We start from the raw sequence: 144,179 nt of genomic DNA, 5'->3' as shown, positions 1-144,179 counted from the left end.
TGACAAGTTTATGACTTTATAATCTCTCTGCATACACAATCCTGCAGAGAAGAGCTCAGGCTGGTTCCTAAGTCACTGGAATCAATAGTAATTCAGCAGAAGCCAGAGGGAAGAGAGTTAATTATCTCAAGGTTCTCAGGTATAATTGAACAGATGTGTTTTGAAATTGGTCAGCTCACCATTGCAATGCCACTGGTAATATCCTCCCCCACCGGCACCGGCATGGTCTGCAATGCAGAAACCAGGAGAGAGAGGAGAGCGAGCAAAACGGAACTACAGTACGCTCTTCATGGAATACAATTCAGTTGCAGCACACAACAGTCCACCCCAGAGACCGCTGGAAAGGCAATTAAACTTTGACCTCTCTAAAACACTTGCCACACGCTGCTTTAGACTAGCTAGCTTAAAACTTTTAACCTTACAGGACCTTGATTTACAGCAGTTTGAACCTGTTTTGAATCGAGTTAGCTCAGTCATACTTCATTCATACCCTGAGCGTGCTTCGGTGGATACCCTGTGGTCTCAGCAGCACCACAGTTCTCATCTGTGTGGGGCCCTCCAGCCTCAGCCTGCTGCTGGTGATAAGAAGATGGCGGGGCTGTGCCTGACGAGTGGCATCTACCCTCCATCACTACTTCTCCCATTTCATTTCCCTGCTTTAAAGGGGAGACATCAGGATGCAGTGGCCTCAGGCTCCTACCTCCACTCCGCCTCCATGATTCACTCTCTTCTCAGGCCACCCTCTGTTTTGTTCTCTCTCGCTCGCTCTCCATTTCTCTCGCTCTCTCTCTCTCTCTCATGCTACCTCTTCTCTTTGTTAGTCAACATTAAACATACTGCCTCTCTCCAGCACAAAAGATGATGGCTGCTCAGTAACCTCCAGGTTTATATGACCAAATAAACCTGTTCCCCTTTCCTGACTCAAATACCCACAACACCTATGAGTCATGGGCGGCTAATGAAAACACAATCAATAAGGCAGCCCATAGGTCACACAACAGTACGAGACAATCTGAGCACTGTCTCACTCTGAAATTGTTGGATTTGGCCTTGGATTCTTCTACAGTGGAAATTGTAGCCTATATTTTTCAATGTGCTGAAAAGTTTCTTAACTTCAGCACATAAAAGACTGATAGAATGATGTAGCCTACACAAACATATCAAAAGAAGCACAGAAAAACAAATAAATGCAACCATAAATACACTGCTTATATTCTGCACCTGAAAACAATCCAATCAACCAAAAAACCCATGTGGGACTTTTGCATTGCATCTCAATATGCACCCACTCACATTACAGGCAATGCAAAAAGTATTGCAACAGAATGCAAAATTTGTTGTTAAGAATGCAGAAGTAGTTCCTTCATTGAGCTTTAGGGAGCTGCGAACAAAACAGCACAAATTATCTTTTCATTTCTCCTCCTAAAATCTTCGACCGGGGAGGTATAAAAAAAAAAGAAAGAAAGAAAGAAAGAAAGAAAGAAAGAAAGCAAGGCAAATGAATGCAGCAAGAAACAAAGCAACTTGATCTCTGTTACAAGAGGCAACATGATTTATGGGAAATGTTGTTTTACTACTCTCAGGGGAGGACTAATCATATTAACCATCCTCTTGTTTGCAGTGCCTGTCCAGACATAACAATTTCACAATGCTGTAACAGCTGATGAGAAAAAAGCTGCACCTGACTTGCGTTTGAAATGTTTTTCCATGTTAAAGCTGCTGTAATCAATAGTGTTTGATTAACAATGGATCAAATGACTGCATGTAACATGAAAACGGTCTTTGTGGTGAAAATGCCACTCACCCATTATCCAACTCTGTAGTACACCTCAGCTCTACGGAGCCCCTTTAGTGGATATTCAGACCCTTTGCCAGATGTTGGCTGCTTTTTCATTTTTCAAAAATCTCATGTACATGATCTGCCCCGCCACAAAAAGGCAGACGGGAAAGTTAGTGACCAGCTGTTGAAAATAGCGAGCAGGAGTGTTGATGAAGTCCTAAACAGAGCTAAAAAAAAAAGGAAAAAGATAGATAGATAGATAGATAGATAGATAGATAGATAGATAGAAAGATAGATAAAGATAGAAAAGATTATAATGGGCTTGGACACACCAGTGACCAAAGACACACCTCCAAATGAATGGTAATGTCGCTCTGTATTTTCTGTATGTGTAAGTAAGCCACATCCGCTTTATAAAGTGATAATATGTCAATTTAACGCCTAGTTTCCACTTCCTCCTAGAGAATAAAAAAGTCTGTTAATGCAGGTTTAAAAAGAGTAAAGAGCGTTTATTTCAGTAGTTCATGAGACAGTTAACTATTTATATGTTGCAATCAGGGTGTAATTACCCCATCATTACAAAGATCCAGAACAGTCTCCCCTAAATTCACCTTGTCACACTGTGCTCCATGCCACCTCCACACGTCAGTGAAGGCAGCAGCTGCCTAACCATATGCCTTTGCCTTTCCTCCCAAATGAAAATGAAGTAGAATTACTCTCCAGTCGACTGTGATGCAATGTGTACTTGGAAGGCTTCGGTAATTTGAAAGTGGAGCTGCTCCAGCTTCTTCGCCTCTCTGTCCTCTTCTTCATCACCTGTCTAAAATGCACATTCCTGCACATGCTCCGTGTAGACGATGTATTTGAAGCTATTCTTGAGTTTACATTTGGATGTTTTTTTTTGTTTTTTTTTCATTCCAGCCTGAGCAAAGCATGATGAGCGCTTTGTGTGCTATTTCTGAATGCTTTCTTTTTCTTTTCGAGGTGCTCTCATTCCAGGATATGCCGCACAGCACTGAACTTCCAACATGTAACAAATGTAACGTGTGTGTGTAGCTTGCTGAGGCATTTGTTTTGATCTTCGCTTTTCAAAGTGAGGGCATACCCCTTCTTCCTCCCCTTCCTTCCAAAACCACAAAGTCTCTCTCCACTGCTGCTTTCACCTTCCTCAGGATCAAGTGACATTGATAAAAGCTTTCATAGAAGGACTGGGGATGTGTGGGCTGAGAGACCTGAGAACAGATGGAAAGCATCTGAGCTGATGCACTGCTAATGCATCTAAAGCTGATGACTAGATTCAATCATGAAACTAAACTGAGCCTGTTGATATCATCATCATTATTATTATTATTATTATTGTTGTTATTATTATTATTATTATTATTATTATTATTATTATTACTGAGGTCTCAAGTGTGTTGCAGGAAATGATTCATATCAAAACTGTATTCTTCAGCTTTCATGAGCAGGTTTGCCAGAGTCAGACTTTACTTTTTTATTAAATATTTGCATTTTTCTACATATTGAGTTATATTTTGTTATTGAAACATGATTGGGATTTCTAGTATGCAAACCAGCTATCATGGTCCAATAATGCAAAAAAATTGGATGAAAGGAGGAGTGAGAACAGAGCACAATGCAAGTTCAACATAGAGATGTATTGAAATAATAATAACTAGTATGGCAGTCAGTAAAGTGCATACCTCGGCCAAGGCCAAACAATCCTACAAACTAAAGAAAGTGATTAAAAAAATTCCTGAACGTTTCCCTTCAACCAGATCCGCACCAAAATATAAAGGGTTCTTCCCTGACCTATGGCCCATCCCTCCACAAAGTTTGTTGAAATCAGTTCAGTACTTTTTGCTGACAAATAAACAGACACATAACATCCATGGCGGAGGTTATAATAATAATAAAAAATAAGACTAATAATTGTAATTGCAGCAGTGGGTGGCTGCAGTCACAGATCCAGACTCTTCGTTGCCACAAAATGTCAAATAATTAAGATTTACAAGGTTTAAGCATCTAGAGCAGTTTTTGTTAATGTTGACATTAAAAACAAAACTTTTCATGGCCGCTGTCTTTTAACTGATTTAAATGTGGAAACTGAGATTGATCTTTAGAAGTTAGTATAAGTTGACTTGTGAGTTGGGACTTGAAGGTTAAGACTTGAAACTTGCTTGTGACTTGCACATGTGTGACTTCCTCCCACCCCTGCTTCACTTCGATCATCTTCCATCTCAAGATAGTTTCATCCTTCGTATTGCTCATTACTAATTTAGTCCAATTAATTCCCCATGACCCTGACAACCGGTGCTGTAGAGGAGGGCGACTTGTGGTGTTAAGCACATTAATTTAATTACATCGTATATGTGTTTTTCATGTTTCCATAAGGGACCTTTTTGTAGCAGTGCTCTCTTCATGGCTTCTTTGATTTTTCACTCTTCTTTTACCCGGTCCAAACCAACACTACAGGGTCAGAAAGTTAAGGCTGGAAATAGACAACAGACATCTCTCTCTCTCGCTCTCTCTCTCTCGCTCTCTCTCTCTGTGTCTGTGTGAAAGTGTATATGTGTATATATCAGAGGCTTCTCATGATTCAGTTGCTGCCTTCTGTTAATTGCTGATACAAAATAAAATCTGACAGAATCCACAAGATGCACTCAGGGTGTCCTAAATCCAGTCAACAAAATATAACCACCAGCAGTAGAGTAAAAAAAAATCTCTTCTCTCTGTGAACAAACGCTCTATTTTTCTTCTCCCTGTGTTTCTCCCTCTTGGTTCCTAATAAGGATGATCAGAGCTGAATGGCCTAACAGCCTGACCCTCATTATAAGCAAAAGTAATAAGGATACGACACCAGTGAACCAGGCCTCATTAGGCCTACAGCTGGAAAACTCGTCGGGGGTCATCACCCTGAACGTCTTCCACTGCTCACGACTCTTCTGCTTTCACATTGTCTCACAGCTACCCAGAAACCTTTGTTCTCCAGCCAACAGCATCTAAATTAAATGGACTGAATTACCAAGACCTCTGCCATTTATGTTTCCTCTGTTATTCATTGCTGTTAATATGCTACCTTTCTTCTATAAGGAAAGAGCTTTCAGACCACGCAATGTGTTAAAAATATCTGATGCACTGTTGATGTTTTGCACCTATTTTCTGTCATGCATTGTTTACTAGAGAGGTCTGAATCCATTGATTTTGAAACATTCTGTACATGAGAAATGACAAGCAGACAAGACAGTCTATTGGTCAAGTGATGGTTCTCTGCCCGACTGTACCACACTCAATAAGACATACCATCTTCTTCTTGTCCAAACACTATCAATCACTTCAGTTCTGACCATGCGTATATGCTTCTATTTTCCTAGTGATCCCCTTTAAATAAAGACTGAACGCCTTGTTTCTGTCTTGCAGGTCAGAGATGAGGAGAAAACCACTGGAAAAAAAATTATTTTTATATGTGTGCTCTCAGGAGGCAAACATTTCACTACAATCAGCTGTAGAGCTGATAGAAGAAGTTTAGCTATTCGTTTTATGATTTTCCAAAAGCAATCATTTCCCTCAAGCACTCACTACTCAAGCAAATAGCTGCCATTCAGAGATTGTATTTTGTGACAAAAGCCAATTCATTTAATTGGTCTAACATAACTCTAAAATGACCTTGAATGCAAAACATAAAAAACTCTGTAAAGACAAGCAGAAAGATGTATTAATAAACAAGCCTGTACAGTCGGTGTGACCCAGCATTGTCGTGAGGACAGTAGCTCTTAACTTGAGTATAACGATGTCCAATGTTACCACAAGACTATATCCTTGAAATAATAACGCAGCCTATTAAGGTTGCGGCAGTGTGATCACAGGTCAGAGGAAACCCCAGGGGCTGTTGTTTTAAACCCATTACACCACTTTATGATATGAACATTGCTCCAGCATCATCATGGCCTTTTAATGTGCTGGACAACAAAATCACAAATCCCAGTACATCATTATGAATATCTGTAATAGGGCTGCAACTAATGATTATTTTCATTATTAATTAAAGACCCTCTTTGATGAAAATCAAGTTTTTAACCTTGTTAACAACCTTATTTTTTTTATATAATATGGGATATATCATGAGTGAAATAAGCAGACAAGCAGTGGACTGCATATTTCCACCTTGAACTGCAGTGAACCAATGACAGTCTCTGATTCAGACAGCCAGGGATTCATATAACTAAGGAACCAATCCTTCAACTTGTGGGGACAGGGAGCGGGCGAAATAAACCCGAAACCTTGTCAGTACAGAGAGCGAGAATTTGCATTAGCACAACCACAACCACTACCCCTGTGTCAGCCACTGCCAGTTACAAGCTAACAAACAAAATAAACAAATAAAAGATGCTAACTGTTCTGATTCGTATGCTAGTCTCCGATTCTGGTCACAACAGACTCCTCATTCGAGTCTGCGTCTGACTGAGGCTCAAACATGTGAGTCTCTCTGATGTTTCCTCTTCTAACCATCTTGATGCTCTCTGATCTTTCACCTGTCAACCTAGTGCAAGCAGCAGTGGTGGGCGGGGCACAAGGCCTGATCCTGAATTTTTCAATGAAGAAGTAAGTGTAGATTTTTTCTTTCCACTTTTCATATGGGAAAACCATGTTAAACTAAATATCAATCATAGTAGAGTATTTTTACATAGTTTAAAATATGTCAGGAGAGGAACTTTAACAATTGTTTTTAATGAATACACTAATCATTTGGTCTGGGAAACATCAGAAAACAGGATAAAATGTCCTATGCAATTTCCTAGAGCCCATGGTGATCTTATCAAATGTTTGTTTAGTTTGAACAAACAGTCCAAAACCAAAATCATCATATCAAAATATTTTGTGATCAATTTTCTGCCTAAGCAAACTGATGAATCAACTAATTATGGCAGCTCTAATATAATATTATATACTTGTAGACTAGCTTTGCTATTACTAGCTTATATAAGCCAAAATTAACAATATTATTACGGATCAGTAAGAAAATGACAGGTCATGGAGATAAAGGTTGGTCTTAAATCAGTTTTCTTAAATCTATTGTAATACAAGAGAAGTTTCACATCCTTTGAATCATTTGTTTTAACCTTTAACAAGAATTCAAAATTGTTTAATTTTCTACTAAAAGCATTAGGTCTAATGGGAGTGTGAATCAGCAGAAATCTAAATGTAAGATAATAGTATTTCTGTAGGGTTATGAATGTGATCAGCGTGCAGAGAGCTGAAGCTCAGTGTTCGGGGTCTGTCCATGGTGCTGAATCTGATGCAGGCTGGTCTTCGTCCGCATCACAGTTCCTTCAACTGTCTGATTACAACAAGCGAGGTTGTGTGGTACTGAAGCTGTTGGCTAGCTGCCATGTGAATGAATAAAATAATAAAACTGAAAATCACAGTGAAAATCACAAGGTTTGACATGGACATTCAGTCTGTGTAAATTCTGCTTGAGTGGTCAGTTATTCTTTCTTTATGAATATGTGTTTTAAATAAAAATGCGCCGTTTGAGGTTGAATTGCAATTTTGTTGTGCTTGCACAATGACAATAAAGTTCTTGAACTGAACTGAACTGAATGATGGCAAGATGTGCGCCTCAGTGGGTGAGCTAAATAATTGACCGAGTGAATCTCAACACACTCCCAGAGGACCAAAGCCAATCCCGATGTGACAGAAGTCAATGCAGGTACTCAGTGTTGACACGTACTATCCAATCAACAGCTTTCTGCCAATAGTCTTTTTCATGATCCACACAACGCACACGCACAAATATGTCACACTATGCTTGTGGGGATTCTTCATTGATTTCTTTACCTGCCACACATGCCTAATCTTAACCCTTACCCTGACCTCAACATAGACCAATTTTCTAACTTTAACCCTGAACCCAACATTAGCCTCAGATTAAAGGACAGGTTCACATTTTTCAAGACCCTGGAACTCATTAAATTTTTTGGCATCTATAGCCATATTGGACACTATAGAAGTGTGAAAGACATCATATACTTATATACAATGAACCCTTAAATTGAGTCTTACACCTATCTAAAAAAAAAGCTGTCTTAGGGCCTTAGTTGCTCCCCACTTTTAATTCATTTTATCTAATTTATCTAATTTAGTATGCAAAATGGCAATCATACCCACTCAAGTAATCAGTTAAAAACTGGAAAAAACTGGATGTTACTGAAGTAGAAACAAAAATGTAGTTGCATACGTATATATAGAAAAGGAAGCTTCCTTCCATAGTATCTAAACTTTATATAAGCAACTCTACCCTCTAGAATATCCTATGACTTCATGACATATAATTGTTTCTCAATTTTATTTTCATCTTTCTCCAATTATTGCATTTCTTGGCACACAGCCAACAAGAGTAAGGGGCCCCTATAATAATTAGTTGGCCAACACGAGCATCCACAGGAGCTAAACTCAGGAGCTAAATTAGGAAGTAGACGTTCCTCATCACAGTCAAGCCTACAATTATACTCATTATAAAACAGCAGATTAAAATGTTGTGTGTTTGAGACACAGAGTCATTGTGTTCTTATGTGTGTTTGTGATGTTTTCATTGATGTTTGAGAGAGAGATTAAAAGCACCAGAAAGGCAAGAAAGCACAGACCTGAATTTCTGTCTCTTTTTCTGTTACTGCTTCTCCTTCTTTTACTACTCTTAGAGAAACTCTAAAATCATGTCAGTTCTTTTGCAGCCCATACAGTATCTAAGCTATTATGTATTCAGAGACACCTGCTTCAAATTTACTGCCACTGAATGCTTTCTTGGATACATAAAAATTTTGCATTGATGTACAGTTCACAGATTTTATGTTACTGTTGTCAGCTTGGTCGCAGATGGTCCTCCTCTCTCTAATAGCCCCCCCCCCCCCCCCCCCATCTGCGAAGCTGTTGTCCCACAAAATTACTCTTGTACCTGCCATTGTTTCCTTGATTGCTTCCTGTACCTCTGAGTTGGCCTTAAGGATAACATTGATTAGGAAAGGACCACACTCGATTTATTATTATTCTTCTCCGGTCTGAGAATTATTCCTGAACTGCTGGAGCCACTTAATGTCCAAACAGATGTGCAGCACTGCGAGCTGAGCTTCTCTGTAGGGTCAAGCAGCCTGAATCTAATCTCCTCAACAGAATTACATTTCCGCCATCATGGCCTCATACCTGCTGACTTGCTCTAAAGCCACAAGAGCGGATAGCTTTTGCGTAATCACATGTTGTTGCAGTGGAACGAGAGGAGCGCTGTGTGGGTTACATGTTGCCACTCCATTGGACTGATGGCTGTGTAGACAAGGCTGTCAAAAATAGAAAAACCTTCAACGTTTTATTTCTTTTAAATTAGTTTTAATGTCTTAGTTTCATTTGATTATTAATGTGTCATATGATCGTTTCTTTGATGTGCTGTTCCATGGATTTCCTCTCCTCATTTTATTCTGATTTGTGTTTGCGGAGAATGAGAGGGAGATACAAACACAGAGAAATGAAGTACCTGAGGCAAAAGTGGGACTTTACACTTGAAAGTGAAAAGCATTACTTATGCATTAGGTATGTCTTTGATGAACCCAAAACATGCATATTTCCCTATTCCTTCCCCCCCAAATAATACAGATAAAATCAATTATTCATTTGTAAATGTTTATTTCACTTCAAAAACAAGTATGACATGGGCCTTGATGTTGGTAAAAGTGCTCCTGCAGTAACCTACACTCACTGTGCCCTCATTGGAAGTTTGTTCTTCTGTTTTGAAGTTAGATGGAACTGTCCTACAGCAGGAACTAAATAAATAGTGATGACCAACAAATGCATACAATAAGGCCATGTTTTTACCAGTGTTAATGTTATCAACCAACATTTTACAACTTTTAACTACATCTAAAAGCAGGAGAAACAACCCTTTTTAAAAGCAGTCAAGAGTAAGTAAGGACTTGAATGTTTGTTCAGCCAAATTAACACTTAACTGGGAAAAGCCTGATGCAAATACAAACTAGATACTGGACAAACTCAGCGCTCAGCGAAGTACTGGAAGTATCATACATTTTCTTTCAGTATTAAATACTTTGAAATAATCAAATCCAAAACTTTGTAATTGTTCATTTTAAAAGCCAAAGACAATAATCATCAGGGGAAGTTTTGAAATTATGGAACCATTGTGCTAGTTTATATGAGAACAACATCACACGCTACAAGCTGCTGAGGAGGTCCTGCACTGATAAATGAAAATATCTGTGGTTGAAAATGGGGCTGAAAGCCCTGATGGTGTCTGCTGTTACATTTTCATTACTTTGGATGCTCTTGGCACTGTACAGCCTCCTGATTAGGGAGCTTTTAATTTGTAATTTTCTGCACTAAGGGAAAGGAAGAGAGGGGAATTCTACAGCTGAAGCCCATAATTAAGCTGAATCCCGACCCCCACCACACTGGAAGTATCAGTATCAGACACAAGTGGAAGATTGAGATTAGCTCTTATATAAAATTAGGCTGAATACCCACTATAGGAATACATATGCAACTTTTGCAGTAGTAATTCAAACAGGATTTGCACCATAACAGACTCTACAGGTTTGCTCCCTTCATTTCGTTGCTTAGCCAATCAGTATGAGCCTAGACTGCACCTACATACAGGTGGTACCACTTCTATACTGTTATGGCCATCTTAACCCAATTCATCATCCTTGAGTGGTGGTCTTGTGGAAATGTGGAAATAGTATTCATTTACAACAATATAAAATGGAAAAACAACACTCAACAAATCTTTAGCACTGTTGCTTGGCATTTTACAAATGATAAATACATCAAAATTTATGCCCATTAATGTTCTGTTGATTGACTCATTGATTGATCAGTAACATACAACATAATGCAATATTATTATATCAAACAGGCTCCACAAAGATAAGATGTATTGTATTAGATTGAAAAAAAGGCCAGGACTACCCACACTCACTGACTTTATATTCAGTCACTTTAAGCAGACCTTAGAGTGGTCTCCCCAGGAGCAAAAGTCCACTGTTGTGTTAGATTGCATTCGCTGCATCAAAAGTATCTGGTAGCTTTTTGTAGGGCTGCTACAAAAATCTAGGCTCACTCTGATTGGTTGAGAATGTACATGCATAAACCTAGACCTCATTTAGGCTCCATCTGTGCTTATAGAACCAGGGCTGTACTTCAATGTACAATGTTTTTTACCTGATTGACTATATTAAGACAGTTACTTGCATCAGTATTACAGGACAAAGAACCTGGTCTGGTATTCCACACATTCAGCTCACATCTGTCAACTGCAACTGTCTTATCTATTATTTATTATTATTTAAGTCACTGGCAGGGTGTAAGGGGGAATAGCACCTAAATACCAGTGATGGAAGTTAGCAGATAAAGTGACAAAGATGGCCATAACAAGGCTATTTCAGTCTGCAAGACAGTTCATTTTCTCTGTAAATGTTTCATTCCACAATTCATCTCTGACACATAAATTGTATTTGAGCCGGATCTTCCAAGGGCTAAAGTGAAGTCCCTCCTCTGCAATGTTAAATGACCTCTGGAACAATTTGATTATGATGTCTTGCTGACGGACAGATTTATCACAGGAGCAGAGCCGTGTAATGGATATGAGCACAGCTCTGGTGACAGGAGAGAGACGGTGGGAGTGAGGGATGAGGAACAGAGAAGTAGAAGAAGGAGAGAATGGACTCTAAAGCTCAGCTAAGTAATCCATTTACATGTGTGTCATATGATAAATAAATGACAAATGACTCTTCTTTTCGTGGCCCTAGTAAAAGTGAATTATGGTTTTGAAGTACCAGCAGCATGTTAACTTCACTCAGGGCAAATGGATCCTGGAGGAGTAGTTTTACCACAAAACTGCAAACACTGATTACATTTATGACCCCATTTGAAGCCAGAGTGTAAGACATCAGTCCTGGCAGGTTCCTTACTGGTATTACCAATTATATTCCCACTCAGCAGGTCTAATGAAGCTGGATGTGCTTTCTTTAACTCCAACCTGTGAGCTTGACACATTGTTAACGGTGTTGACATCTCTGCAGACACAGCACAGGGGTCCTAAAGGCTGGGGTAAGCCACAATTCAACAAAGTCAGCCAACCAAACAAGCATCTTCAAAATGTCACCACTGAGCCTTAACTTCTCTATATTCACTGCGACTTCCTTTCTTCGCCAATTGTCTGTCAGCACTTGGCTGAACTCCATAACACTGTGCACAATGGAAATACAAGGTAGACTGACTCCTGTGACATTTGTTTGGAGACCGGTGTGATGTCTTGAGTCTTTTTGCGATGGATGGAGGACCTGTGTTAACTGTGCCACTGATGGAGACCTCTGCTAGGCAACAAGTGCTGACATTATTCTTCTGCCTGCACTTTTCTATCAATCACGTTTTCCACTGAGACTGGGGAGGACAGAGGTGAGTTGAGGAGGGGGAGCGTGTACGAACAGCTTATCTGTCAGAAAGTGCATCAGGACAGGAGAAATAATTTGACTGGCCCTGACAGACCTTTCACTTTGCCTTTCTCTGACATAGGCTGCTGTCAAACTGACAGTGCAGCAGATTTGTTTCTTTATGGCGGGTCTGGGAAAGCCACTGTCAGACCACTGGCATTCAAAATGGAAATGTGAACAGATATCAAGACAAAACTGCTGTGAATGTTCTAATGAGCAGATATAAATCCAAAAAAGACCAGTATGAGGAAAAGCTCATATAGGACAGCCAACTCACTTGTCCTGTTTCCATATCTACATATAGGTAAACGTCAAAGAGGAGCTAAAAACTGCCACTGTTTATTCTCAAGTCAGAGTGGTGGCAGAAAAGTGACATGGTAAATAAACAAGTGAATGGATGTGAATTATTAAAAAATAAACAAATAAATTAATACATTTTTTGCTATATAAGAATAAACAAATACATGTTCAAATATTTATTTATTTGTTTTCATATTATTGTAGGCCTATTGCCATGTATCTATTTATCTATTTACACATTTATTTATTTATTTGTTTATTTCCACATTGTGACTTTTAGTTCTGACTGATAGATGTCAGAGTGTATTATATCGATTACAACTCCCTACTGTCACTTTGGTCCACACCAAATCGTCGCACCAATAAACAACAATGGTGGAATAATAAGTGACTCAAGAGTCTACGCAAGAAATAATGTAATTCATCTGATATAGTTCATCTTGTCTGTTGGATAGTGTATCTGTTGCTGAAAAGATCAACTATTAGGGCAGTGATACATTTTGATTGTTTTGCCTCTTTATTTTGATTTAAAATGAAATAATGACATAGATTAAAGCACTGCCTCGGCTTTAAGCTGCTTGATTTTATTCATATCCATACAACTGAAGCCTGCTTTTGCCATATTCAGGAAGATGACGATCTTCAACACACAACGTCTGCTAATACAGCAGGAGTTTTTTATGGCCCAGCAGTGGAATGTTTTTCACTGTCAAAATCAGTCACCTGACCTCAGCCCAGAAAATCAGTCTCACTTTCCGAAGATACATCTTTAACTTTCATGCTCTATCTTGAAAACGCAGGAACTTAGTTCAACAACTTTAGCTCAAGTGCACTCTACTGGTGCTCACGTGCATTATCTTGCAATGGTCAGCTTCTGCTCCGACAAACCATACTGGTATAAGTTCTGCTATAAATTCAGATTGTGTTATAGTAAATCATTCTCTTCTGTATGAAACCATACACAACAAGACAGTCCTTAATATACATATCGTTATAATGATCACCAAGGTCTTTCAAAAACTAGACTGTTCTATGGATACTCCCATTAAAGCTTCCACCATGCACTGGATGGACAGTAAATGTAAAGTCAGAAAGACTTTGGACTCATATGATGTAATCGGGTTGATATAAAAACCCAGCCTTGTTAATTGACATTGTGACATTTAGCAGACATTGGGTTTTGCTCACATCTAGAATGTCTGTGTTTTATATGTCAAGATGGCGTCGGAATGACACATTTGGAAAATATCAACATCGGCTGTCATCGGTATTCTACGTCAAATTGATGTTGGCATTAGACGTCCTGACATTGAATTTAGGTCACCTGACCTCCACATACAACCAAATATCAATACAACAGTGGTGGCCAGCTGAATGCCTGCAGGGCTACATATGTGAGCCTTTGGTAAGACCAAGTTATTGTATATTGTATTGTAAGCCTCCTGGAGTGAAGTGACTAAGAAATTGTTCAGTTGGATAAAACCTTTGTAGGGGGCAAAATCATCAGTTTCACTGAATTAGATGGAGAGAAAAACAAAACACAGTCATCATGCCAAGTAGTTAAATGCAACTAGCTTCCATGATCATGTTTTATATGAAACACGTTGGTTTCTACATATATTGATACATAATACATTTCATTACATTTTTCAGTAGCATAATAATTAATCAAAATTTTATAACTTAGTAGATTCTGAGGATGAGAAAAAATCAAAGTCAGTCACATAATTGTGGTCACAAAAAACAGTGCCCACCACAAGAGTGAGTGTACAATGGTGGCTGATTATGCTGCCCTGACAACCTGTAAGCTAAGCACCCACCCTCACTGTGGAAAAGGAAGAAATACTGTTCAATACTGCTCTGTCTGTTAGGTAAGATTTTCAGTGTCAAGCTAATTCAAAACAATACACGTCCTCATGTTACAGCTTTAGAGATGCTACTAAGCTGGCAGTACCTCTTAAGATGAAAATTTGTGAAAACACAAAACAGCTTACGCTTGTTCTGTTTTGAGGTTAGAGCAGTTAGGAATAGTACAGTAACATTTAATGCTGCCTTGCACCTTGCCATCATTGCTTTGGTCTTTTGCAGCTTGTGGGTAACAGAGATCGTGTGACCAGGTTTGTGATTTGCTGGCAGACACAGACATCCTTTTTCTTTCTCACTTGAAATAAACTCTGTTCTTTCACAGTAACAAATAGAGCCACATGTACATCATGTCCTTGAACTGTTCAACACTTCCCAAACAGTGACCTGCTGTTAATCCTAATTAGCTTAATGACTGTCAGTCACCAGTTTATGCAAGTGAGAGCTGTACCTGTGACAAAATGGTATTTTAAAACTGACCCAGGAAGTAAAGATGATAAAATTTAAAGCTGCTCTAATTAATGTTTTTGTACTGTCATTAGCAACTGGCAATATATAAAATGAATAGGGTTAGTAGTGATAATTATACACCAACTCTACAGCTCCGCTCAGCTGGACGCTGAACACACAGCTCTCGCCAGTGTTGTTTCAGCAGCAGGAACCAGCGTTTTCTCTGTGACCCACCACTACGTGGCCAGCACCAAATGGCACACAACAACAATTTCCTGTGACCTTAAGATAAGCATGAGGAACTACATGAAAACTAGCAAAGATTTTACAGTGCAGCCGTTCTCTTTTTCCATGTTTATTTGAAAGTTCACTCTGCAACCTCTGCAAGGTATGTGTGTTGTATTCAAAAAATGACTCACACGGGGCGTCGAGTGGCGCAGTGGGTTGAGCAGGCGCCCCATATGTAGAGGCTACAGTCCTCGCTGAAGCAGGCCCCGCAACGGACGGCCCTTTACTGCATGTCATTCCCCCTCTCTCTGCCTCCCAATTTCCTGTCTCTCTCTACTATCCTGTCTAATAAAGGCAAAAAAGCCCCAAAAAATATACTTAAAAAAAAAAAAAAAAAGACTCACACCAACATATGATGCCCCCTGAATTAGTCATGAATCACAGCATACTCTGCTCTTTCATGTGACCACGCTCAATTCAAACATAGTAGTCTGTCCTGATGGATTTGAACAAATTCCAGGGCAGTATGAGGAAAATGAGCCAATAAATAAGAAGCTTAAATGGACAGCATTTTTTACACCTGAATCAGTGTTTTTTCATGTCTTAGCTGATTATCTGAATACTTGAAGTAATCAGCCACATATTCATGTGTTAGTACTTTCTGCAGTGTGAGGGTGGAGGTTTAATCAGCCATGCCTCTAGTTTATTCACTGCATGTCATTGAATTTTAATGTTAATTAAATATTAAATTTTAAGTTGGAAATCTTCTTACATGGGTTCCTGTTGTTACCTTAATAAATCATCGTCATTAATCTTCTATTGAGGAAGACTGCAGACTGCTTTTGAGTAAACCTCTTCAGAGATGATAGTAATGACTTTAACTGAGAAAAATGTTGCTGTCATCAATACATGCACCCATGAGGAGTAAACACACATTCACAAACACACACAAACATGACTAATAGATTAGATTTTTTATCTTCAAATAACTTTCAAATCATGCTTTTTTATGTATATTGGTGATGTTTTCTTCGACTTCCGCTGCTTCAGCACACATCTTGGAAAAATTAATGACTACTATGATGCAAGTGTTTTGCCTCTTTTGAACAGAATTTTCACACATTTCTTGCGTTGACAGTTTTGTGGGCTTCCAGATAAATTTGATTAAATGACTGAACCACTCAAGTGAAACTTATAGTTGATATACTGCAGTCCCTGCTAATAACTGTATATTTGTTAAATGGCTCTAGTGACATTTCAGCATGTCACAGTGTGCCATGACGTGAGCCTTTAACTGCATCAATCATCAGTAAATACATTATCAGAGACCACACACCTACATTATGCTGATGACTTTCTTTTACAAAGACGTCTACAATTACTTGATGAGCACAGATCAGTTAATCACCTCACAAACTACTCTGAAGTCTACAATCCAGTGATCAAAATGTCCCTTTGAAGATCCTACATTTGCATTTCAAACTATACAAGATAAGTTAAAACGACCATTTAAAGTCAAATTCCTGCTGATGTTTCTCTTATTGTTTCTTGGTTGTATTCCCTTTGTGTTTTTCCTTCGAAGAACCAACAGAGAGACTGCTGACAGCGCAGCTGGCCCAGATTTGGCTTCCACATGCAGCAGTATGATCAATAGATGGAGATTCATGAGGACCAGTGAACAGCAGTGTGAAACTGCACCCACTTCACCCTCCCTGAATTGGCCGTCTTGGGAAAATCAGTCAATTAAGTTCAAAAGAAAATGTACAAGAGATTGATTAAGCAGGCAGAAATGGGCCTTTCAGCACAATCGCAGGCCACACTACCAGACTCCAAACACTGGAGTCAATGTGGCAGAGTGGGAGCCACAACACTCAATCTTCTTCAAGGCAGGCTAGTTCTTGGAGCAAATGTGTAATCAACAGCATGGTCTACACAAACTATGTGGTCCGCTCACAAAAGTCAGCTCAATTGCTGTTGAATATAGAGCTGAGGGCTGACTGTGATTCAGTCAGAGAGGGTTGTGAGATCTTGTGATCAGTGACCAGGTTGCTCTTCTTTTTTCTGACAAATTGGACTAAGGGGTTCTGTAAGCGATCGTCACTGCCACTACATGTCACACGAGACCACTAGCATCATACCAAAACAAATGCTTCCTCAGCCTCAGCTCTGGCCTGGCAGGGAGCCAGCTAGCTAGCTTGCAATAGCAACATTTGCCAAATACATTCATATTGGTAATAGCAAGTTAGCTAACATTCCCATGCCTACTGTAGCCGTCACTAATGAAAACAGACATCTAACATCCATCAAGTTACTTACACATGGAGGAGAAGAAAAGCCAGTTACAAGTCAAGCTGTAGCTCTTTAGCTGCTTGTAGGGTTCTCTGTCTTGGTGAAGACAAACCAGTATTGGCTCCACTGTTGGACTGGGAAAGAAATTCAGCCTTGGACTTCCACTGGGACCGACCAAACAAATGATTTTGAGGGAGCTAGTGAAGACAAAGATGGAGCAGGTAAAAACTTGAAAAACTTTATACAGGATTTGAGCTGGAAGTCCCGATGGTAAGTCCACCTGTGCACTGGTTTTATCTCTTTCTCTTCAGATCAAAACATGGTTTCTTCATTGGAGGGAACTCTAGAAGCTATTTTCACCTGAATTCAGTGTTCTGCACTGTGTATTTATAAAGTAGGGAGTGGCAAAGGTAGGAAAGAACTCACATGCACTTACATGCACACGCATGTGCACTAACATACACATGTGCATGCACTACATGCCAGCCCTGACACGAAAACAAAGAACAGAGGAGCACAGTTTACCACACATACGAAGGGGGTGTGAGTTCGTTCTCTGCTAATGATGCCATTACTTTACATAGAAATTAGTTGTTTACTGTTATATTATTGTTTAAAATCTCATTCAGAAAACCTTTAATATTGTCATGTTCATGTTCTGTTTTTTCTGATGTTGCTACACAGTGTACCCTGTGCATTTCCTTCAATAACCAAGCACAGTGAATATATTGTTGACTACAGGCTTGAGAAATTGCCAACATCAGTTTATCTATTACATTGGTTTCTGGTTATCATGTGAGAATCCCATGCTCACACACTATCATAGCATCCCCTTCAGCCATACATGTTTTCATCCAAAATAAACATACAACAGTGAGCTGGGACAATTACTTATGGTTTTGGGGGCATTATACAACAATGCATGGCTGAATCTTTAAAGGGGATTTTTGTGTAATACAATTTGTATCCAGCATCAACACAAACTATAAACTAGAAATAGTCACAGTTTTAGATGCAACTACTGCTCATCATTGCATTTTTAGCCTTAACTATTGCACTACTGCCTCCTCTGTCAAAACAAAATGCTACTTCTGAGGTGATGCAAAAACAAGAAAATTAGAATACAGCTAGCAACTTTAAGTTTTACTTTTTGGTTTGTTTCTGCCCAGGCAGTGGAACAAGATGCTGAGAGCCTGTTCACTCTGTTGACTATTGTGGAGCAGAAGAAGATTTCACAGTGACACCAGGTATCAGTCATGGCCTGTCTGGGCACTGACTGTGTCTTGTCTAACTTATCTTTGGCTCTACCTCTCTGAGTGTGTGCTTCACCCATTGCTTATGCAGACAGCAAATTGGGAGTAGTGGCTTTATCTAATTAAGAGACTGTATCATTAACAGTCAGCCCCTTTGGCAGTAACCTCCTGATTTATGTCCCTAAGACGAACAGAGACTTATGCCAAGGACATCTAACTGTAACAAAGCAGCTGCAAAGCAAGATGATACAAGAGGAAGCAAATGTTGTAAATATGAACAATTAATTATGAATGTGTTATGTGCTGTTTTTAGCTGCACTAGTGGCATGGCTGCAGGGATGGCAATGTCAGTCAGTCAGTCGGTCCACCACTTTGATTCGGACTGAGATATCCCAACACCTACTGGATGGACTGTTATGACATTCTTGGCCCACAGAGGATACCCATATGCAAATGTAATGTTGAATTTCCATATATGTACTCTATACAGTATATAAATGAAGCAACAACATAAATGTAAAAATTGTATATTAAACCTATAAACTGGAACAATTTCATATATTTACATACAAGTCTATCCCATACAAATATGTATGTTTATGTATGTATTCTTATATTGTACACATGTGTTACATAATATATATCCATCCCAAAGCCCTTTAACATATGTTGATATTATATACGGTAGGGTCCAAAAGCCTGAGACCACTTAGATAGACATGTTTAAAGAAATGAATAAGACCAACATACATAAGCATAAAACATTTTTTATGTATGTTGTGTTAATAAACTTGTGTATATAAATTAAATATATATCGTTAAAATACATGGTTGCAACATGTTATATCATATAAGATTTCTAAATTTACCATTAAGATTAAGATCATATAGATATTTTTAATATATGTACATATACGAATTCTAATGTGGGTATTTGATGTATGTTTTAAACTTATATCTTCATATAGCCAGAGGATATATACATATATACATATATATATATATATATATATATGTATATATATATGAATATATCCCCTTATAGGTAACAATATAATTACCTATAATGATAATAATAATAAATGGCAACATCATGCTTGATATAGGGACATATTTGTAATACATTACATTTCCATATGAGTAAACTGGAATGACTTTGACTCTCTGACTTTTCATCTAGTGTCATCATCAAGTCAGCGGGTTGTCTGATAAGAAAATTGGCATAGCAAATTAAAACCTAGAATGGTGAACATGATAAACTAAACATCAGCATAGTATCACCGTCATTGTGAGTGTTCTCTTAGCATTTAGCTAAAAGGACTGCTGTGTCTACAGTGCACTAGCATGGCTGCAGACCAGTGGTGGGCCTGTGGGCACTGTTATAGTTCACATCAAAACTGTTGACTGTGATTTTTAACTAAACTACTGCAGATAGAGATGTAAATACAGTGCCCATTCAAGTCTCACTGAATATGATTTCGTAACATCTATTTCTGCCTGTTCTGCACCGGGCAGTTTGAGTAGCACATGGGCCTGGGATGAAGTCTAATGAACTTACATGAGCAATACAGTCCACCTTCTTTAAAGTACCCTGTGAAATAAAACCTAAGTATTTGCATAGGTTGTATTTTCTATTGAGTTCTTCTGGACAAATGGTTATAAAACAACAGGAAGGGAACACTTCTGTGTGGCTGAGTTTATTTGTAGAGCAAATAACTAACTAATGAGTGACTGACTTTCATCTCTTGTTTCGTTTACTTCAGCAGTAACTCTGTTTTTCCTGTCAATGACATTCATAAATCTTTTTATCTTTAAACTAATCAAAAGAAATAAACAAACAAAACCTTTTGAGAACATATGTTCTTTTAAAATGTTAGTTCCTCAATAAACCGAGTCCCTGATGTGAGGCTTCTACGTGCTCTGACATGAAAGATGTTTCCTTTCTTGTTATATTTCACCACAGGCTGTGATTAATGCCTATCTGTCCACCATTAATAAGCTCAACCAGAACCCCCTGTCATAGGGAAGGAAGAGGAGGCAACCTATGTCAAAAGTAGGAAGCTTGAATATAAAAGTTTGCATTTTCAACCTGCAAGTGCCTCAGGCGTCTCTGACAAACCTCAGACACAATGGCTGATGCAGGCAGCTCAGAGGGATTCACTCTCTTATCTCTGCTTAGGGGAAATGATTCAGGGTGGGTGATGCCTTTCGGGCTGTTTTGGCTGGCATGCTGGGAGAATTCAGATTCATTCAGTAGCTTCTAATTCAAATCATTTAACATAGTTTAAATATATCCTATTAAAGCATTATGTATATGGGGAAAAAAAGTATTTGTCATGTACTCCGTGACACTGCTCCATAAACTGCACATGGAAACACCTCTATTATGTGCTTTAGCATAATCAGTGCAAACTCAAAACCACGTCTGAGCAAGCATTACCCCCCCCCCCCGCCTCAGGAACTGAGCCCTAAGAGAGCTCACTCAGGGAGTTGCAGTGTGGATAGCCTCTTGGGAGTCAGAGCTGGGAGGTTTGAGATGAAAGGTCAGCAGATTGCAGGAGGTTGCAGCATGAAAGGAACAGCTACTCCCATTCTAACATCTACAATAAACTTCCACCAACATCCGCTTCCACCACCGGTGCACTGGGACAGACTATCTAGACCGTGCTCTGAACTTCCACCTGATGATACCGTCAAAAACAATGTCTAAATCCACTTATTTTTAGTGTCTACAGAATGGTGTCTTCAGTGAGCCACTCTCGTTCCTCAAGATGATGCTTCACCTCACGGCTGTAGATCTTATTGCATGTACGTTGTCCTGTGTCTCCAGGTAAGCCAAAGGCACAGTTGCAATGTTTTGTTTGTTCATCATGAATGTGAAGTGATATTAAACAGACAGAAAACACACACACACACTCTCTTAAATATCTTATCTGTGTTGAGTTTAAATAAATATAAACTCTGCTTTTGCCTTCTCCCAGGAACCCAAGCCTTTGCCCCAGGTTTCTCTTATACAATCAGTAGAAACAGAGATAATATAAATCTTCACTTCACACTTCACATTTCGATGATAGCTGCTGGGCGCAGCTCTGAGGAATGAAAGCAGCAGGAAATGTACAAATAATTTATTTCTGAAACTTGGTTTATAAATAGTATTATATTGTAACTGATCTACTGATATAATGAATTATTGGATGGATTTCTAAATCATTGATAATAATTTAAAAAATCTTTAATCAATTACACATGTATTATTTCTTGAAGGGTTACCAATGTACTTTACTTATGTATGTTTGAACATTGTTCTCAATCAAAGACATTTTAGCCATATTACATATTTGGTAGATACACTGAAATAAAATTGACAAAGGTATTTTAGATACATTTTAACAACCTGCATCACACCTACAACTACTTACTTCCTGTGCCTGATTTGACTGTCTCTCTGAGCCAGTTGATAATTACAAACTTTGCATTGTACGTCTTTTTCACTGCAAACATCTAAAAGAAATATCTCTGAATTCAATTTAACTGCCTCAGCTTCAAGGTCATGGTTTTGTGTGTGTTGGCTCACTGACAGTGTCATGACTTACCGAGCCTCTTGACTTGAACAGAGTCATTGTTAATGTTATTAGTTAAAGCTGAAATTCCTTCACTACGACAAGTGAAAATGTCTGCTTTGAAAAAGATCTATGACACCAGTCTCCTCTTGAGTCATTAAGGCTTTACACCTTTATCACTGGTATACTGAGTCTGTTGAGTTTTGACTCACAGTATTTGGCCAGATTACACCTCTTCTCAGGGCTGTGTAGGTGTATACTTAGTTTAACTGTACCTGTTTTGCTGTAGGTCAAGAGCAATTACATCTCTATCATCAGAGTATTTGGAGTTTGGTGATATGAGGAGAGATTTTATCAGCTACAATAACTGAAAACATCTGTTTCATCTATCTGAGCCCCTACTCAGATATAACTTCTGTACACTTATTGATACCATTATAAATTAAAAGTGCATGGAAAGAGCATGTGTGCTACAGACAGTCAACATTGTTTTTTGTTTTTTTCTTACTTTGACGATCAAAGCGGTTATTTGTAAGTTTTCTCCGCCAGCGAGAACGTGGTTTCTTGCCGGGAGCTTCAGCCATCTTTATGATACAGTAGGTCATGATACGTCCTCTGAGCAGTGCTGTGTACTCAGGGCAGATTGGAGGCTACAGTGAGTTACTATTGGAAAATAACAGGACGGGCCAGAGCATGCTGACTTCAGTAGAAGAAAAGACGTGATAGAGATAAGAGTTAACATTGGTGTTGCCGCTGGAGACAGCTCTTGGTGAGTAAAGGAATGAAGTTTGATGCTGAACTTTCAACGTTGCTGCTAGACTGGAAAGCAAACTGCTGTTAATGCTAAGGCTGGCTATGTAGCAAAACTTACAAATAGCTCTTTTAAGTAGTACTACCACTTGGAAAGGCAGAGGGTAGATGTTTTAACTGTTTGAGCTGTCTTTTTCAACTTTAAATCATTCTGACAATCAAATACAACAAACAACACATCTGGTCAAACACCTATTTACTGTCACAAAGATTTTTCACCTTCATCAAAACACCACTGAAGAAACTCTGGTCTTGTTTGGCCTGGTGACGACCTCTGCGATCCCCTTCTCCACCTTCCAATATGCAGAGGGAGGAGGTGATCATGACTGAGCACATGTACTGGTTATTACCTACTTGCGCTCCTGCTGCTACATTCATGGCTGGTACAGTGTTGTTGTGTGCTTACTGTGTTGACCTCACATCTCGCCGTACAGTCATGTGTGTCTGGTTTAGTCTTGGTCAGGGTGTTGCACCCCCCGTATGTCTCTGGATATCACACTGTTATTGCAGTACTTAAAAAAAAAACTGTGTGTGTTATTGTGTGCCTTAGAGCAGGTGGTGTGTTGGCTGTTTGAGTTGTATCTGTTTTCATTTGTAATGAAAATTTTGGCAGTGCAGAGAAGTAATACATAACGGTCCACTTTTGTGCCTTGAACGTAATCATTTGTTTTATTTTCTCCAGTAAACTGTATTTGGGTTGAAGTGATGTCTTTTGTCTGAAGGGGAAAAAAACAGATTCATACAAGTCAATATACATACAGTATATTCGCTGCTGTGTGTCTCCCTTCAGTGTGTCGTCTCTACGCCGAATCACAAGCCCTCAGAGAGTTCAACTGCTTTCAGTTCCTACAAAGCCTCCAGTCAGACTTTTGCTTTCCATTTTCTGTCAGTTCTCCCCCGCGCTCTCAGTTCGTCTTTCTGTGTGAGTAAATGAATTCCCCCCTGATGGTAGGGGATGTGATGTGAGAGCAGCAATCGGGGCACTTTAATCTCAGAGATCCATCCTGGAGGTTTGTGCCCTGCCTCGGCACTCTCTGTTCAAACACTGAACTTCCCCACCAAGACGACAAGGATTACAGCACAACTATTCACCCTCTTCTTCTCGTCTCACTCCATCTCCCTCCCTTTCATGCTCTTGCTCTCTCTCTCTGTCTCTCTCTCTCTCTCTCTCTCTCTACCTCTTTCATATCACTACATTTTTTAAAACACAAGCAAAAGCATGAAATTTTATGTGAATGTCTCACTCAGACACAAAGACCAATAATATTACAAATTTTCACAGTGAAGGGTCTCTTTCCTGATCCGATGATGAACAATACGCTGCGCACACACACAAAAAAACTCATCACAAACAATCATGATGTGCACATTTCCCTAGCTGAAAAAAAAAACACAATACAAACAACTGTAGATCTGATTATTAGAACGGAGCACAAAACGCTGTTTTGATGTCATTTTGAAAAATGAAATCAGTGAGAACCATGACAAACGAGGTAACACAAGAGCAGCACTCAAATAAAACCCCATGAGCTGTGAAATTATGTTTTCAGACATCTGCACCATCTAAATGAGACAGATAGAGAAAACAGTTTATGAATCAGTTCCCACACTTGATGTAAAAACTCCTGCGAGCCCGTGAATGTGTGTTGAACTAATGGTATGTTCAGCATGAATATGAAGATCACAGATGGTTTGAGATGTGTACAATGAGATCTAAAGATGAAACTTCAAATTCATACCGGTGAAACCATGTATAAAGATCGTATAAACAAACCCTTTCTTATGAATGTTTGCAGGCATGTTGCAGCTTGTAATATCTGCTCCTTTTCTAACGCAAACGAGCTCAGAGAGGAGGTGAAAATATGAATAAGTGTAATGTAGCATCAACCTAAATGAAGTCACTGCACTCAGATCTGACATTTTATGGCATTTTCTGATAATGACTAATGGGATTTTAGAGTCATTATCTGTTGGTTTTATCATATTTTAGGCCAAATCTTAAGCAGGTTAATTTTGCTCTGCGAGGATTAAATTCCTGGAAGGATTTAAAAAGGCAATTTAATTAGAAACCCAGGTAGGAAAACATACTGCTACATTTAAACTACTCACATTCATGAACAACTTGAAAATATATGCAAATGAACCATTAACAAAAACAATAAAAAAGCTCTCTTAGTCACACGGCTAATAACATAAATCAACACACCTTCATGTGGAGTTATCATATTTTTGCTTGAGGGCCAGTATGTTATTATGCAGAACCCATTGCCCATATAGTTTATGTGTCTAAGCACATGTAATTGTTTATTTCATTCTTTACAGTGCCATGTATTTACATAATCTCAAAATTTACATATAATCAGATTAGTCAGCCATTATGAAAGCAAGTGAACAACATTTTAGCACCTTTCAGAGGGAGAGAGAGGAGCATTAATTAAGATACACTTAATTATGTTGGCGCTTTAACTGTTGCTATGAGAAAAGCAGACAGGTAATGAATAAACCCCTAAAAGCACTTTGCCTCTCAGAGCGCCTGTTATCAGGAAATGAGGCCCAGATCTCTGTGTGGCAACCTGTTGACATGGTCTTGTCATAGCAGGAGATGGAGTCATTTGGTTTCACCTTGAATGCACCATAAGAGGATGGAACCTGTGTGAAATCTAACTGTGTGAAATAGAAGAAATAGCAGGAGCCAGACCTCCTTCCCTTCAAAAAGGGCCGGTGTTAAGCTGCACCAAGCAAATTTTGCTCAGGTGCGAGTGGTGCTGTAGCTGTCTCTGACAAATCTGAGCAGTGAGGGTAGTGCTGGGGAGAGTGAGCTGTTTAAGTGGAAATGAGTGGACACCAGTTGCTATAATGGGTTTAGATGGGTCCTCTTTTATACAGAAAAAGCAGATGTGAGATGTTAGTTGTTCCTTGTTTTCATTAAACAGTATTCACCTCATATTGTCTTTCATTTGAACCTCCCTCTTCTATGTCCACAATAATCTGTCTTGTAACAAATTCACGTATTAAACCAAAGAAATATTTAATAACATACAGCTTCTGAACAAATACAAATCTGCTGTTCAGTTTAACTGTATTAGCTAACTTAGCAAACATTGCTGTAAGGCTTTATGTTTACTTCAATTCACATGCAGTTAACAGCTTTAATACTGTTGTTAAGACAGCCTGTTCACCTATCTATCTATTACTGCACACAGACACACATTTATAAAACATTAACAACATTACATACATCATATAAGCACCTTTGACCATTGGACCTTACAAAAAAGTATCCACACTTACTTCCTGAGACGGTCAAGGTTACTGCTCCTATTGTTCTTTGGAGGAAAACTATTCCTCCTGGCCCCATTAGACACAATCAAAGAGTTGATGGTCAGCTCTTTTTTCATTCTGCACAGGACAAATGCTCTTGAATGAGAAGCTGACAACTATTGTCCTGCCTGGAGGACTGAGGGGACTTTCCTCCCACATTTCTTCTTTTTTTTTTTAAGTATATTTTTTGGGCTTTTTATGCCTTTATTGATAGCACAGTAGAGAGAGACAGGAGATGGGGAGGCAGAGAGAGGGGGAATGACATGCAGTAAAGGGCCGTCCAATGCAGGACTCGAACCGGGGCCGACTGCAGCGAGGACTGTGGCCTCTACATATGGGGCGCCTGCTGAAACCCCTGCGCCCCTCGACACCCCCATTTCTTCTTTTTTAATCATCAGAGCAGCAGATATCCTCTGGATGTCCATCACACCGTGATTACTGAAGAAAAGTGCATGAGAAATAGAGAACTTAGCCCTGATATAGAGCAAAATGGGCTCAAGCTGATTAAACTGAGCATATAGATGCAAATTACAGAGAAGATGTGATAAGTGAAGTCTAAAGAGCCCCATTACAGGGGAAGCTCAGTGTGAAATAGAACAGTGAAGTGTCATATTATCCCAATACATATGAAATATTGAACATCTTTATCATTTACACATAATTCCAAGCTAATTCCCCTCTGCCACAGTGTGGCTGTGAGTTACATTATGGCAGCCATGAAAGCTATCTGCAATGATCACCAGACTCATGACTGAAATCTAGAAATGAAATCTTTGTGGGAACGAAAATAGCGTTACATCATCTGCATGGTGGAGTTTTGCCTTGATGTTGAAGGAATATTTAAACATTAATGGAAATAAAGCTCACGAATTAACATGAGTTTGTTTAATCCAAACTAAAACTGAAGAGTAAAAACAACATGTTTTTGTGGTTTTACAGGCCACAGCCACCAAACAACAAGTCAGCATGCAGGTACTGGATAAACTTTTCAGCTTGGTCGATTCAAACACAAAAAACACATTCTTCTGTAACAGACTTGAAAAAGAAAAACTTATCTGATTCATTGTAGAATCACAAATCACTCAAAGGGTGGAAACAACCAATACTAAAGAGTAATTAGTGATTATAATACTAGCAATAATAAAAGATAAATTACATTTTGAACACTTGTACATGCCTCCGCTCCTACTACAGATCCTCCTCAGTAAACAACCATAAAAGTTTAAAACGACCTATTCTTTAAATTTTATGATAAGTTTATAGAAAATGTATTGTTTTTATTATTGTTGGTCATTTGTTTTGTGATAGGCTGCTTTCAAGTACAGATTATCCGTGGTCTCGGACCTCTAGGAGCCTCTAACCCAAACCCTCACCCACTGTTGCCTTGTCCTGGCTTTTTCAATTACATCACATAAATGAATTAGTATGTCTATGTTAAAATACAAACCAATGAATGCAGTTACATTATTTGCAAAAAATGTATATTAAGATCAGTTGGCTGTGTCTGTATCAAGACGATGACGAGTGAGGTCAGAGGTCAGATGGTGACCATGGGAATTTAGGATGCTTGCTAAGGACACTTTTGAAAACATCATGGAAACGTGGGAGCGGTGGAAGAGCAAAGTGAAAGGTGAAAAAAGAAAAGGATATCAGAGAAACTGAAATTTGGAAAAACTCTATCTCAAGTTTTTTAAATATTTTAGAGAGTGGCTGAGTAGATTACCAGTTTGGCAGCTCCACAATTTATTACTTTCTGCCTGTTTTCCCACACTGAGAGAATTAAAAATGAACTAAGAACAAGGATGAAACAACAATGCTTGAACTCTGTATCAGTACTAACAGCAGAGTCGACTCCTTTGGACTTTAATGATGTAGTGGAGGAATTTTCAAGGACAAAGGCCACATGAGGCAGGCTTTCTCTCATAATTTTATTATTCGCACATTATTGACTATCTTGATTTAGGTTTATATTCTCCTCTCCAAGATGTTGTGCTTTCATGTAGTAGACATTGGTTGGTTTTAGAAAATCCTTGATATTGTCGCTGCTAACCCAGCAAAGTATTGCATGTGCTATAAAGCCTGTATGATTGAATATATTAACAGGTGTTGGTATTGTCCTTCAGGTTGTGATCAGAGGCTGTAGCCTGTCAGTGTAAATCCTGCACAGACTACAGGTGTTTCCAACAGACAGTAGCCTCTGCTGAGAACCTGTAATTCAAAACCTGGATCGTGAGTGTGAGGAGAGTGGATTCGGGACGGGGGGGGGGCCTCCAAGATTTTGTGCCCAGGGGCCTCTACATTCTTAATCCAGGCCTGGGTTGTTTGTTTTGTAGTTTACCATGTAATTGGTCTGAAAGGTTGATTTATTTTATGATTTGGTGATTAGATTAGATTTACTTATATTTTGTAATTGGTTTCATGAACTGCAAGGCACTTCCATTCAGCCTGTAATATTGTGTCAACAACTTTCATCCAAAATTTGAGGCAGAGGAAATGCTCTTCACATGACTTACACCAATATGAGGTAGATGAAAAAAAAAAAAATTCTTGTTTTGTGTTTCCACAAAACATTATTTCATCCAGACTCAATTCCTCCCAATAATGACCAAGTTCATATTATCATGACAGCAGTATCGTATTCATCAAATGAGCGTCACTCAGTCAGTTCATCGTTGTAGTGAGATGAACAGAGGAGGGGGAGAAAAACAATAATGTTCCTGAGCTCTAAATTGTGTTTGCTGATAGCACTACTGCTTGGCTGGCTGTTGATGGATATTACTTTCCATGCCGTTCCCCAGGCTGTTGTGTGAAGCAGCGCTTTTTGAAATGAGCGATTGTGTGATGCTCCTCTTAAACTAGTTCAGCATGGCATCATTCATCATCGGCGGCACTGCCAGCAGGGAGCAGCGGCGTCCCCGTGTCTGCCAGTCACAACGGGGTTACAGGGAGAATCGCTGTCTGCAACCTCACAATGCTGCGCTCTGCACTGGGCCGCTGAGATAGCACTACCTTCACATTTCACATAGATCTTAAACAACTGAACCACAGTGGTAGTTATTTTGGAAGCTATTTTAAAAGTAATGCCACCCTGCATCTATCCTGTATTAACACTAAAAGCCTTGCCATAGAAATTTCTCCTGAGGGCGGAGAGCGGTGTAGCGGCAATGTATCATCCACACAAAAACTGGGACTAGAACATTTTTAACAACATCTTCTTGTTGGTAAGTATACTTAATGTTATTTCACAGCTACATGAATTTACACTCAGCTGTCAGTTTATTAGGTACACCTAAAACAAGTGCAGTCTAATACATCAGTCCAGCAGTAAGTCCTCCCTTAATGAAGGTTATAATGAGACTGTTCACTGTTAACTGCTAAAGAGGGGTTTATTCAACTGTGTGTTGCATTTTGGAGGATGTAGTGTGTGGTGCTGTTGAACAGTACTGCATTATACAGAGAGGTGTTTCTGTTATTCAGCCTGTCCTCATTGATTTGAATGGGGTTGGACAAAAAATACAAACACCTGTCAACATAACGCAGTACAATTCAACAGCATCACAAATTGCAGCCTTGAAAATGATCGAACACTTGAGACAACACCTCTTCAGCACAGTTTTGACAAAGAAACTCAACACTATAACCTTGATTTTGAGTGCATATTGAAGGATGTCCAAGTCTATACAGTGAGATTTCAGCTCAGCAAACCGGCATGATAAAGTTTTTCCTCATTAAAACCTGCTGTTTACTGTTTCAGTCAGTTTGTTAGTGCTCCAGTTTCAGGCTGTGCTTACTTTGCAGCTAAAAATCCATCTAAAATCCACACCTGTCGATTCTTCAGTCTGTGTTTGTGTGTGTGGGAAATTGTTTGCATAGGGGGCAAACATATCGTTAGCAGTTAATTTAAGGCTGACTTTGGATCAGCTGCTATTGGAATGCATTAGCAGCAGAGTAAAAGGGCAAAGCTGACCTCAGCATTTCTCAGGCACATCTGAATTCTGATTTACAGAAAGATTTTCAGGTGACTTTTCTCCACAACATTATTGTCTCTGAATTTAATGGACTCAACTTGAAGTGCTTCCAAAGTGCGGCTGCAGCATTCCCCAGTCTACCCGCTGTACACAGGAAGCTGCAGCTTTGTTGGTGGATAGAGAGCTGTTGTTGGTCACGAGAGACCGGCAAACAGCTACATAAAACTGTGCTGTCCTTTGAATGTACTGCACTTTCAAATGGTGAGAAGGAACATTCTCCACTCTTTTGTAATAGCACAAAAGAGTTGAAGCCTGGCCATACCAGCATAAAATTTCATTTCGTGGAACTGCCTTGACCAGGGAACTGTCATCACAGCGCTGACCTTTGTGGGAACAGCCTGAGAGTCCAGGACAGGACAAGATATTGTTGCTTAGTAGCTCCACAAAAGAGAAATGGTTTACAGACCGTAACAAGACAGGAGTCTGCTCCTGAACTAAACAAACAGTATGTAACTTCTGCCACCAGGGGCCTCTCAATCAAAACAATAACAAAAGGGGGTGTTTGGTGATGTCGTGAAATAACGTGGGATTGTGGGAGTTGGCGTCTTCACCACTATTACCGCCAGCTTCTCCCGGTTTGGATTCCTTCACGGTCGGTGGTTCAGGAGGTTTTTACTGGGAGCAGAATTATCCACAGAGGCTTCCTCCTATCCAAAACAAAGAGACCAGGTGATTATAACAGGTAAAAACACTTAATAAAGCCGTTTCACGTTAAAAGTCAAGGTTTCGCCCACAATGTATGGCAGACACAAGACGCCGGGGAAGGGCTCGGAGTTGAAACTGCTAACCTTTGTTTCTATTGTTGCTCTGACTTAACTTATGATCCAGATGTTCAGGGGGTTTTTATCAGCAGCTGAATTATTCACAGGGGTGTTCTCCTCTCCATAACTAATGGACCATTGGATTATAACCAGTAGAAACACTACACACTACAAAATTTCGGCTTAGCCCTTTACACACACATACATTTGAACTTTAAATTGTCCTTTGCCAACAATAATAAGGTCCTGTTATTCCCAAGGGTGAGAAACAACCCAGACATAATTTCCCATTTAAAATAACTGTTCATTAATTTATGATTGTGACTGATTTGTTTGTTACAAGAAAGAGACAAGTTGTTGGCACAATCTTTGATTTTTGTGCCTCCAGTGTCTTGAGTCATTAGACACAGTTAACCACGATGATTTAAGGTTGGATTGTAATTCATTTCTGACTCATCCCTGTGTCCTTTTAGTTCCTGGCTTGTAAGACCATCTTGTCTCATTTTTTTCCCTTGCACACGCACAAATACAGTGGATAAATAGATAAAAACTCTATAAGGAAATTTGTCTCCTTTTATCAGATGTGCAGTAAAAACTGATTGTGTCTGATGAAAAACCAGCCAAAATGGAGCAATGCCATCAGAACGTGCCTGTAAAAACGGGTTTACAGCTTAGCCTAAATTTATGAGGCCTGTCTAATTTTCAGAATGTGATTAATTTCAGTGAGAATATACAATGCTGTGATTCTTTTATCACATCCCAAATGAATGTGCTCTGCATTTTTACGTGCTGTAGATGTAGTGTGAACTCTGACCAAGACGCCACAAAACAAGTGTTGCTGGGCCGTGATTTCTTTGGGCAGAGTCACCGTTATATAGCTCCAGTCCTCAAAGGTCATTTACAGCTGTTCGGTATGAATGAAAATTGAAATTAATGTTCTTTCCTCCTTTACACTGGGAAAAACGTCCCTTAAAAATGTGCACACAAACACAAGTAATCAGGGGTTATATGTTTTAACATTGTGTGTGATTGACAAACTATAGGGCTGCAGATAAAACTTTTATAACATATTTAATATAGTTTTACTGCATATTGCATTTCACTTTACTGCATCTCTGATTTTGATTACATCAAGTCTAAAGTTCAATTACTTATAAGCACCACCATCTGTCAGCTGTCTGATCTGACTGTGCCTCTCACAGCACAAATGGAAGAGGAACTGGTGCTGTGATTATAGGAATAACATACTGGTGACCAAAGCCCCATTACTTTAATCACTGTCAACACCCCTTTGCAACATCAGACCAATGTAAGTGAGCGAAGATTAGTTAGATTAAAGGGTGGATGTCACAAAGTGATATGAAGTGCATTATATAGTTGTATAGCAATGAAATTTAAAGGAGCTATCTGTGAATCTTGCTATTGCTACATATCCAGTGTTAGCATTAACAGCTGTTTACTTACCAGCCTAGAAGAAATGTTGTCAGTTCAGCATCAAATTTCATTCTTTTACTCACCAAAAACCGTCTGCAGCGGTGGAAAGTAACATCATTGTTAACTCTTGTCTTTATAACGTCTAACGTACAAATAGCCTTTTTGAAACAATCACAAACTAGTGTAAACAGGAAGGTTGTGAGCTGTTCACAAGCCAGTAAGAATGTGTTCTGGGAGTTACAACTTCAATGGAGTGATTGTCAGATGACAAGATCCTGCATTGATTTCTGAATTTAATGGGGCGAAAATCAACAAGAATAAGAACATCGACATGTGGGGTGGTTAATTTAAATCTGCAACATGATGTGAAACATGACGTGGCCGCCACTTCTAATCTGAGTGAAAGTGGTGCCAGTACAGAGCCTTCTAGCAGCCTCACCACAACTGAAAAAGAGATGACCCGCTGAGTCAAGTAAATAGAGCAGCAACAACAACCTAAGCAGGATATAAGCATGAGTGATCGTCTTCTTCTCCACCGGAGGAATAATGAGCTCAATGATAAATCTCAAGTGGTCAAAACAGAAGCAAATGTCCGTTAGTTTTTTCTGCTCTGCTGATAATAAACATGATGTTTAAACAAGTGTGGACCAGCAGCCAGTATGTAGGACGTGTGGCTGATATTAAGCAGAGCAGTGACATACGTGTTCTTGTGGACTCCAACAGAGAGAGACCCATGGCCCTCAACTCTTTGTTTAATCACCTCTCCAAGGGATACACAGCTTCACTGAGCCAGGTTAGCTGCAGGCACATTCACACACACACACACACACACACACACACACACACACACACACACACACACAAACACACACACACACACACACACACACACACACACACACACTGCAACTTCAGTAACAAAGCCTTTTTGCCTGTGATTTACATATTCTCAAACTCTTTTAGGAAATAGCAAATGTGTAGCTTTTACATTTCACTGTGAATATTTTGCATCATGATCCAGTTCATCAGATCCACACAACAATACTGTGTTCTACATTCACATGGTAACACCTTCCATGTTAGCTAGCTGACTGCAGTTGTATTAAATGAGGCGACTTTTGGCAACTTTTCTCTGTCAGATTTGGTTTTTGTTTGTGCTTTAAACACGCGCTCATTGTCTCAGCTGCCTTATGACTGTCTGTAACTGAACTGGAGATCAAACATGTAACAACTACAAGCAGCTCAGCTCTTGCATCCACTCATATGTGAAAATTTTCAACTTAATCTGATCATCTGTGCAAAATCGTAACAGATTAACGAGGGATTGAATGTGTATATCCTGTTATCTATACATCCAACTGTGTAAAATCCATACGCATCCAACATCCTGTGATCTTTACACTACACATTTTTAAAGAGCTGAGATTTTTTTCTCAAGTTATTTTTGTTGGGTATTTTTGCCTGTATTCAGATATTGAGGTGAAAGAGAGAGACAGGGGAGTCAGGGATGACATGCAGCAAAGGGCCTCGGTCAGATTCAAACCCATGGCCACTGCGGTTGGGAACAAGCACATGTGGTATGCGCTCTACCAGGTGAGCCACCGAGGCGCCCCAAGAGCTGACTCCCGATTCTGGTTCCCAGTCAGTGGACCGGCCGACTCCTGCTCCTCGTGACCATTCCCTGGAATACGACCCTTAAGGGGGGGTACTGTCATGGTTTGCCATGGCAGACATTTTATGTTTGAGATTTTTGTCACTTCCTGTTTTATTTTGTAGTTAGTTTCCTTGTGTGTCTTGATTTTTTTAGTTCCTGTCTTTGTCCTGTTTCCCTCCTTGGTGATTGTCTGCCCCGCCCTAATGTGTTTCACCTGTGTTCAATCACCCTTGCCTCCCTTGTGTCTATTTAGTCTCTGTGCTCCCCTTTGTCTGTGCCGGTTCGTCTGTAATTGTCCTCGGTGTTATCTGTTGTTATCCCCTGTGGCTCCTCGTGCTTTGGCTTTCTGTAATTGTCCTCAGTGTTACCTGCTGTTATTGTCCCGTGTCACCTGTTGTAGTTCCTTGTGTACCCTCGTGCTTCGGGTTCCTGTTCAGTTGGTTCACTAGATTTTTATTAGTTTTTTTGTTATTAAAACATTTTGCATTTACTCCCTTGTGTTGGTTGCATTTGGGTCCAGCCATAACCCCAATCATGACACTATGAAATAAATCATCAGCAGCCTTGATTTAGATTATGTCAATTGCTCTTTCTCAGCGCAGCTGAAAGGAGAGCTTCCAAACAAAGAGACAAAACCAAAACCAAGGTCTGCTTGAATTTCATTAGTCTGAAATGTTCTTTAACTTGCACCTGCCAGATAACTATGCATGTGTTTTGAATGGCAATTATTCAGAGTATCAAAGGAACTATTATATAATTGGGCTTTTCCGGTTATAATCAAGGCCTCATTATTGTTTTCTCCTGACACGTTCACACATTCATTCACACTTTTATATTTATATATATAGCTAGGCAATGACCTTAGTGTCGGTGTTAAATTCAAGTCCTATTAAGCAAAAACAGAATTCTATCACTTTCCCACACATTTAAAAGCACAATGTCAGCATCCTCAGCCTAAACTGCTAGAACTCAGCTCCCTTGTGTTTCTTCTGTGTTCGTCAACGTTCTTGTTACAGAAAGAGAGAGCGAGTTAGAGAATCTCTGCAGGTGGCGAAGCTGTTTGAGGACGATGAGCGATGGTGTGTCGTAAGCCCATCTTTAATTCAATGTCTCATGCTTCTGTGGTGCCGAGAAAACAAGAGACTTAAGATACAAGATTGATGCTCAAATGGGAGGCGTGCACAGCCTGTGTGAGTCACACAGCTGGGGCATCATGCAACAAAACAAACGGTAGATTTGCAGTTCATATGTCAGGCTATATCTATCAACTGGGCTGTCTGGTTTTGTTGGTTTATTCATAACTCAGATCAGATCTTGTGTTTTCATGTGTTTTGTTCTACTGAATTATTGCTGAAATATTAACAGAAGGTACAGCTGAGATGAATATTTGAGGATTTTTGTGAAGGATGTTTTCAATATGGAGGAAAACACAGCCAGATAAACCCACTGGAGGGCCTCAGTGGCAAAAATGAGCTGTGGACCCCGGTTGGCCCACCGTCACACTCTCTATACATTGTGTCACCTTCAAGGACCTGTCAAGTAAACCACACTCAAACATATGGCAGCTCAATTTGAAGCCTCAGGAACTAGCAAGCGCTCCTACCCTGCAATATTATGCATTTGTTGTGTCTTGGCAATTTGATAGAAGAGAAATTGATTCATTTAATATGAGTCGTATAATTAAAAGCAAAATAATAACAATCAAAAGCAAAATAACAAATGTGTTGAAATTAAATTTTAAATGGCCTGTTCAAAATCAGGGCCTCCAGATGAGGCAATAATACAGTATCCACCTTAAGGCCTTTATCATTTCATGTATAATGTACAATGGCAGGTATACACTGCCCCAAACATAAGATTACCAAGGTGCTACGTCACACTGTGAGAGAGGGTCAAAGATGGCCGCTGTCACAGTCTTGTGATCAAAGATAGCCTTGGACAAAATTCTGACAGTGTAAGAAATTGAGGGTGACTATCTCACAATGTGATTGTTGCTACGACATTTGTCTACTAACAAACCAATACGAGTGCAGCATGAATTGAAACATCTGAGATTCTAACAGAGAAGAAAGTCTTGTTGAGTTGTGGCAGCAGAGGCCTTGTTTGTATGACATGACATAGCATGCAGCAGAGGAATTTCATCTCCTGTGTGAGTAGCAACCCAGCAAACCCATACACACACACACACACACACTGCAGTATATGCCGCTGTCATTTTTTTAGTCTGTCACCTCACAAAATGGAATTTACATTATTTAATAATGTGACACTCTATGTTGCGCTTCACAGATGGAGAAGTAATAATCCGTGCGTCCTGGTGCACTGCTCAGAACAGGAGGCTATTGCATCCAAAACCAAGTGGAGGTGGGTCAAAATAACTTAACCCGCTACAGAAATGGATATTAAAGCACGCAGAGTTTCTACAGCCTCATGTATTGCCTCATCAAGCCTTCAGCACTCTGGAGGTATGTGTGTATCAGTAAACATTGATGGTCAAATAATGCTGAATCTTCCTCATTTCCACTATGGATTCCATTGTATTAAATTGCAATTACTGGACTTGATTTAAATTCAGTTAACATTGGCCATTAATATCTTATTAGTTCATGAGAGAACAGTGTTTTTTGTTTGTTTTTTTTTAATTAAAAAGCCTGCTTAAATCACTAAAGCATGTAAGTACAACGAAGTAGACCAAGTAGCTCAATGAAAAGTTTTTAGGGAGTGCAAACCAGGCTCAACATGGGTATAACCAGGTGTCATACATGCATTATAATAACATTTAATATAAGAGTTTATATGTCTATATTTTATCCCTCATCCAGTTAGATCAAGTTTCACTGCCTGAAATTACAGCAATGCCGAGAAAGACCTCAAGGATGATGAACTTGAGAAGAATCTTTCTTCATCAACATCCTCAGCACAGGATCCACCAAACCCAGTGTCCCGTCCAAAAAAAAGCTGGTGAAGTGCGTAAAGGGGCAAGAGAAGGGAGAATGACCGAAGCCTTGAGAGAGAGAAAACTGAGATCTTCAAGGAAGTGGCAGCTCATAATGAGATGCTTCTCATGAGATCCTGCTGAGGAGATGCAAGCGAGGCGGTCCATCACAAGGTCCATCACAGCCGGCGTATCACGCCTTCTCACAGATGAAGCTCAGCGTAAGTTCAATCAGGAAGTCAATCTTTATGCCTCATCCATTCACAATTCTCTCTTGCTCTCTCACCCTGCTTCATGTAATCAGCTGACTATGGGGTTTTTGGTAACCAGACCGATCTTACCACTATCTCAATCAGCCAATCACGCTGTAACTGTCAAACTCGCTTTCCACTCCACATCAAAACCAGATCTTCAGGATACTCTTCTTCCCATCACCACCACCAGTGTCTAGACCCCGGGGGGTCTCCCATACTTCGTACTAACTCACGCCCTTTTAAATATGATGTCATCACAATGGGGTCTAATCATCAAAGACTCACATCTCTTCACTCTTCTTCTCTTGTTTTTGCACATGGCAATAAAAGTGTACTTGTTCACTGAGAATCAAGTTTCTCCCAATTGAACTTGGTTCAAACCATTCTTCAAACCACGTTGTTGGCAAGCCAAATATTTTCATTTTTTTAGCTCTTTATTTGAATTTTCTTAAACTTTCATAAAGAACAATAAACAGTTTCTGTTTTGATATAAAGCTGCAGAGATTTCAGGGTTGTTGCTACCATTGTTTGCACAATTAAATGTTAATTTAATTTCATTTGTCGAAATAAAGATTACCTTGTCTGGACATTCCACAGTTTCATTTACTTCTATTTACTAGAAATTATTTATCTATACGCGGCCACAACGTTTCAAAATGGAGCAGGGTTTTCATATTTCCTGGTACATTAAGAACGTATTCCTGCCGAGACACAGACCCTGCCGGTGAGAGAAAGTCTCTGAGTTTGTAGCGCTGCTCCTTTCCAGTTCTGGTGGCATTTCAATCTCTGCCAGCAAACACTGACTGAAGGGTGGTATCACAGCGACAGCTTCCAGAGACGGTGTGGTCGTCTTCATTATCTATGTCTACCAGAGCAGGGGGGGTGTAGGTGTCTGTGGCTTGTACTCACAGGTAGTTGTGCAGGGACAAAGCAGCCAGGGTTATTCAGGACACGGCCTCTGGGTCCAGGGGAATTGTGGTAAGGAAGACTCGCTCTTGAGAGTCTGTAATTGCTGCTCATGGTCGAGATGTCTGCAGGGATATGGCTTCATTAAGTGTGTGTAGAGTGGAAAAGCCTCATCTGCACCTGAAGGGCATGACTACATCTGTGCCTAGTAAACTTTGGCCTGGTGGAACATTTAAGAGGTTTCTGTCTATTGCAGACCAGCCTGGGTGTAAACACCTCCATCAGACACCCTGCCCTGGCTACCAACATAAGCAGACAGAAAACGGTAACAGGTGACTACAACAGCCATCTGGACCACAGAGAAACAAGAATTATAATTACTGAAGGTGCTTCCACAGTTGTGATGATAATATCCCATAGTCATTGTTTTTACCGCTATGACGCACGCTAATGACGGTTTATTCTAGCCTATTGCTGTGTCTCAATTTGTGTACCGCCATACTCGCACTTGTTATTTTGAGTGCATAAGTGCGTTCAATATGCGCACTGCAAGTACCTGTATGATGCACTCTTGATGAAAGGGGAGGGACCGTCAACGTATTTTCAAACTTGTAAAAAATGGTGACTGAGGAAGGAGGGCGTGTCGTCAGAGCCATGGCAGCGTAATGTCCATGTCGCATGACGGAGGGGGCGCACACAGGAAAGTAAAATGTCACATGTTGTGATCTTCATTTCCAGTGAGTGCACAATGGTAGTGTACGATTTGGGACAACGCTACCCTGTTGGACTTCGTGCACCAGGCCAGTGAGGATACTGTGTGCAGTGTACTACATGTCAGTGTAGTACACTACAAGTATCTGATTTGAGACACAGCAAATAATTCAGTAGAGCTGCAGTAAAATAATCTTTTTTGCTCAGGAAGGTTCCTAACGGTGTGAAATGACAAAGAAGTATCAAAGTAGCAGCTATGATAAGAGCAGGAAGAGTTCTCTAAATGCCGTCCTACAATTTCTTGTAGCAGGGACATTTAAACCAATGCACCACATGAATGTACAAACAACAGAGCACCTATTTAATGTTTTTGACATGATCTAAAACTTATGGAAATCCCTGCATGACTGGCTGAGCTCAAATCCATCCAGTTAGGAGTCATCATGAAGAACAAACATATTGAACTTGTATTTAACAATATCATCAATGTAACTTCTTTCCATCAAACTTGATGTCATACCTAAGTTTATTAGATCCATCTCGCACTTAGTGGTGTACATTCAAATATAATTAGACAAGACTAAAGATCTAAAGCTCCACCATCACCCACCACAGGCCTCAAACTTGATCACACAGCAAAATATGAAAGTGTTGGACTAAATGAACAATAAACTGACAGTTACACAAAGCCTGGCTAGTGTCATGGGAAGAAAAAAACTAATAATGAATGATCTCTTGAACTCATAAATTAGTAACCTCTGCTCTTGAATTACTAAAGTCATGCTTTTTAATTAATAATTCTTGCACAAGAATTAACTGAAAAATATTTTTGATATTTAGCATATGTTTAAGGGATGTCAAAGATGACATGTTCAAGTTCAAAGTATATCAGCAGCTCATTTATATTTAATTTGTCTCTGTCCAAAATGAAACTGTGTTAAATCTAAGCAGCTCATTTATATCTGATTTGTAGATTTATAAACTCACAACTTTCATGTATGTATTCCTGTATGTTATGTGCACCTAACTGATAGCAGCTATGGTCCAAATCTGCTGAAACGACTCCCACTGAGGGATAAGCACTGTATTAAAAAGAGAGTCAAGGGGGCAAAGAGAAATGTAATGAGTGTTATAACCTAAGAACATTAATATTAAGAGATTCATTCAATATTTGTATGCTCCCCAATACCAAAACGCAGATGTTAGTCTGCCTTTAACAACCTGATTGCTCCAATAATAGCTCAAAGCAGCCATAATGACCTGTAACAACACTTCCTGCTTTTACAGTAATTTGACAGTAATTTAAAACCACAGGTCTAATTCCAGTATACAAAGAAACTGCTCCTGATGCCTCCTGATACTGATTCAGTATGATTGCCAGTGGCAAGGTCATAAAGCTAAAATTTATCCTGAGGGTGGTACTGGAAGAAAGGTCAATAAGTCACTAAACTCAAAAGGGTTTTCATCCCTTGGAAGCAGAGATGTGCTCAGTAAATCTAATGGTAATCTGTTCATTTGACTGTGAGATGATTTACAATGCATTGCAAGCTGACATTTTGACCATGTGGTGGTGATACAGGAAATCAGGGGGTCACCAAAACCAACCAAGAGTCAACCTTTGCAGAATTTGAACTGCATTTTGATGCCAAAAGCAGCACTACTAATGCTTATAGAAATTAGTCTCGCTCATGGACAGACTGTGGACACTACCAACAAGGTGTCATGATGTCTTGTATGGGTGGTCATCATCCAGCTCCCCCACCCCCCCCACCCCCCCCCCCCCCGTGTCGGCATCCCTCACAGGATAGAGGGAATTGCAAGAAGAACTATAAATGGAGTGAGACTTCAGGTGCTTGAATTAATTGTGCGCACAGCAGTTCCCCATGTTCCTCCAGAGACAGGAAACCTCAAAGAATCAAAGGCGACGGCAGCACATAAGAAACACATATCAGAACAAAAGGATATGTCTTATCATTTGCCTAAACTGATTTCTGCCTGTGTCAGATCTGGAAATCACATATTTTCACATTTCTCTGACACATACTATTTAAATTCTAGTTTTTCCAAGTGCACTTTCAAAAACATTGTTAAAATGGATTGAAGCAATACCAAAAAGAATTGTCTACATATTTTAATCCTGAAAGACACCATGAAGTAGTGTTTTTGTACTTATCTTTTTTCTAGAGATTACTGGTTAATCACAGCACCAGGTAATTCTTGTTGCCTTCATTTGGATAAAGTTTAAGATTCTTTGTTGCATGACTTTGCTTATGCTAACTACCCAGTCCTGCTCTTTTGTTCGAAGTAAACCGCTCTACATTGTGTTGTTAAGTCAAAGGCCATTCATAAACTGGAGATAGGTTCAATATCAGGCTGTGATATTTTCATGGAATATTAATTTATGTGAAACATAGTTGACAAATATATTTGGACCCTACTGTATGTATGAGATAAAAATGAAAAACTAATCTTATAAACATAACTTGTAATATACATTGTGCTGCAGCTAACCATGACTAGATGGTGAGTCAGTGGAATGTATCAGTGATACAATAACAAACAAACAAACAAACAGAACGTAATGATAAAGAGTATTTATATACAGCTCACTCCTATGTGAAGACAGCTGCAGGGGATAAGGACTGAGAATAACCTGCAAGTCTCATCTGTTAATGCAAATGTGTTGTATGGCATTATATGCAGTAAACAACGTTTTTGATTGTGGAAATGTCAAGATGGTACCTAAGATGTGTTCTTGTGTGTCTTTTTAAGTTGTAGAGTTTTAGTGAGGACATTTTCTATACCTGATGGTCAGAGGTATATAGGATGTAGGGAATTACCATATTCAGTGAAGCGTCTGTGTTACCACTGTGTTTGTGAGTGTATGTGTGTGTGTATCCACCTATTTTGTTCAGTTAAACTCTAAGTCCTCAGTACACTCCCTTATCTCATTCCATATGTTTGGATCGGCTGTGACGGACAACAATTGTTGCCCCTTCTTTGGCTCTTGCCATAGCAATCCAACTTCCACTGCCAAACTAATTTACTCCTGCCGCCAGCACTCTTCATAGTTGCCTTGGAAACAAAACTTGTGGTAGCTTTTCTGTTTAGTGAAAGTGAAGTAATTGATGCATTATATGCTAATCAGAAATAACAGTGTGGGTAGAATGATGGGGATGTTCACCCAGTTGGCATACCAAGCAGATGCAGATGAGTGTAAAGCTGTCTGTTTCCTGGGCAGACCTTTGATGATGAATGCCAGGCGCAGCTCTGCTGATGGAAACGTCTGCTTCCTGCTCAGCAGACCAGTAAAGACACAGTCAATGGAATATTAAAATCATTATATCTGAGAATGAAAAAAGGGAGAGCACTCGAGGCGGGAAATGGTGCTGCGATAAACAGCCGTGATTGTTCAAAAGAAACCATTTCACCAGGCTGGAAATTCTCAGATGCTGCTGCGGTCATCACTGATATTCCCAGTGCAGATAAAATTTCTCTGTTTATGGTGGACAACGAAATGTTCCACAGGAAAAAAAAAAGATGATTACTTTAATTGACTGTGAGAGTCAATAAGGTTATTAAAGAGGAAGACATGCACATACTGGAGGAGCTATCACAGCAAAAAGCATCACTTTTATGTCACCATGTGGATGATGGCTTAATGGCTAAATGAAGGTTCCCTTTTTTTGTTGCTTTTCTTTGTTGTTATAACATATTCCCAAAAGGTCTTTCTTAATGAGCATGGTTCTATATGAAAAAATACAGCAGTGCCTGTTGATACAGTAGCAATGATTTGTGCTCCTGAGAGCTGACAAGGAGAAAAAAAGATAAAAATGGAATAAAACTGAAGTGCAGTGTACTGAATTATTTAGTGCAGGGGCCGTAGCAAAGATCTGACGACTTGCTCATTTAGGAAGATTAACAGATGTGGCAAATCACTCCACTGTCAATCTTTTACAGTTCTGAGCTGAAGAACTATGAATAAATCGGGTTTCATATCTCCAATGGGAACTATCCTTTATGAGGGTCCTCTTTTCTTTCCACTGCCTGCACAGTACATCTAAAAATAAAAAAGGATGCATTTGTTATCCAGTGGCCATTGTGTTGCGTTTTCCTCTGTGGCCTTATCTCACTCATTCAAATTCTGCCCCGACAGCAACTTCTGAATTGGTCTTACTTACAGGAGGAAACACATTTGTGCAAGTTCTATGTAGAGCTGCACATAATGAGAAAAACACGGCGCTGCTGGACAGGAGATAAGTGTGACTTGTGCGACACTGAGAGGCTAGCAGCCATAGATTCTGTAGAATAGACAAATATCCTCATCTCACAGTGATGTATCTTTTAAAATTCAGCTTCTGTTTTGTTCTTCATTGCGGAGACTTTTGTGTGCCATTAATTTCACAACCTGTCCTCCAACAGAGGAGCACTCAGACCCAATGAAGACAATTTCACACAGACATTAATCAGCCACTGGTCACAGCCTTGCTTAGGATATATTGTCCATGGAGAATAAGAACTTCACTCCACCACAGATCCTCTCTCTCTCTCTCTCTCTCTCTCTCTTACTCTCTCTCTCTCCTATCTCCTCCATCTGCGAGCCACTGTTTAGACAGGAAGCTGTGTGCTCACAGAAGCCGTTGTCTTGTTAAATGGTGCAACTGAGGAGGAAATGGACAACAACCTTGATAACTTTACATCCTCTGCCTCAGACAACAGACTAAATCACTGGGAATGATTTGCGTCACAGGCTGCTCTGCTTTTATCCGGCTTCATTAATTTGTGCTGCCATGTCTTATTTTTACAGCTTAACCACTGACCTCAAATGCATCATTATGTGAGAAACATGACCGAAAGCTTTCAGCCATGCTAACATCCATGCTAATATCATTGTAAGGTTGTAATTTCAAAGAGCAAACATCAGCATGTTAGCCTGCTTAAAGTGACAATGCTAATATGCTGATGTTTAGCAGGTATGAATTCACCATGTTCATCATGTTAGCGTAGCCGGATAGCATGTAACATTTGATAATTAGCACTAAACACAAAGTAGTTTTGTTGAGGCTGATGGAAATGTCATCAGTTCTGCAGGTATTTTGTTCATAAAGAAATTAAAATTGATGATACCGCTGCATGAAAAGTCGAGGGCTCAGTTAAATTCATAAGAATTTATCCTTTAGTAACCTTGAATATCTGTAGCAAAGTTCACAGCAATCCGTCCTATAGTTGTAAAGATAGTATTTCACTGAAACAAAACGGTGGACCCACCATCCCTTGAGCCCAGCAGCTAGTGTGCCTAAAAATTAAACATGCATTTAACTCATAATAGTTTGGCAAACATACTTGTGAAAACTCCTTAGCTTCTGTTGCAGCAGGACCTAAATTTACTGGGACAATTTTCATTTCAAAAAGAGAAGAAGAGGGGACGTTCAAACTGTCCTGTTTGACCAATAAAATTCAAACGCACACAGCACACTAATGTGGACACGTGAAGGCTGAGGTGAACCATCTCTGAAGGGACACTGGCAAACAGGTTGTGATTTCTCTCATCACATTATTGCAGTCCTGTTGGCCTGCTGATTATGGGTTGATTCAAATTCTCCTTTAAGACTTAATTTAATCAATCAGGGTGATCTCTTTGACACTAGATGTCAAAGAGACACAGTTTGTCAAACACAGTGTCTGATTTGAGAAGACAACCACCGACTAAAAAGCAATGTTTTCACACTGCTCGACACAAGCTTCAAATTGGCTGGAAATTAAAACTAATGAGCAATTACCCCACCAATGAACTTCTATTAATGCCTGTTTTCTCACTGCTCTCCAACTGAATCATAATGTCTACTTATTTAATCAATCTGAATAAATATGACACTTGTTTTTAGTTCCTTAATCCTTCATTGTGTTCATTGGGAGCCACAGAGGATGGGCTTTTGCATTCTGACGCGCATCCAAGAAATCGAAATAATCTCCCAGCTCCTCCTGAAAGACTGTAAATACAGTGCACACAGACAAACATATTACTCCTTAATCAAAACATGGCAACCACTATTGCTTCAGTTTATTTGTGTATTCATAAATACTTCATTTGCATGCGGCTCCTATTATGAACCTCCCGCCCATATTTCCACCATATTAAAGCTATTTACCCTTTAGAAAAAGTTGAATTGCACTCTGCTTGAACCGGCGGCTTGTTTCCAATTTAATCTTGTATCCCCTACCATGCGACAGCATATGAAAGACCCCTCAACACGGCACAGTAATGACTTAACAGGGTGTGTTCACAAAGAGAAATATCCAGCAATATAATCAATTATTCACCCACTCTCTCAGCCCTGAACAACTACAGTGCAACAGAGGATAAGCATGTGTGTGTTGCTTTGATAATGAAATTCAACACTGTAATCAATGAACAGTGAGGTAAATTGAATGTTACTGTTGTTTTTTAATGAACTAAAGCATTTTTGTGTGGATATTAACATTGTGAATTATAAAATTGGAGTTGGGCATAATATGAGGTTATTGAGGAACCTTGGTGGAGATTCATCATAAAAAAAACAACCCCTAATCCCAAAGGTGTCATGATGTCTTGTATGGGTGGTCATCATCCAGCACCCTGCTACCACCCCCCCCCCCCACCCCCCCTCCAGTAGCTTCCCACAGGGCTGCATTTTCACAAACGTGAACAGATGTGAATATGAGTGAGCATGCTTCAGTTTGTGCATGGAAACTGGACTCACCTGAGGTATTCTGCATTCAGAAAAACGCATGTTTTAAAAAGATCACTACCACCCCCTGCAGCTCACCCCCTGTAATAACAGACATTATATGCACATAAATACCACATCACCTTTCTGAGCATCTTCATTGAAAACAGCTCAGTGGATTGCCACTCACTGAGCCACAACAACAAAAATACACAAAATGTGTGTGCTGCGCTTTGCCACAGTCACGCATGAGGTAACATAACAGAAAATCATCACACAAAGGTCCCTGTGAAGGAGTAAAGCTACTCATTCTGCATGTCTAATTCATGTTATGCCATCAATTGCATTTTCTGTGTTGTGGTATTTGACCGGTGGTCTGTGCGGATAGTTTTAGGCTCAGAGTGTTGGAGCAGTGACAGTCACAGATATGAGGAGGCATCTGAGGCATCATAACAGAATAAAGTGAAGCGCCATCAGCAATATTAATGGGGTAATTATGCAAATTAGACACCAGCTTTCATCACTCACAAAACAGTGATTTTTATGCCACGCAGACATGATGCTCATTGTTAAGATGTCTCCTTTCTGCTGGTTCACAAATATCTTTCTAAATCAGAGCTGATAATGCTGGAGGCTGATACATGTCTGTACGCTCGGCTGAAAAGCTTGTGCTCACTTATCAAGTCCCCGAACATCTATTCCCACAGAGGTAATCTGTGTCATGGTTCATGCTCAGAGGAAAACTAATTCCTGCTGTCATACTTTAATTCCACATACAACACTGATGGCACGCAGGAGTAAATCTCTCTGAGGACAAAGTGATATTTCCTGAGCTGCAAATGGCTTAACACACACAAACACACACAGAGAAGATGAGCCATCTTTTCATTAAAAAAGACAAAACTTTACCATGCAAACATTTTAGCAAATATAACTGTCTGTGTTGCAGACCTTGTAGAAATCAGCCTGTGTTTTACGTAGACCAATGCTGCTCCCTAGTGTGAGAAATGGGAACAAGGAGAAATGAAATGCAAGTCACTGCTAGTTAACACAAGAGGCTTCTCTTAGTAATATAATGTAATGCAAAACTTGAGTGATCCTCGTGTTGACCCTCCACAGGGAGGTCAGAGTACAGGTCAACTACAGATTATTGAAATATTAACAGGAGGAGATAAAAATTGTAATTTCAAATGAAGTCATCATGGGAAGCTGCCAGTGGTGAACTTTATGCTGATTGAAGAATCAGCTACAGAGCAGCACTCCTGGAGCTTCAGCGTCCTCTTTCAGTGGTGTTCAGCAGGGCAGGCAGTGGTTTTAAACTCCTGGTCTTCCTCCAGGTTTTCAAGTACATCATCAAATGTGAGGTAAAAAATTGTCCCTGATTGAGCACGAGAATAAAGGTCAGCTGGGTTCTTTTAATTGAGGTCAAGAATTTGAAAACTCTCAACACTATGTCACCCTGCAGAGTAAAAGCAGAAACAGAAGAGGAAAAGATAAACGTGAGGCCGCATGAAGATGACTGGGCAACCTGTGAAAACATGTGTCTTTTTTACATAACTTGTGGCAGTATTAAACAAAAGTAGAGTGTGATTACCCTCCAATGATTTAGTATTGCATTTCTGTAAAGTTGAGGTACTCACTAGAAACATATTAAAATAGGAATGGTCAAAATTAAAGCAACAGATTTCCTCACTTTTAGCCCCTAGTGCAGACGAAGCTCCTAAATTACTGGATCCTACACGTCACATAATGCGCATAAAATCATAACTTTGTTTGACCCATGCTGCCTGATAAATGCTCACCCTTTTCAACCTCCACACCCCCTGTTTGTAATGCAGGTTGTTTGTAATAAATATTTTAGTCTCAAGCCCAAGCTGTTATGACCCTGATGACATCATCACCTGATGATGACATCATCAGGGTTATTTTTTCAGACTTTAGAAAGCTGCTCCAGTGTCACAGGTGCTACTTGAACTGCTTTCACAGGCTCAGTGGGTATCTTTGTAAACTGACCTTTATGTAAATGTTTGGTGGACTACCACTTTAAGTTATTTTAATGAATAAATGGCATATTTTCTATATTAAACAAGCTTTTTTATTCAAAATACTTAAAAGTGGGATTAAAGATTAATTTGTGCCTTGTCTCAGCGGTTTATATTGAAAATCTAATTTGAATAATAGAAATGTGTGACTCAACCACACATCTAACAAAGCAATTAAACACTCGTTTGGAGACATTTTCTAATTTGCCACCATTTTAGTGCAACAACTCATAATCCGTTCTTTGCTGACACACTCATTCATCACAGAGGACGCAGTCTGGAAATCGCAGTTTTAACTGGATGCTGCCTTGAATGTATTGTACGTGTCTGTCTCCACTTTTCCGCTGCACTAAGCAATGGGGAGGGAAAGGTTACCAAGGGAACCAGCCAGAGCGACAGAGTGTACGTTCCTATTAGAAGACAGCTATGATTACTGACTGGAAATAACTGAAGGTCACAGGTGACAACACTTCAGAAAGTCTGACACTTAAAATATTCAAATATTTTATGGTAGCTGATCACACACTTCCTATAGATAACTTAAATATAACATACACTGGGACAGTATTGATGAAAAACATGGGTTTATATATATGCATAAAATAATTAAATTGTGTGAGATATACATCTCACATACTCAATTTTTTTACGCATTTTTAGATTAGCAGTTATCATTGATGTAGAAAAATACATTATAAACTGTATGATTTTTATGATATGCTACATTTTATCTGATAACAAATAGTGCTACATTCATGAGTGTTAAAGAGCAGTTTGTTCCACCAAGCAGAAAACAGACGGCTCTGTGGGGAGACTTTGACACAAAGTTCACAGTGCTAGCATGACTTTCTCCTGGTGTGAGGATTGTTCTTGCCCAGGCAGAGTGTGACGCTGCTGGGGGAGGCCTGTGACGACGCGGTGCAGGAGCTGCACGAGGCCTGGTCCACCCTGTAGGAGATGGAGTTGCAGAAGACGGGATTGCTGTGGCCACGCTCCTGATCACTGGGAGATGGAGGGGGGCTGTTGTGGATATCCAGGCCACAGCAAATACAGGAGAACAAGGCTCTGAGTCTGCAGGGTTCAGGGATCTTTGAGTGCTCTCTGTGTTCAGATATAATGAGTCTGCGATCCTCTGCAGGAGAGGGGAGGAGGTTAGTACAGCTGGTGCCCCCCTCCATGGGCAGGCTCAGGTTGCAGCGGCTGCTGTGTCCATCTTCTCTGTCTTTATATGCCACCTCAGCAGTTTCTGCCTCAGCATCCGATACCTCCCTGTCCTCTTGTGTGTCTTTAGGTTGTGGTCTCTGCTCCTCTCCCCCCGCCTCAAGTCTCACCTCAGGCTCCTCTGAGCTCACAGTGAGGAACCTCAGGACCACCAGGTTAAGAAAAGCTCCAATCACTGTCAGCCCAACCAAAATGTACATAAAGCTGAAGGCCACATAGGGGGGTCGCTTCTGGAGAGTATCTTTCTTCTGCAGGGCTACAAAATCCCCAAAGCCAATGGTGGTGAGCGTGATGAAGCAGTAGTAATAGGCATTGAAGAAGGTCCAGTCCTCAAAATGAGAGAAGGTCGCAGCTCCAATACACAGAGTGCTCATGCAAGACAGCAGACCCACCAGGACCATGTTCCCCATGGATACCTCCGTCTTCCGTAAGCCCAGGCCCTGCTTGGCTCTTCGCAGGAGGTAGCGGACAAAAGTATTGATCCTCTCACCCACGCTCTGGAACATGACCAGTGTCAGAGGAATGCCCAGGAGTGCGTAAAACATACAGAAGGCCTTGCCAGCATCAGTTCGAGGAGTAATGTGGCCATAACCTACAAAGTCACAGTATATTGCAGGTCAAATCATGTCAAATAGTACTGTTTACTGTCTATGAACATTCTCAGGCATCAAGGTATACTGTAGGCTACTACTGCTTTCAGCAGCTCACTTGACAGCCAGTGCAGGTCAAAGGCAAATCTCAAGTTTTTAAAGTGGCTATTTGTAAGTTTTCTCTGCTGCCAAACCAGAATTCTTGCAGGGAGTAGGTGGTGGTGATTGACGCTTGACAATAGCGAACCATCGTTGTCTTTATAATAGAAGAGGTTATAATACAACATCTGAGCAGTCCTACAGTGAGTCACTATTAGAAAGTGACAAGACAGGCCGGGCTAGCTGGATGGCATGCTAACTTCAGTAGAAGAAAACATGTGATAGAAACAAAAGTTAACATTGTCCTGGAGACAGCTCTTGGCGAGTAATGGGATGAAATTTGATGCTGAACTTGCAACGTTTCTTCTATTGGTAAGTAAACGGCTGTCAATGCTAACGGTGGCTAAGTAGCAATAGCAAAACTTACAAACAGCTCCTTTAAATTAGGGGCTCAAACACTTACAGCCAATTCATTTTATGGTGGGTAATATAGCTGTCTATGTGATTAAACGTGGATGAATCAATATTGTGATTCAAGCAGGTTTAATGTGAAACTCAGTGTGACAAAATCATGGAGCATTATCACCAAACTCTGCAGCTGTGGACAGCTTTTTAGCTCAGTGTTTGAGTGTTTGTTCTCATTAATGCAGAAGGCCAATATATTCAGAAAGGGCTCCAATAAAACCACAGTTAGGGTACTGTTAGCAACCAGGAGCCAAGATAGCAGCCAGCTGGTGAAAGCGGGTGAAGAAAACCAAACATCTGTCCGCTTGTTTTATTATTTCTCTGCCACCTTCTGTTCAAAAAAACCATTAATGCAGCAAGAAAATTAACAGGTGGGCAGACAGCTACCCTGCACACTGACACAGGTATCTACATCATCATGTACATTACATGACTCAGCTGTAAGACAACATAATGACAGTTCAGCCTCTTGATGTTACAGGCTCTGCACACCCACACAGGTGCTTTCACAGAGACATCTGCTCAGGTTGAGGCGAGTCAGGAATGCTTGTAAGGACCAGTGAGAATGAATGAAAGTTGTAACGTCTCCCACAGTAACGTGGGGTCATGTTACACTTCCATCCTACTATTTGTTTGTTGTTGCTTCGTCCACCATGTGTACACACTCAGACAGTCCTCCACCAACAGTGAGTGGACCATGGAGTGTTAAATAACTGGAAATTCTGAAGAGGAAAAAATGGGAAATATAAACATTTCCTTTTTAAGCTTCCAGTTTTGATTTGCTCTGGTTCTCTGGATAAGAGCTCCCCAGGCTCTCAGTAAATACCCATCTAAATATTGTCATCAGTACGTGACCTATCTTGAAAAATATTACTGCATATGTATTTGGGTAATTGAGATGTTTAAAAGGTTTGCAAAACCTAAATATGAACATTTAAAGTGATACTCCACTTGTTTGAGTATCAGTTACCAGTTTTCAAAGTGGAAAAAGTATCTAAAAGGTCACAGAAAGGTTCAAGTCCTCCTGCAGCCCTGCAATGTGACACACTTGTCTGCTCAATATGTTGCAATCAAATCCTAGCAGAATATTACTAAAATGATTGCTTCCATCTTAAATCTCCCATGATTCTGTCAAGCACCTAGAAAGTTATAGCAATAATGTGACGTGTCGGCTCACACGTTTGACCAGGTTGTGCATCACAGGAGTGTATTTTGCCATATTTGAGCAGAATATTACTGTTGGTATAAACATGATAATCATATAGGTATGAATGTAGAGCCAATGACACTGGATGAGAAGTTTCAGGAAGTGAGAAGTTTCTTTTTTCTCTTTTGACTATATAAAAATGTCACTGTTGGAATCCATGACAACTCTGTGGATCCATGCAGACCACAGACAGCCAGTCCGGCAGGGGTTAATATTTCAATTAAAAACTAAGAATTTTTGGTGGAATATCCCTTTAAATAATTTTCTGTGGAGTTATGCAGGTTGTTAATTAGTTCTTTACTGTCCACACGTTGCTATTCAGTGGCAAATCATCATAGTCACAAACTTAAGTCGACATCATGCAAACACACACAAAATGTTGTTTACTCCCAACACACTGTGCTGCACAGTTTCACCTGTTCAATGTGGCCCCTTAAACTTGGGGCCCTATGAAAGGGCTCACCTTTAAACTATGAAGCACACAAACACACACACACACACAAGCAGAAACTCAGAAATGTTGCTTGCCCTGTTTTGACAACACAACCACGCATGGACGAGCACTGCTGTAGGCTACTTGCCAATCGTGGTGATAACAGTGATGGCAAAGTAAAAAGAGCCGGCGAACTTCCACTGCCTCCCGGCTCGGTGCGGCTCCGACAGCCGGACCACTCTCTCCACCTCCCTGTAGCCATCTTCGGTGAAGCCGTACTTCTTCTTCAGCTCGTTCAGCTTCTGCTCCAGCGCCCTTCTCTTTGAACTCTCACTTCCCGACTCTAGCGCGTCGAAGACGGCGGCTCCTATGAGCAAGTAGAGAATAATGGAGAGGATGAGGGAGAGGGTCCTGATGTTCTGCGTCTTCATCCTCAACTCCGGAGTGCGCGCGGAGCAGAGGCAGGGAGGGAGGGTGCTGCTGCTCAGAGGCACAGACGCACAGAGGACTCCATCCATCCTCAGAGAGCTGATGTGCTGAGGCCCCTCTGGCCTGCTACGATTACCGCAGTATATAGGTTGCGTGTGGAAACTTTAGCCTGTTCTGATAGCGTAGGGTTGGTTTCAGCTGTTCATCAGGTAAAATTGCTCCAAACTCCACGTCTCCACAAGTTACCTGAGCTCAACAGCTGGCAGCACCATGACTGTCCACAGGATGTTAGTGTAGCCTACTTAAAGATGCTTTCATGGCTTAGATATGGGCCAGAGACATCTGAAACACTGTGCTGTACCTTAACAGTATCTGTAAAGGTTTTTAGAAGACCCTCCACTCATAATGTGCTTTCTCAAGTTACCTGGATGTTTGACCTTCACTGTGCAGAATGATGTTTGAGGTTGTTTTCACATTCAGTCTCTGTGCTCACCTTTAATCTGATTTTCTGACTTGTACGGAGGTCAATCATGGTCCAATATGCTAGTGAAAAAAAAGTTTCATGTGAAGATCTTCAAGGCATGAAGGCTTGACTGAAAATCATCTAGCTATTCAATATGGGAGACATCTTGTGTCCGACAGTTAAACTTTTGAAATGAAAACTATTTATATTCACAGATTCAGAGAGGGAGAAGGAGTAGGTGTAATCTCAAGATTTGGTGAAAAAACTTACAGTAAAAACATTATTATTCAAAGCAAAAGGATTTCTAAACTTTATTACCATATTACCATAAATGCTGAATAAGGAATATGATACATATACATAGACCCTTCCCTACAGACCTTCCTCTCTAAGGGGACAAGTGGACCCAAACCATCCCAGCAAAATGTCCCCAACAGCATAACAGAGACCAGATCCCCTCACCATATGGGTCAAGCATTCAGGCCCGTTCTCCTGGTGTACGGTGCCCTTGCCCACTTTTGGAGAATATGATGAAGGATGACTCATCTGACCATATCACTTTTTCCCACATCTCTGTAGACACCATTGTCTCTGGTTTTTACACCACTGAACTCTCATGTGCCTTCATCTCTGTGCTGAGGGGTTTATGCACTGAAACACTATAATATCCCTCTCTATGACTGTTCTTGCTGACACAGTCTGATCACGTCTTGACGTTCTCAGTCTCCTGAGGAAGAGCTGCTCGTTCATGAACGTCATGCTCATCAAATGTGCTGTCGACCACAATTTCAAATGCAGATGTCACTTTATTCACTTCCTATTGAAACAGCTGAGCATCTTTGTGACTGAAGCTGCTGCCATCTGTGCCCCACCAATGAACCCTCTTTCAAAGTCACTTAGATCTTCTCCTCTTGTCATCTTGACACAAAATCAGATCAGCTGGGCCTGCTCAGCATTTTTATACCTGCCTGGATTTTAATTGCTTAATTGTACCATGCAGTGAATCCTTATGTCTCTCAACTCATTTATTCAAACTTTTCCTTTAACTTGTCACTCGTTTGTACATATAATTGAAGATCTTTATGTTCTTGATATTAAGACTATTGATTTCCCTGAATGTATGGCAAGTTTATCTTTACAAAAACAAGTGATGCAGAAAAAGTTCAGCTTGTCTCTTCTAAACATTATCCCATTTATCTGAAGTATTTATGCTGCAAACTTTCTCCAAGATGTTCATCATTGATCCTGTGTTTGGAAGGGTTTGGGATACACAAGTGTGAGAGTGTTTGTGTGTGTTGTGTCTGTGGCTGCCACAGAGAAGCACAGCAGAAACAGCTGGCCTTTCCAGACTCTACTCTCCTGATTATTTTGCCCTGTGAAGCGTTCATGTGTGGAGTATTCACAATACACTCGGCTAAAGTATTGCTCTGAGCGATGAAGCATTAGCTGGTGGCAGCACTGACCTTTATCAAGCACACTTAGTCGCTGAGTGATCCGCCCAGCCGTCGTCATTAACTAAGTCCAACAGGGACTGGCTGAGAGAGACGGCAGAGATGATTTGTATCAGTGCGACTACACAGGATCCTGGTTTGTGGAGCTTCTCTGAGGTTTTCAGGGACATCTGCCGGGTTTTTGTTCACTGTCATGCTAATTGGGTTCACAGCAGAGCAACCAGAAAATAGGCTGACTGCTGTAGCTCCATGCTGCAAGTTATTTCAGTTTCATATCCTGCATGAAGTTCCCATCTACTTCCAATTTGTGGGGCCTATTCATGCACTAAACGAGGCCATAAAGAGCCTGAGATCTGTCATTAAAATCCACATTTATTGCCTCTACCTCCTACAGAACATATGGCTATCTTTACGCTGTGTTTTTTATCTTCCAGAGACAGTACAAGACCTTATCCCGCTTTAGTAAGCAGAAATGAATCTATTGCCGAGCAGATGTTAACAGTGTAGCGTGCAGACAAGTCTTGATTTTCTCCACTGGCAGTAAGAGCAATTATCTAGTCCATGAGAGATAATAGCCCCGCCAGAGTCCACTCAATAAGAGCACACAGTGCTTACATTGGTATTATTCAAGATCAGGTCCATATGCAAATTTCACATTATGTGTAGGAAACAAATGATACACAAAATAATGTTATAGCCACACACAGAAACATCACTTCATCAGGATACTGTGTAATCAATGCGAAGGGCAAATTACTTATTTTAATAAAGGCCCTGTGGTTTAACAACAGCTTTCTAACCATGAAGTATTATCTGGTGTACTCATCTCATTTCTCCTTGTTCTACAGGCTGGTTCATATATTCCCTTTATCTTCCACAAGAAAGACATTAAGAGCAGGATGTCCACTGACTGCAGTTGAGACTCATCTGTCCAAGTGCTATCCCCACAGGAAATGAGGCCGGGGAATATACTGCAAAGATGATGGTATCTTTACACTGATAACAGCAGGTGACTGCAATGGAGATAAGTTGTTATGATGATCATGTAGAAGGGAGACACAATGTTTTTTAGTCATAAAGATAAAAAATGCATGTTTAATAAATAAATACAAACTTTACTTACAGCCAAACGTCTTTTTGGTGTCACGGGGGGAAACAGGCTTGAACTTTGCAGCTGATGTGAACAGCCGTTTGAGCCTTATTAGCCAAAAGGGCAGCGACGTGGTCTTAAATTCCTCTAAGTCACCGTCATGAAGAGCTTCTGATGTGAGGATGACTGTGGTGACGGAGAAACTACTGTTTGTTTTTTTTTATCATATGGATCGTAAATGACAGTGTACAGTGTCGCTGACTGTCTTTAGAAATGAATTATAGTCATTGTTTCAATTTCTGTGCAAGATCACACATTTTGTCCTGTCATTGTCCTGGTGACTGGTGACTGCATCATCTGTACTGATCACATTTCATAGTGCCGAATAATTTGATTTAGCAAATAATGATTTTTTTTATAATAATAATAGGTACATGCGTGGATGGATGGATGAGGACGGTTTCACAATGACATATTAGCCCTAATGGAACAGCCCAAATGGAGAAGAGGTCACGTTCTACAGACTTCCTGTAGTTTCTGGTCATGTTTAAACAAATGAGATGCACTGACAAAAGGTTAGAAAATTCACATAACTGTTGCAAATGTGAAGGAGAACTAGAGAATTAGAAAAAGCGTTCAGAGTTTGATGGCACTCAAATACACTTAGATTCCTTCAAGCTTTACACAGTATCACCAGAGGAGGGTGATTGCATGCAGTGCGAATAATAAAAAGTCTGTATTTGAATAACATTTGAGAAGCACAGTCGTGATTTCCCTGACAGAGAATCACATGGACTCATGGACTTGACACTGACACAACCACACTCTTTATTAATCCTTAATTTATCCCTGAAAACACACTCAACACCTTTATATAAATCACGGTTGCCATAGATCCCTTAATTACATTGGACAAGGAGGTTATGTTTTCACTTTTGGGGCAGATCAGGTTAAAGGGCCTGGTCCAGGAAGTCACACTTTTCTGTGAAGGAGGGCATTTCTTGACAATTTCATCAATTTCTCAGGTAATATTGTACGATATGTATCTTGATGTACAAAATCAGACATTATATAGTGTTGAAATCTGTGAGTTTGTACAAGTTGAGGCAGATCCCGATAATAATCTAGATATGGTGAAAGAAAAGGCTGAATCAAATTACACAAAAACAATAGCGGCTGCAACAAAGCACCGAGACAATGCATACAGCTGTAGAGGTGTATGCATTGTATAATGCTGATGTCATCATTTCACACAACAGGTAATAAAGCCACACAGCTGTCTTGTGTAAGGATAATAAATAAATCTATACTTGAGAACAATCGACTGTATTTAAATGTACTGTACATTCAAGACTTCACCCTACATTTGGGGTTAATTAGGGTAATAAATGCATTGTAATATATGAAGGTATTTTCAGTGAATTATCTACACATTTTAATGGGTTAACACCCCATCCCAAGCCTTAATTAGAAAATAATTCCTCTGTAAATTTCCATGAAGGAAAGGCTGTTGGTCAAAGCCATAAATCGTGCAGATAACTGATTAAAATACCTTAATATATAAAAAAACATTAATTATCCAAGTCAGTCTCCTTAAAATGGCTTAACTGCATCAAAATTACACAATTATTAATGTGGAAATTGATGGAGTTTTAAGGTAAGTTTATATGGGCAGGAGGATAATGTCTCAACTGCCCTCAGTCTCTGGCTGCCTCCATCAGCACAGTGACACACAAGTTCAAGTATTTTGACGTCGTTACATATAGGTTGTTTTACCAGCTGTTAAATGACTGTGTTATAATCAGTGTCAGGTTGAATATACACAGTCATTAACATAAATAAAGGGATTACCACGTAGACACCATAATTAAATATATCTATGCATCGATAATAATGTGGACCCTTCAAACACAGAGCCACAGTAAGTCCTCATCACATGACCATTGACATGAATCACTGCTGCCTTGTTTGTGGGCGTTATAGGCGTCCACAAAGTTTCATTTCTCTTTAACCACACAGGAAAGTGAAAGTGAAACAGACTGAAACTTCACAGACAGTGAGTTTCCTCGCATGAGTCCTTTGCTGTTGGGCCTCAGTGGGCAGGTGGTGCTGAAGATGATCTGGTTTGCCTATAACCGAGCTCGTTGTCTTATTGAGTGGTTGTGGCGCATCACCCGGGGTTTCTTCTTGTGCTGTTTTACAAGAGTCTTCACTCCAATAGCCAGATACGTACTGTCAGCGATAGGCTGGCGGGAGGAGCACGGAAGCCGAAATGAACCTGAAGTAAACGACGAAAACAAACCTCAAACAACCGGTTCACAAGACGATCGGGTCGAGGAACCCGTGGGTCAGTGGGAGGCAGGGAGGCTGACCGCGGGCTTCGACCGAAAGGCTGAAGAAAGGGAGGAGGAGGACGCGGAGGAAGAGGAGGACGAGTTTGACCAAGAGGAGTACCAGGTTGACCCTTCAGATGAGTTGTACTGTGGCTACGATTCAACCTGGGAGACTGGGGAGGATCAGAGCAGCACACACCGGAGGGGCAGGCGGCCAGGAGCCTCCAGACACGTGAGTACCTACTGTACAGCACTGTGAGGGATGGCTTCATGGAGGCCTGCACTACAATCATTTCCTGTTGTCAGAGTCACCCTTACTAGATTATATTCTGCTTAATGTCATGTGAGGAGGTGTGGGAATTCATTTTAAGACAGCTGTTGCATTGATTTGATATATAATCCTAACCCTGTAATCTGTAATCTCTACATGTCTGGGATATAAACTGACTCTCTGTTGTCTTCGTAGCAGTACAAGTTTAGCAGATTTGAAAATGCCTCAAGAGACATGCAGAACTACAGACATGACTACCCTGTAAGTTACACACACACACACACACACACACACACACACACACACACACACACACACACACACACACACACACACCATATTTAAACATAGATCATGCAGAAATTTTTCTTTTACATTTCCCCACAGTCCCAGATCAGGCGGCAGCCCTGGAACCAGAACATGTCCTCTGTAAGTCACACCTTGACTCTTTGCATGGGTTCTGCTTTTCTAACACTCATTTATTACTTCATTTAAAATGAAATTAAAATGCCCCTTCTTTTTTGATGAGTAGGATGACAAGCCTAATCTGGGATTCTACCTCGGAAATAATCCCTCTTTACCTGACGGTAGGCCTGCAGCTGGTGGTGGTTGTACATTATACATTGTGATTTTTATCTGCGTAAATAGCTTGACATACAGCATATTCAGATTCAAATTAATGAACTTTTCATTTCTACATTTCTATTCATCAGGTCTCTACATACACAATTTCCACAATGACTGGAAAGGAGAGTATAACACACTGGAGTGTGTACATACTTTTATTCAGTGGTAAGTTAATGTGTAGCCACAGGTGTGATATAACATGTTCAATTCCTGTTTATGAAATTTATCTATTTATCTCAAAGGTTGTTCCCGCTGCAGGAACCAGGGATGAACCATGAGGCCAGCACACTGACAAAAGAAGAAATTAAGGTAAACTACTACAAGCTACCTAGTTCAAATCGTAAAGAAAGTGCTTCACATATCCTGACAAGTTCTACCTTTTCTGCAGGAGTTTCTCAAAAGCAGCACTGCAAAGGAAAATCTGCTGAAGTCATACGAGCTGATGTTGGACTTCTATGGTATCGAGTTGTGTGATAAGGAAACAGGAGAAGTCAAGAGGGCGTCAAACTGGAGACAGAGATTCTCCAACCTGAACAAGTGAACTATCTCTGACTTTTAATTAAACACATGGTTCCCTGAATTGTAACAAAACTCTCTAAGTAACCCTTCATTTGCCTTTTTCCTGCCATTGACAGCCACACTCATAACAACCTGCGCATCACCCGCATCCTGAAGTGCCTGGGAACCCTGGGGTACCCCCACTACCAAGCCCCGCTGGTTCACTTCTTCCTGGAGGAGACTCTGGTCCATGGAGAGCTTCCAAATGTCAAAGAGAGTGTCCTTAACTTCTTCGTGTTTTCTGTCCTTGATAAGAAGCAACGCAGGAAACTCATCAAGTTCGCTTACTTGAATTATGACGCTAAAGATGAGTTTGTGTGGTGCCCAAGGAAAATCCAGATCCTGTGGTCAGAGCCACACAGAGGAGTGCATGGTAGAAAAGATGGTTTTGAGCATTACCCAGATCAGAAGCAGTATCAGATATGACACCTTCAAATTAAACTGTCAAAGCATGTGCCTTATATCTGATGATGGTGATGACAACCTATCACTAAACCCTGAAAACCTGATGAGTAAACACTGCGTCTGTAGAGCAACAGTTAAAATAGATTTGCCCTCACAGCAGCTGGTGGAAGGGGCCACAAAGCATAAAGAACTTGTGCAAGTCTGCCAAATTAATGAGGGTAAAATATCCAGCCTCAGGGTCATAGCAGGAAAAGACACGGTCAGTTATGGTACATCATCCAGTAGTGCACATGCACACTAACTTGATATCATTTAACTTTTCTTACTACTTCATACAGTGGTTTATTAGTCTTTACAGACTGAATCAAATATATTGCAGTTATATATGCAAATGTGTTTGTTTACTAATGTTTGGGATTTCTGGATTTTTTTTTCTTGTTTTATTCTTACTCTTTCACTTTCACAAACAAAAATGTGCAGAATTCTTAAAAGGATTGATTTGTTTTAGGTTAAAAGTGGCACTGTAATATGTTATCGTGTGGGTAGGTGGGACACATGAAGAATTAAGAGTCACTTGTTACCTTCACTGTGATTAATAAAGCGTAAACGATTGTTCCCAATTCTATTTGTCTGAAATCTGTTTTTCTTACTCAGTGTTTTCAGCCTTTTGTCTTATACCTAACTGCCTTATATGATCACTGATTTCTCTCTTGCATTTATTCCTAGTTGTGGTGCTGTCTAACTGTAGTAAAGTGATCCAGTGGTTAAAGAGTAGGAAGGTACTGTATTTTTCAAAGTATAAATCATGTATCTGTCCTGTTGATCATGCATTATAAAAGGTTTTGATGTCTTTCTGGCACAGCTCTTTTATCATCGTAGAAATTCAAAGTGAAGGATTGGGGGCGGCCCAGTGGCTCACTTGCTAGAGCGCGTACCATGCGCTAAGGCTGAATCCTAACTGCAGCAGCCTGGGGTCGAGCCCAGCCTGGGCCCTTTGCTGCATGTCACTTTGATAAATGTGGGTACAAAATCCAATTTAAATATGATCTATTATGCCAAAAAGCAGTTTGATATTTTGGAGACCGCAACAGCTTAAGACACAGATTTGCATTGGTATTGACCTATCTGTCTCTCATGTAATTCCTAATCAGTCGCAGTTACTCACTTACTAACTGAACCTCAGTGTGAAAGCACATTACTATGGATTTAATGGAAGCTCTATGAAAGATTTAAGCAAAAACATGTATTACCACAAGATATATGTTGTCAAACTGGTTTAATTGGTTGATCTGAAACAAACTCAGGACATTTCATTAACGACCATTGATGGGGTGGATACTGTAGATAGTTGAAGCCTTTTAGGTCAAAGCTGCTCGACATATAAACACACATTTGTGTATAAACAGTGTTGCCTTTACTTTCACATTATCCATTTCAGATATATGGCTTTTATTTTCTCTACTTAGAAAAGTATGATTAAAAACATCAGTATATACACAAATATATTCATATTTACATATTGCAAATGGTGTGTTAATCAGTTGCATTATTCTTTTCTTTAAAAAAAGCTTTGAATGGAGGAACGTACATGTAATAGGACTAAGTGACCTACTTAATACATCTGGTAACAAGCAACTCAGATGGCCTTCAGTTTTCTGTTTTTCAAATGTGATTAAACAAACTTAGAAACCTTTATGTGACAAAGAATACAAACACTGTCAAACCTTTCTTCATAGTAGGAACACAAATGTGGAAATTTAACGAAATACTGCATTTACAGTGATGAGTTCAACTGGTGAAAGATGTAAGAGTCTCTTAACTGTAATGTAGTGTCCATGAACAGAGACTAGGACATGTTTTTGTCATTTTCTGCAGTTTTATCACTCTCCTTGGGTGTATCGTGTTTACTGTCCTTTCTCTCCTCTCTCTTTTCTCGGCTTCTGCTCCTGTCCCGACGATCTCTGTCCTTGTCCCGGTCTCTGTCCCTGTCCCTCTCTCGCTCCCTGTCCCTGTCTCTTTCTCTGTCCCCTGTCCCTGCCCCGGTCTTTCCCACGGTCTCGATCACGGTCTCGCTCTCTGCTTCTGGATCTGTCCCGTCTTCTGTCCCGCTCTCGATCACGTTCACGTTCTCGGTCACGGGTTCTCACTCTGTCGCGGTCGTAGTCCCTCCTGTCAGAGTCTCTTTCCCTGGGCCTGTCCCGTTCTCTCTCTCTGTCTCTCTCCCGGTCTCTCCTTTTGTCTGGCTCTTGATCCCTGTGTCGCTCCCCCTCCGTCTCCCTGTGCCTCTCACCCTCCCTCCCTCTGCTGCGTTCTCTTTCCCGGCTACGGTCTCGATCCCGGTCCCTTTCTCTGCTTCTGTCCCACTCTCGCTCTCGGCTCCATCGCTTTCCCTGTCCCCTGTCCCATAATGTCCTGCCAGCGTGGGGGATTTCCCGCTCTCTTTCCCTCCTGCGATCCTCAGACAGCTCTCTCTGTCTCTCTTCAGAGGGTTGCGAGGGACCAGGAGGATCCCTGTGCCCTCCTTCAAAGCGACTGAAGCGATCTCCACTGCGAGGTTCTGAGTCCTCTTGGGTGCTGCTGCTCCGCCGCCTCAGTTCAGGAGAGTGGCGGCGCCAGTGGTCATCCCTGTGCAGGTCTGGACTGTGGGCTCCTATGCGACTTGGAGGCCCTATGGGAGCCTCTTGAGGAGTTGGCAGTAGCGGCCCACTGTGACGAATAGGTCTAGCCTCATCTGAGTGCCTGTCGAAGCGGTACCGCTCTGATCCTCCAAAAGGCTGAGAAGGATGAGGTCTATTCTCCTGAGGCGGAGGCCCTCTGAGCTCGTCAAAAGATCCTCGGTGTGGCGGTGAGGAGTGTGGTCTGGAGCTCCCATACTGGTTATGCTGATTGAAGTGTTGTCCACTCATTTCCCCACTGACAGGTGGGCCTCTTCTATCCTCATACTGGTTGGGTGGAGGTCCCCGGTACGATGAACCAGGCAGGGGACCCTGATTGTCTTTAAAAATATGGAGCGAGTTTGGATTCTGATCCACATTTAGCTTGAAAGAGTTAGCAGTGTCTTTGTTATAGTGTTCTGCAGGGCCTCGAGGTTGGTCTACCATTGGGGGTTGGGAACCAAGGTCACCATACTGGGATGGAGGGGGGCCCCTAGGCCCTGGGAAGTGGGACGGAGGAGGAAGCCTGTTATCAAAGTGACCAGGAGGCGGGGCCGCGAAAGGTGGAGGGGGACCTCTGTTTGCAGGGAAATTAAAGGGGGGTGGTGGTGGACCCGTGAATCTTGGTGGAGGTAAGGTGTTCTGCCCTTCAAAAGTTGGAGGTAGGGGGAGGGCTGGAGGGGGGCCTTGCTGTCCAATGTGTTGAGGGGGAATGGAGGGATCAAACATTTGAGGAGGAGGGCCTCTCTGGGCCATTGGAGGGAATGGTGGCGGTGGTCCTCTGGGAGGCATGATATTCTGGGGAGGTGGTCCAGGAAGAGGCTGCTGCTGTGGTGGTGGCTGGGTGCCTGGCCACTGGTTCTGATAGGGAGGGTATCCAGCTGGAGGAGGGCCATATTGCTGACTGCTGTCAGCCTGCATGGGAGGAGCACGTACAATGGGAGGAACATGGATGGGCGGAGGGGGTCCCTGCATAGGAGGGGGCCCAGACAATGGAGGAAGACCTTGCATGGGTGGAGGCACAGACATTGGTGGAGGCCTCATTATCAGGTTTTGTCCCTGCATTGGATGGGGTGGAGGGAAGTTAGATGGAGGGGGAATGTCAGCTGGAGGTCTGTACTCACTGTCGAAGCCTGGCGCCGACATGTGATGCGACACGTGATGGGACTGAGTCTCAACCATTGTGCTCTGAGTGAGTACTGGGATTGTTGAAGTTACTGTGGAGGTTTTTTCAGGCTCTTTATAATAGCCTGTAGTTGGTGTATCTTGGCTATTCTCCTCATATTCTGAGTCTTCACCAACCTTTAAAATACTGGCAGCATTTGGCCAAATACTGTACTTGTCCATCTCTGTTTCTGCCTTGACTGGCTCAGCTTCCTCAGTTTTCACTTCTTTCTCATCCATGTAGTTGACCTCCATATCAGGTTCCACCTCCTCTCCTAATAAAGGAATTGACACCTCTGACTTGTCTGACTCCATGAAGGGTAGGGTCTCACCTTTCACTTCTTCTTGAGGCAGTGATGTCTCTGCATCTTGTGAGGAGTCTGGGAGTTCAGGAACATCAGGCGGCTGTAGCTCTGAAGGAAGAGTTGCATCTGCCAACACAGTAGATGTCTCCTCTTTCTCCTCCGGTTCATCAGTCGGTTTCCTGCCAGCCGAAGCCTGACGAGGATCCCTGCTCTGGCGAGGATCTCTCCTCTGGTTGATTAAGGGAGAAACCGATGAAGACTTTACCAGTTCCTCAACCTTTTTGCCAAGCTGCAGTAGTTGACTACTGGCCAAAAGGGATTTATTAGGCTGAGTTAAGAGTGTGTCTGGCAGTGCCAGTGAGGCACCAGGTGTCCCGGTGGATGACAGTGGCTGATCTCCCTGTTTCTGGAATGTCTGATCTCCGATCTGTTTCAGGCTCTCCAGGATCTTTTGTGGATCAGTTATACATTCAGTTGCAGCCTTAGCTTGACCTGGGACTAAAGTTTTGACCTCTTCAAAAATGGAGTCATCCTCTGGGTCATATGCCACATCATCAGCTTCACTTGCAACCACCTCAGGCTGCTTGGGGACTCCAGGTTTACTTACTATCTCAACAGGCTTCTTGGGCAGATTGTAGCCCCTACCGGGGTCATACTCTTCTTCTGGGTCATATGGTCGGTCATCTTCATCTTCCTCCACCGTTTTCTCTTTAGAAATCTGTGCAAACTGCTGCACAATGGGGTCTAGCATTGTAGGTGGTGGGACGGAGAGTTCCCCACCCTGATCAGATGGAGAGTTAACTTCGGAGTCATGCTTCTTCTTCCCAAAAAGAGTGTCGAGGATGGTCTGAAGAGGAGTGGCAGTTGCTGCAGAGGAAGCAACAGAACTGGATGAGGAGGGTGAGTCCTTGCCAGTGGTAGTGGATGTGGTTGGAGCTTTGACAGAGGACAGGATTGAACGGACTGAGGAGGCTGTCACAGTGCTGCTTGAAGTTTCAGAGGAGCTGGATGGAGGTGATCCTGGAGGAGTTGTGCTGAAGGGGATTTCTAGACTGTGCCGTGCGCTTCTTTCCGCTTTGACTGTGGAGGATGGCTTTGGAAGGCCAGTGTCATCAGCATCTTTGGTCTGAGTCTTGGACCGTTTCTCCTCGGTTTCCAGTGGACCACCAGCACGCTTTCTGTCCTTCTGGCATATCAACAACCCCAAGAGGAGGTTGGGACGAGCTGGTTCAAGCCCTGCAAGATGGACAAAACAACAATCTATCAACTGTCAGCAGATACAAGTTAACAAAAACGCACAAAAGACAAAGAAACCAAGTGAAATGAGAGCTTCTAAAAATTCTCCACATTACATATTGAAAGAACACATAGCACACAAGTTTTTATTCAATTAAACCAAAGTTCTTTCAACTCCAAAAACTATACTTTTATATGACAAAGGACAGCGGTAGTTAGTCAGTAGTTGTTAGCTTGTTTGTGAATTGAATTAATTTTCATTAAATTATAGAAGAAAAAAACATAATGACATTAGTAAATGAACAATTGTCAACAGCAGAACTGTGTTGGTTATTGAAGTGATTTGTAGATATTCAGCCAGATATGATGGAATAAAATCACTAAATCATTTTTCACTTCCTGCACCCTTAATTTGGCACAATAAAACTGCAATAAAGATTGGAACAGATGGTAAACTATAATAGTGTTCTGGTTGATCCAGAGTCAGGTGGATAAATGAATTCCTATTGATATTTGATTTGGGCTCATTACCGGTCTGTTCACAGGAACAAATGGCAAAGTCAAAAGATGTGTAATTCCATTTTTCTACAGTGACTCAGTCAATAAAGAAAAAGCCATCTCACCATCTAATATTCTTTTCTGAGGCACACTATGCAGTAGATATACTGATGTTTGAGTCCCTCTGAGATGGACAATCTTTTACTTACCACAGCTGCAATTGCCATGTGGTACTGTTGAATGTGTTGTACTATCTGGCTGCAAAGTTCACATCAAGTGCTGATTCTTCATTTAGGAGGATGAGTTTAAAACCACTGGTTTATTCCAGCGATGCAGCATGTTACCATATGTACAGCATCATGATATAAAGTGACTGACAAGTCAGCTCATAGCAATTTATTGATTACACATGTATTCAATTTTGTTTATATGGAGCCAAGACTTAAGAAACAACAGGCTGAAACTGGACTCAAATGGCACCAACCTGCGATGCAAACTTCCTTTATTAGAAATGTGTGATACAAAGTCAGATATACAGCAGAGAGCACAGCAGCTGTAACATGCACAGAGGTGTTTTCCAGGGGAGATTCAACAAGGAGTGTGAGTGCCCCCTACAGCACAAACCCATGAATCAACCAAGCTCTCATTTCAACTGGAGTCAAAAAAAACATGACACTAAATATACTCACCACATGTACAAAGACACAGCAACAACACAAATGAACAGGAATCCATTAAAACAAATACAATTACATACAGAGGTATATTTGTGTATCCCTGTAACTGCTTACCTGGCCCATCAAACGGTAATAGTTTGGAGGGTAACGGGTCCTTTGAGCCCAATGGGATGAGATAGAGGTCTTTGATGCGGCGGTTGTTGTTAGCCACCACACCAAATCGTTTCCTGCTGCTAAAGTAAGAGAAGAGAGAGACATATGCCACCTCCTCTTCCTCTGTGGCTGGGTGGAAACGGATCAGACACAGCTCCTGTGAGCGCAGGTTAAAAAAGAGACAGCAAAAAACAGTATGTAAGGAATGTAAGGCCTTTAAAAATTAAAATGTTCAGCACTTTTCTACAAGCTAATCTTAGCACAAACAAACCTTGGAGAGCGAAGTTTTCAGCTTCCCAACATAGTCCCACACTGTGTTTGGAGATATCCGTCCTCCAATGTGAATGGTGTCTGGCAAATCCTGAATAACGTTGACAAAACTATGAATGATGCTTTTACATATACACATTGACACAAGAGTTTTTCATTCATTAATGAATGACGTTTGATATGGTGAATTACATTTGAACTTTTCCTCCTATAATTAGCAAAAACAACTAACCTCCTTCAGGTGTTCGAAGGATCCCGAGACCAGGTAAGCCTTGGTCACAAACTTGGCCACCGACTGCATGTTGATAAATCCTTTCCAAATCTTCTCTTGACCATGGAGGAAGATTGCAGTCTCGCCCTCAGGGGGAGGCTCAGATGTGCTGTAAAACCAAAATAATGTTCCTTTCAGAGAAAAGTCAAAGGCCAAATCTCAAGCCTGCACACAGTAATATACAGGGATTTTCTTAAAACAGCAAACAATGACCCTGCCCCATCATACTCACATTTAATCGTGTTTAAAAATAGAATTTTACGTGTATTCTCAATTTTATGACAGTATACAAAATATATTGCCATACACAAATATTAAGCACCTCGTTTTAGTTGATTTGGAGACGGCAACTGAAGATGGCGAAGCTGGGGGCATCGGCAGTGGTATCTTGGGTCCAACCTCCACTGGAGCAGTAACAGGAGCAGGGAGTGGTTCGGCTGTGTTATTGCTGGGCTTCTCTGGAGCAGTGTAGGTGACAGTTACGCCGGAGCTGTGCCTGGCCATGCGTGGGTCTCTACGGGTGATGGTGACAGAGGAAACAGTCGCGGCAACAGGTGCAGGGGCTTGGGCAGGAGGTACGAGCATGCTGAGGTCCTCCTGGTAAAGCTGCTGTGATTCGGGGGCATCTGTGTTGGACTGGTACGATGGAGGGACTGGGTGTTGGTAGGCTACAGAGTCTTGGTGCGGATAGGCTGCAGGGACCTGTGGTTGGACCACAGGAGAAACATCCCCTGACCTGGACGAATGCAGCTCCTGTCTGAGTGGTTTAGTTTCAGGCTTCTTGGTCAGTTTGGCTTTTTTAGCTGCTGGCTCATCTTCTGTCTTCTGGCCTAAAGGGCAAAATAAAATAAAAAAACACTGTTTTATAACAAATGTAATATCATTTAGTGGAGAATGCTCTCACATCATATGTTAGCCTCTTATTTACCTGTGCATATTTTACACTTGAGGTCAAATAGATGAGTCCTGTGTTCTGATGTGGTGTCTTTGAGCATGCTACTGAAAATGTCTGGCATGCTGCTGCCACCGCTCCCTTCAACAGCAGAGGACTGAGCCGAAGCTGAAGGAGTGGAGCCAGACTCGTCTTGGTCCTGATGACACAGGAGAGAGGATCTCTGTCAAATATGAGATTAACTACAGCAGATGATAATCAATTTGCATTCATTATTTTTGATTCCTGTGCACAACTGTATTTTGTGTGAGGTAGTTGCAGGTTGGTTTACTACCAACCACTGATTAAGATAGAAAAAGCCTCAGAGAGAAAGAAATTGCCTTGAGGAACAGGACAGTCGGCAAGATAACCAACCACTGATATCTTGGCTACTGTCTTTACTTAGCCAGATTTCACAGTTTGTGCACCAAGACCCACATGCAAAGGTGAAAAGAAGTGTTAAAGCAAGAGAAGAACAGCGTGCCACCACTTACTGCAGCAGAGGCCATGCGAGAGGAAGTGGTGGCAGAAATACATACATCTGCATCAGATGTTGGTGGAGCGTCCTCCATATCCACACTATGAGAGCTAGAGTCATGTCTGTTGCCCAGTCTAGACTGCCCTGAATGGGCTCTTGTATTGGGAGACTGAGCCTAAGGGAGACAACCATACAATATTTAGCAATTTTGAGCATTGTATTCAACAGTATTCAAATAAAACAAACTAATTTTTTTAGTCCCCAATGTGGAGCTCTTTGAAGCTCATAACCTCATGATGTCGACTTGTGCTTGGTATGTAATTAAAGGCAGTAACATTTACCTCAGGAGCGTCAGGCTTCCTCCACTCAGATATTTCTTTGGAAAGCAATTCTTCAGCACTTAGTCTCACCAACCTGAAGGGACTAACCTCTCCCCCCACCACCCTGTAGAACAGGCCCTGAGACAAACATACCACACGGTTATTTAACATCTCCACATGAGGGAAATCAGGTAAAATCATTAGAGCTGCAGGCGTCACCGCCGCATACACAAAACTCAACAAAACTAATAAACACAAATCTAGATTTGTACTTGACTGCATGCACGTCTGTGTTGACTCACTTTGTTTTTCGGATCCTTCAGGTTGAACATGAGGGACCTGTATTTGTTCTTGTACTTGCTGTCAGTGCTAAGGCAGAGGTTAAACATTTCCTTCTCAATGGCAACTGCCAGCCTTCCCACCTCACTCTCAGTCATTTTCAGATCGTCACTGTCGCTCACCCTGGTGGTAAGAAATACAACAAAAATGAGTGTTCAGCCAAGAATTTACTGGATTCTAGAAGCAAAGGTTTCCTGAACCGTGGTGAGACACTCACCTCTTGTAAAGGATGTCTGTGAGCGAGCGGCGGATGTTCTGTCTCATCTGGTTGTTGGGTGGAGGTGGCATGGGGGACACAGGAGGCGCTGAAGCGGCTGGATGTGACGATCTGGAGGACGATGAGTGGTTGGAGGGAGCTGATGGAGACGATGGGACTCTTGAGGATGAAGAGGAGTGACTGTGGGATGGAGTGTCTTTTTGTTGTGGCTGCTTCTTAGGAATGGTGAAGTTAGACTTGGTGACTCGCAGTGCTCCTGTGACGTGGATCGGACCTGGAGGGAAGGGAGATGAGGCGGGTGGTGGGCCTGGTTTCTTGGACTTTGCTGCAGTTTTACTCGGAGGTGTCGCGGGTTTCTTGGATGCCTTTGAGCTGGAAGAATGAAGGGATGGCTTCTTGCCCTTGGGGGAAACCTTGGCTGCTTTAGTGGTCTGGGATTTCTTGTTTCCTTTGACTGGTGTCACCGATGCCGGGGAGGGTTTCTCAGAAGCCGGGGCTGGTTCCTTCTCTTTCTGCTCCTTCTCACTCAGCTTCTCTTCTTTGGGAGGAGCTGAAAATCAAAAATAAAAGCCGACAGTTTAAAATATGCAATCATTTACAATATCAGCAGATGTGACAGATCATCATTACATTTTATCACTTTGCATGTATAATTCAGAGACGACAATACTATGACTGAAAAGGATCATTTTGAAGTGATTCAATTCCACAGCTGATAAAACAACTCAAATCACAAAAGTTTAAGTGAAACAGTAAAATCTCTAATGAAACCCTCCTTCAATAGATCCAAAAATAGTTGACATTCAGTTACTTGTGCAGACATTGAACACACTGCAACCGACATTCTGAAATAAACACAAAGTTGACAACTGGGCAGATAAGTGGTCCCTCTTTATTTGAAGCAGTGACAGCAGATACACTGTGCTGGTTGTGCAGGTCCATCTGCGAAAAAAGTATTTTCTTCCCAAAAATCACTTGATGGCATGAACTTCAGGAAGCATACGAGTGCCTCATCATCATCATCATCATCAGCGAGCGTGATTCTCAGGACCCATGGATCCAGAAGAGAGGAAACCACTGCACTGGAGTCTTGTGCAAACTCCTAATGTGACCTTGGCATCAGAAGTTATGGAAATGACTACGAGGTTCTATCACTTGAATATGAGCGATAAACACCATTGACCAGTTTGCTAAAATGTAGTTTACCTCTCCTGTGTCACTGGCTACTAAGGCAGAAACAGTCTATAACACTGCCTCACAGAATGAGTCTAAAAACTACATCAAAATGCATTTTGGGAATAATTAAGTTGACGATTAACTGCTCACCCTAAAATTATACCTCTAAAATGTATTCATATCACAAGCTCAGCTACAAACACTATCACCAGCTGATAAAGGGATGAACTCTGACCTCAAAAGCAACCAGACCCAAGTCTTGTTAATGATTCTGTCATTTGAATAAATTATAAGTACACATAAAACATTTAACCATCAACATCTGCATTAAATGTATAGGTATTATGTCAACCAATTGCACCAAGACTAAAATGGCAATACACTTCCTACTTGTCTAACCTCTCTTCAAACTGTCACCTGCACATGCTGGTGCTTTATCTGTCCAAGTTGCATGTTGAAGCTGCAATAGTTTGAGTGTTAACTCCACTTGAACACACAAAACTACACACACACACTAAATGGTATAAACCCAGATATTTTTGTTCAGAGCAACAGTACCGACACCCAATGCAACCAAAGTCAACCATTTTCTCAGGATGATAGGTTGTCACACCAATCAAAATATCATTCAGCAAAATATTGGCTATGAATGAGCAAATCATTGGGCTATGGTTTCCTCAACAACAATCAACGGTCATACTGATCTCCTGACCTGACAGGATGCATTCACATTACATTAGCATGCATTATCCTATCAATCAATATCCTGATGCCTTATAAATAGGTGAAAGAAAAATGAAAATGTCCACATTTCATTGCAATAAACGTTCCCATCAATATATAATCAAATCTCATCAGGTGCAAAATGTGTGTGAAAAACTTGAAGGTGGTTGTCCCTCTTCTGAATCTGTGTGCTCTGCCCTGGTCTTCAGCTTCCAACTTCGGCTGTGGCCTTCAATTCCACTGCATTATCTCCAGGTGGTCTGGTCTCTCCCTGCACTGAGGTCTGCCAGAGGTTTTCTTTTTCAGATGTCACCATCTTGGGGCTCTTGATGGTCACATCTCCGTTGCATGTGTAGATTAATCAGTTGTATATGCTGTTTGAGCTGAACTGGTCAGGATATCCTACAGCAAGCCAACACTGCTCACATAATCAATGGAGGCATCCAAAAAACTGTTATATCACCTTTTATTTTAAAGCCAGTTTCCCACGAGAAGGGATGCATCATATTCAATATGAATCAAAAACTTTGAAAAAAGTCAAGTTTGTTACCCACAAAATTAAGGGTAGGGAAAAAACCACAAAATTGAGCTTAACAGGTGATATCAGCTCAATATGAGCTATGTTAGCTTCATTGGTCCACATTAACACGGGGGAATTCTGAAACACCTACCTGCCAGAGAAAGAGAGGGAGGGACCTTTTTGTGGGACCAACAGCTGAGGTGATGAACCCAGGAAGTGGAGACTTGTACAGAAAACAGGTCATTTGAATTCACGCTCCAAACACACCTACAAGCACCATCCCATTCATCACAGCCACACAGTAAACCTCCTCGTACAGTCTCCTGAGAGATCTGCGTTTTGAGATTATTTCCCTCCTGTTATCTCTACCACTTGTTCCTTTATAGGTTTTCATCTGCAGCCCTGCATTTTAAGTATGAGGTATTCAAAAGTGGGACTCCAGCAATTTAGTATTGCACTTCAAAAAGTTTAGTCACAAGTCATATTAAGAAAGGAAAACTCAAATCAATGCAGTAAAGGCCGAGATACTTTTAGTCAACACTATCGGTCAAGATCCAAAAATGCTGGATCCTCCAAATCCCATAATGCATAAGCACTATTTGTTAGACCCTCTGTGCCTTTAAGTGCCCACATCTTTCAAACTACTGCCTCCAGTTTGCACTGCAGGCTTTCTGTTAAGAATTCAAAACTGAGATAACCCTGATGCCATCATCGGGGTTAGTTTTTCAGACTTTCCCAAGTAACCCTCCTTGACTAATAAAATTATTTTGATGTGTGCAATTTACAGAGTGCCACTTAAAATAAATGTTTTGGATTATTGAATACTTACCCAAAGCCACAGATGACACTTACCTTTCCACAGCTGCCAACATTTCAGTGACTAACAAAACTTTTACATTAAACTCACAACACTTTGCAAGGCAGTCAAAAGTCTAGTGTACAGATGAGTTCATGTTCTTCCCCAAATGTACGGATCATCTCTAAGGTATGTTAGCATGACAGGAACCACATTTATAATGGAAAAACAACAATGTGGTTTCAACAACAGCCCAAGACCTTCAAAGAGATACATACACTTTTTGTTTAACACTGTTGGTGATATGGGTGTAGTCTTTTCTGGTGTTACTGCAATGTAATTATGGTCGCTGGACCAGGATGCAGTGGCCGGCGGGGGCGGGTGTTCCTCAGCATGCTCGTCTTCATCATCCTCGTCTGGATCAGGACTGTGGTCCTCCTCGCTGTCGGATTCCTCTCGGGTCTTCTTCTGTGTCTTTTTCCCACCAGCAGCGCTCCTCTGGGTGGACGAAAAAAAACAAACAAAAAAAAAAACACACATTCAGGTCTTTTAGTAACAACGCTCTTCAGAGTAGACTCCCTCTATAAAGTGTCAAATGCCAAGACAATCTACTGTTGGCAAACAAACTTAACTCTTACAGTCTTTGGTCTTCCTGCTCTCCCTGTCGTCACTTGTAACCACTGAACACAGTGTGCAGAGTACAACTAATGGCAAGGTCATTGATGGCATTTCTGCACTTACATTGCTTTACATGTAGCAGCTACTTTTCTGCAAACCTGGACATATTTCTATGAAAAATGTACTGCTTACTAAATTATTCTTGGCAGGTACACTTTACTAATCTGAGCTAGTGAGCCAAAAATTTAATTTTAGACACTGCCTTCAGGACTATGTATTATAAAGCAAGTTCAACGCTGTCAGGCGTTTTTAGCAGTAGTTCCAGTTTAAACCCTATGAGGATTGATTCCATGAACATTCATATCACTTGAAATGATGAAAGATATCAATTCATTTAGAATAAAATATCTCTTATTCTCTCAGTGTACATTATTGTTTTCTCACTCCCCTATGCCTTGAAAGTTCAACAACAAATAGCCAATAACTTCGAAAGCATACCATGAAGAACACAATATTAGAACTAGTGAGTCTTGTGGGGAATGTTTTTGTTTTAGAGGCAAAATAATGTTAATATTGGCAAGGCAGAGATACACAATGTGAGCACAAAGTAAATAAAATAGTAAAAACCATAAAAGCTAGAATACTGTGCAGTTATCATAAAGGCTGCTGTATACTGTTGATATTCTTAGAGATTACTTTATATCTTAGAGCAATGTTTAGTATGTATAAACATGAATCATACAGGACATTAGAAATGCAGATAGTGTGACTGCATAAACAAACATTTTAAAATACATAATGAGTAGTTGGAGCATCAAAAGCCACATTCATTTAGATATATTTGTTGTTAAACTAAAAAAAAAGCTTATCACAATCGTTACGGTGCACAGAAAATCATTCACTTACACAACCCCATTTCCAGACAATCTCTAGACTTTTAACAATTGTCAGTTTACTGACTGACAGTTTGTGTTTGTCCACATCATGATCCGGTGGGAACGATGGCTCTATTGTTCCAGTGAGTTGACTAGTCAACAGTTGAGCCATTCACTCATTTTGACTAAAACCCCTGAAATCTGAAATCAATGGCCTCCCAGACTGGTTAACAAAGGAGCGTGGGTTAGTTGGGTTACATGGATTGAATGTTAGCTAGTCTGGTATTACCAAAACAATCCAATTTAGGTTGCTCACCTACTATATTTGCTTCTTCAGATAGGCACTTCAACATCAAAATATTTAATACCAGAAAGCAGCACCTGCAAGTTATCATTCTGTTTCAAAGTTGTTGTTGTTTTTTCTTTTTTAGAGTAACAGCATTTTACTCAACTCTGAACCAGTTTATTCCGGTCAAAATTGGACTTCTTGTAAAATTGTTAAAATGCAAAGGGTGCAGCCATAACAAGGAAATTTGACGCAACTAAAACCAATTTTAAAATGGTTTTCTTTTTATAATTTTTTGAAATCCCAGATCTGACTTTAGTAAGATCATGTGTAGGTAACAATCATGACCTAAAATGTAATAATTGCTGCGCACACACGAATGTGTTTTCTCTAATGTTAATCAACAGTGAAACAAAAAGTCACAAAGATTCAGCTATTTCCGCATATATGTGTAAAATTGTAAATTATTATGTTTCAAGTCATTCAGAAACGGAAGAGTAAATTACCTGTCTTCAAAGGTCACACAACACTCAAGTATTCAATGTGACTGGATACTTGACACTGCTAAGCCCTGCTAATAATAGACCAACATTCAACAAACAATAAAATGCACTTAAGGAAATTATTTCTCTAATGTTGTCAAGACATAAGAATCTAAAAAATCAATTATGTTTTACGTTGACACAGATTGCTTGGCAGTTACATGATCTGCCTAAGAACTCAACTGCCATTACTGCACTCTCAACTGCTATTACTGATGTAACTTAAAAGGATGCTACAATGGCTACTTTGCACAACTTTTCCACATTATACCAAAGTTATGAACATTCAGACAAAGGCCACTATTTCAGGTGGTCCAAGTTACCTTAGGTGTAGACTTGGTTTTCTGAGTCTTGGCCTTGTCCTTCTGCTTAGGCTCTTTGACATCAGTGATGGACTTCATGGCCGCAGCAGCGTGTCTCAGGATACAGTCGTTTCCACAGTACACAGAGTCTGGCTGGGCGTTATTCTCACAGCCAGGCCCGATACATTTAGGAAGAGAAGACTCCTCCTCAGCCTTCTGCCCGCTCTTCTCCTCTGGCACCCCCGCTGCTGGCGTCGTTTTCACCTCAACATTTGATGCCACCTTCTGCTCTGTGTCTGGTAGGGCTTTCTGCTCTGCTGTGGGTGTTGCCCTCTTCTCCACCACTGATGTCGCCTTCTGCTGTGCTTTTGGTACGGCTGTCTGCTGTATTGCCTGCTCCAGTTCAGTACACAATAAAATAAACAGCTAATGACGAGAAATGTCATTTTGTATCATGCTGTCACAATACCAGTATTCTGAATTTCATATTCATTTTATTGATAGCAACACTGATTTGTGAAAATGTGCACACCCTTTTTTTATTTTAGAGATGTTCTCAATGGGCTACTTTATGCTAACATCATGTCTTCAAACATTTGTTTCTGTGATACTGTCTACGACAGAGCAGGCCTGTGTTTGTTTGGGTCCTAATTTACATTTTCAGAAAATAAGAACACCACCCATGCAGAGGCAAAACACAATAACAGTTCGAGTAATGAGGCAATGTACTCTAATCACAGACTGGGGGATAAATAAATAGAAATCACATTTCACACACATTGAAGCCCTTTTACAGTGACTGTGGTGAAATGGATTTTGATTTGGTTCAAGTATGAACTGTTTATACCATGAAATTAAATCATTCAGCATCGCTTCAGTCATTTTTAAATTTGGATCATTAGGACCAACACCTGACATGCAGAATGAAGTGCTGTACGACAGAACTATCTGCACCAACTCAGACAATGATTAATGGCTCGACTCATAAAGACAACATTATTTAAAAAGCTTAAGTTGAGATCAGTTGCAGGGACCTACCGGCTGAAAGATCTTTATCTTCTTTTTCCCAGTTGGATTAGTGGCTTTCTCTATCCTGCCTTTGATGCCCAGATCCTCTGCTCCCTTCTCTTCAGGTCCAAGACCTGTGAAGGACAGAGGTGCTCCCACAGCCTGAGCAGCTGCTCCACTTGGGTTAGCTTTCTCGGCAGCTGCAGAAGAGGTCACAGCAGTGGCGGAAGAAGAAGTCTGAAGAGTAGCATCAGCTTTCGACCTCCCGACCTCTGTACTTGTAGAGAGGATAGATGTGGCGGGCCTGACCACCTGGTTTTTCTTAGCGGTGCAGTTGGGGCAAATGTAGTCCTCCCCATTTCTCTCCATCAGTCGGCCGCGGGCCTCTGTGATGCCCACACAGTCTCCATGGAACCACTCCTCACAACGGTCACAGCAGATCATGAACCTAGTGTGCACAAGACATTTGTACTGCCACTTTTCCAAAGCATGAAGCTCAACACAAACTTACTAGCTTCTAGCCACTAGCTTCTCTCATAATTTCAGACTTGATGAAAATGACAAAAAACAACTTTAGCAAAACAGTGGTTGTAGCTACTAGATGACATAAAGAAGAAATTATAATTAATTAAGATTATTTTACTCTTCTACATCATCATCATCTACATCTTTGAAGCAATCATAATAAATAATAGGCAATTAATAAAGCAACTACAGATGATAAAATACCTTTTGTTGTGTTTTTGGCGACAGATGCAATAAAGTGCATTGGGGTCATATCCTCCTTCATCTGACTCAATGGATGACGAAGAGGTTGAAGAGTCATTCTCGTCGTCGTCATCATCATCATCATCATCATCGTCGTCGTCATCGTCATCATCATCGTCGTGGTGGTGGTCCTCTTGCATCTGGGGCTTGCGAGTCTTTCCAGCAGCTTGGGTAGATTTAGGCTTAGTTTCCCTCTTGACAGGAATGGTGCTCTTGTTGGCAGGGGCAGGAGCTTTAACAGGGGTAGTGTTCTTATTGGCTGCCTTCTTTTTATTGACATATGTTCTTATTGGTCCACGTTTTACCACCAGTGCTCCAGGTGGCTTGTCTGAACTGTCTTCGTCACTCTCTTTCTCCGTTTCCACTTTGTCATTTTTATTTCCGTGTTCGTCTTTCTCCTCACCAACCTCCTTCTTCTCAGAGTCCTGCTCTGGCTGAGACTGTGCTGTGTTGGTAATCCCTACATCTTCAGGACTCGGATCACTCTTTTCATCTTTATTCTCCCCGTTGTTATCCTGTAACTGGTCTATCTTGGTAGCATCTCTGCTGTCCTCCTCATTCTCAGAGCTGCCCTCATCATTGACTGTCGCTCCGCCGCCTCCTCTGGTCTGTCTGCCACCTCGAGTTTTCCTTTGAGTCTGCTTCCTTGCACCACTTCTTGTCCTCCTCTCTGGGGAATCCACCTTGTCCTCCACAGCCTTGGTGTCAGCATTACCATCAAAGCTGGCCTCTGAGGCGGTCTCTGCATCAGTTGGGGTTTGGGAAGGAGGATCTCCACTCTCCAGGCTGGGAGGGGCACTCTTTCTTGACCCCCTTTTGGCAGTCAAGAGGAATTCCTCTAGTTTGTCTGTACGCTTAGACTGCCTGCCACTACGGCGTACAGGACAGCGGTTTTCAGAGCTGTTGGTTGCTGCCTCGACTGGCATTTCTCTCTTTGCAACGGTGGACCGACGGAAACCCCAAGTCTTCTTTACCTCACTGTTGCCCTTGGAAGATTTATCTGGCTCCTCTATAGTCTTTGTGGCCACATTCTCGCTTTCAGTTTGAAACAATTCGTGCTGCTCGCTATTCCCTGCTCCAACACCTGCGGACGGACAATCAAAGAACCCTGTAAGCAAACAATCATAGTATGCAATCACCAGAGTGCAACACAACAACACTGCAAAGAAACTACTGATTGTTTTGTCTAGCATACATATAAATGAATATGAAAATGATTGACTGCATTGGATTTGACCCCTACTTACCCTAGATTTTCACCAAAACTTTAAATCACCCAAATATCATTGAACTGACACCACAATTGTGCCCAGTATTAGAACAACATTCCCACCCATTACTCGTGAAGGAAAAGAAGCTCATCCAAGGTACCTTGAGAGCAGCTATCCATACGGTCCTGGCTCTTCTCTGGCTCAGAGGCTAGAGAGAGCTCAGGGCTCACATTCTCCTCCATAGATGATGGAGTCAATCGCTACTTTCAAACTGAATGTCTACAGTTAAGAGAAGAGCACAAGAGACCAGCTATGAATCACTCTTTTCACTTCATAATGTGAAAAATACTGAGGGCTTTTTATTCAGTAGCCAGTGCTGGGATTGCTCTATGTGTTACAAAATGTAGATATACTAGTTGCTTTTACATTCTCGCTCCAAAATAGTGTTGCAAATATAACACTAAAAGTGTATTTGCACCATACACTGCCCATAGAATTAGTGCTGTGTGGGTATTGAAATGTCGCCAGAAATTGTGTTTCCTGACACAAATACTACACATACATGTGTCTCAAAAACAAGTACAATGAGTACGAGTACAATGCGTCTGAAGGCATGATGTCTGGTATTGCTATAGCCTATTTCATATTTGTCAGCTTAATCAAAATCATTAAATTCTTGTTGTCTAAGAACAGGTTAGAAAAAGTATTTAAAAATGTTTACGTCTCTGAATGAAAATATAATAAAGCTGTGTACTTGGTCTTTAAACATGACACAGCCTCTTAGAAAGTGTAACATCGTATTGCATGCCTTCCATTTACCGTTCTGCCGTCTGTAAAAACTTGGAACTGGATTTCTGTTTTTTCTGAATTAGTGTAGAAGATTGCATTGAACAGCGCATTGCAATTATTGCAGTATTTTCCATGTGAAAGCGTGATGCTGACTGTGGCATGTTTCTCACAGAGGGAGTAACCGTAGCAACTTCTGTGTATAGCCACATCATATACACTCCCTGTGGAGTCTAATGCCACAATTTGGAGTTGTATAGTGAAAAAAACAGGTGGCAGAACATTAAAACAAACAGATTTTTTAACTTGAAAAATACACATTTTATGTTTGTCATGGCTAATAGTCAGGCAATGTCAGGCATTCGCAAGTCTAAAAGCAAAACTATTGTGGCACAACACAATTCAGAAATTGTGCATGTTCAGTTGATTGGTGAAGCTTTCTGGAAAGTCTTACTGCAAATAAGAATTAATGAAAATGTACTTCACTTAAGATTCTCCAAGGCCAAACTTGCTATTCTTTAACCTAAAAGCACATTTTGAAAATTTATGAAAATAGTCTGTACCTGCAGTTCAGCAGAGATGGGTGGCAGAGAGCTTCTTCAAACTAAGCAAAGTCTTTGCAGCAGTAATCATCAGTCTTGGTTAAGGTTTAAGGATCTGCCAGTGCCAGAAAGGGAGGAAAACACAAGTTAGGATCAAAGTACACCGCATTTTATAGAAAGGCTAAGACGCAACAACAGTATGGATCAGTTAAGGTAATGAAAGTGATAAAAAATCTGGTTCGTTTTCTGGAAATTAAGGATGTTTACTAGCATATTTACCAATTCCCAGTGCTCAATTAAAATGTGAACTTTATAGAATCAACAAAAATACACCAAGCAATGTGCTGCAATGATGACTTTCTGGTGATAAAAGAACCTAATATGAGCAGGACAACTGCTTACTGTGCAAAACACATGATGGAACTGTTTGAATTTGTTCAGAATTCAGTGCAAGCAAGAAACCTCAATACTTGTACACATGTGTATTCAGTTACCAACATAACAATTACATCTGTTTTTCTACTCTTTTAAACTGATGCATTGATAAGCCTAGCACACTACACCGTGACCCCAGGGAAAAAATCCAACCAAAGACTGGAGGTGATTACAGCGGATTGCTCCAATAGTATGCCAGTGGTCACGACACCGTGCCACGTGAATCGAGGAGGAAAACTGTTGCCAAGAAAGGTGGGAGGGGCCCGGGGCGAAAATCAAATGCCAAACTAACGAACATTTACACATTCAGACGAGATGATGAAAAATCGTTTCTGATATGTGCTGATCACAGTATGTCATGCTCACACTGATGCTGTTTCTCACAGACGTATTGAGGTATAACGGTTGCTGTTCGACACGGAAAGAGGGAAGCTACACACGGCCGTAATGCGCATGATATAACTCTTAATTCAATATCACAACCACGCGTCGATATCACTCGTATCATCGTCAAATCCCCTATGTATTGACAAAAAAGCCAAACAGCACCAAAGAGATCACACAACAAACTACGACATATTAAAAATACTTCATATCCACCACCGCTGATGATGGCCGCAAAGCCAACCTAACCACTGAAGAACAGCTAGCTTATTTACCGTTAGCTTACGTGATCCATACGCACAAAATGTGCAGAATTATTGACTCGGTACATTTGAAAACCCTGCGTATAACAATAATCACACATTTGCGTGTTTCAGTTATGTGTTATCGTAGTTTATCGTTTCCTTTCAAACCAAGGGACCAACCGTTGCAAAACGTGCACTTGTAGCTAGCCTCCTGGCTCACGCTATTAGCCACCACGAGCATGGATGTGTTAGCGGCAGGATATACCTGTAGCAATTAGCTGTTCAGATAACTCAAAAACGATGAAGATGCAATAACTTAAAATGGATCTAAAAGAGACCTGTTGCAAGAAGCATGTCTAACTAACCAATTTGACTGAACAGAGTCTAATGGATCAGCGCAGTTTTACTGTAAACACGTTAACGTTTAAGCTAACGTCAGGCACATCATGATCAACCTCGCCTCGGATACCTGGAGTAGGACAAACCTAGCAGTATGACAAAAACTGAGACACGAACGAATCCCACAAAAAATTCAACGCGATACAACTTAAACATTAAATTGTTGCATTCTACCCACCTACGCGCTAGAAATACCGATGATATGCCCTCGCTCTTTCTTCGGTCAATCCTCCATTTTCCATTCCCGCTGGAGCTAACTGACTGCGGCAGATGGCTGACGGTTTACAGAATACACTCAGCGCCTGTACAGCGCCCCCACTGGATAGGAGGAATACTGAGCGAGCACAGGCAACAATGATGGGTTTGTTTGGCTCAGGCGTACACACACACACACACACACACACACACACACACACACACACACACACACACACACACGCACGCACGCACGCACGCACGCACGCACGCACGCACGCACACGCACACACACACCCTTCTTAAATCTGTATTTAGTCTATTGCCCTAATAAACCTCTTCTTCAGGCCTTCTGATATACAGAGTTCACAAATATTAACGTGCTACTGCTGTTACAGTTGCTGTCTGAGAGCAACACATTTTCAAGACTGCATTATCTGAAATTGAGTTTCAGAAATTAAGTTGTCTGATTAAACACTGCTTACCTACTCAACCTACAAATGAAATTGAACCTATGCTATTTGATTGCAGACTGCTTCATAACTAATTAGACCACAGTATATCCATAGAAACAGCTCATTTAAAATGTTTGTATTTGTTATTTTCTTTGCAGTATACAGCAGGCAACATTAGAATAACAAATAAATTAACATAGAATACAAAATAAGTCATTTACAGACATTCCTGTCAACAGTCCTCTAATCTAAAACTGAGGTGGTCCATTAACATGGTTTACATTTTTGCAATTTGAAACTGTTAAACTGTTGTCCTTTACACTATGTGTATGTTTTGTGACACTCAAGCATGCTCTTAAGATCTTTATACCGACAACTCTCTATAGACTGCAACAAAGTGCATGAATATGCAGTATACATTTTTTAAACTACCCCCTCTAGTGGTTACTAACTATCTGCTGCCAGTCTTGTTTCTACATTTAAAATGCTTCAAAGACCATGTGAACTGGGGGCAGTTGGTGTGCCCAGAAAGGCAAACAAAAATATAAAAATAAAAATAATTTGGATTGCTCCCTTAATAACCGCTTGAACAGAACAATTTACATGCACATATCCTTGTAGTGAAAAAACAATATATACATTTACATTTTCAAGTATGGTAAGTTGCGTTATGACAAAGTGACAGCAACACTGTCAGTACTCTTCTCCACGTCACAGTCTTTGTCTGGTGGTGCAGAGACTGGCGTGTCTCTGAGAGGGTTTGGGCCACTGCTAGTCTGCCCTAACCCTTTGTTTGGGAGGTCTGCTGTGGACTCAGCCTCAGGTTCTTGCTGTGGGGCTGTGGCTACAAATAGAGCAAAAGTGAAAAAAATGTATTACAGCTATGAAAATGTCAGTAGTAATGTGGCTGGCGATTATACAGGCAAGCAAAGGAAAGGAGACATTCAGACAGAATAGTCCTTGTTTGTGTGAATGTCATCAACAGCATGTTGATGCTGGCACGTGCTGTTACCTGACTGAGTGCAGGATTTCATGTGTTCTGGCCAGTGGGCTTGCTGACAGGGGTAATCACAGTAGCTGGTGTTCCAGCAACAGTAGAAGATGGCCTCTTTCCTGCAGTTAGCACACCACTGCTTCTTCTTTGTCTCATCCACTGCCTGTTGCTTCTCCAGCTCCATCTGTTTCTTCACCTCTGTCACCAACCTCTCTCTCTCCTGCTCCAGACTTTGTCTCATCTCTGCCATCGTCAGCTCTAAAATTGAAATACACAAACATGATCGAGCCCAAGTAGAACTCATTACACTGTTTTGGGAAAAGACATGTAGATGCAAATTGCATATGCATATTTTTTACACATTCCCCAAGTCTCACCAAGATTGTGCTTCATTTCTGACAACTCTTGTTGATGCAACCACTGTAATTTTTCTATTTCGATTCTCAGTCGTCTTATCTGTAGGAAAAACACATGGGCATGCCGGGGTAAGTAAAGGGTCATATGCAAAGCCACCGTTATGATCTCAATCATACTTAGTAGCCCCTCATCATGCCACCTTTGCTTGTTTTACTGAACCAACCAAAGCCTGCATAATGTTGCATCAGAGTGTGATTTTAGATAGCGTGCCGTCATTCTGGAATCAGAGGGCTGATGTGTAACACAAAAGGTCAGCGTCTGTCCCGACATGCTAACTCTCCCTTTTACAGAGATCTCAATCCAGCTCTGTGACTACCTGCACTGCCAGCATAAAGGCACTCATTTTGTGTTCATACCTTTTATCCAGAACAGCGAGGTGAAATAAAGGCGCAACATTCCCGCCTTGAACAGGCTGTGTAAAAGGGGCTGGTGTCTGAAAGGCCGAGAGTAAATTCCTACCTCTGCTATTGTATTCCCTGAAGTACTCTTGGAAAGGTCATTGTAGATTTCTGTCATTGTACCTTTGATTGCATCCATTATCTGAAAAAGAGACCACAATAATATATGAATGGACAAGATTAATATATGAACCCGCAGTTTTTTACCTTGTATTCCTTAAATTCATTCAGTGTGGCAGTCAAACATGTGTGTAGCTTGAAAGCTACAGAAAAATGGTTTCTAACTTAACATTAATCTGAAGCCAAGGATATCCATCCATTTTCTACCGCTTATCCTCTAGTAGGGTCGCGGGGGGGCTGGAGCCTATCCCAGCATCTTTTCGGGCGAGAGGCAGGTACACCCCGGACAGGTCGCCAGTCCATCGCAGGGCAAACACATAGAGACAGACAACCATTCACACTCACAGCCACACCTATGGTCAATTTAGAGTATCCCATTAGCCTAGTCACCATTTGCATGTCTTTGGACTGTGGGAGGAAGCTGGAGTACCCGGAGAGAACCCACACAGGCACGGGGAGAACATGCAAACTCCACACAGAAAGATCCCGCGTCCGAGCCGGGACTCAAACCCGGAACCTTCTTGCTGTGAGGCGACAGCGCTAACCACTGCACCACCATGCAGCTGCTTAGGATACAACTACGTATAATTTAAGCATTATTTTAGAATCTATGTCAGAGTTTATGAGACTATCAAAATGAATACTAAAGTTTCACCGAATGCAATACAGCCCAATAAGTGACCACTGGAAATGGCACCTTGCAGGGCAAAAACTTATACTAACTTTATTTGTGTACTTGGCGATGTCTGCAGCCACATCCGCTGACGCCGTGGGGATATACTGGTCTGTTGCCACTGGTGAAGATGAAGCAGCTGTGCCTAGACTTGACGTTGCCATCATGGCAGCAGAAGCTGGACTACTGGATACCAGGGTGACAGCAGATGTGGACGTGCTGAGTGGAGTGTCTTTCTGTTGAACAGCTAGAATAATAAAAAAAAAAGCTATTAATCAACAACATCATTATGGACAAACTGATGAAATGTTTCACATGTACAAAGGTTGCTGTGGAGTAAAAACTGGTAATATTCCAACTGATGATTTATTTAACATATATACTGTACACACCATGGGTCTCAAACATTTGTACACCTCTGACCCACACTCTAAGTCAATTCGTACTTGTGGCTAAAACCATGTTATCTACCTTTGACAGCCTGTCTGGTCTGATAGCGTGTGCTTTGTGAAGACTGCTGTGCTGAAGATGAGGATACCGCTGTCGAGACGTTCCCTGCCTGTGTCTGGGTCACCGCTTGAGTCTGGCCTTGCCTGGGTGACGACGCCTGAGTTTGAGTGGTTGCCACAGGTTGCTGGTTCTGTTGCTGACGCTGCACCTTCTGCATGTGCCACTTCTGTGAGGAAGTCTGAAACTTGGCAGTGGGATTCCACACCACAGCTCTCTGCACCACTGGCACTGTCTCTCTGGGCAGCAGAGGGCGCTGTTTCTTCAAAGCTGGAGTTGTGGAGGTCAAAGAGGAGGAGGAGGAGGAGGAGGAGGAAGAGGGGGGTGTTGCTGTGGCACTGGACACAGTTGAAAGACTTATGGTTGCGGGAGAGGGAGTAGTGAAGGAGACCATGGTGACGGGAATGGCCATTGAGGACTGTGTGGAAACACTGGAGGGTGTGGAAAGAGCTGCACTGCTTTGAGACGGGACAGTGGATGGGGTCAGGGCTTTGCCTAAGGAAAAAAGTACCCACATTATTCATAGTTGCTGATGTTTCTATGTGACATAACATTCAGTGTTTATTTCTCATGGGATGAGGTGAGAAAATTACAATTCTCACCTTCAGTTTTACCAGCAGGTGACTCTTTAGCAAGGGTTGTTTCTTTCTTGCTCCTCTTCCGGTCTTTGCCTCCCTGTTCCTCTCCAAGGTCGATGACCAGCTCCCTCTCAGAGTCAGAGTCCTCCACTGGCATTGGCTGCTTTGCTTCTTCTTTCACCTGAGACTTCTCTCTGGGAGCAGGTGATGCTGGAGGGGCTTTGGTCTTCTCTGGGCTCTCTTTCTCTGAATCAGAGCTTGTTTTCTCCTTAGTTGGAGCATCTGATACTGTTGCAGTGGCATCAGCTGCTGCCGACTCAGATGCCACAGGTGTATCAGCTTTACCTTCCTTATCTTGGCTTGGGGAAGCTTGGTCTTTGACTTTAGTTTTGGTAGGGTCCTTCTGGGCTTCATCATTTGGTGCTGCGTCCTGGCCATCCTTGGTCTTTTGCTCGTCATCACTGGCATACTCACTGTCACTCGAGTCAGATTTATCAGAGTCTTCTGAGTCGCTGTGTTCAACACCTTTATACACATCCACAGAGATCTCATCGATACCTGCAGAGCAGAGGAGAAGGGAGGATACTACATGGCTATTCAACATGTTTTAGAACTGGACAAAATGATATAATCATATGATGACATCATATTAACAGACACATTCTATCCAAAATGTGTTTCCTTAGCAAATAAATAAATCAGAAATGTGTATTTTCTGTACATTCTTTCAATTTCTTCTGTACTGACCCAACTGTGCCTTGCAACTCTCAATGGTTTTGTCCAGGTTCAGCTGGAAACGGCTCTTAATCTGTCTTTTTGGAGAAGTAAGGACTGGTGTGGCTCCTTGCTTCTGCTGAACTGTTTCACTAAGCTCTTTTAGGTCCATTTCTGCTTTGCTCCGATCTGGAAGAATACAATGTACAATAATTTCAAACAGCAATATGTGCACAAGAGAAAGATCTTTTTTCTTTGTTCATTACAATTTATAATTTCTAGGAGAATCATGTCCCATAGTGACCTGTATTCACTCATAGAGAATGGACATTATTAAACACTTGAATGCATATTACATACTTGGAATTAAAGTCTCACCTAAATTGAGGTTCAGAATGCTTCCTGTCTGTGGTGTCTTCTCCTGCTTGGCGAGGCCAGGAGCTTGAGAGTGGAATGGCTTAGGGCTGTCCAATGAACTGCCTGCAGGACCAGGTCGTGGATGGGCAGGTGATGCTGTTCAAAAATATTTACTTTTAAACAAGTCTTCTCCCATTAGACACAACATACTTGTTGCTATACTAAAATGTGTCTGGTGGAATACCTGTACAGTCCATGGACTCTTCTCCTGCACTGTACTGGCTGTTTGGGCCTTTGCCCTGCGACTTGTCTGCTGTCTCCTGTTCGCCATCTGACCCGGTGTGAGCAGAGGAGTTGGTGCTCATGGGGGAGCGAGGCATGTCACTGAGAGGGAACCGTCGCCCAACGGTGCCACCTCCCACCCCAGCCCCAGACAACATGGTCCTGGCCAAAGGGATCTTAGGTGATGCTGTCATATCAAAGCTCAGCTTGATCTTCTCCTGTTTCTCAGATTTGACTGGGGTGGACGAGGGGTTGGAGGGATCTAGCAGCATCTGGAAGTTGTTGTCAGGAGTGTAGGGTGTCCTAAAGGGGGCATAGTTAAACACTCCAAACTTCTTCCTCATGTTCTCCACATAGACCTCCATCTCTTGCATGGCACTGTTGAAGATGCTTTTGGTCTTCTTCACAGAGAATGGAATCTCTTTGGACATGAGGTAGCAGTTGTTTAAAGGAACCCATGCCCTGAAGGACAAAAAATCACATCATAATTGTTAGAAAAACCTAAAAAAGTGCCTCTGAGCCAGAGTAACTGAAGCACAAAGGGCTGATACCTGTCATGTTGACCAAAGAAACGAGCATCCACTTGTCCATCTTTGTCCCGCAGAGCTTTAGCAGGCCAGAATGGAAATCCTTTCAGTTTGGCCCACACTAGAGGGTGTGGGTTACTCTGCAGACATACAGTAAAACACTGGAACTAAGTGGATGTATTCCAGTGATTTATGTTTGAATGGGTAAACAATCTGGTGGAATCATCAACAGAAACTTCAAGTTACTGTACTAGCTTACACAAGGCTCACAAAACCAGTTGTCTCTCTTTTGGCAAGCAGACAGATAACACTCAGGACAAACTTCAATCTCATTCATCTGCAAAAAAACAAAAAACAAAAAATGAGTTTCAGCTGTCATTTCTACTGTCTTAAATTAATTAACAAATCCAAATTTGGCTTAAATATAAACTCTTTTCTGACACAGACTCACCTCATGTTCACAGATTTTTACTATTACTTTAGCTGTAGCTGTCAGTTTGTGATTGCCTGAAACAAGGACATAAATTTGAGTTAAACTCTTCATATACACTAGACAAAGTGGTAATTCAACATTATTGCCAATTGTCAGTGGAATTGTATTGTTATGATCATATCATGTTATCCATATTAATGATTTTGAGAAAATAATTAAAACCTGACAAAATAAGTTCTTGACATTGAAGTATAGTAGTAAATTAAATTGAACATCAATCTTAACCACCACCATGATTTTGAATACACTATATTTGATATATACCAATAATGGAAAAAATATTCTCATTAATAGTACAATATTCATTGGTTCATATGGTGCCAAGAATATGCAACATACCTCCATTGTATATAATACAGTTATGCAAAATCCATTTCGCATCTGCCAAGAAGGCCTCTGTGCAGCCATACATTTTCTTTTTGATATTCTGCAGTGCAAAATGAAAAGATGCTCATTTCCCATATTGTTCATGTCCCGTATTGTTCGTCTCTATATTTATCATTTCAAATAAATAAATGTGTGACAGCTTTTGTTGTACCTTCTCAAGTGTGCAAAGATCCATAGGATGAAAAATGTACTCTGCATAATCTGGATGCTGTTCAAGAGAGACGGGTTTCTGGAAGGGTTCAGTCTATAAAATTGAGTAGAAAGAAAAAAAGTGTGAACGTAAACAAAATCTCAGGCCAAACTAACTACACAACCTTCCCCTCTACCGCACATCAACATGCTACCACTATGCTACTACTTAAAACTCTAAAAGCCGCTTCAAACAAAAGGAGGAAAACCAGTGGAGGAGAAAATCATGACGGGGTCTTGTTAGTGGTGTAATTGATTACCCAATTAAAAGTCTTTCTCTGCGTGGAAGCTGCATGGGGGGAGCGAGATGACAAGCGGGGATGATCCTGAAAGAGAGTGAGAGGGGCAGCTGTATCCTCACCACCAGCTAGCATGTTTACCTTCATGGTTTCCAGCCATGACAGGCCCATTATAGCACAATGACTGTGATTGTTAGTTCTGTTATTAGACATCATTAGCACATGCGAATTGATAATATATCATGCTGGACAGATACTGTATGTGGACAGGTTATACATCAGGGTGCAGATATTATCTAGCACAACTGATGGGAATACGATGATCAGAAAAAAGGAGTGTCTTTTGGTTGCAAAGGCAATCTCAAAATCAAGACTGCCAGAAAAGATCACATGCCAATATCCAAGTGATAAATCTGAAGTACAAAGTTAGAAAAGGCAGAAATCTAAATGAGAATAATCAGAGTAACCCATCTGTGACAACGCTACGTGCCCTAATACTGTATAATTAGTTTGGTAGCATGAATTTCCTATAAAAACAGAGGGCCCAGAATACTTACACCTGGTTGTTTCATCTTCTGAAGGGCAAACTTTAGTAGGTAAGACAGCTGGTCTATAGTTAGCATCATCATGGCTTTGCTCTGAGTCTCTATGCACTCTGCAACTGTTATTTTCTAAAAGACATCAAGAGGAAACGAGTTGAACACTTTGTTTATATCCCATTATATTGCATAATTAAACAAATATCACAATAGGTATTGACCACAGGCTTCGAAATATGTTCCCAACACCCACACACTATGCACAGTCCTGGGTGAATACCTCACACTCCGGACAGAACCAGTCGCCCTCGGGCTCGGCTGGTAGTTTGAGGCACTTGGCATGGTACACCCTGGGGCAGAGCTCACAGCAGAGCACCTGGCCCTCGCGGTGGCACAGCCAGCAGTAGAAGTCATTCCTGCCGTCCTGCGGTACAACATCAACAGGGTCTGTGGTGAGTGCTGGCTGCTTCACATAGTAAAAGGGACCATGTCTTAGTTCTGACTGGAATGCAGGCAAAAGAAACACAAAGTTGGGGAAGGTCAAAATCAGGCCAGAGATTAGAAAAGCCAAGCAGACATGCACAAAATCAACAAAAGGTACATTAAAGTCAGGAAGTCCACAACACAGACTGCTGTGAGCCCTGATAAAGTACAATTGTTACACTCTCACTGCTGGTACATGAGTATGCTGTAACAGTGGAGATTTAATAGTCAACATCGCATTGTTTTCAAACTTGTGATAGAAATGACATCAACAGACAAAAGGTCTATATATTTATTCTAAGTCATATGACTTGCTCAGTCCTGTGATTTCAGTCTGTGTTTAGGACACAACCATCACCAATGTGCAGGAGGGTAAACAGTGTGGACAGCCTTGATTAAACTGACACAAGCTCAGATAGGTACAGTGGCTACTAATCATTTACAAAGGACAACCAAATGTGCCAAGTGTACGATACTAGAAATCATTTAGCTATTGTGCATTTGTGAACTGCTTTAAGCACAAAGGCAACAAAGCATGCACCTAAAAAACACAAGCTGAAAGATATGACATAAGTAATCATGTGATTTCTCAGATTGCTTTAAAAAAGCAGTTTTTTTAATTAGTGATGCACAGATAGCATTTCCTCAAAACTCACTACTAAGTCCTCAAACAGAGTATAAAGCTCTGGAAATGCCAATGCTGAGTGATAATATGAACACTGAATTTATGTTATCATTAGTGGTCAATAAGATTGAACAATTACATCAACAATGTTTATTCATATGTCAATCCTAAACATAACACTGTATAATAGTACAGAACATAACACATTAATAGGCTATACTGCACAATGTTAAGTAAGAAGTAATTGTAAAGCGCTTTGGATACAGCTAATTACCATTTTACAATTCACAATATACTGTGCATCAAAAACCTCAACAATTAAATCTAAATGGAGTAGACTAGAGGTTGAAATCACAAGGTAACTTATGGTTTATTGTAATTCCATCACCATATTTAGCCCCTGATAGAGGGAGGAATCAAATTTATAACAGAGTTGGAAATAAGCAGTATGACTCTTTCAGGTCTGAACTACCAAAATAGAAAAGTTCAGAGCTAAATTGTCTGGATAAATGAAAGAAATACCTCTGCTTCAGTATCACAATAGAACATATGGTGCTACTGATATAGAAATAATGTCATATAATCACTTTGTCCCATCCTAGGAGCAAACTCTATACCACTGGTGAAAGTCAAGGGCAGAAGGGGTAATTTAAGAAGGATTAAAAGTCTACAGACAAAACAAAGCACTTTTTACAATAAATGTAATGAATTCAAGTTAAAGAACTTATGCTCCAGTAGAGCTGCTCAGTGACTAATAGTTGGTTGTACTGGGCATCTTCCAGGTTTGGATGCATGTAACTATATGAAATTAGTGCTGATGTGGCAAGGCATTCCTGCAAATTAGCATTCATGCTCAGTGAACCTACCCTGAATTAATACAGGCCTTAAAATATTGACAGAATATGAATTACTGATCACAACCAACCATTTTTTCACCACAGCAAAAGAAGTTTATTATGATTGTGTCATTTAAAGTATTAGTTGTGGTATCTGAACAAATAAATACTTTTGCAAATGCTGTAAATGAGCTCTATCGACACCTACACCCAAGCTATAGATCATATCAGTACACTTACAATTATAATTTCCTGAAGGTCTGGATGTACCATAATCAGCTTAATGCCAAGCTAAGCTAATAATTAGTATTAATATATAATGATAGTATAAATAGCTAAGTAGTTTTTTTGACAGGTTTTTTGACAAACCAAAAACATCCGGCTTGCTAGTGCTACAGAGGGACAGAGGCAAAGTACGTTCTTAGGGAGTTGACTGAACTGACCCTTTAATTAGGATAGATTAAAGGTCTAATGTGTATTTTCTGTAACTGTACACCTTTCATTAAAGAGCTCAACTGCTTGATGATGAAAAAGAATCTCATAAGTTTATAATCGAAAAAAATAATATTAACTTTTGTGAATTATTACGTTTTTGTGTGGTGTAAGTCTAAATATCAACCAGTTTGTGTGTGTTTGCAGGTATAATCCTGTTTTTTGGGAGTGGGGCTGGTGCGACCCTTTTGTTTACATTTGGATTGTGGTTTTGCTTTGATTGTTACCTGGTCTTTGCTGCTGCTAACAGCACCAGGTTTCTTTTTCTTTTTCATTGGGCATGGGGATGTTTCAGCAGAGGAGTGACCGTTCGATGAGTGAGAGGGACTCGGCATCTTTCGTTTTTGGGCCATCCGCTCTGTTGACGCTGTGTCTGAAACTACGGACAAAACTCAGAGATTACACAAACCAGGGAGAGCACACTCATGGCCTTTTCAAAGCAGAAACAAATACCAGAAATGGCACACCAGAGGTTTCCTGTACTCACACAGTTGGGTGTGTACATGAGTAAACATGGTGGCATACTGTATAATGTAAAACCAAAATAACCCAAACAAAACCACTTTACGAATCACAGAATTTCATAAGAATAGAAATAAAGCTTTGCCAACCTATTTGAAAACAAATTGGACGGTATGTTACCTTTGGATCGTGTTGAGATCTCCATTCCTTCTGTTGTCTCTTTTCCCTCTTCCTCTGCCACACTGATGCAGAAAAGATTATCGTCAAAGGTTTGACAGTCAAATATAACCTATAGCTGAAGATGTCTCATATCTATTATTGATGCTATATCATTAAGTTAAAAAAAAAAGTTATTTGAAATTGTTCCTTTGAACAACATGTTCTTTACAATTATGCTATAATGGGGGTATCCTGATGACCAAGGGGTTTAAAATGTCAGCCCCTCATTTCCTGTCAGCTTTATATGGTACTCTGTCAGATAAAGGCAGAAAATAAGCACCCTCGAAAAGTTGTGCACAATGCAAATGGTCAAGTTTTCAGTGTTAAGACTGTAATACATTCCTGCAGAGGTCTGATATTAAACAGTCTTTAACTGTTAATACATTCCCCTCATCCTACTACCTTACAGTTGCTCTAGACAAGAAAGGTCATTTTTGCCAACAGGCTCTCTCTTGACACTAATATAATTCTGGTTAGATATGCGGCGCCCAGCTTGGAACAGAAGCATCATAACTCTTCTGTAAAAATTTATATTAAAACACATCTTCAAATCACTATTTCTAATGCAGGATGGTGAAATACTGAAAAATGACTTGTAAATTCTGATCCCACCAGCACTGTGTGCAGTTGGCAAAAACATCTGTTTTTGCTGAAATTCACATCAAAACAATTATCACAAAATAAGTAAGTGTAAGCCTACACTGTATGAAAACCATCATGGCTGAAAATACTGATAATACAACAATTACATCACACAAACCACATCAACAGCTTGAAGGCAACACATGCACATCTCCCAAATGTTAAAAGAATATCTCAACCGCAATTAAAGCAAAAGTTAACCAATACTAGAGCAATGGCAGCTCAATGCGTAGCCATTCTCAGATTATAAACAGCAGGCTCCTTTCTCCACCGGCCACAGGTCTATAAATAGTAAACATGAGAACACAGAACAGCACAATCTACAGTGTCTGAACCTTCTGACATCCATGACAACGTGCTATGAATCACCTTTTATTGAAAATCTGCCCAACAGGTTATTCTCAGTATCACTTCAACATGATTCACCTTGGTTTGCAGGCGCCCTGTTGTCGATCCTATTATTGTTGCCATTTTCTCTGACGCCACAGCAGATGCACCGGCCTCACTGTTCAGATGGCTTCAATTTTGCCAATTTTCATTTCACTTACTCCTGAGCAAAGCATCATTTTAAAGTATTGTGTGATTAAAAAAAGTAATTCACTGAAAACAAAAATACTGCTTCCATTTCAATTATTTTGTTCATCAACCCCCGCACCCCTCCTCCTCCATCACTAAATAAGGATGAAATGACAGACAGAAACACAGCCAGTCTGCAGACATAGGCAGGAGTGCAGTGAAATGGCTTTACTGGCCTCCTCATCTAAGCTGTCTGGACAGCCTCAGACAATCTAACCCAGCAACATCCTGTCCTGTCCTTGCCAGGAAATACAGCAACAAGAGGCAAAGAGAAAGACATGGACAGGGACGAGGAGGAAAATCAATGCTGCCCATCCTGACACAAACATTTTTAAATCAAAGAGCACAGAGCACACAATACAGCCTATTGTAACCTGCTAAAACATCCCTTCCCACACCCACCATTTCCATTACATTCATGCTTCAATGTAGGAAATCAACAGCATACCTTTTTCCTTACTCACATACAGACTCTTCAGCCTATTCTTTAATCTTTTTCAATTATTGAGGGCGTTGGGGGATGAGGGAATAGATGGGTCCAGGTTTCCCAGAAGGCCTTCTCTCCCTGCTGCTCTCTCCTGCAATTGTCAATCTTTAACCTCGGCTGCAGACCGCCGATTGGCTCGAGCACCACACGGAGATGCCTGATTGGGTGCTCAGCCTCAGTGTGCCACACAGGCTCTCTTCTCCCCGCTCTCCTCAGCCACAGTGCTGCAATGCAGAGAGGACTGCTCCTCGCTGTTGCTAAAACCTACTGAAAACCAAGTCTCTCACTCCCTTAAAACCCCATACAGAAATATACCAGTCATGTGCCTTTTATCAGACATGTAATATGTAGCTCTACGGGCTAGACAGGGAGAGGATCAGATTCCCTCCCTCGCTGTGCTCTCAGCCAGTCTATGTGTATGGCGTCCATTTTGAAGACTCTCTCTCCCTGACCACTGTGTGCACCACACACACAACACATACACACAGCATCAGTCAAATCTGCTATAAAGGACCACATGCAGCTTATTATGTACCCCAGCATGTTGATATGCAGCATGGGCCCTAATAGTGGACACAAAGACAGGACTGAAAATGTCACAGGCCTCCCAGATATTGTGGAAGGCGTAAATCTCTCCCTCTCGATCCACTTCTTCTTCAGCATGTACTGCCTCATAATCAATATCTGCCTGGAGATTTAAATGTGAGCAACAGTAAGCTGAAAAATAATATATAACAGAGAGCAAAGCTATACCTTTTTCCATCTTTCAGTTTGACCAACTATAGCCATTTTATTTAATCAATATAGAACTTTAAAGCACGAATACAAACAATGCACCACAATTCAAACACATTGGTGAAAAAAAAGTACAACTCAGTACAATTCATCCTTCAAAACAGAAGCAAATCTTGGTCAAAACGTCAAGGCCAACTACATAATCTAGGCAAGTCCAAGGTCAGCTGGTGGGTATTTCTGAGACACCAAACCAAACAGACTGTTTGTGTCAGTGTAATGCAGATTTAAGTGTGCCTACACCATTCCTCACACCATAGTGGAATGAGGGGATTAAACGCATTACCAAGCACCATTCAGAGAACACTGAGGGGGATTTGCTGTCTCAGTGACTGCAGGCAGCTCCTGAACCCTGGTCAAGCAACATTATGTGCACCATTATATCCAGGCCATAGTTCCCCTGGATATATTTAAAACAAAACCTTTGTCAGACATCATCCACTAATATTGACAAAACACATATTCCACCTGAAATATATCAAATGTTCAAGAATAACAATATTGAGAAACTGTCTGAAATAGATACAATCATGAACTAAACTGAATGATTTTTATCTGATTCATGCACACAGAAAACCAACACCAACATCATTATATATAAACAGAATTCAATCAAACCTTGTCGACTTCAAACAGGTTTTCAAGCCTCTCTGATGAGATGAGGTTTCTATGCAGAGCCTTTTCAGAGGAAGTCCTTCCCTTCTTCTTTCCTTCTCTCTTACATACAAATACCCAGTGTGCTTGGAGCAGAGGGACAGAAAGGGGAAGCTCTCTAAAATGGCTGACACTCGGCAGCAGAGAACAACACTGGGAGGCAGTGCACACCATTAGGCTCAGGCAGTTCCTCCAACCCTGTGATAAATAAGCTGCTATGGCATATTTAGTCTGTAGATAATTGGTATTTTAGAAAACTGGTGAGCAGCTTACAGGATTAGGGATGTAAAAAGCATGTTTTTTATTCACCAAGTAATATGGGCATTTTGGTGAGGGGAACTAGATTTTGGGTGAGGTGTAGCAAAATTAGGCAACTAGACAGTTTTACAGTCTGTTCTTCATTCGTCTGGCAAACAATTAACATCAGTGCCCTGCTGCCTTGCTCTCTCATGCCAGTTTGAGGCCTAAATTAAACTTGCTGTGCTGTCAGTTTACCATCTGTTAATTCCTCTGGGGACTCCCCTCTGCACTGCTCCCTGTCTCTCCCATCCCGCCTAGATCCCTCACCAGGCCTGCCATCTTGACAGCACAGGCCAGGGGAAGCACCAAAAACTCAGTCCTCTTTTAATCTTGACAAAACAAAGCATGTTCTCTCAGTCAGTATTCTGTGAATATACAGTGACCTTACACTTGACCTGTGGCCTTCTACTGTACGTGTTCAGACAGCCACCCACTTAGCAGAGACAGTCTGTTGTACTGTACCATGCTATGCTCTCTTTCCAAGCTCCACTTCTATGCTGTGGGGTGACAAATACTCTTCCCCCTCCCCCAGTCTGTCAGACAAACATGTATTAGTACTCAGGCACGGATCACACACAGTGGCTGGTGCCTTATCAACAGAGCAGAATATGTGAAAGAATCAAAATAAGGCTTACCTCTGTGGATGCATGGCTAAAAACTCTGTGTGATATGTCAATGCTTATTAAAACATGGAGGACAGCCCTGTCAGCCCTCACCCTGCTCAGAGCATAGCCACGGCTCTCCAAGCTGTCCAACTCACTGCTCTGATATAAGGCACACTGAGAGTGGCCACCGCGCGCTGACAAAATGTAAGGCTGCTGCTGATTGGCTAGTGCATTTCCTGGCTTCTTGTCTTTTGTTCAGCACAGGCAAGCTGAAACGCAGTACTCAGAACAAGAAGAGCTAGGCCCAGATCAAAATAATCTGCCACTATACACCGATCAGCTGCCAAGAAGACTGCATACAGCTTTTTGTTTCATACACATGCTATAGAGCCAGCCTGTGGTGTAACTGTGAAGGGTAGTCAGCAGATGTGTACATAAAGAACCGACCTGAGGCAGTATGCTTATGGAGGAATTTGTCTCTGTAGTTCCCACCCTCAAGTTAAACTAAACATCGTGGGAAAGATTAAAAAACTGCTATACAAATAAAAGGAACAGTCAGACTGAGTAAACAGTTACTAAATGAAATGCACTGTTTCTTTGTTCTCTAAAGGTTTGATGACAATGTTAAAAAAGCAGACTAAATTACAGTTGTGTTTTTTTGCCTGACTCTGGCCTTTGAACTGGTGTGATCACATGATAACAGTGTGTTTCCAGGCCAAGAATATACTGTTAAAGAAACAATGACTCTCCGTTTCTGTTGTATCATTCCACCATGGGGCAAGATTCAAAAATATTTTCACAAGATTTAATGATTTACATGAAAATGTGTTATACCTCACATTATTTTGTTAGTACAGTTCTCCTGTGTTTATTGTAATTTTGCCCTATTTTGGAAATTAGTTTTCTTTATTCCCTAATGAACATCTTGAGACATAAGAGCTTATCTTAACGTCATTAAAACATGTTGAGATAACTTAGGAAAATGCATTTTTTTACCATGCTAGAAGAAGCGCCATGTAGGCAAATGTCAGCACAGCTTTTTTTTATATAATCCCCTTTATTTTCACTTGCAGCAATTTGTTAAAAATCTCCTATTTGAGTTCCATTTTGACACACAGAAGCTATTGTTTCTCATAAAGCTTCATAAATAATCTTTGGCTTTAGTTACACACTTCAAATATGCCCATACACACACAGAGCACTTTATTAGGAACACCATACTAATTCTGGTTAGGGCCTCCCATGGTTCTCAAAACAGCCTCAGTTCCTGGTGGCCTGGATTCCACAAAATGTTGAAAACTTTCCTTTGAAACTCTGCTCCATGTTTACATGACTGTATCACGAAATTTCTGCATATTTGTCAGCTGCACATTAATGCTGCCAATCTCCTGTTCTGCCACAATCCTAAAGGTGTTGCACTGGATTCAGATCTGGTGATTGGGCAGACCACTGAAGTTCACTGAACTCATTGTCATGTTCATGAAGTCAGTTTGAGACCGCTGTTGCTTTGTGACATTGTGCATTGTTATGCTGGAAATACTCATTAGACAATACTCAGATAGTTTGTGGCATTTAAATAATGATTGACTGGTATTACGGGATCCAAAGTGTGCCGAGAAAACATTCCCCACACCATTACACCAACACCCGCAGCCTGAACTGTTGGCACAAGGGAGGTTGGGTCGATAGATTCATGCTGTTGACCCCAAACTCTGACCCTACAATCTGCGTGCCTCAGCAAAAATCAGATTAATCAGACCAGGCTACATTCTTCCAGTCTTCAACTCTCCAATTTTGGTGATTCTATCCGCACTGCAGCCTCAGATCTCTGTTGTTGGCTGACAGGAGTGGTCTTCTGCTGTTGTAGCCCATCAACAAATATGTTAATTCTGAGATTAATTTCTGATCACCATACTTGTAAAGAGTAATTATCTGACTTACTGAAGCCTTTCTGTCAGATCCAACCAGCCTGTCCGTTCTCCTCTGACTTCTCTCATCAACAAGCAACAAGTTTCTGCATGTGACCTGCTGCTCACTTGATGTTTTTTTGCACCATTTTGTGTAAAAACTCTACAGACTGCTGTGTAACCAGTCCATCCAGCAGCAACAATCATGCCACAGTCAAAGACACTGAGATCACATGTTTTTCCCCATTGTGACGTTTGATGAGAATGTAATGTGCAGTTCCTATACACATACTGCATGAACTACAGAGCGATGAGCACAGAGACAGCTTGCAGCAGGAAGGGATTAGTGTCTTGCTAAAAATACAGCACTGTATTCTGAATGGCTGAGGGAGAAAACCGGTGCCAAAAGTGTTATTAAAACTTCATAATTTTCTAATTTGTGCAATATTGAATGCAAATGTTAATAACTGGCTGAACATAAAACATTGTATAAATATCAAATAAAATAAAAGTATTTTTAAACAAAGCGGTTAACAAAGACATTTGGTTGACACTACCTGTAGACAAATTGGTCAACGATTTGTTTCACATTTCTCAAAATATATAGAATTAATATGTATTGTTATTTAGTGGTAACTATTGTCCCCCAGCCTGTATAGTAAAGGTTTATGAGCTCATAGGCTCAGTTTTCACTGTCAACACTAAAATGGAACTGGTGACTTAGTGGACAGTAGAGCCATCTACCGAACATTCAGCTGCAGAACAGGTTACTCACTACTTTAGACATATAAATTCCTCTGTTGTAAATTCATGGCATGCATCACTGCTTTAAGCTGATCCAAGATATATTGGGTTGGAATGTTTTAGGGGGGAAACATATTTCTTCTCTGTTGGTAAATTACTATATGCCAGAATTCATTGTTTATTTTAACTGGCAGTTCACATCTTCAAATGCAAATCATGCACAGTGTCCACAGCAGGAGATAAAGTGCATCTTAATGATATTTTGTCAAATCAGTAACCCTATGCTAGAATACCACATGTAAGTAGTAGTGTACCAAGTGTAAACACAATATCAACATGTAATACCTATTGAAACAAGGCCTTGTGACACAAACCATCTGAGATAATGTGAACCTGTTATGGTTATACAACGTTGCTTTTGGGCATCACTGCTTGGGTTGAGACATTGTAAATCCCTGAGTAAATGCCACACTGACACATGACAGCAAAATACAGATGGTGAAATGACGTTAAGGGATGTTCAGTCTCTGAAATTTGTCGAGCAGCTCTAAATTTTGAATATGTGAGAAATGACCTTGGAAAGAGTCGGTGGACTGTGGGTTGTATGGGTTAATAACGACATGACGTCTTAATGTTAGCAGATAATAAAGCTAGCTAGCCTTATTTGGGTTTAGCTACTGTAACTCCATTGCTAGCGTGACCTAAGCTTCAAAGACATGCACAATATCTAAATGTGTGTAGTCAAATTACTGACACTAAATAAACTGGGAATAACGTTGCGTTTCCTAATTTCAACTATATTTATCTTATGGAACTGGGAGGGTTTCCAACGCAAATCCATTTTCACATCTCTCGCCAGTTAACAGTTGCATAATTAGCTTTTTGTTAACGTCAACAGCTAATAAGTAAAGTTAATGGAAATTAAGAGCTAGCCCTGAGATGTCCAAGACTAAACAGGGATAACTAAGATAACGATGTCGTGAAAATACATGGTCCATTTCCGACTTGCATTACCGATATAACATTATTACTCTGTTGACACCGCATATAACATATTAGCTATATACAAATTATATCGTGTCACATTTGTCAATCTCCACTGTACCGTTTGGTGTCCAGACAGCGACGGTGACCCTTTCAAGTGGCCGCCGACTGGTAACAAACCCTGACGTCCCCAAGATGGCGCCCTAATCAGACTTTCACTGCTCGAACCAGCTGCTTGAAAATCCTTCTAGTCATTGGCTTCAAAGCCTTGAGCAGACCAATCATATACGTAAATGTGTTTTTGTTTTGTTTTCATTAGCTTTTTGTTTGTTTGTTGTTTCTCAGTATATTCTAGAGGTAAAGTAAATCTTCCTAGTGCTGTTTCACTGTTTTTGTTTTTGTTTTTTTTCATTTAAGAGGGGTTAAAGTCTTAATCCTGCAGAAAGTTATGTAGTAAGATGTCTCTGTACCCACTCCTCGAGACTTATACTGTTTTTGATCTACCAGAGGCTTCGTGTTACATGAGCTTATGCTTTACTGTCTAATTTTGAAGAGTTAAAAACAATTTCAGACTAATGTTAATGTTGCCATTCTGGGTATTTTAAAAGGGAAATGTCAGTTTCCAATTTTACACAGTCAAACCATAGATTATAAAGATTATATGCTCTGGATCAGAATTACATTGTCTTCTGGAAAGAAAAAAAAACATGTAAGAAATGTAGTTACTCCTATAGGTCTAACATGATTTATTTTCATTGTGCTTTAGTGATTGGTCCAGTTGAGTAGAATACACCAGTCGGAAAAAATTAGATCAGAAATGTTCATGTTTTTATACTGCTTTCCTGTACTTTTTGAAAAATAAATAAACACTAGCTACTGATAAGACAATCAGTGTGTTTTAATTTAACTATAAACTTTGAGATATTTAGACGAACAATATCATGGACTGTAGGCCGCACCTTTTCTTTAATCTGCCAATAAAAGTACCCATGTAATTGTATAAGCTGTTTGAAAAGGAAATCTCAAAAATGTTCCTCCCTGTCTCTTTGTTTGGTTATAACTTGTGTTATAGCTGATAATGACAAAACAAGATCTTGCTTTCTTGTTTGTTTGCTTTTTTGGTTTTGTTTTGTTTTTGCTTAATTTCTTTTGCATAGTGTTGAGAAGTTGGGGGATGGGAATCTGTTTGGAACAAAGAAAGGCATGCTGTTAGCTGTTTGCAGGTAAACCCATCTGAATACATCAATGATTATGGGGCTATCTCCTGTCCTTTCAAACTGTTATCTCCTGTCCTTTCAGAGTAGAGAGGGCAAGTGGGGATGGGATAAAGTGTCTCACACTTACTGAGGGGGGAGGTCAGTTTGCCATGGTTTGTGGGGGAGGGGGTACAAACAGAGGGCCACGGGGCCCCTCTTTGGATCTTCATGGAAATGAATTGAGGCTCTCTCATGCAGGCACACACAAACAGAAAACACACAACAAATATATGCACTGCCTTTTATAATTTGATAATTTCATCATGCAATGAATTATCAAGAATCCTCTAACATTAGAAAGAAATCTACCTAGATCTGGATTAATCTGTATGCAAGCAAGGTTTGCCTCAATATTTTTTCATTATTTCAATAATCGCATGCATTCCTTATTTTCCATATTTACTAACTGTGTAATACTTCAGGGACTACACTATGTCTTGCCAACACTGGCTTAGTCAGAGTAAATTTCTTGAATTGGTCATTGGTAAGATAAAATGCTGCAACAGGGTTAATGAACCTCACTGCCTTATAAGCAGCTATGCATTAACTAAATAAACTGTAAGGATATTTCAGTTCTGCATAAACACCCTTTTATTTTTTTACACATCAAAGTTTTTTATGCTGATTGTACAGGGAATTACATACTGACAGGAAAGAATATTTACCCGGTATATAACACTGCATCTTTTTCACTCCGCTCACTTGTATCCTACTACTCTCCCTTCATCTTTGGACCTAACTCCCTCCACAGTAGAAAAAGTTCAACATTAGTGTGCCTGGGAGATCACCATGGAGACAGTTCCCTCCATCCTCTGTGGCTCCACAGTCACTCCACACTCCACTCTGCACATGTTGGCATGTATGTGAGTGCACTTTATAATTGGCATAATAGCAAGGTACTAAAAGGTCAAATGTGATGCAGTGGGTCGGGTGTTCTGTTTAACAATATGGAGTAGCCTATAAATCATGATTGCAAATAAATATTTGACAGTTACATTTATTCCTGCTCAGTTCAGACCACATCATAGGCCTACATCATTCTTGATCCCATCAAATTCCCAGGACATTTATAATGTCCCAGAGAAACAATACTGGAAAATGTCCAGCTTTTTACATTGTATCGCCATAGAAGTTGCAGGAAAAACAAAAACAAACAAACAAACAAACAAAAAACTGTCAAGCCTCATACTATCTGTCCACGCTGCCCTTAAATAATTTCCAAATGCTATTCAACAGAAGTTTATGTTCTGTTGAATATTTAACAATCTTCAATTCTTTAGTTTTTGTGAAAAATACTGAAGAACATAATAAAGTGATTCACTATGGTTATGATAAGTCATTTGAATAAAGCTGCTTTTCTGCCAGCCTATAAATACATTTATAAATCTCTCCTCTAATAATATCAGTGACTGCTGCTCATATCACCTATGGGTATTGGTGTACGTGTAGTTCATTTACAGAACGTGTCAAACAGTTTGATGTGGATTGCCAAGGAAAGCAACTACATTACCCAGAAGTCCCACTGCTCCGCTACAAGCTGGCTCCCTCCGCTCTGGGAGTGTTTCCCATTTAAACAAACACCGTCCTGCCGAAGATGGCGGAGAGTTTGTAGAGGCGTAAAAGAAACTGCTCCACTCAATGAAAGCATCGAAGCCGGTGAGTTTTCTGCAAACGGTTTATGATTTGGTTATAACCAAGTTTTGAACACGGATGCTATTGTGTGTTTGAACGCGTTAAATCGTCTCAGGGGCAGTAAGTGTTGCTCCGCTTCCGAGCAGGCTGTGGTTTTTAAGCTACCGTGATACAACGAACCACCTTACTACAGTCGATTTGTTATGAAATGTTTCTCATGATATTTTTGGCTCCTAAACTGTAGACATTATAACAGTCTCTGTTAAGCCTGGCTTAATAATGGGCCATTCTTATCGGTGGCGGTGTTTGTTGGTGTCTCCATTATCCGCTAGCTACAAAGTTTACGAGGCACAGGCTCTCTGATTCGCTGAGGTGCAATAGTCTAGTTGTTAATTCTCAACACTGCTTATGAGTGAACTCGTTTGAGTTTCAAAACGTTAATGTTAACATTTCAGCGCCACTAGGTTGTGTTCACTGTCCACAACACAGCTGAACAGCTCTGGACACCACGTTACTACATTTTTTAAAACCAGACGGTCTGACTTGCCTCACAGTTTCGGTACAGGAGACGTTCGCTGCTCACGTTAGTTACACCACAGTAGTTGTCTCGTGTAGCAAAAATAAAATAGTGAATTGCTCTTAAAGTTAAGGTTGTCCAGCTTCCTCTATGAATGTAGAGGAAGTTAAACACATTTAACACAATGTACTGTACCTACATTTCTGTTTTATTACCTTAATTTAACACAAAATGTACCAGCATGTAACAAATAGCAACAAACTGATTTAGCTGACGATATGGATTAGAAATAGCTGCTTCTCAGGAAAGACTTCTTTATTACATTTATAATGAGTTGCACCTCACGATAAACTACCGTGTATTTACCAGTACATCACTCTCACTCACCGCTGACAATCAAACTTGAAGCTCAACGTGGCTGCTCTGGAAAATCCACAGCATCTGTTATTTATTTGCATAGCTGTAGTGAGATTATGTATCCATGATTGTAATGGTTGGTAAAATGGCCCATCACACGGTGATGAATGTTGGTTTTCACTGCTGATAAATCATATTTAGGTGAGAGAGAGAGAGAGAGAGAGAGAGACAGACAGACAGGCAGACTGGTGGCAGGAGATGAATATGTGTCAGTGCAGCAGGGTTTTAACACTGGCTGGGTTCAGGTGGAGTCCAGGTTTGCTTTCTCCCTGCTGCACAAGGTGCATGCTGAGCACTCATATTTTGAGGTGGTAAAAGGACATTCTTTGAGCGCATGGTCATGTGTAGGCGGACAATGAGGAGGTAGGTTAGTCATACCACTGAAACGGTTGAGGTCTAGGTGTGCTGTCACTCTCTTCGCCAGGGGCCATCCCTGCCAATACTTGCAGGCATTTACAGCTCAGTGCTTATTTCCTCGTGAGAGTCTCTGAAATCATGTAGGTATTTTGTCTTATGGTACATGGTCTAGATAATAAGTTGTCCCTTATTGACAAATATTCTTGTTTATACAATTTCATGCAGGGCACTCATTAAATGGGCTGTGGTATCTCAGTAATGTGGGTGTTTACACTGCCAGCCCAAAGTTTCAGTACACCCCCATTTTTCCGGTTTTTATTGAAATGAAAGTAGCTCAAGTCCAAATGGTGCAAAGATAATCACTAAACTGCTGCTAAAACAGTTTAGGTCACCAAAAACTGAACAATCATGTGCATATCATAGAAAACGGGCCTTATTCAGAGATTAAGAAATTGGTTAACTCACAACTTTCCTGCAGCAATGGAAGTAAATAAAGCCTTGAAAGTTCATGCAAACAATTCCTACAGGTGTCCCAACTTTAGTTGATGACTTACCCTCTGCCTGTGCAAAGGCAGTGATGAAACAAACTGTGTTTCTACACCCTCAAATGCATTATTAGGACAATACCGTGCTGCAGCATCATGCTGTGTATTGCTACCAGAATGGCCAGGAAAAACGCAAGAAACAAAACAAAAAACAAAAACAGTGGTTGGTCAGGGGTTCATCCTAAAACAAGATAATGAGCCAAAGCAGTAGAGGAAAAGAACGAGACATGATGGAAGAGCAGCTCAGTCTCCAGACTTAAGCCACATGGATCTGGTTTGGGATGAACTAGACAGAAGGTGAAACATTCGTGGGAACTTCTGCAACAGTGTTGGGACAAACTTTCTGAACAATATTTGATTTCCATTGTAGAAAGAAGCCCAGAGTGTGTTCTGCTGCTGGATGAGTCAAAATTTTAGATTAAATTCAGTTCGATAAGTAGATTCCTTGTTTTTAAAATCCCTGATTGTTTATTTGCTCCACGGTTTAATTTCAGAAAAACTGAGACACTGAATTATTTAAATTTAAATAACAGCTGGAAAAGTTGAAGTGTTATAAAACTTTTGACCGGTATATTGTAATTGGTGTGTAGCTGGGAATGAACAAGTGAGAATGGTGCTGCTGGCAGCTTTCAGCCGTCAGATGAGCTAACTTGTCTTTATTTTGAGTCTGATGGAATGCCATTACTCAAGCCCACGTATGTGGTATTTTTGTAAGTGGCAGAATGACCACTGTGGGAACCTGTCCAATGAACTGCCTCTGCTCATATTCTTGGCAAATGGAGCCCCCTGTCCCCCATTCTCTGTCCCTTTATCTACCACTTTCTTTCTCCCTCACACAGGGTGTCAGGCGATGTTAACAATGAATCAATCTTTGGGGGGATTCTTTGACTGCAGATGGGGTGAAGAAGTGACTGGGATGCATGGCTTTCGTTCTTTGTCTGCCGGCCCCTGTGCTCTCAATAATTCATTAATTTATCACTTTTTCTCATGGGACTGGGTGAAGTCTCTCTGTGGTTAGATCGCCTGATTGATAATCAAGTGAGCATAAATTTAGTGGCATTACTGACATTTAGCTTATACTCGTCAAGCTGTTGAACATGTCAACAATACAATTAAAATGCAGGATATATTTTTGTGAGATTTTTATCAAACAGACTAATAAACTAATAAGTCTAAGGAGCTTAAATGGCAGATAATCAGGCTGATTTAATTTATTCAGTGATAGTAGATCCTTGATAAAGTTGGGCACACTTTTGAGCTATATCTCGTCCCACTATGTTGTAAACACTGCACATATGCTTTATTATAGATGTGCATGGAAACACAGTAGGTCCAAACTGCATTTTCAGTATGCTGAATTAAAAACAGCTTGTTTCTAAATGAGATTCTGTTTTCAAAAAAGACTTCTTAACACTGACTGGTATCAGACAGAGAGGAGAAGAATAAGTAGAGAGCCTGCCTCTTTTGTGTGGCAGGGCCACTTTTGATAACTGTCTCTAGTCTGTCTTTGTCAAGCTGCATTTTTGCCTTGCTGATGTCTGAATAGATGGCATTCCTTTAGTGTTTCGTCAGTCTGTGTGCCTTAAGTGAGACCGAGAGACAGAGATAACAAGTTTCGTTTCAAAGAACTGCCAATCGGTCATATGGTATGTATTCAATTTAAGATTAATAGCTGTGTGGATGAGCAGTTGCTCTGAGAGGACCCTTGATGACACGTAGAGCTAAAAGGACAGCCCGATTGTTTCACCTAATTGAAATATGACCCCTTGGTCTTAGTACCTTTTTGTTAGGTAGTAGTACAGGGAGTGCAGGCTTAAGCTGCTTTTACACATGCTATGTAGCTCAACGTTACCTAGAGGAAATGTATGTGACAGCACAAATGTCCGAATCAGTTGGACCGGACGTTAAACAGGCTCTACACTACCAACTCCCGAGTATAAAGTCCATGAAATGTCCGATTAAGCCCATGTGTTAATAGAGTAGGTCATTGTCTGGAGAATTCACAGCGGGTGAGGGGGCATGTTGATGACATCTCTATCATACATGTGCTGTAAACAAAACACTAAGATTTCAGCCGCATATTTCTTACAGGACGTCCTGCCTCCTCCGCGCTCTACCCAGGCACCACCTGGGTGGCAACACATCTTACTTACCTACCTATTATTTCTTGAGATGTGTGTCTAAACTGTTGGTCAGGTGAAATAAAAAGTGCATTAATGCAACTTCTTTGTGGTCCATTCTTAATGTAAATATTTTTAATAATGCACAAGGTACAGAGGTAGAGTTTACAGCATTAGTTCTCTGAGAAACTCATTCACATCCAAGCAAAATTAGTATTGTAACTGAAATATCTGTAACTGAATCGATATTGAGGCGAATCAAATCAAATTTGGAATCGCATTGACCTTGTGAGTTAAGTTGATTTGGGAAATCAGTGGTGATACCCTGCCCTAACAGACAATCTCCCAGGCGACTCTGGACAATGACCGGACCTGAGACTGAATATGAGAAAACAGATTTAGTCAAGGGAAAACACCAGAGTTGTTGAATCTGACTGATACCTCAGAACAAGGGCTTATCATTCAGGGAAATCACATTTCTTTACACTTTCAGTAATCATTTTTTCATCAGTGTTTATGGTATTTACCTTGGCTGGTTTCCAAGTCAGGTTATAGTATTCACCAGTTTTGCAGGATTCTGTGAAACTTTGCTCTGTGCCAGTTAGACTTGACTCTGACTCGGCATTGGAGGCTGTTTTACAACCAGGTTTAAGAATACAAAAGTTTCCTGTGGTCAGCTCAAGCTGTGTAAAACATCCTGTTTAGTCCTCACATCTCAAGGTCACTCATAGAGTGACGGGGATCTTCTGTATTTGTGCTTGTTAAAGTGTTTATACCTCCCGCTGTTGTGTTGGTGTGGTAATACTCAACAGGTAGGTTTGCTTCTTTTTCTGCGTAACTCTCTAGAGCTAATTATCGAGAACTGTGCTCAACAAGACAGTCGTGTTTCCAGCGCTAAAATATTTACAGCTACTTCGCCCAAACAAGTAAGAGTGAGAGTATGAGATGAGAGCTGCTGAAACCAGATTGTTATTCACTATTCAGAGGAAGCTGCAGCCAGTCTGCTGGGTCCTAAGTCAAGCGGTGCAGTTTGCACTCTGACTGTATTTGAAGTCACATCTCATTCATCCTTCGGTCCCCTCTTCTTCAACTCTGAGGTAATACCCAAGTGTTAGGCTAGCTGAGCCATATGTGAGCCATGCACACTTCTAAAAGCCAAACGGGCAGCCTGAAGCAATCATTGCACCCAATTCCAGTTTATAACCAGCAAGGATTTGGAACAGTTCACTCTCTGTAGTCCTCGTTGATTGGACGAAGGCAAGAGTTTATTAGGGAAGGGGGTGCCAAGAGCTTTGTCCCCCCTCCCCTCTTTGCCCTTCCTCTTTAACTTGCACTCCCCCTTTAACTTTCGCTCCCCCAGCTGAAGAATGCTCGTAAAACGGGTTCACCTGAACAAGCCAGTGGGAGGGTAGCTCCCTAGCCTAGTTTTGTTACCATTGTAAAATGTTAGCAGGACCTTGTTTGTGTTTTGTTTAGGGCCCCCTTTTATAAAAAAAAAAAAAAAAAAAAAAAGAAGTGCTTTGGAGGAGAGACAGCAAGGGTGAAAAAAAGTTTGGTTTGTGAGATAACTGCAACCAGATGCTCTCTCTGTCTGTTATTCAGCATAAAGAGAAGGAGAAAGAGAGGCCAGTGAAGACGGGAAGAGAGAAGTGACATTGTCATTTCTGGGTGAACTTCTCATCTGCTACATGGACCATCTCCACCCTCTCCCTGCCTTAAGTTTTCTCTTCCCATCTACAGTATACTCTCCCTCTGTGGAGTACATAAGAATTGAAAAAGGTGTGTTTGGCCTGGCAAAATAGTAAGTTTGCAACCAAAATAACAACAGACTTAAACTTCAACCGCTGCAGGGTACAATGGTTCCGAATTTTCACAAAGCTTACCTTCACTGCCCCAAAACAAAACAGTGTAATTGGATGGTTGCCTTTGTTTCCCATATTTACATTGTTTTCCTCTTTCTGTCTGTACATCTCTAAGATGAAACTGTTTGATGTTGGACTTATGTGGCAGTAGGGTGTGGTTTCTGGGTCTGTCTGGATTGAGAGGCAGCTGTGGCTGGCATGGTGCTGCAGCAAGTTGTAAGAGGATATGAGACCACGCGAGCAGGGACCGTAGGGGGACTGAGTGTCTCCTAGCTTACATTTCACCTGCAACTTGAAAGTTTCTTTCATTTAAAGAAATTAGCACATACTGCAGTGAGTATGCAGACATTTTCTCACAGCACTGTGCTAGAAAGAATTTTGAATTTTCCACAAGTGCTTTATTGCAGCCTTGAGTTCAAAGAAAAGTCAAGTCGTGAATGACAACCTTCCACGCCATCATTAAAGCCCCAGACATACTACAGCATGTCAACACTGGCAAGGCATGTGTCAGATAATTTATTAGTATTCTTTTTTTCTACAACACTTATTCTTAATTGGGCTGAATTTTTTTTCCCCTGCTTTCTGAATAAAGTGGAAAATGTTCCTTTCAGCATTACTGCTCTTCACTGTGCCTGGTGACGTATCCCCTGTTTATGTGGCTTGTCGTTAAGGCAACACTCCAATCAAAAGGTTGCTGCTCTGGAGCTTACCGTTGTCCCCAGAATAGCCGAGCTAACACTTGCCTCCTGACATTGCCACATCACATCAAGCTTTGCACCAGTGGCAGAGTTCATATACCAAACAACACTCACAAAAAGCTGGACATTAGTGCAGTGTTTCGTATGGTGGCGGCTCTACTTTTGGCAAGTGCCAAATATGCGCTCATATATGCTCATCCGATTGCTATTGCCATACTGGAACAAGTGATTCTATATGACTGCAGTATGACTAAAGTAGGAGAAGTAAGGGTCCCTGTTCAATTAGCACCACAGTAACTAACTTGTTCCACATGGTCACCTTTGAAATCGAATGAAACATTATTTAAAGCAATTTATGAGTTTGGAGATGGTAGAGTTTTGACAGATCTGGGGGCCAAAAACACAGTCACTGTGGCGGACCAGAACAAGTGTGTGGATCAAGTCAACCGGCATAGTTTTGTAAGCTGCAGTAAATTTCCTTGATCAGACGCACAAAGATGGTAATCACAGGTAGTGTAACAAGGATACAAGGTTCACAGTTTCTCACAGATACTCACTGTTTTCAGCTGCGCTTGAAGAAAAACAAGCTGATTAGAAGATGGATTATTTTCTTCCTTAGGCATTGTATGTACGTTGTCTGTCAGTTTAGCCTTTTCTTTGTTTGTTTTTTTGTTTTGTTTTTTAAAAAATCCAAAATCTAATAATTGAATGTCATATTTCTTGCAATCATATCCTTCTACATAAAACTGAATTCAAGGGAGTGAAAGGTTGTAGTGTTTTTTATAGTGTTACATTTGGAAGACTAGTTGTTAGTAGTTGAGCAGTCCAGCTTACATAATTTATTATTTGCTTTCCATGTAAGCAGGATGCAACATGCAAAATTTCTATTAAAGCAATAAGTCCGTCATTATGGTGAATTGCACTAATGGATTTTGTTTAATTGCTTAAAAACACGATTATCTACAGTACACTCAAAGCAGACATTTTAAATGTTTGAGTTGTGAAGTCTGAAGAAACCGTGGCCTGTAAGGTAGAAGATGCTGCATTTTCCTTGTCCTACAGATATGATTGTGTAAACATTTTGAGTTCTATTTATGTGGTGTAATTTTACTACTGTAGGAAAAATATGTTCATTGCAGCCCAGCAGTTCTACAAACAACATGTGCTAACACGTTACAATTGAGCTTTTATGCATGGCAGTGGATGTGTCTGACAGGAACCTGCTGTGAGTTCTTCTAACTGAGAGACAAAGAAAGACATTTATGAATGCTGCACAATTATTTTACTTGCATATAGGTGTTACCGTTGTGATCAAGATTATGGTCTCCACAGTTAAATTTGACCAGGTGCAGTATTGATGCATTGTGTTAAGTCCACGTTCAGGTTCAATTAAACACATTTTTACTCCAAATTTGAGGAACAATGGTCCAATTTCTTGCTGCACAGAATTATTAAAGATACGTGAGGCTTTAAGAAGAAAACAAAACAAACTGATGTCATTTGAAGCCCAACAACAGTGAAGCAGGAGTTCGGCATTCAGGTTCTGGTAGAGATCTGTCATTATTAGTGAGAAAAGATGGAAAGAAATTTTCCAACAAAGTAAATACATGTGTGCAAGTTTTCTTGCTACTTGACTACAAATAAACTAAACTTAAATAAGACTTTAGAAGAGCTGCAGTCAGTATAGTGACAAGGAATTCCAACAGCAGTAAATACAAAACATTTAAACGGCTGGAGGCTGGAGCCAGTTAGATGCATTTTGTAAATACGTGGGGTCCCAACACCAGTTTGACAAAACTCTCCCCTAACTCAGTTTGTTGACATGTGGACTACTACAGGATAATCTTGACAAGAGTTGAGTCCACTCCAAGTACCTTACAGAGTTTCACATGGAAACATCACAAAAAGAACAGACTGCTGTATATTTTCTTTTGTTCATACTTTCAGTTTGATGGCTTGAAAGCATCTCTGAACCCAGCAAATTGGATTTCATTTGAAACAGTATGCGGGTCTACAGGAACAATCACCCTGAATGTGTTTTTGTTCAGTCAAAACTACGAAGCAAGGACTGGCGTGTGTCTGCTCGATCAGTGTGTGTCAGCCTTTCCCCACTCCCTTACAGTGTGAGGGCCTTGATTAGCAGTGCAGGCTTAATCACTCAGCAGATGGGAACAGAGTGCAGTGTCACCAAGACAAAAACAAACGCACAGTTGGATTATGGTTCAGCGTGTGTGTGTGTGTGTGTGTGTGTGTGTGTGTGTGTGTGTGTGTGTGTGTGTGTGTGTGTGTGTGTGTGTGTGTGTGTGTGTGTGTGTGTGTGTGGTCAGACTGAGCAGCTCTGATTTGACTCATAAACAGATTCTCGAGTGTTGTGAGCAGAGTTCCTCGTTCCTTTTTGCCCCATTTGCTTTCTCTGTGTGTCTTTCAACACTTGGTCCTTGTGACCCCTGTATCCAGCCTGTCCTCATAAGTCATTTAAACACACTTTTAATAGTGTTAACCTAGAACTGAGCAGCATGTGGTGCTGGTGGCAGAATGTGTGGCCAGCTCTGTAAAGCATTGTCAATAAGGAAAACCAAAGCATACCAGTACCCAAAGATGAGGTTTATGTTTTGTCTTTTTATAATCCATAAAGATCTGTGGGGGGTTTTTTTCTATGGGATTGAAACAAAGCAAACTCAAATACTCTCTATTTGTTAGACTGTGAAATGATCTTCATGTGATTCTCAGTTGTTATTTATTTTATTTATTTGTTTATCTGCTATGGTTAACAGCTCATCACACTGAGAGATAAATGACAGCAGGTATTGATAGTTTTCTAAAAATGCATTGCAGTGAGAATGGGAAAAAAAAAAAACAGTTCTGCTCCTGCTCTCCGTTACCCCTCGTACCTCATTTCTTTTTTCATCTTTTTTTTTTACCTAGGCTCTGTCAACACATGAAACTGGCCAGTTGAAAGAAAGGAAAAGGAGTAGTAAGGGGAAAAATGAGAGATGGGGGGGTTGTAGTTCAGAAACTGGCGTCAGACCATCTTTTGAGTGGAATTCTTTGGGGGGTCAGAGTTCAGCCACTGCAGTGTGGCGCTGTGATTGGCTGAGGAAAGGTGAAATGAAAACCACAGTAAACTTTTGACCCCGGCTCAGGAGCTCTGCAGGAACGCCCAGCTCCAGCTCTGGTGTGGTGGAACAGAGCCCGCTCTCTTCCTGTGTTTACTCCACCAATCCAACAGGGACGGTGGGGAAAGGAGGAGGAGGGGGGGAATGAGGGAGGAGAGAAAGACACAAGAGCAAGAGGGAGGGAGGGAGGGAGGGAGGGAGGGAGGAAGGGAAGAGAGAGAAAATCGTCAGAGCTGTGCTGCGGTCTGAAAATGAATATATGCCGTTTTACATAAAGGCTCAGTTGAAACGTTTACACAAGCACACAAACTGCTTCTGAAAAGCAAAGTTAAATCCCAGCACCGTATTTGTATCAACATGAGGTCATTTAAAAATATGGGCAAAAGTAATTACAATGGTTGACATATCTTCACACTGAATCATCTGTGGCTTTGTGAGATCTGTCTTCCCGCTGCATCTGTATCAGTTGCTAGTGAAGATGTGTGCGTTATCAGACTGGGCAGCATGGAAGCTGATCAGGCCCCGGAGCTCTGGCTCCCCAGATAAAAGACTGTTTAGCCATTGATTAATGAGCTAATTTCCATAATATTAGCCCTGTGTGATCACAGCCGCCTGCATTTTGTTTGGTCACTGTGGTCTCCTTTGGACGATGCTGTGTCCTCCCTCTTATCACCTCCCTGTACACACCAACATGTCAAGCTTATGGAAAATATGAAGGGATTGTTAGAGATGCAGCAGTAAAGTGGTGCTGTGCAGTGAGTTAGCTGGTTTAATCTGTGCCCGCGTGGGTCCTTTCCTGTTCCTTTCTGTTCTTTGTCTGTATTAATGATGGATAGTTGTAGGAGATGCACGTGTGTGACACACACACACACACACACACACACACACACACACACACACAGTGGAATCTGCCACCTCTTTGTTTCCACCTTCATTTATTTTCCCTGGTTTTTCTACACGTTGCAGTTTGTGTGAGAAAAATGGGGAGATGCACACACAGCCTGTCTGAGCTCTGTGTGTGTTGTGTGCGTTAAGCGAGGTTGGGGGATGTTTTTTCTAGGGGGAGAAGCAACCCTATGAAGGCAGTTTTCCCTCTGCTTTGAACTACCTTCTCTCCCTCACCACATTCATCTATGGACATTTTGTACACTTCAAGTTTGAGGAAAAAGCTACTAGAACAAATAGCTGTTTTGTGTTTGTTTTTGTTTTTATGTGTATTGTGAATTTCATATATGAGGAAATTAATCTAATATATTCTAATATAATTGGTGTCACAGTATGTTGCACATGGGTTGAGCAGTGTTTTCATTTATCGATAATTCTCCCCACATTCATTTTTCATCCTCAAAGTTCATGTCTGACTTAGATTATTAGATTTAGAAATTGCTCACATGTACAGAACAAAGCTGACCTTTTACACATTTGCTTTTCCCCCCCGTATTTTAGGCTTTGATTGGTCAATTAAATTGAACCCTCAGGTTGGATTTCATGTTCTCATTGATGCTTTTCTGAAATGCTTCACAAACTTCAAGAAGCTTCTGTGAGGGTGTGTCTCTGTCTGCTCTTACATTTGCGTCACCACCGTGGCTTTGAAAGGTGTGCTTTATGCCACTGTGAACTGCTCCTTGTGTGACTTTAATATTAACTCTAAATTCGTCACGCTTGTTGAGGCTTTTCATTTGAAAGACTTATCTAAAGTAGTTTTCACATATGAACTCCAGACGCTGTCCGGAGCTGCTCTTTCACACACAGTAGCACACAACTGGAAGTTGTCCGTGTGAGACACGTTCTCACCTACTGGAAATACTCCGTTTGGTTGAGGTGAGGGGTGGCGTCTGGGTAGAGTGCGTGGGACGAGGATAGAAACGTCACCATCACGCCCACTCGCTCATTGAAAATTCTTTAGACAATGACCTGCTCTAGTCACATATGGGCTCAACTGGACTTTACATTGACTTTGTACTTGGGTTCTGGTAGGGTAAAGTCCGTTTAATGTCCTGTTCAACTGATTTGGATATTTGTGTTCACACATACAGCTCCTCTGGGTAATGTCTAGAGAAGTTCAGGTTTGCAGTGCATTCGGGAAAACAGCTGAAGTCAGTGAAGTTGGTAAAGCAGACATGAAACAAATTAGGCTTTATGTTTTTTTTTTTTTTTTACTTTTGTCAGTATAGTTTCACAACTCAGACATGGTTTCAATGAACCTTCACATTAAAAATATGCCGAGGAACAAAGTGACAAAAACATATTGCTTTCCACCAGACTCACTACAGACAAACGTCCCTTATGTTTGTTTTCAGTCCTGTTTTGCAGCTTTGCTGGAATTTCACAGCTGCCTCGGCATCTAAATGGAGGCTTTCTCTGAACAATTTACAGCTTGGCTTTTTTTAAAATCCACACTTGTACACACATGCTTGACATATGTCCTCCTCATCCCCATCCTCTAGTGTCATTGTGTGGCGGCACTCTCCATCTTGCCATCAAAACCCCCTGGCTCCAGTTTAGTCCCATTTGCCCATATTTCATTAAAATCATGTGTAAAGCTGGCAAGAAAAGAGCAATAAGCTGTTTTCACCAACAACAACTGGGGTGCATTTGACTCTATGAGAAATGTTTGCTTCTGGAAGTTATCTTCCCTCAGAATTAAGAGGGAATCCCCAAAATGTAAAGATGATAGATGGCTGCAAAACAAAGTGAAATTTGGTTCTAAATTATATGAAGCAAGAGCAGCAACGTCATCCATGGCTCCATTGTTCTTCCTGCCATCTAGCAATGCTAAAAAATGATTGGTTCTAGCATCGTCTGTTCATCTACAATGCAGAACTAATTAACCATCTCAAAAAACTTTAGAGGTCCAATTTCTTTTTTGTATTTTCTAATTTTACTGACATGACTATCAGCAGTCAAAGTATTTGATTTATGTTCACTTTCATTGACTCAAACTGATGTAAGTTTCTCAAGGGAACACCTCTTTTTAATTGCGCTTAAGTTGATTCTTTGTCCTTTCTTCCTTGCTCCGGGCCATAAGGACACAGTGCTTTTGGGTATGGACGTGCATATCCATCTGTCACATATCTCACCATTAGGGGTCTCACTCACTGAAGTGAAAACATCAAGAAGGATAATTTGCAATTACCCTTTGCTAAACCCTTCCCCTGTCCAATCATAGTGTTTTTCCCCTATGAAAGCACAAGAGCAAAAGTGCATAGAATGGATTTAACTGTGTGATTGCCCACTCTTAAGTAAGCTACTAACATTAGCATGCTTAGCTCTCTTAGCTTGTGGATATTTTATTTCTCAGTAGAACCATACGCATTTCCTTTTCTTTGTCACAGCCTTAGAAGTAGGTTGTGACAGCATCCTACCTACAGTACAAAGCTACTTCCAGCGCCAAACATTACAGTGTTTCACTCACACATTATGCTGCATGCCACTGACAGACTCAAATACACTGTGGAAAGGTTGTGCTTTATTTAGATTCATTTGGTTGCACAGTTAGTTGCACAAGAATAATTCAGTTGAGTGTCGTTAACAAGCTTCACAGGATGCTCCTCGTCAACTGCTCATTGTTGTTGGACAGTATTTTATTTAGCGTAACATTATTAAACAACACATGCCTGTGATACATCAAACCAATTATAAAGGCAGCCCATTCTAAATTTACTACTGCTACTTTGCTTTCCGTTTAGCTCACAGGGTCTACATCTCCTAATGGCTTTTTTTTTCTTTGTACATGTAGGCTTCCAGTTAAGACTTTGTGTTGGTGTGAATGGGTTCCTGTCATTTAAGTTTGCCACAAACTTGTTAGTTTTGTGATCACACTCAATAAGTTAAGAACAGAAATCTGTAAATACTCAGAGGTCTACCTTAAAACATCTATCTATCTATCTATCTATCTATCTAAAACTCAAGGTGTATCTTTGGCAAAGAGAGAAAATTACACGTGATCCAAATATACAGTAAACTTTTTAATTTGCATTATTTTAAATAATTTTTTAAGTAAATATTCAGTTTTCTGCATGACTGAAGTCCACGAGGGCCCAGTTTGCACATCGGCAATATGTGCATTAGGCGAAACATGGCTTCAAAATTACCCAGGATTTGTTGTTAAATAAAGACATTGAGGCTGGGATTGGCGTGAGCTCCAATTGCACCCAGTGTATAGTTGGTTGTATGCTCAGCAGGAGGTGGAGAGCTTCTTTGAAGGAAAAACAGGAAGTCATTCTGTCCTTTTGTTTCCTTTTTGCACTTGATGTCCCAAACTCTAGTGGACACCTTTTGTTACTTTATTACCTAGCTGCGTGTGTGCGTGTGTGCGTGTGTGCGTGTGTGTGTGTGTGTGTGTGTGTGTGTGTGTGTGTGCGTGTGTGCGTGTGCGCGTGTGTGTGTGTGTGTGTGTGTGTGTGTGTGTGCATGCGTGCGTGTGTGTGCGTGTCTTTGCCTGTGTGTGTGTGCGCATTGAAGTAATGATGCAAAATGCTTCTAGTAGCTCAGTTCACGTCCTTCAGCTTCATTGTTGTAGTTTTTCAGTATTTTACTGGGTTTTTTTCAAAACCCTCAAACTTTTCTTTTTCTCTCTCTCTCTCTCTCTCTCTCTCATACACACACACACATACGCAGTTATAACAGATATAATAAGGACAGTTTGGGTACATGAGTTTTGGGTGTGTTTTGGGGGTCTATAACTGTGTGTATGTGGGCCCAGTTTGTTCTTTGTTTTGGGTGGGTCAGTGTTTATTGTTGGGCCTGCCGCTCTTTGTCACAGGGGGCTCAGATTGCAGGCTTCATTTCAGGCTGAGCAGGAATGTCCTCCTCACTATTCTGGTCCTGACTGACGGACTGACACTGCTGCTGTTCTGGCCTTTTGCCAAACGCCTTTTATATCAAAATCATGTATTTTTATAACACTAACTGAAATATCTGATTGCGCAGAGTGCAGAAAAACGAAATGTCATTGAGTACAACAAAGTTTACCTCATCTCATCAGCCTCACATCTGAGAGAGGATAGGCACATTTGTTTAAAGATCCACAGGGGTGATTGGCTCTCGAGCTTATACCTGCTAGGCATATAGGAAAAACAACACAAGTCTGTATTCTGTAATGTCTTCCATTCAAACATATTTTAGCCAATGAGGAATGTTGGCATTTTAAGAGGAGAGTTGTTTCTCTCTCTCTCTCTCACACACACACACACACACACACACACACACACACACACACACACACACACACACACACATAAGCTGTGTGCAGAATCATTCTCTGAGAGAAAATGAAAATCAGGAGACAGATACTCTTATGTCCCTGGAGTTTCTCACTGTGCTCCCTTTATTTCCTCATATGAGTGAGGTCATGCTTGATTGGAGAGTTTCCAGGCATGCGATAGATAATCATGCCGTTTAACTACTTGTTTTGTAACACATGGTTGGTATGGGAGTGGCTGCAATGTTTGCAGGTAGTTTCGAAGGTATGAGGATGTAAAGCCCCTCACAGTCAAAGGGGTTAGTTATACAAGAGATTGTGTCTCTTCCCTGCCCCCCCCCCCCCCCCCCCCCCTTAGTTTTGACCAGCTGAACAAGTGAATTCATTTTCAAAGTTCGTTTACTGACAAGTTAAAGGAAGCACAGTCAACACGAAACACTGAAATATTGTCCATAAAAAAGTATATCCACATGTAATTACACGTGAAGTGTACAAGTGCCCCGAGCTACATCAGATGTTGATTTGAGTATCTCATGAGCCTCTCAACAGTCGGGTTTACAGTCGAATGAGCATTACCAATCTCAAGACTTTCAGTGAGCTGTGTGACAGTGTTAACCACTTTCCCACAGAGCCACTGACTGCAGCTGCAAATCAGAGCCAGTATTTCAATGTCACAACAAAGTTTCTTTTTTTTTTCCCAAATCAACAATGTGGCTGATTGTTAAAAACGGAAAAGATTAAAATGTTCATGTTAAAATGAGCGTTGTACAATCCAGTCACAGCTCTACAATGAAATAAGGCTTTAGCCATTTGAAATGGTTAAAAAGTAAAAACATTGAAAATCAATATGTGGCATTGTAATATTGTGGCAGGCCGCCAATAATTAAAGACCAATTAGACTGTGGCAGAGGACTTCAGGCATCCTTCAATGTGGCCTGGGATACATTTGCAATCACATGCTAAAAGAATCAGGCTACATTTGGCCCAGACCACCTCTGAATGTTGTCTGAGCGATTGGATCTCAGATCTTAAATGCGTCCTCAATGCGTTTTGGGTGCGTTCACACCTGAACTTAGAGCTGTCCACTTGTGATCGGATCACATGTGACCCATGTTAATGCCAGGTCTGAGCGGGGCCTCTGGGTGCTCCTCCAAATCAGACCTGACTAGCAGCAGCAACCTGCAGCTTCACTCCCTGCTGCTTCAGTGATGATTTCACACAACTCAGCATTAGACACATGTTGCTTATTAGCATTAATATTTTATTTTGTTTGCAATCCCAGTGATTTGTTATCGGCACTGCACTGAAAGCTTAGACTCACTGAGACTTTCTGTATTAAAATAAAAAGGCATCAAACAAGTTAAGCTAATAAACTATATCAAAGTCAAAGAACTAGAATTGCTACCAATATCAGATTTTTCTGAATGATATCCAGCAGCTCTGTGAACTGTGTCTCTGCTCTCCTCCCCTCCCCCTCCCTGTTCCCCTTCCTCCTCCCCTTCTTTATTCTACTAAATCTGCCCTGACTCCTCCTCCACCTCCTGCGGTCCATATTCATTCGACTCAAGCTCACATCTCTTGGGTCTGAATTACATTTAAGTTCTAGGAGTTAAATGTGCTGTGTGTTTGTAGCTGTGTGTCAGTAAACAAGGACAGAATCTGCAGGAATTAACTAAGTTTCAAATAAATGAAAGTGAAGGGTTTAAAAATAACTTAAACATTAGAAAAATATGCTTAATAACATTCACATGTTGCCTTTTCACCACGGTTTCTGTGAACTCTTCATTTGTTGTATTGGTGTTAGAAAAAGCCGATTTTATTATTAAACTGTTTGGACAGCTGACAGAAAGAGAACGCTTTTCTCTCTTTCACTGTGTTAAATTATTCAGCTGCAGTATTAGCTCAGTAGCAGGACTGCGTTTTGGACTAATGTGATCAGTGGTCTGTGGTGGAGGATCCCACGCGCACACACACACACACACACACACACACACACACACACACACACACACACACACCAGCTGTGGACAGAGCAGGTAGCAGGCCTCTAACTGCTGCCTGTTTGTGGCTGTGATTATTGTGAGCTAAACTTAGGAGTAATAAAACTAAACCTGAATGGAGGCATCGTGATTTTTTTTCTGTTAAGGAGCTGAAACATTTTTCAAATCCAAGTTTGTTTGTTTTTCAGTGAAATCTGTTGTTTCTCTTTAGCCTGCCCTTGGAGAACAGCAGTAGTTGAAAAGTAAATCTTTAAGTCACACATGATTGTGTTATGAAGAATTTGTGTTTAGAGCTGTGTGATTATTGGATTTCATGAAGGGCTTGACAGGCTTATCTGTGGCAGTGGGATGATGGTGCTAAAGGTCAGTGGTTTTGGAGCAGCTTGTACCAAAACACAGAGGACTCTTCCAGTGTGTGGGCCAGGGCCATATGACAGGTCCCTTGATATTAAAATGTGGCTAGAAAAATCCTAAGTACACAAAAGTTATTATATATTGGAGTGTAATATTGTAACTGCTGCTTTGAATTGACAAACTCAAGAAGGATTCATTTCTGTTGCCATGATGAAAGCTTATCCAATTGCTATGATGAGAAAACACAAAACACCAGAGGGCCTTCTTTACTGTGATTAGGAATACGATGGTAAAGTACTGAGGCTTATGAAGGCACATGTGTAGTGTCTGACTAACGTCTCTCAAAGTAGTTTTAGCACTGTCAAAGAAAGCAAGAAAAGAAATGGTGGCAATGAAAGGTGACATGCTCAGTTGCTTCATGGTTTCTATAAATAGTGACAGAGCAACAAAAAGAGGACTGATTAGTTATTTGCACAGTGAAGAGAGGTCTTTGACCAGTCACAGTTTACATTTATTGTTAGCAGTCATTTGATAACATTTTTTCAGGAATGTTCTGACCTCTGTGAGAGTGGTGTCATGTGCACACGGCCTTCTTTTCTCAGCTAAGCTATGGAAAGCTTCTGGTGGCCAGCGGCAAACATACATGGTGTGAGTAGGAACCAGGACGACAGGGAAAAAGAGACCTGATAAACAGAATATGTAAATAAGGAGGATGAGTGGCCACATTTCCAGGAAAGGGAAGTGATGACGCAGTGGAACGGGCTGAGGGGAGGACACAAACAGGATGTGTTCTGCTGTGGCTTCCTGTGCAATTTTAGAAATCAGTTTTTTCCCATGAATTTCTGTGAAAGCAAAAAAACCCTAAAAGAGCTCGTGCTTTTTTCATCCAGACATTCAGAGAGTACAGCAGTTCCTGAACTTTCTATTTTGTCTTTCTGTTTTCAGGAGATGTTAAGACATTGACGTGACACTGTACCCTGAATGGAGCTTGACTGGGGATTGTACTGGCCAAGGTGAGCATGTGGTATATGTACAGAAACGCACACTTAAATACACACACTCTCCAGGTGGTCAATCCATACCGGCCAAAGGTTCAGACCATTTTATTTTTGACCATGAGATGTTATATTTTGCACATTGGTGGCTGCTGTTTGCAAACCTGATGGTTTGTGCAACACTTCACCTTGTCCCATAGCAAGTTTCACATCGTCAAATGAGTCTGATTCAGGTTAGTGGCATGCTGCCAGGCCTGTTTAGACTCATCTGTGGTTTTGGTGGGCTGCTGCTCACAATCTCACTCTGCACTAAAGGTTTGAAAACTGCCGACCCAAGTAGAGGACACCTATAGAGCAAAGTGTTAAAATGAGTGAACAGCAAATGGTGCCATGCTGTTGTCTGAATTCCAGGAGAACATAGTTGTTTTGCTACAGTGTTTGTAACAAGGAGGCTTTTTATTAAGAAAATCGTATTTCAGTGTTGAAACCTGTTTACATTTATTCAGGTTTTCAGCATTGCCTCCCCGTTGCTGGAGTAGAAATCGTACTACTCTGCTGTGCATTCCCTGTGTTCAGAAAGACTCCCAGCAGCCCCCAGCTCTGCTGTTTGTCCGTTTCAGGATGTGAGGCTGACTGAGGGCTGATGTCATCTTTCTACACTGCTGCAGAGGTGAGCCTTAGGACAGAAAGCAGGAAGGAAGGAAGCAAGAAAGAGAGAAACGGGGGGGGGGGGTCACAGCCAGAGCAGGACAGGCGGATTTTGAAAGGGGTGCTGAAAAGTAGACAGACAAGAAGCATGCGGTTCAGATTTATGGCGCAGAGTGTGTGTCTGAGACTTGGTGCTCTTCTAGTAATAGTGGCGGTGGTGGGTGACTGGACTGCATGTCCTAGCCTGCTGTTGTGGAGCAGGAGTTGCATAATGGGTCTCATCCGTTCTACAGTTTTCCACTCTGGAATGAGCTCACTCTGTGTTTAAGAGTGCTCGCGTGTGCGCATACACACATGCAGACACAAAGTCCAGGATAGACTTGTAGTAGAACAATCTGGTGGAACACGCTACAGCTTTGTGTTCGTTTCTGGGTGGGAATAGGAAAGAGCTGTGACCTTAGAGGCTGGTTGCAGAGGTTTCCTCTAACATGAACTCTGATGGGGTCAGACACAGGGCAATGCCAGAGCAAGGAAATAAGGGCAGGGTCCCCAGCTCAGTACTACTACACCCAGGGTGGGAGGGAGAGAAGGGAGGGGTATTTTGAGGATGGTATGGGGGGGAAACGGCAGTTAAAACCTATTGGAAGAAAGAGCGGATGTAGGCGAGTATGGAGAATGCGGAAGACGGATCATTCTTACTATTCCCTGGAATACACAGTGGAGCCTCGGCTGGACTGTTTTAGGCTACACAAGCCTGACCAGTGTGTATTTTCTGCTCATGCAGTCCCAGGTAGTTCGACAAAGAGGCAGTCTGGTGAATATGTGCCTTCTTGGGACAGTACCTACTAACACACATCTCTCTTACAGACTGTGCCTTGACATGCCTAAGCATGTAAGTGTACTGAAAACAGTTTGTATATGCAGTGTGTACTTGTGTTGCCGCTGCTAGCAGAGTGGTATCATTCTAGTGGGCAGGCTGGCTGAACGCAGGATGACCCATCTCCCCTGAGGCTCCAAATCACTACATCATCATCAGTCGCTCCTCGCAGTGGAACAGATGAGATTTCACTCCCATCGAGCACTAAGAAGGAACCAAGGCTGCTTTACTAACTGGATAGTCTACACTCATAAATCTGTAGGAATCTACACTCTACTCTTCCCCTGGAAGTCACTTCATTTATAACCTCAATAGCTTGGGGAGTTTGTTTGATTTTTTTTTCCCCCTTTAACTTGACACTAAGCTTTCAAGGTTTGCCTGAATTTAGAGTAATTTCAGAGTGGACTTCAAAAACTCTCAGATGAGGGCATGAACCAATTTGCGCTTATCTTTTCATGAGATTTTACTACACACATGTGAGCATATAAAACCACACTCAGTCCATTCCCTCTGATCATGTTCCACTGGCTATGTGTGTGTATGTACATATGACGTGCGGCTGTGTACTTTCAGGTGCTGATGTGTGCTGAAGATGAGTGGCGTAGGAGACAACTCGTTGGAGCCGCTGTGCTCCGACCGCAAGCGTAAACTATCCACCTGTGACACACCAGGCTTAGGGTGAGTGCTGTAAATTCTGTTAAGCGCCGTTCATATATCAGTTCACTTTGGCTGCTGCTGTTTTCGGTGTGAATGTCAGCAAGTGCATCAGGTCACTTCCTTCCTCCCAGCCTCACGTAAACATCCCTACCTCCCTGGTGTGTGTGTGTGTGTGCGCGCATGTGCATGTGCATGTGTGCTCAGAGCGAAATAATTGAAGCATCAGAGCCGCGGCCGTATGGCCTGCATACGAACGGGGCATAGGGAGGTGAGGTTGCCATGGCAACATGTCTAATCCCCTTGGCGCCCCGGCAGGTGTGACAAGCGTCGGAGGGAACAGGAGAGCAAGTACATCGAGGAGCTGGCTGAGCTCATCTCTGCCAATCTCTCCAACATCGACAGCTTCAACGTCAAGCCTGACAAATGTGCCATCCTCAAGGAGACCGTGAGGCAGATCCGACAAATCAAAGAGCAAGGTACCACCACTGTAAAAACTTCAACCACACACTCCCGGTCATGAGCAAAGCAGTATATGAAAACATAGAATTTGACCATAACTTGATTGTTGTTTGATCACAAACACAAACATTTTTTTTTTCCGTCTGAACTAAACAGTGAATAAAGTTGAATCATGTCCAGTACCCTGCTGCAGGACAGATGATGCCAGTGATGAAGTGGTGTGTTTGGTTCGTGGCCAGGCTGCTTCAGACTGACAGCCAGTTTGGCTGTTTGTATCACTGGGGGTAAATGAACACCAGTAATTGAGACCAGTCCTTGTTGGTCATGGCTCAAGGCTGTCAGTGACTGCGTGTATCAGTTAGTGCCAAACCAAGCTTCTCTCTGGGAGACTAACGACACTGGTGACTCAGAAATCAGACCTTAGTGTCGCTCCTATCCCTAGGCCATTTTCCAATCATTTTTTGCAGATTTGACATGATTAGATATGCAAAGGTAGATATTTTCTTCCAGCTTGGTTGAGATTAGATCTCTGAGGTTAAGAGAGAGAGAGAGACCCGGAGGGTCACAGCTGGCTACTGCTGGCCCCGGCGTTGTGCAGCCAGGTTGCCATAGTTACAGGATGGGAATCATGGAGGGCCTCTCCTTTTTTTTCTTCTTTCTCTCTGTTGTCCATTTCACACACCTTTCTCTCCCCCTGTTTGCACATCTTTGCTTTTTGCATCAGTTTCTCAGGTGTCTATCATTTTTTTTCATTCACTTCTTTCTCTGTTCTGTTTGCTCATGAAGGCAGTTCAGTTAGAAATGGAGTGACGTGAATCCTGTGACGTCTTATTTGTCATTTTGCTTAGTGTCTCGCACCGCAGATAACCCTGGTACATAGAGTGAGTGGTATCTAACAAAGCCTCAGACACATGCTGATTTTAAATATAGAAAGGCATGCTAACCATGCATCCATGACTTTTGCTGCCACCTGGTGGCCAGAAGAAGTGTTTCACTACATTGTATAAATGAAGCTGCCAGCTGTGAATTGTAGAATAGTTGCCTTTAAAATATCACGAACATGATGAAAAATACAAAAAAATAACATATATTCTGCTGTTGCAGAAAACATACAGGTCATGTGCACTCAAATCTCAAAATAATAGCTTTTCGTGTTGAGCCACACAATGGAAATATACAAAGTACCTTGTAAAAATCCAGATGCGTAGATCATTACTGTAAAATGATAATTCTCTTCATCAGTAGTCATGCTTTATCTGTCCTTAGGAAAAAGCTCTTGCAGTGATGATGATGTCCAGAAGGCGGATGTGTCCTCCACTGGTCAAGGGGTCATTGACAAGGACCATCTGGGACCGCTGCTCCTACAGGTCAGCTTGGGGACAATCCCTGTGGGGCAAAAGACCAACACCAATTAGTTGCCCTTCCATATGCTGGACCAGTGGTTTGCTGTTATTGCTCACTTGAAGTTGGAAGAAATGTCTCAACTGGTTTATATGAAATGTAACAAGTCTTCCTCAATTCGACGCTCCATTTTGTTGCCCTGCTGTTTTTAGGCCCTGGATGGTTTCCTGTTTGTGGTGAACCGAGAAGGCAGCATAGTATTTGTGTCAGACAATGTGACCCAGTACCTGCAGTACAAGCAGGAGGAGCTGATCAACACCAGTGTCTACAACATCATCCACGATGAGGACAGAGAGGAGTTTCACAAGAATCTACCCAAATCCAATGGTGAGACACGAGTTTATACCTGTGTTTGCACAAACGCATTCAAGATCATACACACCTGAGATGATTGAACTCATCTGAATGCTCTTGTGCACATATGCTCACACTCACACACACACATACACACACACAGTCATGCCCATCTGTTAAGCAGTATCTGTTTTGTTTGTTTTTTCTTGGTAGCACCAAATGGGGCATCATGGGGTGGAGATGCGCCCCGGCAGAAGAGTCACACCTTCAACTGTCGTATGCTGGTGAACTTTGGTCATGGTCAGAGTCATGGGTTGTCAGAAGAGAGGCCTGGAGGCCAACGCTATGAGACCATGCAGTGTTTTGCCCTCACTCAGCCCCGGGCTATGATGGAGGAGGGAGAAGGTGAAAGTCATAATTAACAGCTTTGAATGTTTTTTTTTTGTGTTGTTGTTTTTTTTTTTTTTCTAGCTCAAAAAATAGAAAATAAAAGAGAATATAACTATTAAATATGTGAAAGCAGTCGACATATACTTACTTAACATTGTGTTGTCTCTTTCCTCAGATTTGCAGTCGTGTATGATCTGTGTGGCACGACGCATCACTGCAGTAGAGAGAACAGAGAGGTTTAGCACACGCCATGAACTGTCTGGTGAGCTACCGTTGTGTTACATGTAATAGATCCATGTACCTCCCCAAGTGTATTCATTTTGTTTACATGTGACATGACTGTTGGAAAGGTTTTTGTTAGGCATACCACCTTACAAAGGCTTTAAGTCCAACTAGCTTCACCCCTTTAAAAAACAAACATTAGAATTAAAATTTCCCCACTGTTATCATCTTTACTTGTCCTGACATGATAATAAGATCTCCAAGTTCTCCGTGTTATTCTAGATATTTAGAGATGTACGCCGTAGATTCCTAGTACACTGACTTTGGACTATACACTGCATCTAAAGTTGTCACCTTTTTCTGCTGCCAACACTAGCCATTATCCTTCGGCTAACCCCAGCTGTGTCTTCTGTTCCAGGTAAACTGATTGAAATTGAACAGCACGCCTCTCTTCACACCACTATGCGCCCAGGCTGGGAGGACCTGGTGAGGCGCTGCATGCAGATGTTCCTCCATCGCAGCGAGGGACAACCCTGGTCCTACAAACGTCACTATCAAGATGGTATGTAAATGATGTACTTTCCTACCATCTAACCTTCTCTGTCACCGTCACTTAAATCATTACAAACAAAAACCCTTAAAGCATGCTACATTAGCAGGTGCATGCAATAGCAACTTAAATTTCCAGACTTGTTTTACATGTGAATGGACTACCTAGAATTAGAGCATAGTCACAGACATCGACATGGTCATGATCCATTATTATGGGCACCAGGAGGGCGGCTTTGAGCTTTGTTTAGAAGGCAGCAGTCACCAGAGTACACAAGGAATGTACCAGGACACCAATCACCTTATGAAAACATTTGGTATGTGGGATATGGCCCTTTAGATGTGAGCAAGAGCCTCAAGACATTAATAAATAATCTTCAATACATCAGGAGACATTACCAGACACAAAGAACACTTGACTTTATGGTGTTCAAGAATTGACTTCTTCGGAGTGAACTACATGTTTAATTAAAAATTAACACTTTATGTCAGTGGATCCGTTTTTAAAAGGGGGAATTATATAAGAAGCAGCTGGAATGAAAAGACGTTACACAAGCTTGTTGCAGTGACTTCAAACATATCAACAGGCTGAGCAACAGCTTTTTCTGTGAGCTTGTGTTGCATGAAAATAACAATCCTCTGTATTGTGACCGCATCGCAGCATGTGTAAATCAACTATATGGAAATTCAGCTTAAGTCCTGCTGCAAGCTGTGGCAGCTCCTCATTCTGTTAATGTTGTTAGTGTGCATGATCTGTCTCATTATCATCTATTTATTAGATGATTGAATTATCCTTTTTTTTCCCGCTCCAGCTTTCCATAATGGCCATGCGGAGACCCCACTGTACCGCTTCTCGCTCTCTGACGGCACCCCAGTCACAGCCCAGACCAGGAGCGATCTCTGCAGGAATCCCAACACCAATGAACCACACTCTTTCTTGTCCACACACTTGCTACAAAGGTGCAAATACTCTAACAAGTAAAACTAGCAAGAGGGGGAATTCACCAAACATAGATGAATGTCTGTCTGCATTGTAGAGCCTAAACTTTGTTTTGTTTTTAATTATTGTTATTTTTCATACTTTCCTGTAGGGAGCAGAATGGATATCGTGGAAACCAGGGAGGAGGCATGAGGCCTCAAAACATGGGTGTGAACAACCCCAACCAACAGATGAACATGGGCCCAGGAGGGGGCATGGGCATGAACAGGGGTTATGGCATGGCTGAACAAGGCAACATGCCACAAAGAGGAATGCCTCCATATGCTGGGGGTAACCGCATGAATCCCATGAACCAGATGAATCAAATGAATCCCATGAATCAGATGAATCCTATGCATCAGATGAACAACATGGGTCACATGAATCAGATGAATCAAATGAATTCCATGCATCCAATGAACTCCCCCATGAACTCAATGAACCAGTTGGGGCCCATGAACCAGATGAATCAGATGAATCAGATGAATCAGATGGGCCACCATGGCATGCATCAGCAGCAGCACCAGCATCAGCAGATGGGTCAGTTCCATGGAGGAGGAGGTGGACCTGGAGGTGGAGGGTATGGGATGGGAATGACCAGTCCCCCTCAGGCCAGTCCAGGAATTAACGGCCCCCCACACAATGTCATGGGTTCACCCAGAGTCAGAGGAAGCCCCAAGATGGGTGCCAGCCCCTTCTCTCCTGGAGGTACTAACCAAACCTTTTTTTTTTTTTTTTTTGGAACTTTGCAGGTTATTTGGATGTAGAAAAAAAAACTCCTTAGACCAAAATTTTGCTTATTTGTTTCATTCATGAATTGTTCCCATGTCTCTTGTTTGTCCTTTTGCAGGTATGAACTCTCCCATGAGCTCCAGTCACCCTGGTAACTCTGGAGGTGGAGGAGGAGGTACCACCTTCTCCAGCAGCTCCTTGAATGCCCTCCAAGCCATTAGTGAGGGAGTAGGCAATCCGATGCCTTCCCCACTCACCTCTCCTCCCCCTCACAAACCTGACAGCTCCCCGAGTATCAACTCCACCAATCAGTCAGCAGGGGGACCATGTAAACCAGGCCTCCCAGCCTACTCTGACACCAAGAGCCCAGGCAGCTCACTGGGGGCTGGAGGAGAGCAGCAGTCGCAGCCACACCCTCGCACCCCCACCAGTGAGGGCCCTCCTGACAAGCCAGACAGCCAGGCCAGCAGAGAGACGGGTCCGACCGGGGGAGAATCCAATCGACGGGTCCCTGACACCAAATGCCACAGGAAGCTTCTGCAGCTCCTCACCTCCCCTACAGATGAGCTGGTGCCACCTAATCACGCATCAAACTCTGGACCCAGCTCCACATCTGAGGTAAAAGATGGAACAGTGGGTGTCACCAGCCCCTCCTCCTCAACAGGAGTATCCTCCTCTACGGGCGGGAGTCACGGTGCTGTGTCCTCCTCTGCTGGCACAGGACACTTAACAAGTCAGTCTCTGCAGGAGAAGCACAAGATCCTCCACAAGCTCCTCCAGAACGGGAACACTCCCGATGAGGTGGCGCGCATCACAGCTGAGGCCACTGGAAAGAGCAGCTTGGATTCAGATCCTGGACCTGCAGCCCCTGGAGGAGTTAGGGGATCCGAATCAAAACAGGAGCAGCACAGCCCCAAGAAGGAGAAGCCTCACGCCCTCCTTCACTATCTCCTCAATAAGGACGACTCTAAAGAAGGTGGTGATATCAAGCCAAAGCTGGAGGAGCTGGAGGGGAGAGGAGCTCAGGGGGCAGGGGTCACCAGCTCTGACACCCACTGTATGGATGGAAAAGTCAAGTTGGAGCCATCTGATGAGGCAAGTTTTTTTTTTTTTTTTTTTTTTTTTCCCAACAAGGAAAAACAAATTGTTAGAACACTAGAACATGGTATTCTAATCTTTCTTGTGTCTCTGTGGTTCAGACGGAGACCCTGGAGACCATTCTCGGTGTCCCAAGGAACAACTCTGGGTTCTACCCTGAACCAGACTCCAGAGCAGGGAAGGAAGTTGCAAACAAACAAGGAAACATGCCTGACAATTTACATGGTAAGTCAGTGATTAAAATCTAAACTATCATCAAATGAAACACTGGACTGCAAAAATGTTTATGCATTGTTAAGTATTGCATTAGGTATCACACCATGGACGTTCATGTAGCACCCGTTGTTTCGAATCTGAGAACCCAAATGTGTGAAGGTATTTACGCTCTCCTTGGTACTGTGTGTGTTTCAGATGGGGAGAAAGGCCCCATGCCTCCAGCTCAGCGTGGTGTCTATCAAAGAGCCTTGTCCATGGACGCCAAGCCCATGGGTGTAGAAGGAGCAGTAGGAGGTGGGCTGGCCATGAGAAGGAATGTCCCCTGTCCCACATTGGTCAAACAGGAGAACATGGATGCTCCGATCCGCCCTGGGGTCGTACCCAATGGCTTTCCTGGAGGCATGGGTCTCTGTCCACCAAGAGGCAATCCAACAAGTAATTTAAACACTTATTTCTTCGCATGCCCAAGACAGCCTGGCTTTCTATATACTGTAGACCAGGGTCCCACAGAATCGACAGCATGGGGATATTTGTTTTCTAAGTACTACCTACTTTAATTTTTTAATGGAACTCCAGAAGCTTAGGGTCCAGTTTTCACTGTGTGGCTAAGTGTACTGATGAAATGCTCAATGGGAATGGGATTTGTGTTTTTCAGGAGGTATGGGCAGAGGTATGGGAATGCCCCAGCGCCCTCCCATGGCAGGACCAGGGGAGTGGGGGATGACGAGGCCCAGTGGCAGCCCTGCGGCCGGACCAGGTCACCCAGGCATGGGTCGCTCTGGCCCAATGGGAGGACCCATGATCAACCGCTCCAATAGTGTACCTGCAAACACCAGGTCTATGCTGCAGCAGCAACTCATGGAGATGGGTATGTCACATGACTCTGCTTTTACCTACTTGGTGCCAAATATGATGAAGCAAAGTAGATATGTGAATTAGACTCCTCTCTGAATGCATCTGCAGGTACCAATGAAGCCAATATGAGTATGAGCCCATTTGGTGGACATGGACCACCACCTCAGTCGCCCTCCTGGCCAGACTCTGCCATAGGAATGGACAGACCACAGAGTAACACAAACAGGTACACAACCCTATCCCGCTTCATTTTTCCAACTTTCTAGACCTCAAGCTGAATTCAGAAGTTGACATTAATCACAGTCTCCTTTCTTTGAAGCAACTAAACATCTGGGTCATTTGTTGGTTTAGGGAACAGTTTGCACACCCCCTGGATGAGCTGCTGGGACCCCTGGCCAACAGCGACGGCCCGAGTGATGAACGAGCACTTCTGGACCAGCTGGACTCTCTGCTCAACACTGCAGATGTCATTGCTCTACAGGAAATAGATCGAGCCCTAGGCATCCCTGAAATAGTGGGCCAGGTACAGGACACGCTACAGTATAAATTATGTATCGCACTCATTTTGTTTAACAGGAGATGATTACACATCACCAGTGTTGGCACTACAGCCACAAATGAATGTCAGTGGTTCAGTAACTTCACTAATTCTAAATTACACAGTGATTATTGAATAAAGTGAGAGGTATAAAAACAATATTACGACATAAAGTGCTTGTTGCTTTCTCTATTTAAGTAAATACAAAGTTGGTGAAAAAAAAAAGGTTCAGATGCTGAGAGAGTGGTCTTACATCACAGCATACATTTATTTTAGCTCCTCTAATTAGATGTGATGTGAATTTGGGCTCATTGAAAGTCTTCAACTTGAATGTTAGCTTGCACTAATGCTATTCAGCTTCCAGTTTTTCAGCTTCTTGTTGCCTAATCTGTAAGCCTGATGTAGTACATGTGATTCTGATGTGGCTGTTTAATGTATATATGTGTTTAATGTATGTTCTGTGGCAGCAGCTAAATCAATTACCCTTAGCCAACCATGTGTTAATATTGCATTACGATTGATGCAGTCCAAACTAGCATTACATGCAGCTTCTCTGTACCCTAGACCCAGGGACCTGAAGGTCACCAGCAGGGCCAGGATCAAGGTCAGGGTCAGTGCCCACCATCAGAGCCTTTCCCAGGGCCAGACTCCTCCATAGGCATAGACCAAAAACCCATGTATGGCCAGGGCTACCCTGGGCCCCCAGGGCCCCCCTCCATGGGCATGCAGTCCGGTTATGGCGGCAACACGATGCAAGGTCAGTCTCCGGGAGGCTTCAACCCCATGATGAATCAGATGGGCCAAACGGGAGGCTTCCCTGGCATGGTGGGTATGGGTGGCATGGGCAACCCCCGCGCAAACATGATGAGACCTCGCATGTTGGCCACCAAGCCTCTCCGACTGCAGCTACAGCAGAGACTGCAAGGGCAGCAGGTGAGCACACAATTCAGATCATATTTAACCTAAAGGTGACCTTAATATCGTTATGTAGAAAATAGGGCAGGTCACCTTGTTTGTTTGGGGGAGTGGGTAGCTTTTTGACTTATGTTAATAATGAACATCAAAATAAACAAACTGTCATAATGAACTTTATCCTGTATCATCCGACAGTTTATGAACCAGACCCGACAAGGCATGAAGATGGAAAATGCCCCTGGAGGAAACCCTGCCATGCGTCCAGGCATGCAACCTGGCATGCAGCCAGGCATGCAGCCTGCAGCCATGGGTGGTCAGGTATGTAGTCAGCACTTCCTCACGTCTTATATAATGTGCATTCACTTGCCATTTTTAATAAAGCGAGTCATGTCACCATTTGACGAATTAAGGTGAAATTATTAATGTTTCTCCGCAGCCTGGTTTCCTAAACGCACAGATGATGGCTCAGCGCAGCAGGGAGATGATGACCATGCAGATGAGGAGGCAGCGGATGATGATGCTGATGCAACAGCAACAGCAGCAGGGGCAGGGGGCAGCTGGAGGCTTCAGTCCTCCTCCAAATGTCACTGCACCAGCAGGCATGGACAGCCCCATGGGAGGCCCCCCCTTGAACCAACCTGGACAGCAGGGTTTCAACTATGGAGGTAACTATGGTGAGTTGACTGAAACAGAGTTGGCTGACTGTATCGTTTCCTCCTGGATGGTCAAGTTTCACACTCATGACTGTTCTTTTGTTGTTATTGTCGTTGAACTTGCAGGGATGAACCAGCAGGGGGACCCATCATTCATGGCTCGAGGCAGCAGCCCTCCAGGAAACATGATGCAAGGACGAATGGGTGGCCCCCCTCAGACCGCAATGATGCCAGGGATGCAGGGAAACCCACAGGGAGGGCCCATGTACCCGTCTGGAGACATGAAGGGCTGGCCACAGGGCGGCATGCCACGCAGCAAGTATGCAACAGCAGGCTTCTTTGAGCAGTAACTTATCACCCATAAGAGTCTTGTCCATGTGTAATATTTCTTTAGGTTAAAGTGGTAAATGGCTGATGTCAAAACTTATTTTTCTGGTCTTCCAGCTCATACCCCCAGCAACAGTTCCCCCAGCAGGGTAACCAGGGCCAGTTTGGGCCCATGATGATGAACAGCTCCATGGGTGGACCTGGGCCAGTCAGCGGGGCCGGTGCAGGACAGATGAGCCAAATGCCAGGACAGATGCAAGGACAGATGCAAGGCCAAATGGGCATGAACCCCATGGGAATGGGTAGAATGCCAATGGGACCTGATCAGGTAGTTAATTGTTTGACACATGGGAGTTTAGTGGCCTTACAAGAGACTCGGCTGAGGTTTTAAAACTCTGTAGAGAGATATAGACATTCTATTATAACTGGTAGAAAGGTTAACGCGTCCAACCTTTTTTTCTATCTCTGCAGAAGTACTGTTGACGACCTGTGGCTGACAGCAGAATCTGGAGCCTTTCATCTGTGGCAGAGCAGCCTGGGCCAGGAGAAGAGCTGGACTTACACAAACACACACACAGTAGTTCTCCAGCGTAAAATGTGACACAGGAGACTCGACACATCGCACTGCTCATTGTGGAGGAAGTTGGCTACAAGGACGAGCATGCATCAGGTTTCATCACCAACTGAAGCCTCACATGCTGTAGCCGAACTCTATTTAGGTTATGCACAAACACAAAATACCTGTGTGTGTGTGTGTGTGTGTGTGTGTGTGTGTGTGTGTGTGTGTGTGTGTGTGTGTGTGTGTGTGTGTGTGTGTGTGTGTGTGTGTGTGTGTATGTGTGTATGTGTGTGCGCGCGTATGCGTGTGGGCGTGTGTGTGTGCGCGCATGTTTGTGTGTGTTCACATGAATGACCCGGAGCTGTCGGGCAGTATTCAGCGTCACGGTAAGGCTGCAGAACGGGACTACGGTACAACTGGCTGTGGCTGCACTTTACCTGGAGGCTTCTGTGTGGAATAAAGATTGATGCAATATTTCTTCATCATTACAGCCTTATTAGAGATTCAATGCCTTCACAACAATGGGTTTCTTTCTTTTATTTCTTTCTTATCCTTTGGATGCGCCTCATTCTTAAAGTCATTGGAAGCTATAAGCACAGTTTACTATGTTATGCAGATTGGAGCAATAACTCTAGCCTCTATGCTTTAGACTGTAACTGAGCATCATTACCCTGTTCTAAGCAAACAAATGGTACTGCAGTATTAGATGTCTCAAATGTCCTCTGTGAATATGAATTGTAAATATCCTACAAAATATATCAGACATGCTTTTTAAAGGCCCATTATTGCACAAAGTATGAGACCTGGTTGTATTTTTGTGTCCCATAGGTCAATACTGATTTGGTTGTTTTGCTTCTTTTTTCTTTTTTTCTTTTTTTTTTTTTTTGCCGTTGCAAATATTGCAGGTGTGTTTTGGGTTTTCCTTCCTCTGTTTTGACATTTTCTTAATGCTGTATTTTTAAATTTTCCCAGAAGTCGTGTATTTCATGTTTTAGAGTGGCACTTTTTACTTGTGACGAGGATCTGATGAGTTGAAGGTTTGAGCTTTCACACCGTCAGAGGTTTTATTAGAGTGTGGTGACGGCGAATTCTGTCAGGACAGTTGATTACGTAAACTTGTTGTTTTGTTGCGGTGTGTGTGTCTGCGTGTGCGTGTGTCTGTGTGTGTCTGTGTGTGTCTGTGTGTGTCTGTGTGTGTCTGCGTGTGTCTGCGTGTGTCTGCGTGTGTCTGCGTGTGTCTGCGTGTGTGTGTGCGTGTGTGTGTGTGTGTGTGTGTGTGTGTGTGTGTGTGTGCGTGCGCGCAGTACAGTGAGGACGGGAAAACACCCTTCAGTTCACCAACAGGCCTGGTCCTAGCAGAGTTCTCTTCCTACCACCAGCTTTGTCTGTCGAGTGTATTTTATTCACAGCATCTTCTTTTGACTGTTATTCTCAACCCGCTGAATCTACCTTTTCAACATGCGCGATCCAAAGATATTTTTCCACATCTCTGTATAGTTTCTGAGGTTTCTGGTGTACATTTTTTATGATATGTGTTATATTATTCTGATGGTAAATGGGTACATATCATTGATCTGTAATAGCATATGATGGTTATGTACTGTAAGTGTATCAGCTATCAGTGCAGGGCAAAGAGGACTGGAAGGTCTCAGTCCCACAGCAGAAAGTTTTTACATCCAGAAAAAAACAAAGCATGTTTTGCTGTGAAAGAGAAATACCAATGGAATGAAATCCACTTGAAGACATATCAATTTCTCTTCTATTTTTCAGGAAACAACTTCATTTTATGTCCAGATTTTGTTACTTCAGGAAAATGGAACTTTGTAGAGTTTGAATGAAGTGCAAAAAGAGGCAAGAGATCATTTGGTTTGTTTTTGTTTTCTTTGTGTGGAGGTAAGATAAGCTGTCATTTTACAGGATGTATATTACAGATTTTTTTTCTTTTGATGTTGATATTGATGTAAATACAAATTTCTATTTAAACACTCTTGACTGTGATTCTCTAATTATATACTGACTGATTATGAGCAGTGATGCATGCATGTAATTTACTCAGTTCTCAGTCTGGTAACAGTTAATATCAGCCAGTATATATAGACGTAATAATCATTTCTGATCAAACAAAACAGATGAGCGCTACTGCAGCTTGTCAGGTTATGAAGGAATAATCCACTTCCATTTTTAGATCTAATATTCTTCTGTCAGAAGAAAATCATTCAATATTACTCCTTGCTTAGTATTGGAGAAAGGCTTAGATACAATAGCTTCTTTCAGGTTATTGTAAGACACACACAGTATGAGGCACTAACATCTAAACGAGTGCACGCACAGACAGTGATGGAAGAACAATTCACATCCTTCAGTAAAAATAGATTAAAGTAGTGATCCAACTGTATATAACTACTTGTGAAGAGATGTGATACAGTATTCTGAGGTATTTTAGTTAGCACACTGTAAAATTACAATTGTCCTGTCTTCTAAAATCTGTGCTAGTAGAAGTACAGATGTGTAATTAGCAGAATTTACTTAAATGATCAGAAGAAAAACTACTCATTCTTCCTTGTGACTCATGTATCATCATATATGACATTATTATGTCAATGCTGATTTTCATGTTGTAGCTTTTTGAAGTGGAGTTAGTTTTAACTACTTTATATACAGTAAGTGCAGCTGTGAAATGAATGCAGTGGAGTCAAGAGAACAATATTTCCCTTTGGAATATATTGAGTAGAGGTATAAAGTACCATCGCATTGAAATACTCAAAATACAAGTACCTCAAAAATGTAAGTACAGCAGTGATGTGCCGCCAGGGCAAGTTGTTAGAGGTTTTATTACAGAAAGCATTTGGAGCCCATGACCAAAAAAGTAATACTTTCTGTCATTGTGTTACTTATGAATGGAATTATAGTAAAAAGTTTTTTGCCAAGGGCCCCAGGAACCCCCTGAAGGACCCCTGAGGGTCCCTGTACCCCACTTTGAGACCCACTGCCATAAAGAACCTGATGCCTGCCTGCATTCATTATGCAATTTACTGCCCACTTGTGGTGGCAGCAGGGTATTGACCCTGAAAGCTAGCTTGACTTGCAGCCCTTTTATATACAGTTTATGTTCCAGCCATTAAAGACCATTAGAGTTGGTAATGACTTATCAGTTATGATATTGCAGGCCTAATACGCATGCGCAGGGGTCTGGAAAAAAACTTCCGCATTAAGCCTCAAGAGGAATTAGCAGCAAGTAAACGATCAAATGACTGATTTATCATATCTGTGCAGGATCTGCAGTAAGTTTGAGACAGAATATTGTCACAGTAAGAGCGTGGCTCCTTTCAGGAATAGATCAGTACGTATTCAGTGTGTGTAAAGAGCTAGAGAGAGAGAGAGAGAGAGAGAGAGCGGTGATACTAACTGGAGCAGAGGGTTAGTTAGTTAGCAGTTAGCAGTATAGCCGTGAACGTACAGTACAGTGCCATGTACTTTAGTTTGTAAGAAAGTAAATACTACGACTCCTCAAGACCCAAGTTCCCACGTCTCAGCTGTACTTCAACTATGAGCCGAGAAACGTTAACAATGCTGAGACTGGAAAATACAAGATTCTGCAATGTGACTGGAGTGAGTCAATGTCAGTTAATGGTGAATATGTTGAAGATTGCCATATAAGTGATATTTTTCCTCAATACTGTAAATTTGATGTGTTAACTGACAGTTCAGAAAATAATCCTAAAACTTCTTCAGCCAGGAAGGAGAAAGGTGGAGATGTCCAGACAGAGAGAAGCAAGATGCAGGAGAGAGATTTCAGCACAGGAAAGACAGGCGGCACAAAATCATGAGACAGAACAGCCTGCAGCCCTGCTGCTGCTACTGTCATCAAAAGGTATGTTTCAGACTGGTCCATATGTGTGGCATTGGTGTAGTGCAGCTAGTCTGTATGTAAAAGTCACTGCACACCACTGAATACAGTATAAATACCATACTGGAGCTTTAGTGGGAAATGTTTAGAAAAAAATGTGGTAGTGTGGTTACATTCTGTATGATTAGATTATTATTACTGAATTTTAATGCTGTATATCTAACAGTCTATCATATCCTTTGGATGGTCATGTTTTGTATGTAAAGTAATTCAGTTGTCACGAAAACATAATGGACTAGAAAGTGTAATATTTTCTCTGAGTATAAGTATGAAGCTAAAGTAAAGCTTAAGTACAAGTGTTTGAATGATGAATATTCATTTAATAACAAATGTTAATGCAGTAATGTAGTACAGTACCAAACACCATACAGTATGAACTGTACCAGAAGGCGGCGCTGTTGTCTACTAATGTCTCCAGCATCTCCATCGCCTCACACAGCAGCTGATACACAAGCTTTTTACTCTGCAGTTCATTATATGGTCACCAGAGGGCGCTAACTACATGCCTGATGGACTAGAGGCTTGACTCATGTTTATGGACAGGGATTACAATAATAACAATCATTTGGAATGAAAAAAATATAAATTGGATTAAATGGTTATAGAGTGATAAAATAATGGTTATAAATACATTTTTTAGTCGAGAACAGATTTATTGTGAAGACCAGCATAGCCTGGTCTTCATTTTCTCCACAGCTCAACCAGATTACGTAAGAGATTTGTATCTGCCTTATAGATAATTACAAGTGATTAAGAGTTCAAAGAAGAAAGACTATTATGATTTAGCAGTATGAAAGAAAACAGTGAGGAGTTTTGATATGTTAGACAGTTTTGTTTAAACACTTATTGACACTTCCCTAACGGCTCAAGCAGAGTAGGTTTCTAAAAAAAAGTCAAGTGTATATATTAATAGCAAACTTATAACATACGACTGTACTGTGGGAATCTCTACCCGAGAGCAACTCTCTCTCTCTCTCTCTCCCTCTCGGAGTGTTGGCGTGGTTCCCGGCCCATCTGCGGCCTGGCCCGTGGATTACTGTTTGTTAATGTTTCAATCAGCTGTGTGTTGAGGAATGTGGAGCTATTTAACCTGAACTTCCCCAGGTGTGCCGAGGCGCCGCTCAGTCTGGGCCCCGCCGCCCTCCCCTGCCCTTGGCACAAAGCTATCACACAAACACAATCACACACTGGCCACGCCGGGGCTGCAGCTGTGCGCATCGCACCGCAGGGAAATGGGAAAAACATTGCACCAGGGAGACAGAATAAATCTTATAACGAGTCGCCTCGCCAAAGCAATTTTAACCCCTGCAGTGCCGGCGAAACTAGAAAACTGTTGATTTACACCGTTACATATTGAAACACCACATTTAAATGGATGTTTTATGAAGTGAAACAAACTTTTATCTTATTTATTTCATATTTTTCATTCCTAGTAAACCATCTTACATAATTCTATCTATCTGAATAAATGTGTTGGATACAAGAAGAATCTTAAGTCCTCTTGGGAAAAAAAAGTAATGACGACGATTTTCTCTTAAACTTTAATTCAAACTCTGTGTTTATTTGCCAAGATCTGTCGACCTGACGATTTAAAGGGAGACTTCCTCTTGTAATGTGATACGTTAATGACCCATAGAGAGGCAAATTACCAATTTAACTGGCTGTGAGCCATTATGTTGACCACCAGCTTTGGTTTTATGTTACCTGAATGACTTAACAGCCCTTTCTTGGTGTAGCACTTTTTTTTAGTGACGACCACTTTACACTCTCCTAGTACTCAGCTACAAGATAAGCTATTCAGATGTATAGGAAGGCCTGCGATTAATCACAATGGTAATAAGGCCATAACAGCCCATAATAACCACCCAAGTGTTGTCTTACAAGACTATATCCCAGCTGTGGTATATGTAAAGTAATCAGCAGTGAAACCTCCCAGCTATATGATGTGATACTACACTTTACTCTGACTCCTTTTCTCCCTCTCCTCTCTCTTACACACACAAACACAGTGACACAGTGGAATTCTTGTTCAAAAATAATTGTCTTGTTTTAATAAAAACACCAATAAGGTACATTGTAAGAAAACAATATCTTCACATAATGAGGCATTGTAATATACAATACAGTTTGTCGCTCAGGAATCTGAGAAATTTACTTTTTTTCTTTTACAAAACGTTGAATTCTCTACATGGTTTACACAAGATACAAAGAGCGTGACAGAAACATTAGTTTTCTTTAGAAACTCTACAAGCAACAAGCGGCTGCTGGCTGCACTGAACTCGTCTTGGTCCTCCGGCTAACCCAGTCTCTATCTGGACACTACCGGTCTTCTTCTCTCAGGACCCTCGGATGAATCGAGAGTCGTGAGCGGCAGAGATCCTCGCCGCCGGAGGATGTCCACACAACGTTATTTTTCTAGCATTGGGAGTTTGAAACGTCCCTACACAGTTCAAGGTTTTTTATTGATGTGGTCGAGAAGTCACATCATGTAGCCTTGTTCGTTCTTGGCGGTGCTCCCTGTGGGGTCATGGTGCAATGCTCCACGAGCTCTTAACGGCACATAATCCTGTCATCTGAGCATCCATTCTGCGGGGAAAGAGAAGAGAAGGGCGATTAGTTCATTTGCTCTGGGAGGATGCAAAGCAGTCACAAGCAATCTGGTACGCCAAAGAAACTTTTACGCACGCATAATGAAATATCAAAAACATGTTACAGGGGTGCACGCACCTCAGTGGCACAGTGAACTGCCCTGTGAGAATATAGCAGTGGATATGAAGAGATATTTACCTCCACTGAGATGCTGGCGATCTCTGCGTTCAGGGTGGTCAGCGGTGTGCGGGGGACGTTGCCGGCGGAGTGCTGGCGGCTCTTCTCCGGCTCGTCCAGCTCGACCTGCAGGTCCCAGATGTAATCGATTACGTGCTGCAGGATCTCCACTTTGCTGGCCTTCTTGTTAGTGGGCAGGGTGGGCACGAGCTCTTTCAGCTTGCTGTAGCAGCTGTTCATGTCCTGCAGAAAGACGGTCATCTGCTCGTCCAGAAGCGGGATCTTGCACTTGGAGATGGTCAGGCTCTGATCGGACAGGCAGCGCACCACGTCCTCTCCGCCGACCTTGCTCTTCAGGGCGCAGGTAGATCCGACAACCTTCATCTTGATTAGTGTATAAGGTGTAGTTTCCAAGGATGACGAGGAAAAAGAAATAGTTGAGCAACGGCGTTTCTACTCCTCTTGGAGATGTGAGCAAGGGAATGTTGACAGTTTGCAACATCCACATGGGCAAACCTCCTCCGGTTTATAGCAGTGCAGGAGCAGGGGGCGTGTCCGAAAGCTCCTGTTTGAAGGCGGTTAGCCAATCACATTGCTACGTTTGTATTGATGGGTCGGTCCACAACCTCACTCTCAGCCAATGATTGCGCTCGCCTGGTTATCGGGATTTACAATCTGTTTGAGGGATGGCGTTACAAATGGAAACAAATGTGTGTCTTTTATTGGTAATATGTGGGAATCCAGCTGTCCATGGCTTGGGGACTCTGCAGGTGTAGATTGCCTGGGGACAGTCAAGGGGTGGTGAATGCCTGGGTATGTACTGTGAGAATGTGTGTAGGATGGGACAGGATGAATAGGATGAATGGCTAATGATAATTAGGTTACCACAGTGCCCCAGATTTGCCTCTCACAATTGTTGGTGGCGCTGCAGATGTTGGCGACAATAGTACAGTAAAGTTAGACAACTGATTACATAGAGAGGCCAAACAATTCTGGGAAAAGATTCACTTTTTATTAACTTAAATTAGTTCAAGATGACGAGGTTTGTTATAAACCCTTTTTGTGAACTGCGTGGAATTCAGTTACAAAAGAGATTAGCAGCTTATTCAATTTATCAGACCATTAGTCTAATAACATTACCATCTGAGGGCAGACTGTTGATCGTTTTGGAAAACATGCTGCGCAGTCATTCCCACACCACTGCTCCCTGGACAAAATCTCTGCCTTCGAGCTCAGAGCTTTCTTTATGTTCTCAAACTGCATTTTTCTCGGAGCACAGAATCTTTTTCCTGCATCTGTGTGCTGAAGGAAGCCCAGTGTGAGCAGCAGCTTCACGGATTCCTTCACATGTTTCTGCAGTGTGTGCTCAGCCTTGTGTGCACACTCAGATCACATCGCCCTGTTCTGAATCTTCCCCCCAGATTGTCCAAACAAGCCCGAGCAGACTGGCAGGCGCCAGCGCGGTGACGTCACCCATTCATCCGAGCCTTGACGCCTGTCAGCCTGGCGCCGCTCGGGCGGTCTCCATGGAGACGTCAAACAAGAGAGCTCGCACTCTGAGCTCCTCCGCTCACCTGCGTGGCGCGCGGAGCCCTGAGAACAAACCGGCTCCGGAGCTTTGTCGTTCATTTATCACCTTAAAGCAGCGGGATGGGATTACCGCCCCGCGCACCTGCAGAGCAGACGCTGTCAGCCGGTTAACAGCGCTGAGGCGGGGGAGGAGGAAGGGTCAGCATTGTGCTGTTACCGCGTTTTAACACTAAATAATAACTGCTGCATTCCCACACACAGCCTGCTTTCACTACTGTATACCCCTGTGGTTAGACTACTATAAAAAAAATAATTTTTTAATTCTGTTTCATGCATTTTATTTTTGCTGTATGACAGTTTATGTCAAATAGTAATAATAATATTTATTAATAATAAATTTAGCTTGTAGCCTACAGACACATTTCAAAGTAATAATATAAATAAATAAATAATCTAATAAGGAGTAAATACGTTTCCAAAAGACTGAAAAAGTATTTTTCCACAATATTGCAACAACAACAATAATAAGTTGCTTATTATAATATGATATCAACTATCATAATAGTGGAAGAAGTAAGTAGCCTATAAAAGTAACAGCACTGATATACTCCATTACAATAAGCTTAGAACTCCTGCATTCAAAAATCTATTGAAGTAAAAGTACTAAGTATTTCAGTTGTGACATAAATGTAGTGGAGCAACAAGTGCATCATTACCCCTTTGAAATACAATGAAATAAAGTTATAAAGCAGCATAACATAGAAATAATAAAGTAAAGTATGAGCAGCTGAAATTGTACTTAAGCACAGTACTTAACTAAAGTTACTTAGTAACATTTCACCACTGTATAACACCACATGTTATGTTATGGTTATAACTGGTTTTACTGACCAGGATCTGGTCACTGCTTGTAAATGTTTTTTTTTCAAATGTTTTTTTTGGAAATATAAAAAAAAGTTTTTTGGAACATGAATATGCTGGCATTTATACAGACTAACACAGTACACAGTTTTTCACATTGTCTTGAGGGAATAAAAACAGCTTTTTCTCTTCAGATTTGAATATAAATGCTATTTAAAGAGCCACTGCTAATATCTGCACAGATGTTATACCAGCCCACAGATAACGTCAGCATTGCTTTCTTGTAACAAAGTTAACTACCACCGGCACTGTTTCTTCTAGCTCTTGCAGTAGCCTGTAAAAACTTTTTAAAAAACTTTCTTTTTTTCCCTTTTCTTTTTTTGCCCTCTGTCCTAGGTCGCAGCTGACAGGGCGGAGGGAGGGCCGGGTGGGTAGAACAATGGGAGTGCGGTGCAGGGATTGTGGGAGAGAATCTAGGCTGGAGCCACAGTGTCTGGAGCGCCCCTCCACTCCCCTCATCCAGCTTTTGTTCAGCTGCAAAAGCTATCAGCACTTCCTACTGACACCAACAATAACTCCACACAGCTGGGCCCTTTTTAGCCTGTTTACAGCACATCAAGGCGAGGGGAGAGAGAAGACAGAGGGATGAGGCAGAGGAGGGGAAAGAAAAGTGAAACATATTAGCTCCTGATTTTAACTGACAGAATGGCAGTGCCCTCTCCCAGCTCCCCTTCCCTCCTTCATCGCTGACACACAATTAATTTCCCAGTGGACTCGTTATATGTGAGCCGATTATCACTCAGTATTTTATTTCTGCGACAGGCTACTGTTTCTGTCAGTGCTGTTGCAACATCCTGCACCCATCAAACAGCAGAGAGGCAACACTTGTCTTTTTTTTTTTTTTTTTTTTTTAGGACATTGTGTATCTTGGCTATATTTGTGCCAGCACACAAACCATTTCCCAGTAGCGTTTTTTTCAGGATAAACTTTTCCATTTGGTGGAGGGGAAACATATTAGCTAATACGCCCTCTTTATCGCTTCAGCAAATACATCTACAAAAGCACACTACAGGAAGCCGCAAGGGGAAAAGTTGGTGCAGGAATTCATTCAGAGGAAATGGGACATTCCAGCAATGCTTTCACACTTTTGCTGCGGTTATTATTGCTGTGGGGACAATAAGTAATGCTCATACTACTTCCTGAAACATGAAAGTGACCAAGCAACAATGATGGTAGAGGAGAATAAATGGTTTCTTAGACAGAGGATTTTACTTCAGTATGATTATTGAGATACACTGTTGAAAAGAAACAGGGAGGAATTTGATAATGAGAGGAGAGCACCACATGCAAGTTTTCAACAATTTTTACTCACACACACACACACGCACGCGCGCACACACACACACACACACACACACACACACACACACACACACACACACACACACACACACACACACACACAGGCCATCTCCTCGCAGCTGTGGGATTAGTTTCCAGTTCCCAGTCAGGCTCTTCCTGTTTGCTTGATAATGATCACACCTGTGTGCAGGTGTGTGGAGAGGCTCATATGAAACTGGGAGGGGTGTGTGTGGTGTCAAATACAAAAAACTTCCACACCACAATGTCACATCTATCCTCGGTTGAGTGATGATTGATTTGTGACACTCAAGACTCATCAGTCACAGGAGGAAGAAGTTTGTGAAGAATGTGAGAGTTTGTAACACAGTGTGTCACTGTTTCAGTGGAGGTGTGTTATGTATGTGTTCGCCTGGATTCCTGGTGTGCCTCGGCGTGGCCTGGCACCTCCCTGGGCAGCCCAGCCTCTGTAATGACTGAGGACCCGTGGTTGGGAGTCACTTCCTGTGGGAGTCCTGGTTCAGAGATGTGTCATCAGCAGTGCAGACCGACTGGAGCCTCGCCGCCTGTTGGGTGTTTTTCCTGTGTGCAGGCAGCAGACTGGGTGGGTGGACGGATGCCTCCCCCTGAGAGCCAGGAGCATGTTATAGGAACACTATCTCCATCTGATAGTTGGTGTGCGGCGAAGCCTCACAGAGGTCCTTGAAGCCCCACAGGTGTCCTCTGCTCTGTGTCCTTGGCCCCTGGAGGACTCACAGGGACAGCTTGGTCTCTATTTTTTTCTCTCACTTGTGTACATGTGTATGTGTGTGTGCATTCACCGGACCCAAAGCTCACCCCTCCTTTACACCCCTGTGGCCATCTCCCTCCGCCTGGTTCCCACACACACTATCAAA

The 144,179-nt window shown here is 41.6% G+C and overlaps 6 protein-coding genes across 15 annotated transcripts; 2 read left to right on the top strand and 4 right to left on the bottom strand.

Annotated features, from left to right (window-relative positions):
* Positions 1-46,757: 46,757 nt before the first annotated feature.
* Positions 46,758-52,265, bottom strand: LOC130161082 (potassium channel subfamily K member 15-like). The gene is made up of 2 exons (XM_056364055.1): positions 51,940-52,265; positions 46,758-49,589 (listed from the first exon to the last, which is right to left on the bottom strand). Exons 1-2 carry the CDS (start codon positions 52,220-52,222, stop codon positions 48,613-48,615), a joined length of 1,260 nt encoding a protein of 419 aa, XP_056220030.1. The 5' UTR covers positions 52,223-52,265; the 3' UTR covers positions 46,758-48,612.
* A 4,980-nt stretch (positions 52,266-57,245) lies between these two features.
* Positions 57,246-60,038, top strand: LOC130161073 (opioid growth factor receptor-like). 2 transcript variants are annotated; one of them, XM_056364044.1, is made up of 8 exons: positions 57,246-57,789; positions 58,027-58,089; positions 58,216-58,257; positions 58,361-58,415; positions 58,542-58,620; positions 58,698-58,764; positions 58,844-58,992; positions 59,091-60,038. In XM_056364044.1, exons 1-8 carry the CDS (start codon positions 57,295-57,297, stop codon positions 59,437-59,439), a joined length of 1,299 nt encoding a protein of 432 aa, XP_056220019.1. In that variant the 5' UTR covers positions 57,246-57,294; the 3' UTR covers positions 59,440-60,038. The 2 variants fall into 2 exon arrangements, with proteins under 2 accessions (XP_056220019.1, XP_056220010.1); XM_056364035.1 differs by having other exon boundaries at positions 57,247-57,789; positions 58,024-58,089.
* Positions 60,039-60,679: 641 nt separating this feature from the next.
* Positions 60,680-80,852, bottom strand: LOC130179682 (death-inducer obliterator 1-like). The gene is given in 18 exon segments (XM_056392649.1): positions 60,680-61,445; positions 61,447-64,777; positions 66,067-66,262; positions 66,377-66,466; positions 66,608-66,755; positions 66,969-67,476; positions 67,575-67,737; positions 68,072-68,230; positions 68,397-68,513; positions 68,678-68,837; positions 68,932-69,481; positions 72,425-72,644; positions 74,791-75,162; positions 75,808-76,225; positions 76,507-77,629; positions 77,917-78,035; positions 79,106-79,199; positions 80,726-80,852. Coding segments are annotated over 16 exon segments (7,818 nt in total). The 5' UTR covers positions 77,999-78,035; positions 79,106-79,199; positions 80,726-80,852; the 3' UTR covers positions 60,680-61,264.
* A 466-nt stretch (positions 80,853-81,318) lies between these two features.
* zmynd8 (zinc finger, MYND-type containing 8) lies at positions 81,319-99,618 on the bottom strand. Of its 8 annotated transcripts, none has more exons than XM_056399692.1 (21): positions 99,541-99,618; positions 91,690-91,751; positions 91,275-91,426; positions 88,892-89,113; positions 88,630-88,743; positions 88,094-88,159; positions 87,796-87,888; positions 87,597-87,684; positions 87,216-87,271; positions 87,024-87,101; positions 86,789-86,904; positions 86,200-86,699; positions 85,977-86,111; positions 85,632-85,787; positions 84,909-85,442; positions 84,271-84,801; positions 83,850-84,046; positions 83,068-83,148; positions 82,569-82,647; positions 82,210-82,449; positions 81,319-82,041 (listed from the first exon to the last, which is right to left on the bottom strand). In XM_056399692.1, exons 2-21 carry the CDS (start codon positions 91,712-91,714, stop codon positions 81,866-81,868), a joined length of 3,639 nt encoding a protein of 1,212 aa, XP_056255667.1. In that variant the 5' UTR covers positions 91,715-91,751; positions 99,541-99,618; the 3' UTR covers positions 81,319-81,865. The 8 variants fall into 8 exon arrangements, with proteins under 8 accessions (XP_056255667.1, XP_056255643.1, XP_056255696.1 ...); XM_056399668.1 differs by lacking the exon at positions 99,541-99,618 and adding an exon at positions 95,815-95,919; XM_056399721.1 differs by lacking the exon at positions 99,541-99,618 and adding an exon at positions 95,815-95,919 and having other exon boundaries at positions 88,892-89,035.
* A 2,624-nt stretch (positions 99,619-102,242) lies between these two features.
* Positions 102,243-135,431, top strand: ncoa3 (nuclear receptor coactivator 3). 2 transcript variants are annotated; one of them, XM_056394853.1, is made up of 23 exons: positions 102,243-102,331; positions 120,442-120,509; positions 122,590-122,694; positions 122,989-123,149; positions 124,399-124,499; positions 124,686-124,860; positions 125,041-125,232; positions 125,393-125,479; positions 125,858-126,001; positions 126,801-126,948; positions 127,080-127,675; positions 127,818-128,794; positions 128,899-129,022; positions 129,209-129,448; positions 129,669-129,881; positions 129,977-130,094; positions 130,220-130,391; positions 130,971-131,339; positions 131,517-131,639; positions 131,758-131,986; positions 132,101-132,293; positions 132,419-132,629; positions 132,773-135,431. In XM_056394853.1, exons 3-23 carry the CDS (start codon positions 122,609-122,611, stop codon positions 132,782-132,784), a joined length of 4,671 nt encoding a protein of 1,556 aa, XP_056250828.1. In that variant the 5' UTR covers positions 102,243-102,331; positions 120,442-120,509; positions 122,590-122,608; the 3' UTR covers positions 132,785-135,431. The 2 variants fall into 2 exon arrangements, with proteins under 2 accessions (XP_056250828.1, XP_056250819.1); XM_056394844.1 differs by having other exon boundaries at positions 131,758-131,995; positions 132,773-135,430.
* A 3,358-nt stretch (positions 135,432-138,789) lies between these two features.
* On the bottom strand, positions 138,790-140,041 carry id1 (inhibitor of DNA binding 1, HLH protein). Its single transcript, XM_056394883.1, has 2 exons — positions 139,555-140,041; positions 138,790-139,353 (listed from the first exon to the last, which is right to left on the bottom strand). The coding sequence occupies exons 1-2, from the start codon at positions 139,915-139,917 to the stop codon at positions 139,318-139,320; spliced, it is 399 nt and encodes a 132-aa protein (XP_056250858.1). The 5' UTR covers positions 139,918-140,041; the 3' UTR covers positions 138,790-139,317.
* Between the last annotated feature and the right edge of the window lie 4,138 nt (positions 140,042-144,179).

The sequence above is a fragment of the Seriola aureovittata genome, chromosome 2, assembly GCF_021018895.1.
Source record: "Seriola aureovittata isolate HTS-2021-v1 ecotype China chromosome 2, ASM2101889v1, whole genome shotgun sequence".
In the NCBI taxonomy this organism is placed as follows: domain Eukaryota; kingdom Metazoa; phylum Chordata; class Actinopteri; order Carangiformes; family Carangidae; genus Seriola; species Seriola aureovittata.
This window is presented reverse-complemented; position numbering and strand designations above follow the sequence as displayed.

Coding starts and splice junctions, on each gene's coding strand:
- LOC130161073 (XM_056364035.1), top strand. CDS start 57,295: ATGAGTCCTTTGCTGTTGGGCCTCAGTGGGCAGGTGGTGCTGAAGATG. Junction 57,790..58,023: donor GGCCAGGAGCCTCCAGACAC/GTGAGTACCTAC, acceptor TTGTCTTCGTAG/CAGTACAAGTTTAGCAGATT. Junction 58,416..58,541: donor TAATCCCTCTTTACCTGACG/GTAGGCCTGCAG, acceptor TCTATTCATCAG/GTCTCTACATACACAATTTC.
- LOC130161082 (XM_056364055.1), bottom strand. CDS start 52,222: ATGAAGACGCAGAACATCAGGACCCTCTCCCTCATCCTCTCCATTATT. Junction 49,590..51,939: donor CACTGTTATCACCACGATTG/GCAAGTAGCCTA, acceptor GTGACTTTGTAG/GTTATGGCCACATTACTCCT.
- ncoa3 (XM_056394844.1), top strand. CDS start 122,609: ATGAGTGGCGTAGGAGACAACTCGTTGGAGCCGCTGTGCTCCGACCGC. Junction 129,449..129,668: donor ACCAAGAGGCAATCCAACAA/GTAATTTAAACA, acceptor TGTGTTTTTCAG/GAGGTATGGGCAGAGGTATG. Junction 132,294..132,418: donor GGCGGCATGCCACGCAGCAA/GTATGCAACAGC, acceptor CTGGTCTTCCAG/CTCATACCCCCAGCAACAGT.
- id1 (XM_056394883.1), bottom strand. CDS start 139,917: ATGAAGGTTGTCGGATCTACCTGCGCCCTGAAGAGCAAGGTCGGCGGA. Junction 139,354..139,554: donor TCGCCAGCATCTCAGTGGAG/GTAAATATCTCT, acceptor CTTTCCCCGCAG/AATGGATGCTCAGATGACAG.
- zmynd8 (XM_056399668.1), bottom strand. Junction 83,149..83,849: donor TCGCCAAGTACACAAATAAA/GTTAGTATAAGT, acceptor TCTCTTTTTCAG/ATAATGGATGCAATCAAAGG. Junction 82,042..82,209: donor GAAATCCTGCACTCAGTCAG/GTAACAGCACGT, acceptor CTCTATTTGTAG/CCACAGCCCCACAGCAAGAA.